This window comes from Conger conger, chromosome 3 (assembly GCF_963514075.1).
Source record: "Conger conger chromosome 3, fConCon1.1, whole genome shotgun sequence".
NCBI classification, from domain to species: Eukaryota; Metazoa; Chordata; class Actinopteri; order Anguilliformes; family Congridae; genus Conger; species Conger conger.
This window is the reverse complement of record NC_083762.1, coordinates 70,320,802-70,464,980: the sequence shown is the minus strand read 5'-3', so window position 1 is coordinate 70,464,980 and position 144,179 is coordinate 70,320,802. Positions and strand designations below refer to the sequence as shown.

At 44.7% G+C, this 144,179-nt stretch overlaps 3 protein-coding genes across 8 annotated transcripts; 2 read left to right on the top strand and 1 right to left on the bottom strand.

Annotated features, from left to right (window-relative positions):
* The first annotated feature begins 2,693 nt into the window (after positions 1-2,693).
* zgc:163098 (uncharacterized protein LOC100037380 homolog) lies at positions 2,694-22,150 on the top strand. Of its 2 annotated transcripts, none has more exons than XM_061236008.1 (24): positions 2,694-2,830; positions 3,987-4,071; positions 9,651-9,762; positions 9,857-9,963; positions 10,083-10,150; positions 10,273-10,364; positions 11,493-11,557; positions 12,222-12,387; positions 13,073-13,278; positions 13,677-13,720; positions 14,886-14,990; positions 15,132-15,198; positions 15,791-15,954; positions 16,211-16,373; positions 16,883-16,962; positions 17,059-17,146; positions 17,261-17,389; positions 17,836-18,013; positions 18,151-18,246; positions 18,969-19,032; positions 19,379-19,568; positions 20,340-20,450; positions 20,963-21,201; positions 21,753-22,150. In XM_061236008.1, exons 2-24 carry the CDS (start codon positions 3,994-3,996, stop codon positions 21,877-21,879), a joined length of 2,739 nt encoding a protein of 912 aa, XP_061091992.1. In that variant the 5' UTR covers positions 2,694-2,830; positions 3,987-3,993; the 3' UTR covers positions 21,880-22,150. The 2 variants fall into 2 exon arrangements, with proteins under 2 accessions (XP_061091992.1, XP_061091993.1); XM_061236009.1 differs by having other exon boundaries at positions 2,695-2,830; positions 19,415-19,568.
* A 4,927-nt stretch (positions 22,151-27,077) lies between these two features.
* wdr44 (WD repeat domain 44) lies at positions 27,078-54,567 on the bottom strand. The gene is made up of 20 exons (XM_061236408.1): positions 54,020-54,567; positions 50,265-50,298; positions 45,366-45,425; positions 42,416-43,010; positions 39,777-39,907; positions 37,954-38,058; positions 36,531-36,667; positions 35,536-35,619; positions 35,036-35,142; positions 34,417-34,568; positions 33,261-33,399; positions 31,676-31,737; positions 31,336-31,452; positions 30,992-31,114; positions 30,346-30,537; positions 29,930-30,031; positions 29,457-29,572; positions 29,220-29,347; positions 28,490-28,627; positions 27,078-27,501 (listed from the first exon to the last, which is right to left on the bottom strand). Exons 1-20 carry the CDS (start codon positions 54,094-54,096, stop codon positions 27,413-27,415), a joined length of 2,688 nt encoding a protein of 895 aa, XP_061092392.1. The 5' UTR covers positions 54,097-54,567; the 3' UTR covers positions 27,078-27,412.
* Positions 54,568-61,557: 6,990 nt separating this feature from the next.
* LOC133124200 (kelch-like protein 13) lies at positions 61,558-141,896 on the top strand. Of its 5 annotated transcripts, none has more exons than XM_061235179.1 (8): positions 61,558-61,789; positions 74,145-74,231; positions 109,177-109,318; positions 118,983-119,115; positions 120,528-120,724; positions 123,784-124,579; positions 131,677-131,790; positions 140,544-141,896. In XM_061235179.1, the coding sequence occupies exons 2-8, from the start codon at positions 74,167-74,169 to the stop codon at positions 141,029-141,031; spliced, it is 1,935 nt and encodes a 644-aa protein (XP_061091163.1). In that variant the 5' UTR covers positions 61,558-61,789; positions 74,145-74,166; the 3' UTR covers positions 141,032-141,896. The 5 variants fall into 5 exon arrangements, with proteins under 5 accessions (XP_061091163.1, XP_061091165.1, XP_061091166.1 ...); XM_061235181.1 differs by having other exon boundaries at positions 61,559-61,789; positions 74,145-74,219; XM_061235182.1 differs by lacking the exon at positions 61,558-61,789 and adding an exon at positions 61,795-61,886 and having other exon boundaries at positions 74,145-74,219.
* The last annotated feature ends 2,283 nt before the right edge of the window (positions 141,897-144,179 follow it).

The window sequence follows — 144,179 nt, the reverse complement described above, 5'->3', positions numbered from 1 at the left end:
TGAAATAGGTCTATAATTGTTAAGAAATGAGGGTTCTCCTCCAGGTGTAGAACATAGGCCGACTTCCATACACTAAGGATGACATGTAGCTAAAAACGATATGTTAGCGGCTCTGCAATCAAATCAGCTGAAAGATTAAGTAGATAAGGATCCAATTGATTAGGTCCAGCTGATTTTTTTGGATCTATATCTTTAAGAGCTACATGTACTTTGGCTACAGAAAAAGGGGAAAAACTAAAACTCTGTCCCACTTCTTCATCAATAAATGAATCCTTAAATGTCACTGTTCTATTAGGCATTTTATTACAAAAAGTCTGACTTTGTCCCCAGAGCATTCTAAAAGTCTATACATATATTTATATATTTTTAAAATTCTGAAAGTAACATATGAATTAAGTCAGAGGCATCAAATTAAATTGAGACTGGTAAATACTTTTCAATTACTGAAAGTAATTGTATCAGCTTAACAAATATGAATTAGTCAAATTACTTAGCGATGTGCTTTAGGTATGAGTCTGACTTCAGGGCTGTAATCTGCTCCACAACCGGTCAGCTACTCTTACCCTGATTGGCTGTGGATACGTTAATCCTGATTGGTTCTTACACTTTAACATGCAGTTTTTGCATGTGACAAACAGTGACCAAATGATTTGTATTTTGTGATTCGTGTTTGGAGATACAGTATGTAAAGGGTAAGAAAAATCAACAAAAAACGTTGTCATTGTCCTGTGGACTGCTGTATGCCAACAACCCCAATTGAAGGAGGAAAGCAAGAACCACATGTTTTGATTAAATTCTTGACTATAATATGTATATTTTATAATTGTATTTTAAATTAATCTACATCTACGCCTTTATTCTATGTTAAATAAACTGATTTTGTTTAGTTTTGTAAGGTTATTCTTATTTTTGAATATTTTGTAATCACCTTCTCTTAAAGTTTGTCTTTACTCTTTTGATGTCCTTGTCTCATTAGTTTAAGTCTCTGTTAAAATGATTATTTTGTGTTAATCAGTGTTTTTAAAAAAAAGAAAAAGAATTGTAAAAACCAAAGAAATGTAAAAACCAATAAAACTATCTACGCCTATTACATATGCTCTCTTAATTAGTGTCTTTGCGTATTTACAGTGAGCTCCATAATATTTGAGACAAAGACATTTTTTCTTTGCTTGGCTATGGTCTCTTTGGACAGTTTTAGACTTTCAAACAATTGCATCAAACAATTAACATGTTTTTAAAGTGCAGATTCTCAACTTTTATTAATGGGTATTCTTGTACATTTTGGTTTCACAATTATTGGAATTACAGCACTTTTTAAACATGGTGCCCCATTGCAAGGTACCATAATATTTGGGACAAATGGCTTTTTGTACGTTTCTGATAAGTCTGGTGTGTTCATTTGCCTCCTTAGTGCAATTAAATAAGACTTCTGCATCTGTTGTTGAATGAAGACTTTTGATTGCCTTTGGAGACTGCTATTGTATTTGTCAACACGAGGACCAGAGTTATGCCGAAAAGTAAAGCAAAGGAAGCCGATCTGAGGTTGATAAATAAAAGCAACCAAAACACCAACCAAACCTGAGGCTTCCCTTAGGCTTACCAAAAAGCTGATTGGAACGTCATTAGGAAGAAAGAGAGCACTGATGAGCTCAGTAATCTCAAAGACCTCTACAGTTGATGACCAAAGAATTTGATGAAGATAAACCACCAAACATCAGCCCGACAGATCGGAAAAACACTATTCAGGAGGCAGGTGATCTGTCGGGGACTAACACATTTACACGATCTGCTTTCCATATAAAATGTAAGGATAATTAAACGAGTTTCAAAATACCTTTGAAAGTTTAATTTTGCCTCCAATGATATTCCTCATTGAGGAATATAAGGCAGCTCCATTATTTTGCAAATACAAACTCTTGCTTCTACAGAGAAAAAAAAATAATGCTTCACATCTTAGGTTGGTTGAGGGCTTGCTTGCCTGTCTAGTTAAATATGCATGCCAATGGCTTCGTCATGATGGTAACCCTTGACAACACAGCGATTTCTATTGTGAACCAGGGTAACATAGATTGACGTTCCCTCAGAAGCTCGCAAACTCCAGTGGTTGCAGAAGGGATTGCAATCTGATTTATATATGGATATATGTACCTCCTCTGGCGCCAAAAAGAACATTTCCCAATTGAAGTCCATTCAAAACAACGATATTAGCCCTGGCAAAATTATGCTATTTTGGTCAGTACTTTTAAACTAATATTTCATCCCATTCATGCCCAACGTCTGCCAGACGGAATGTTGTCGGTTCTAGGTTTGTCGAAGTGTCCCTGAGCCAGACACCTAAGCAAGACACCTAACCCAATTGCTCCTGACGGGCTGGTTGGTGCCTTAGATGGCATCCAATCGCCGTTCGTAAATGAGAAGCATCAATTGTACAGCGCTTTGGATAAAGGCGCGATATAAATGCGGACCATTTACCATTCATTCCTATTTGTCCCTTCACGTTTAGGCACGCAGTGCGCATGCTCTGGTGCCAATATACCCCAGTGCACAAGCTCTGGCGTCAAAAAAAGCCCCATAGTCAAACATGGCAGCCTCCAAAAACTGGCTTCATGCGCCATTGAGCAGCTCTCATAGGAATCAATGGAACCGGTAAGCGGAAGCTGACTCCAGGTCTTACATATCTTGATGATTGTAGACCAATTGAAAGAAGAGTTTCAGGTGGTGCGCACTCCCCTAAACTGGGACTGGGGGGAGCTCATACAATTCTGTAAACTCAACATGGCGGATCAATAACAAACGTCTTGTGTGTTATTCGACATTTGGTGACATTACTGTAAGTCTATGCTGTTCTGTCGTTGTTAATGCACATTTCATAACATCCATAGAATACTCTACGTTGTTTTATTATGCAAAAGCAACCCTGTAGCAAAGTGCAACTGAAATACCGTTAGCTTGATTGCTACTTAGCTAGCAATCTAACTTAGCTATCCAGCAATGGTTGGCTCGCTAACGTTTGTTAAAAAATTTTTTTTTTAAACTAGCTAGCTTGCTAGTTTGCCGCGTTAGCTTATTTGCTAACCCTACACGAAATAATACGTTACATTAGAACAAGTTAATGTCTCATTTTAGTGATTTGTATTATGACTTCTACAATCGGGAATTGTTTGAACTTTCGTAGCGCAGTATCTATTGCTAGCACGTTAGCTACACCGCTATCTTGCCTAGCCCAAGCTAGCTAACGTTAGGCTAAGTTGCATCGACGAGATTGCTGGACAATCAACTGCTTGCTATTTTGTGCTAGCTAAAGTAATATACCTAGCTAGCTAGTATGACTCATCTGTATATTTTGTTGGCTATATTAGCTACCTAGCTAAGTTGCAAATACTTTGTTATATAACTTAAGGCTACATAATGTTGCTAATCGGTGGGGAACTATTAGGAGGACCTGGTTGATAAATTGCCGTAAGCAAACTATAACAATGTTATCTGCCAGTTTAATGGTAGTTAACTAGTGCTAAAGATGCATTTCTAACTTAAACGTTATGTGATTGGCAAGCTGGTGTTGTCTGTATGCCACGAGTGGAATATAATGGTTGCCTTAACAGCAACTGAAACAACAATCTAGCTAACGTTAGCTAGCTACCTACTGCTTTTTGTTAGGCCCGTATCAGTAGCTAGACAGCTATTGCCTATACATAAATGCCGAATCTAATTTGTTACTACCGTTCGTTTTCATGCATACTTAGCTAATACACCATGCAACGTATCAAGAGTCAATGCATTTCGGTATGAAGGGATTATAGTTTATATGAAAGTAACAGAATGCCTTCCACGCGAACTCGTTCCACGTGTTAGCTACGCCCCCATTCATTGCTAGATTCCTACATATACAGTAACTTGTATTCAAACAAAACCACACGGCGAGCAATGGCAAGTCACAAAATTGTTTACTAAAGCTTTTTTTAAAATAAGATGTTTTCATTTGGCAGTGGGAACATGGCAGACAAAAAAGGGAAACACATTGGTACTAAGAGGACACTAACCAAGAAAGAACAAGAGGAGCTGAAGAAAAAGGTAAATTTAGAGACCAGTCATAGTTTAACTTAGCGCCCCTAGTCTGAAATAGTGCTTTTACATCAAGTCTACTTTCTAGAGATTTAGTTAAGGGCTGTTTAATTTCAAACAAGGCTGACGCACTTCAAGGCACATTTGCTCATGTGTTGCTCCATGCAGCCCAGTATTTTCTACTGCTTTAGTGCTGCGGATTTTCAATTGCACGCTGCTCACTTCACCTGCAGCTCCCTGGAGAAACTAATGGTATGACGATGAATAGACACTGTTCGAGCTCTGCTGTTCCCTTTTACTGTTATTTGGTTCTAACTTCAGTGGAAATAGAAGGTCAAGACTCTGTACAAGAGGCTGACATTTTGGAAGCTACTTGCAGTGAAACAAAGCGGCTGGGGCAAAGACAAAAACGTTGCTTCGCCCGACATCACATCTGCTGTTTAGCTTCTGTTCTAATATTTCTGTACTTATATAGGACCTTTCCACATTGTAGAGACACCACCCAGTAATAAGCCCTCAAGGCAGAAACATTTATGCAGTACTATTTAAATTCATTGCCTGATCATACAAGACCCAGGGCTGAGAACTAGTAGGTAATACAGAATACATAAATAGGAAGCGCTCTATAGACCGGCAAGTGTAAAGGCCATGCACCAACCCTTGGGGGACTCCTTGCATTAATGGTGCTTAAGGTTTTTTTTTGGGATTTCCCGGGTGACACAAAGTATTGCCTACTCTAGAAGAATGACCTGAAGCAGCTGAGATCAGTGGCTGGAATGTTTAGCCCTGCTGTGAGGCTATAAGCGGAAGTGCATGTTCTGCCTGGATGGGGAGAGTGCAGGTCAGGTCAGGGGGCCTTTTTCATACATCCAGTCCCTTGCACAGTGCTGAATGGATAGATTGCCTTTCAATATTTGATATTAATGAAAATAAATGTAGCATAATCATATTCACTTCGCAAATTTTCAGCCTGATAATTCGCCTGTAAGCCATTGATTGGCTGGCTTTTTGCTTGCTTATTTGTTTTCCAGTTCATTAGCAATGTGAAGTCAACGGAGGTTAACCAAACTGAGATTTTTGTGTACTGTTGTTACACCGCTACGGGTTACCCATTAAGCCCAGTCTGGATTTTTCTCAAATTAATCTCATGTTTTTTATTATTATTCTTTTTTTAAAGTTTATAAATCAAGTCATAAATCTTGTTCTATTTATGTGAGGTGTTTCTATCTAGCGAGGTGCTTAATTTAAACCAGTTGTCTCCAACCCTGGTCCTCCAACTACTCAGTCGGCTGGTTTTTGTTTTCACCTTAAAATAATCTGCACCCTGTTGAGACCCAGGTTACCAGGTGACGTGAGTTACCTGCTTTAATTGATGAATTGAGTGCTGAGTAACAACAGCACCCAGCACACCCTGTAGCTCTCCAGGGTTAGGGTTGGAGACCACTGATGTAAACACACCCATGGCCCCTCTCTGGTCCAACAGAATGGTGTGGTCGAACAAGCACAGTCAGTAGGGACTTGTTGATGAGCCTTATCAGGTATGTCTGGGTACTGTGTCTACCTCATAGCAGACTGAGAGGGCTTGGTGGTTGTTGGGTGCATTTGAGACTAGACATAATTCTTACTTCCAGTTAAATTTGAATGCATTGAATTGCATATTTATAAACGCATGTTTTGGTCAAATTAAACTGCAAGTGAGTTTAGGCCAGTTTATGTCCCTGGGGAGTTTCTTCTCTGAGATTTCACACACAGTAAAAATGCCAATCCAAATCAAGCAGTCAAAAGAACTGGATGTGAAAGTGAAGTTTTCAGGATTGTCATCTATCCTAGTGAATTAATACTCATCCCTGGCGTAAATCTTGCAGTGAAAACACTACAACAGTTAGACACTTCAAAAACATCCAGGACAATTGTACAAATGACTATAATCCTCGTAAATACGGCACCCCTTTTGTAACCCTCACAGTGAGATTATGTTCAACTGCAAGTGTGCAGTTCAGATGTGGGTCTTCAATTATTGGCTGGTCCTAGCTGTACATTTGTAATAAAAAGACAAATCCCATAAAAAGGAATGCAGCCAAGGAATTTCCTTCAATGAATTTAGCACCAGAGCAGAAATAGCAGGAATATTTCCCGTTTAATCATCAAAGACTAGGACATATTTTTAATTTGTTTCATGCTGAGACAAGTGTTTTTCTGCCTGGGAGAGTTCTGCAACAATGTTAATCCATGGACTGGAGAAAAGTGTGGAGTTAAGGTTAAGCTGATGGAGGGGAGAGGGATATAGTTACTTTTTGTGTATGGGGGGGGGGGGGGGGGTGTGAGAGAAACATGGTAATGAGGAGATGCCTTTAAAAAAAAATCATTTACAAGCATAATTTCGTTCCGTATTATTTTTGTATCCTCCAGTCGCCTTATTTCAGAGAAAAGTATTGGTCCCGTTTATTTGATTTTAACACGTACACCTTTGTATGTTATAAATAAAGTTTCAATTTGAAGGATGTGACTGGCGGCGTTACCATGTACTCGGTGACATCAGCTCAAGAGGTAAGAGCCATCATCTCATTGGCTCAGGCAATAAGAGCAGTCGTCTCATTGGCTCAGGCAGTAAGAGCCGCCGTCTGGCAGCCGGAGGGTTGCCGGTTCGATCCCGCCCTGGGTCTGTCGAAGTGTCCCCTGCGCAAGACGTCTCACTCCGAAACACTTCTGACGAGCTGGTTGATGCCTCGCATTGCAGCCAATCGCCGGCTGGTCTGAATGGGTGAATAGGAAGCATCAATTGTAGAGTGCTTTGGATAAAGGCGCTATATAAATGCCAACCGTTTACTTCCATTCTCCCCGTTCCACCGCACACTAGTATGTTCTATGGCTCTGATTTCAGAAAGGTGTGTCTTCCCGTTGTACTTTATTGAACCACTCTTTTTATCCAGTTTTTCACCCTCATGGTATTGTAATTGTGTTTGTGCAGATAGGCTATCCACATAGAAAAGTGGTCATTCATACACGTTCACTTTTCCACAATAAGATCGTTTATGCGCAATGTAATGCATGAAATTATATAGAATGTTTACAAAATTACGGATATGGACTGTACGCACATTTGTGTTTTTAAATGTAAGCTGTCATGTGTTTTATGGACTTTGCCTTATTGGGGAAGGCATTGCGCGGTAGTAAGCTGGGCGCTCAGATGCTGTGTGGGCACTCTGGCCATTCCAGACAGGCGAGTGACTCGCAAGGCTCCTTGAGTGAAAGTCACATTGACCCCAAGTGGCCTAAGATATATAAAGCTCTTGCCTGCTTCTTGGTATGGCTCTATATGTGGTGCATTCTTTTGCAAATAAATTTCATCAAGAGGTCTGTATAATCCACTGCTTTAGGCGGTTTGACTACTATCTTCATAATGGGTCACTCTTTTACAGATAGGAAAATAGAAACCAGTAGTAATTTGCTCATGGTTTTATAACTAGCATATTGTATTCTTTGTATTGTACATTTAGATTGGTTAATTTTGTGCCCTGTATTTTCTGCACATTTGGTTTTGTTGCCTTTCAGTTGGAGGACGACTGCTGTAAATGCGCATATCATCGTAATTGGCTTCGATTCCGCAGTGATTCATTTGATTTAAAAAAAAATATATATATATATATATATATATATATATATATATATATATATATAAAAAGCTACCTGTGAGTGGTTACATAATGGAGTTCTTCTGAATTATTGCATTCTACTGCACTGAAACTAGGTGCTCAGTAATTCAGTGTGGATGTGCTGTCTCATTTTTAGGGTCAGTTCCTGTCATCTTCTGATTGCAGTTTGCACATATTCCACCGGTTCCAATGGCCGGCCCAGTGCCCCTTAAACCCAGACCCTGTACCAGTGTCCCACACAAATGGTTAACCTCCATATACAGGCCATTCCACGGTGGAGTTCCTGCTACACTAGGTATTAGCTTCTCAGTGGACAGATTTGTTGTATTTTTATAGATTTGGCCCTTATGTAGTTTTAAAGTGAGTCGTGAACACTTGGCCAGGACCTTATCTCATACTGGCATCAAAGTCCGTCTCCCAGTCTCATTCATTTTATTTATGCATCTATGTTCCACTAAACTGTTACTATGGGCTCCACCAGGGAGTCCTTGCTTATTAACAAATTATGTTTTATAGCTAGAATATACATGCCGTTTTGGCATCATTGTTAAAGAGAACAGTTTATACTTCCAGATTTCTGTCTTCATAACTAATGTAAAAAGATGGCCACACACACACGCATGCATGAATTTACAGGAACGCAAAGCCTTACACATATAAAGAAACCACATACGTTCTATTTCTCTACTGTGGCGTACATACTGTAAATCTAAGGGAAACCAACCTGCAACAAACAAACTGCAAAAAAAGTAGGGCTAACACACTTTGCACAAATGCACAGTACATGCAAATGAAACCTACCAAGTGCATGTGCGCTTGTGTCTGGTGAGTGACAAATCCAGCCACCACACACGGCTGGTGCTTGCTTTAATATTCAAATCAGGTTCTAAGGTACAATACGTCATATCGGACTTCTAACGGTCGAGAGAGGAATAGCAGCAACAAACGCCTTCAAACCATGCTGACGTTGAAACGCCATTGGCTGTGGCAGTTAAAACCAATTTTCAGCCAATGAGCTTGAATTATTGTACACTTATGCAAGGTTTTGGTACAGAGTGTCGGGCCGTCAACTGTGTATTTTGAAACCGGAATTTAAGGACTATAAACAGGCAGAGGGTGAGTCGGATGTCAGTGAGCCTTTTTCAACGATAGGAAGGGATTTACAATGGTCTTGTAACAATGTTTTAACACAAAAATCTTACCTGTTGTACCTTTAACACAATCCAATTTCCATTTACTACTTTAAACTCAATGGCACTGCGCCAGGAGTCAGCCTGTCGTGTGGCCGATGGTTTTCCCCTTGCAGCCGTAGTCGCACAAAGCCCTTAGCGATAGGATGCTGTTAGTGGCTAATGAGCCAGTTGTGGAGACATTGAAGGGACGTTGCTGCACAATTAACTGTTGGGGTGTTGTGTTGGTGTTCTTACACATTCTAGTGTGATGGAATGAAGTAGTAATTCCTTTTAGTAGGCTTCTTATGTTTAATATGATGTTTGATGATAGGATCCCCAAACTTACAGGCAATATTAATAAATGGGGAACATTTGTACTGCAAATTAATAATGCAACAAATGGCATTATTAATTTTATGCCATTTAATAACTGAGCACACCCTTCGTTGTGGCATAATGAGGCATTTGGCATTTAAATAATCATGGCAGAATTTAGTCCTTGTATGAGTAGTTTCAGGCAGCAAATTCTTTTCAGTTTAGTTGGTGAATATTGTGCCATTATGGTCAAATGTAATGCATGTTCAGTCCTGGTTGTGGTGCTGGTACTTTTTAGAGCGTTACTGAACCTAATTTCCTTCAGTAAGTATCCAAAATTTTACAAAATACTATTTCGGTATGCGCCCTTGGATAAGTGAGTATGTTAGAGCAGTAAAGTTAATGTAATATTAAAACCTCAAGTGTCCAATTTGTATGTTTTTAACAGGAAGAAGAGAAAGCGGCGGAGGTTTTTGAAGAGTTTTTAGCGTCTTTCGACGGCAATGAGAAAAGTGGCGTGAAGACGTTTGTGCGAGGGGGGATTGTGAACGCCACTAAAGGTCAGGTCCGCCATTGAGTCGGTGGATTGGGATTTAAAAAAATCTTTCTGCAGCGGTCTTGTTCAGTGGCCTTGTTGTTTCTCCTCCATTACAGAGGAAGAAGCTGCCGAGGTGAAGAAGAGCAAAGTCTACCGGCCAGCCACCAAATTTTCAGCGCCGCCTCAGAATGCAATATCAACGCCCACGTCGGAAAGGAAATCTGTACGTGGGCCTGGCGAGCTTTCGCCGAAAGCCTGACGCTCCGTGAACGTCGGAGCCACTTCTCCTGCGCCGTAAAGCGGCCCTGTGTTCCTGACGCAAATGTGCTTTCTGCTGTGCAGGTCGCTAAGAAGAAGACCGAAGAGAAGAAGAAGAGCAACCTCGAACTGTTTAAAGAGGAACTAAAGCAGTAAGTTTCATTTGAGCAGAGTCGGGTTGGGGGCGGGGCTCGGGGGGGGGGGGGGGGGGGGGGGAATGGCTGGGTTCTGTCCTACAATGGGGGCAAATGTGCCTGTTGGCTGTGTTTTTTAGGATACAGGAGGAACGGGAGGAGAGGTACAAACGGAAGAAAAACGACCCCGGGGGCTTCACAGACCTGGACCTCCCCCCATCGCGGCGTTCACGTAAGCCTCCGAAATTCTTTTAGCAGCAAGGTCCCGGGTCTGAATCCTGGCCTTGTCCTTCTCCCCTGTGTCTGTGTGGGCTTCCTCCCATAGTCATGCAGGTTAGGCGACTTGGTGTGACGATCGTGTGAGTGTGCCCTGCGATTGGATGTGGTGTATTTCTGACTCTCGCCCAGTGCATGCTGGGATTGGCTCCTGACCAGGAGGACGCGGGTTAGATGATGGGTGGATGGATGGATGGATGGTGAAGATAAACGGGCTTTATTTGTAATGTTGTCACGGCATAAACGTGCGTAACGAATGAATGGCGTTTTTGGAGCACGCTCATTGCGGCTGTTTTCTGAGCCTCTTCTGAATGGCGCAGTATAGTGATGTAGCCCCTGCATGTTAGCGATGCCTGTGTTTCATCACTGGTGCTGTGGAGCAGAATAAGCACTTGGCTTGTGAGCTGCCTCAGGTTTTTACTCTGCTCCTTGCATCAAAATCACTGCATTTCCGATAATTGCATGTAACATTTTTCATTTTTTATTTTTTGTTTTTAGAGCATTCAGCCATTTTAATTCCACCGCCTTTACTTATCCCTGTCGAGTACATGCCCTGTTTGCGTGCATCTCTCCACAGAAATGCAGAAATAGAGCAGGTATCCAGGATTAACTGTTGACTGTTACTGCACATCTGTGCACAGTGGGCAGCCTGTAGGCTAGTGGCTAAGGTTGGTGGCCACAATAAAATTTCTGCAGCTGTTGGGCCCTTGAGCAAGGACCTTAACCCCACATTGGTCCAGGGGGGTATTGGCCCCTGCTTGGCCTTATCAACTGTAAGTTGTGTTGGACATAAGAATTGGCTAAATAACTGATGTAATGTTATGTCATGGCCATACAGAATGTATTACTAATGTTTTATATTGTTAATGGACTATGCAAACGTTCAGATTTTTGCTTGTGTGTGTACTGCATGATGGGAAAAAGGTATTTTTGGAGGTGATCACAAAACAATTTTTTCAAGATACTATACTGCACCAAATGTTGACTTTGAATATTCGGCTGTGTTACAGTCGTTTATTATATGAACAGAAATAAATGTGAAATCTAGTGTAAAGATTTGTAAATTTTCTCTTGCCTCTTCCAGTGTTCGATGATGACCCTGGGATGCCCACTACTACCAACCTCTATATTGGATGCATTAACCCAAAGGTAAGAGAGATGTGAGCAGTGCGCCGTCCGTGCCAAGATATTTCCATTGAGACAGACTGACTGACGAGTGCGTTTAATGGGAGCAAGTCGGGATAGCGCGTTCCTTCAGGTGACTGCTCCGTTGACTTATTTAACCTCTGCTGACACATTGTGCTTTAATCTCGCTGTGAAACAAAAGCCGTATCTAACATGCTGAGACAGGACCAGTTTGTAGGGCTTTGGAACAGGGTGCACGCGGTGTGTAGATGGAACACTGCCGGGAGGGGGGGGCAGAAATTCGGATCCGCGTTTGGATCTCGCACGGTACCGCCCAGCTAACACAAAAATTTTTCTCAATGTTACTGTGCCTTACCGATGTTGTAACGGCGCCTCTACATGGCAGCGCCATTCTTAGAACTTTTTGGGCTTGGGTGTCATGGTGGAACAGGGGCGTCAAACTCCAGTCCTGGAGGGCCGCAGTGTCTGTTGGTTTTTGGTGCGTTTCAGCACGAGAGATACATTTCATTGTCTTTCATTGACTACCCTTGTTCTCAGGGCCTTAATTGGCTGCTGATTGAAAGGAAACCGCAAGTAGCTGCAGACACTGCGGCCCTCCGGGACTGGAGTTTGACACCCCTGTGGTAGAAGGTGCTAAAATGGCGTTGCTGTACATTGTTCCGTCCAGATGAACGAGGAAATGCTCTGTAAGGAGTTTGGGAAGTACGGGCCTCTGGCCAGCGTGAAGATCATGTGGCCGCGGACGGACGACGAGCGCACCAGGGTCACCAACCGCGGCTTCGTGGCGTTCATGACCCGGAAAGACGCGGAAAGGGCCCTGGCGGCACTCGACGGTACGCAAACCCCATCCGCCGCCACGCCATACACTCCTTAATCAGGCTCACTGTGTCTGCATTAGACCTCCACGCCATACACTCCTGAGTCAGGCTCACTGTGTCTGCATTAGACCTCCACACCATACACTCCTGTGTCAGTCAATATTAGCCTGTGGACACTGCAGCCCTCAGGACGTGGAGTAGAGCTGAAACACACCAGGCTTGTTTTACTGCAGCGTTAATGTCATTTTAGCGTTCTTTATACACTCAGTGACCACCTTATTCGTTAGACCTGTACACCAGTTTGTTGATGCAAGTATTGAATGTCAAAAATGGATGTGGCAGCAACTAAATGCATAAGAGCATGCAGATGTGGTCAAGAGGTTCAGCTGTTTTTCAGACAGTGTCAGAATCAGGAAGAATGTGATCTAAGTGACTGATCGTGCAATGATTGGTGGTGCCAGACAGGGTGGTTTGAGCATCTCAGAAATGGCAGATTGTTTCGAGATATTTACAAATTTACATATTGGCTTTGTTTTTTTTGTGCGCCTTGATACTACCCAATAGGCTACCGCAGCAGTAGCTGTTCCAATAAGTCAAAAAAATATATAAGTCTAGTAAGTAAAGTGCTCACTGAGTGTGTATAGCACAGGTAATTTGGTGACGTTGTGGTCAGCTGCATGGAAGCCTGTTGTCGTTGCAGGTAAAACGGTTATGGGTTTCGAAATGAAGCTGGGCTGGGGCAAAGCGGTTCGTATCCCGCCCCAGCCGCTGTACACGCCCATAGGCGTGCTCAAAACGTCCACCCCCCCTCCGCCGTCGGGCCTTCCCTTCAACGCCCAGCCTCGGGAGAGGTTCCGAAACGACTTCACCAAGCCCCTGAACCGGTCCAAGGAGGAGTTTGAAAAGGTAACGTACCGATTTCACAGGAAAGGGCTCTCTGGTTCACTGAGCTCTCTCTTTGTTTGATCAGTTTTTAGTTCTGTCTCAGGAGGGTAGTGGAGCAATCGTAGAGATATGATGTAGTATCTGTTATTGGAACCATCAGTTACTTCACTGTGTTTTTAAACATTTCATGAAAATTTTACTTGTTGGGGGGCTATTATAACTACTGATTCGAAATGACATAGTTTTTTTTTCCCCAAAATGAGTGTATTTAATTAGTCGATAAATTTCACGATTATATAATGACTGTTACTACAATTCTGATAGTTTACAATGCTGTATATGTAAATACTCCTGTAAATTACACCTGTAAATACTCACTTTCTTTATATCTTCACTATTTGGTTTGACTTCACGTACAGACTCTGTCCGAAGCCGTAGTCAAAGTGGTTATCCCGACCGAAAGGTACACTCTCTATCCATTCTTACTACTACTGCTACTACGACTGACCCACCCTTGTTGCAGCTCAGCTTTAGAGGACAGAAGTGTTTGGGTTACATGTGTAAAGAGAAGCGCCCCAGTCCTACGAGCAATGTCACACAAATGGTGCCGATAAAGAAACCATTTTACGTGTCTAACATTCCTGGGAAGCTTTAGTTGACTTCATCCCTTACCTCACATTGCTTTGAGCCAATCACAAATTTAGGTATACACACTTCATTGTTTGTGCGCCTTGATACTACCCAAGAGTACGGCGAGTTGTACGCATTTAAAAGTCCGTTTTGAAACCCACCCTTGCTCAGAGAATTGGGGGCTTCTCTAATATTGAGGGCCCAGTTTTCTTCCAGAAAGGCCTTTTGCTTCAGTTGTGCTTAAGAGTGAGAGGCGGCGCAAGGCGCACCTCTCGCCCAGTTGGGCCTTGCTCTTAGACTCTGAGGAAGAGTGCCAGGCCCGCATGTCCAGAAAGGGCTTATGCAGAAGAGGTTTATGCTGTAGCAGGTGGATGATTGCGGGTACAATAGAGCCCATTTGGTTGACAATGTTTTGTTTGCTAAAAACACCCACCACTGGACTGGTTCATGCCTGTACAGTTTGAGCAGGGAAAAAGATACACATTTTTATGTTGGGGTTGCTTTGAGTGTCACGCCTCACTCTTGGGCCGGATGTGTTCTTTTGGGAGGTGGGGAGTTGGGGCGGGCGAGGGGGGGTTGGCGGGTATGGCTCAAACAGCCAGTTAATGCGGGCCCCTATTTAAGTTCAGACTCAAGCCTGTAGTAGCTGATAGTAGTAATAATGCCCTTCTCTACAGAAGCAGTAGTATTTCTATGGCCCATCCATAAGTGAAGTTTGTCTGGGAAGGGAAATGAGGGTTGGTGGTCTTCACTGTTTAGCCATTGGGTGGTGTAGACACGCTGCATGGCCTCCTGTTGCCCCCCCCCCCCCCCCCCCCCCGTTGATCTCTGCTGTTAAGAGAAAGGCTGTGGTCTCCGCTTCCAGCAGAGACGTGTGTTTCCCTGTACATGCTGTGTACGCCTCCCTGGGGCAGTGAGGGTAGATGGGGTGTGAGGAGGCCTGTGGGCTCGGCTCGGCGGAGGCCCCCGGAGGGTAACGTCTCCCGCTTCTTCCGCAGAAACCTTTTAGGGCTCATCCACAGGATGATAGAGTTTGTGGTGCGTGAGGGGCCCATGTTCGAAGCCATCATCATGAGCAACGAGAAGAACAATCCCGACTTCAGGTGAGGGCAGGGTTTTTTTTTTTTTCTAGAAAGCTCCGGCGGTTATTTTGCTCTTCGTATTTATGCTTGTCCTATTTCAAACGCCTGCCACTCACTACTACTTTTTTCTTTTCTTTTTTCTTCTTCCTGAAATGGTGTTAGGTTCCTGTTTGATAACAAGAGTCAAGCGCACGTTTACTACCGGTGGAAACTGTACTCCATTCTGCAGGTACCTGCTGTTTTCTTCTGTCTCCGTCGAATGGTTCCAGCTTTACTCCCTTTGCTTTCATACATTGGGCATTGTAACCGTTTACATGGGCCTGAGGTGAAGGTGTGGTTGAGTATGGGAGAATAAACAGTGTGGTTGGCATTGTATCCACAAACACAAAGGAAGGCTACGCTAAGTTATGAAGTCCTCCTGCGTCACACTAGCGGCAACACACACTAGCGGCAACACGCACAGCTACAAAGTCCTCCAGCGTAAGGCTTGCTGTATCTCACAAAGATATGGTGTCCTCCAGCTAGTGCTAACATGCTAGGTTATGAAGTCCTCCAGCATCATGCTAGTGCTAACATGCTAAGTTATGAAGTCCTCCAGCATCATGCTAGTGCTAACATGCTAAGTTATGAAGTCCTCCAGCATCATGCTAGTGCTAACATGCTAAGTTATGAAGTCCTCCAGCATCGTGCTAGTGCTAACATGCTAAGTTATGAAGTCCTCCAGCGTCACACTCGTGCTAACATCCTAAGTTATGAAGTCCTCCAGCGTCAGGATAGCAACAGCGGTAACCCCAGCAACCTCTGCCTCCCTCTTGTGCCAGGGCGAATCGCCCAACGAGTGGAGGACTTCAGACTTTAGAATGTTCCGGGGGGGCTCCATCTGGCGGCCGCCCCTGCTGAACCCCTACCTGCACGGGGCTGAGGACAGCCGGGAGGAGGAAGAGGAGGAGGAGGAAGAGCTGAAGAAAGGGCAGCTGAAGGCAGAGTAAGCGCCTGTCAGAGGTTGTGTGTGTCTGTATACGGTAATGTGTGTGTGTGTGTGTGTGTGTGTGTGTGTGTGTACGGTGGCGTGTGTGAGTGCGCGCGAGATGGAAACCCAACAGTCAGTTTGAAGTGTCCGCATTTGTGTAACTAGTGTGGTTTCACATAAGGAACTGATGGGTAGCGGTAGTAATAGTGAGGTCAACTAGTGATGCTGCAAGTCGGAAACAGATTTGTGTGTGCGTGTGCGCGCACTCCAGGCACAGAGACAGGCTGGAGACCCTCCTGAGGACACTGACGCCGCGGCGGGAGGAGGTTGGCGATGCCATGGTGTTCTGCCTGGAGCGGGCGGAGGCGGCGGAGGAGGTGGTGGGGTGCATCGCAGAGTCTCTGTCCCTCCTGCAGACGCCGCTGCAGAAAAAGGTCCCGGCGCACTCCTTAACTCGCCCCGTCCATTCAAAACAAATGCATAAATACATCTGTACAGCAAGAAAAGCCACCTGTTTTTCTTCCAAGTCCCTATTTTGACAGGTCATGTAGTCCTGCAATGTCAGTGCTCTGATTGGAGGGCTCACTTGATTGTACATTAATCAGTTGTTCATGGGTTCCGTGGAGGCTGGTGCTTTTTGTAGACATTTTGAAAGTAATGCACCTCAAAATGTACTTCCACCTTCCAAAACTAGCCGTATAGTCCCAAATAAAATGCTTTAATCATACATTTATCTTTTGTATTTACAGTGGACAATATTTTAAGTCCCATTCATTAAAAAAGCTGAAAGTGGCAAAAGGTTTGGGGGCGAGTATTATTTTTTAATTTCAAAGTTATGGGTAGCACTAATGTAAGCCATAACACTGTAATGAATCCTAAAACCCTACATTATTTGTTTGAGCTAACCTAAGCATTTGTGTTCTGTTGTATGTCTTCCTGACAGATTGCAAGATTATATTTGGTGTCTGATATCCTGTACAACTCATGTGCCAAAGTTGCAAATGCATCCTACTACCGCAAATAGTACGTTTCCCCCCCCCCCCCTTTTCCTGCAGTACTCTCATTTGTTAATGTGAGAGAGACCCATATGAACTGCAAAAATATGTTTTCTTCCATCAGCTTTGAAACAAAACTGCCCCAGATATTTGGAGACATTAGTGAGGCATATCGGAACGTTCAGGCAAGACTTCAAGCAGAGCAGTTTAAGGTGAGTCACTTCGTTCCTGCACTAATTAGAAACGGTCGTCATCATTGCACTCCATAGGTAGTGTTATGGCAACGTGCGCTCACTCGGTTTTCTCTCTCGGTTCCACGTTTCCAGCAAAAGATCATGTCGTGTTTTCGGGCTTGGGAAGACTGGGCCATCTACCCTGAGTCTTACCTGATCCAGCTGCAGAACATTTTCCTGGGCCTGGTCAGAGCTGGAGAGGAGGTGGTCATGCGGCCAGAGGTAAGCTCCTCCCCCTCACGTGCATGCCACTGTCATGTGGCATTCTGCTTAACCAATCAGAAAGGGTTACTGGTCTGAGACAGTATTGATCTGTGCTGATGGTGATGGTGCGGGGTGTCTGTAGTCTCCAGATCTGGATGGGGCTCCACTGGAGGACGTAGACGGGGTTGATCTGTGCTGATGGTGATGGTGCGGGGTGTCTGTAGTCTCCAGATCTGGATGGGGCTCCACTGGAGGACGTAGACGGGGTTGATCTGTGCTGATGGTGATGGTGCGGGGTGTCTGTAGTCTCCAGATCTGGATGGGGCTCCACTGGAGGACGCAGGCGGGGTTGATCTGTGCTGATGGTGATGGTGCGGGGTGTCTGTAGTCTCCAGATCTGGATGGGGCTCCACTGGAGGACGCAGGCGGGGTTGATCTGTGCTGATGGTGCGGGGTGTCTGTAGTCTCCAGATCTGGATGGGGCTCCACTGGAGGACGTAGACGGGGTTCCCCTGGAGAACGTGGACGGGTCGCCCATGGCCGGCCTCCCCTGGGACCCCGCCTCTCTGGACGGCGTGCCTGTGGACGACATCGACGGCGTTCCCCTCGGCGACGCGCTGGACGATATCGACGGGATGCCCCGTGAGTGCAGCCCTCTCTGCCTCGCACGATCGATTGTCTGACTGACCGACAGCGTTTGTTCTCAGGAGCACGTTCCAGATCCACTTCTAGTGCCCTTCATCTGACCAGGGCTATTAATCATTTCTGTCTTCCCCCAGTGGAGGAAAACTCTGACAAAGACAAGGGTCTTCCTCACACCCGGGTGGCGCTGTCCAAATGGGAGAGAGTGGACGATGCAGACGCCGTACCTCAAGGTATTCATCAGCACCGGCCCTGTCACTCCACGGCTCACTGTCATTTCAACACTGCAACCAAAAAAAAAAAAAGCGGCTTATTTCGAATCCTTTTTTTTTTGCTAAATAAGACAAAAATAGCTAATGAGGTGAAACGGTTTCAAGATCTGCATATGGGGCAAGACGGTTGCACTCATCAAGCAAAAAAATAACTTGGAATAAGCTAATTTTAACTTGGAAAAAAATGTTTTAAAGAAGAAATAAAAAATATTTTTTAGTCTCTTTCAAATATTAAAAACTTGACAGGCTTCTTTTGCAGTGAAAGGGCCCATTACCATTCTTCTGTAAAGTGCCCTTTGGTTTCAATGACAAGTTGAATGAGCTGTTTTTAATCTTTCATCTTGCATGAAAGTTCTGTGGAGCTTGAAACCGAATTAAACTGGTGCTTGTGGAGAGAGTAACGCTAACTTGTATTTGTCAATAGAATATTGAGGCCAAACTGCTTAGCCATAGCATTTAGCCAGGCCTTCAGTGGGTTTGAATATGACAAATGGATCTGTCCTTGTATATAATGAGGCTTTCAGTGCTACAGTAAACTGGAATTAATGAAATCCAGGATGAATGCTTCTGTCTATGTGCAATTCTGAGCAGCGCTCTCTGAAATTACGAGCGGTGTTGTATCAGACTCATTAAAGCTTCCCAACTCATTAAAACTTGCTCTTTCATGTGTTTTGATCTATCAGCAAACACTGAATCAAAATGGGATGCACTTGAAGACCAGGACTCTGAAGACAATGTGAATGCTGGGTAAGGCCCTTGCTCCGTGGGGTAAGGAGGGTTGTTAAAATGGCCTCTGTTGTAGTCCTCCATGTTGAGGTTGTGGCCTCCCTCCACATTGTTAAAATGGCCTCTGTTGTAGTCCTCTCCATGCTGAGGTTGTGGCCTCCCTCCACATTGTTAAAATGGCCTCTGTTGTAGTCCTGCATGCTGAGGTTGTGACCTCTTTCCACATTGTTAAAATGGCCTCTGTTGTAGTCCTCTCCTTGCTGAGGTTGTGACCTCTTTCCACATTGTTAAAATGGCCTCTGTTGTAGTCCTCTCCATGCTGAGGTTGTGGCCTCCCTCCACATTGATAAAATGGCCTCTGTTGTAGTCCTCTCCATGCTGAGGCTGTGGCCTCCCTCCACAGTGTGGAGCCCAAGGAGGGCGAGCGGGAGTCGGAGGAGGACAGCAGTGATGAAGACTCCTCCAGCCCCTCCAAGTTCGACGGCGCCGAGTTCAAAAGCTCGGTGAAAAACTTTGAGCTGTCGGAGAGCAAGAGGATAAAGCTACGGGAGCTGGAGGTTGGTCTCCTTTCACTCATCAGTGACGCGTGGGATCGCTTGAGCTGCCCGTTTATGGTCGTCCAGTATGCCTGTAGTTTCCGCAGGGCAATATGTTTTTATTTAATTTCCTTTGTATCATTTTACACTTACCAAACTTACTCATGTAAATTTTAACTGAATTTCTAGTGAAAATGAACTTCCTGAGTAATGTATTATTATCATTAGCTCTTAAATCGGAGCATATGCTCTGTGGAAATGGCTGCTCATATGGGCTTGTTTCAGAGAATAAAGCTCTTTCAGTTTTTCGCTGCAGAACCGCACGACTTCCCCATATGGACAAGTGAACGAACTTGGTTTCTGTTTCACTGCTCCTGTACACTGGCTTGTTTGTACAAGGTGCAGCCAGAAATGCAAACGGGCAAGGTGCATGTCATCTCCCTCAGTTCGACTGGGCCAGTTACATCAGACATGTTTGGAAGTAAAATGGCTCGCAGGTAGCTCCCCGTGTTTAGGCTGCTGTTCCTTATTTTAACTCCCTAGCTCAGGAGGTAAGAGCAGTCGGAGGGTCACCGGTTCGATTCCCACCCTGGGTGTGTGAAGTGTCCCTGAGCAAGACACCTGACCCCCCCCCCCCCCCCCCCCAATTGCTCCTGACGAGGCGGTTGGTGCCTCACATGGCAGCCAATCGCCGTTGGTGTGTGAACGGGTGATTGAGAAGCATCAACTGTACAGCACTTTGGATGAAAGGCGCTATATAAATGCCAGCTATTTACCATTTACTTGTAACAGTTGAAGGTGATGAAATTCCAAGATGAGCTGGAGTCAGGGAAAAGGCCACGGAAGCTAGGCAAGAGTGTGCAGCAGCAAGTAGAACACTACAGAAACAAGCTCTTACAGAAGGTGAGCTGGTCTTACGCGTGTCGGCATGTCTGTGTGTTTTAGTGTCTATGTATGAATGTTTATCTGGAAAGCCAGCTAGTGCCAACCATCAGCTAATTAGCGAGGTCTAGCTCCTCCTGCAGGTAAATTGAGATTACATGCCAACTGGTTTATGTTTATATTGACCCCTACTTTGTCATTGAAAGTAAGCTCGCTGCACTTCATTAAAATACCAGAAATGCGTTGTTCCAAGAAATGCCCCCCCCCCTAAAAACAATATTTAAAAGCGGCATTTTAATGCATTCAATTTGTAGGGAAAACTACAATGATATTTGAAAAATGTATTGGTACATTAAAATCGGTTCAGCCCAACGTACTAGGCTAAAGGGAATACACAGGCGCAAAGATGGACGTCTGAAACGGCCATATTTGCAGCTGCAGATAGAAGCTGGAACTGAAACGGCGGTAGAGCGGTCGACTTGGGGGCCGCCGCTCTGATGTCAGCGCAGTCAATTCCCACTTCTCCTCCTCAGGAGTTTGACAAGGAAGACCAGGAGAAAAAGGAGAAGTCCACGCCCAAGTCTAAAGAGCGGGCGAAGAAGGAGGAGAGGAAGGAGAAAGTGGAGGAGAGAGGCAAGGGGAAGGACAAGGACCGGAAGAGGGGCAAGGAGCAGAGCCAGGATCGAGAGCGCAACCGGGGGCGCAGCAAAGACGGCGAGGAGGAGAGGGGCCGGGAACGCCCGGACCGATACCGGAGCAGCTCCCCCAACACGTAATGCACCCTGTACCAAACACCCCATTACAGCAGCTCCCCCAACACGTAATGCACCCTGTACCAAACACCCCATTACAGCAGCTCCCCAACACATAATGCACCCTGTACCAAACACCCCATTACAGCAGCTCCCCAACACGTAATACACCCTGTACCAAACACCCCATTACAGCAGCTCCCCCAACACGTAATGCACCCTGTACCAAACACCCAATTACAGCAGCTCCCCCAACACGTAATGCACCCTGTACCAAACACCCCATTACAGCAGCTCCCCCAACACGTAATGCACCCTGTACCAAACACCCCATTACAGCAGCTCCCCAACATGTAATGCACCCTGTACCAAACACCCCATTACAGCATCTCCCCCAACACGTAATGCACCCTGTACCAAACACCCCATTACAGCAGCTCCCCAACGCGTAATGCCATTAGACGGATCTCGTTTCTCAGCTCCCCGTTTGTGTCACAGTCAGGTATTCATCATTCATCGTTCCCCGGGCCCGTGCACTGAAATTTACTGGTGTCCTTTCCCTTGTGTCTAGGTCCAAATCCAAGTCCCCGAAGAAGTCCAAACGGTCCCGGTCACCTTCTCCAAGCAGGCGGTCGTGGAGGTCGAGTTCGCGGTCGCCGCATCGTTCCCACAAAAAGTCGAAGAAGAGCAAACACTGACGGGCCCGCCCCCCCCCCTCCGACAGCGCCCAGCAGGGGTGCACAGACTGCTCTGCCACTGCTCTCTGTCCCATAGTGCCCCTGGAGGGGCCTCGGTAGCCCCCAGTGCTCGGACAGCTTGAGTCATGGTTTGAACATTATTTGTACAGTTTTCTGTGTTTGGTTTTTATTTTTTTGTTTTTTTTTAAACCCCCCTGTTAAAATCAGTCTATTGCAAATATGCTCCTGAAACTTTACAATAAACGACACTCGCTGATGTCACCCTCTATGATCTTGACTCGTATCACATCAGCAATAAAATTATCAAATGTTTCATTTAATCAGACCCACAATCTAATGTTGTGTTCAGAGAGGCATATGAATGTCAGTTGGTTGTGAGATTGTTTATTTATTTCTGAATCAAAATCAAGGCATGTTACAATACATGGCAGGCAAATATTTATTCACCTTTTCTGGTTCAAACACAGGCACAGGACCGCTTGTGCAGGTGGTCCAAAAACACGTGAAGCCTATCTGTGCCCTGAATGTTGAAATGAGTAGAATGCAAATCGAATGAATGCGCCTATACAAGATACCTAAGCCTTTAATACTGGACCTTGGTCATATTACATTTGGGTACACACAAAAACTTTCTTTGTAATTATTATCCCTGCATTTACCCCATCTTGGCATACCCAGTCATATTCATGGGCCCAGCCCTGCTCTGTTGCACCATCCTCTGGCTTTCTGGGGAGAGTGGATGAGCGTATGCGCTACCGCCTGCCTCTTCGCTCCACAGTCCTTTAGCCCAGCTTCACGTGCGCCAGCCCAGCTTCACGTGCGCCGGCCCAGCTTCACGTGCACCAGCCCAGCTTCACGTGCGCCGGCCCAGCTTCACGTGCACCAGCCCAGCTCTCAGGCTCCCGCCCGACTGCAGGAGCTGCTGCGTAATAACGACGTTCATGTCAAATGAGCCGCGCCCTCCTTGGGTGAAGCTACAGCCAATTACGCCTCATCGTCAACAGCGGGACCCAAGAAACATAAGATCATCACGTTATACAGTGGGGAGCAATAATTATTTGATCCCTTGCTGATTTTGTAGGTTTGCCCACTTACAAAGAATGGAACTGTAGAATTTTAATCATGGGTACATTTTAACATTGAGAGACCGAATATCACAAAATAATCCACAATAACATCATATAAATTTTATAAATTTATGGTATTTTTGCATGAAATAAGTATTTGATCCCCTACCAATCAGCAATAATTCTGGCTCCCACAGACCAGTCAGTTTTCCATTAAGAAGCACTCCTAATCTCAACTCATTACCCAAAACACCTGTCAACTCATTACATCGTTATGTAGCTGTATAAAAGACACCTGTCCACACAATCAGATTCCAACATTTCCACCATGGCCAAGACAAAGGAGCTGTCAAAGGACATCAGGGACAAAATTGTAGACCTGCACAAGGCTGGGATGGGCTACAAGAAAATAAGCAAGCAGCTTGGTGAGATGTTAACAACTGTTGGAGCAATTATTAGAAAATGGAAGAAACACAAAGTCACCGCCAATCTCCCTCGGTCTGGGGCGCCACGCAAGATCTTGCCTCATGGGATATCAATGATCATGAGAAAGGTCAGGGATCAGCCCAGTACTACACAGGAGGAGCTTGTTAATGACCTGAAGACAGTTGGGACCACAGTCACGAAGAGAACCATCAGTAACACACTACACCGTGAAGGATTAAAATCCTGCTGCGCGCGCAAGGTTCCTCTGCTGAAGAAGGCACATGTACAGGCCCGTCTGAAGTTTGCCAAAGAACACCTGGATGATCCAGAGGAAGCTTGGGAGAAGGTGATGTGGTCAGATGAGACCAATATAGAGCTATTTGGCATCAACTCAACTCGCCGTGTTTGGAGGAAGAGAAATGCTGAGTACAACCCCAAGAACACCATCCCCACTGTGAAGCATGGAGGTGGAAACCTTATGCTTTGGGGGTGTTTCTCAGCTAAAGGGACAGGATGACTTCACTGTATCGAAGGGAGGATGAATGGGGCCATGTACCAGGAAATTTTGGGCGACAACCTCCTTTCCTCAGTGAGAGCACTGAAAATGGGTCGTGGATGGCTCTTCCAACATGACAATGACCCAAAACATATGGCTAAGGCAACCAAGGAGTGGCTCAAAAAGAAGCATATTAAGGTCCTGGAGTGGTCTAGCCAGTCTCCAGACCTAAATCAGACATTCACGTCACCCCCCTGCTCAGCAACCTCCACTGGCTGCCTGTTATGGCTTGCATCAAATTTAAAACTTTGGTGCTCGCATACCAGGCAGTTACAGGATCAGCCCCTGTATATATTCGATCCCTTATCAAGACCTATACATCAACAAGACCCCTCCGTTCTGCCACTTCGTGCCGTCTGGCGCCTCCCCCTGGCCACACCTGCACTTCACGCTCACGACTGCTGTCTGTCCTGGTCCCACGGTGGTGGAATGACCTCGCGGTGGATGTCAGAATGGTAGAGTCTCTGACCTCCTTCAAGCGCAGTCTGAAGACTCATCTCTTCAGGCTATACCTTTCCCTCCCTAACTCACCACCATGATTAGCCTTAGACTGTAATGGCACTTATGTATAGATTATATAGATATTGTTGTTTTTTATTGGCTGCTGTATTGTTTTATTCAGGGTATTCTAGCTGCCAACTGTGGTATGCTAGTTTGGAAGTTGATTGTACTCCTCAAGGGTTCTGATTATCTGTATGTTTACACTAGGACTCGGAACTGTACGGTCCTCTCAGGTCCTCTTAGCACTCATACTTGTGTTTTATTTGCACTTCATTGTACGTCGCTCTGGATAAGAGCGTCTGCTAAATGCCATGTAATGTAATGTGGATCAAATAATTATTGCTCCCACTGTATATTATTCTTGTTTTCATGATGAATCTGATCCGGCTACTGACAAGAGCCTACGGTCAACGCTAGCCTCTACCTTGCAGACCATTCGCGGTTGCTGTTGCCAATGTGACCGTGGTTGAGTCTTTTGTCCAGAGTGATTGAGATGTATCGACTCCAGCGAGGTGAGACGATGAACCGTCTCTTCTGACTTGGAGGCGAGTGAAATGGATGAGGTTGTAACAACAGTCCAGGGGCTTCACGTCCCAGTCTCACTTACTGTTGCAGTTCCTGGGGAAGTGCTGACCGTGGGGGAACTACAACAGAAGATCAAAGTGCGAATAAAAGGCTAAAGACCTGGGATCTGAAACTGCAGAGCTGCTGGCTTTTGTAGTGTCCTTTCAGTCAGTAGCCAATATGGACCTTGGAAACAAGACAGGGACTCTTCAGCTAGTCGATGACTTAAGCACCTAATGCCACCGTTTTCAGTATCCTAACAAAATCCCAACAATGGAGGGCATCTTACATTTAATGAGTCATAAAAATCTCTGCCATTTCCATCCTAGAAGGGGCCACTACTATGCACATATAGTGTGTGACCCTGTGTCCATAGCCTATGTGAGCCGTGCCTAAAGACTTGTGATGAGAGCATTTCATTTTTTTAAAGATCTTGAGAACTGCACAATCTTGAGTAGAAGTCCTGTAAGCGGATGCTAGGCATAACAACGTGGCCCTCCCAGGTCTTCCTGTGAATTTGGCAAGACACAAATGTGGTTGCAATGTGCCAGTGCAATGTGCTTAATCTTTCTGCAGCATGAATTATTAGAATAGAGCTGTGAATTATTTATCACCGTATGAATTATACATTCATCAGAAATGAACTAACCCATTACACGAGTGGTATGTTGAGAGAAATGATAACCACACAGCACGTAGATTTTTCTAAAACCCAAAAGGTAGACTGAATGAAGAGCAGCGCCCTTGGTGAACGAAGATCAGTCTTTTCTCAAATTAAAGTCATATCTCCGGCAGACTGGCTCTCGGCCTGCTTCCTTTAGGGGATCTGTTTACCAGTGCGGGTGGGAGAAAACCGGAAAGACCCAGGGTGACACCTATACCTAATGGAACAAAAAAAAGAAAACCCCACCATTCCCACTTCTTCCCGACTGGTTCATGTGGGAAAGACAGGTCGGAGGAAAGTGAAAAAGCAGGATGCGAAGAACGGAGAGGATTTGTGGGTGAGGGGGGAGGGCCCAGGACTGGAGACTGAAGAGAATTGGGCTGGGCTGAGTAGCCAGGAGTGATCCGTCTCTCACAGGGGCTGAACAGGCTGCGACTGCCTGCAGAAAGGGGCTGGAGGCCCCAGGCAAACGTCCCCCGGTCCTGGGGCCTGGCAGGCCAAGGCCACATTACTGACCCAGAAAGCTCCATGCTGCTGTCAGGACACGACAATGCTCTACAAAGAAAGGCTGAAAATGTATTAATTTTATGAGTGCTCGTATAATTTACGATGCAAGACTCCCATCTGCAACAGAACGCACAAAACAGCCAAATGTGTGGTGATCACTTTTATTATTGTGTATTTATACATTTTTCTCTCAACGGACTCATCTTCGACCATCAATAACAAGTCTCAGGCACTCAACCCTCAACCGTTACGTCATTGGCGTTTCTTCTACCCGGTATTTACAGCATGTAACAATCTGTTTTAACAAAGTTCAAAATCAGGGCTAAACCCAGCCCTGTTCCTGGCGATCCGCCGTCCTGTAGGTTTTCAGTTCAACCCTCATTTGGCACACATTATTCTAGCAATTAGCCGCTCCACAAGATCCCTAGCCGTTGAACGAGGTGTGCTTTGTTAAGAGTTGGGAGTGAAAACCTAGGGAACAGCAGATCTCCAGGAACAGGGTTGGGCAGCCCTGCTCTAAATAAACCACCAACTCAATGTTGAATGAATATTAAAAACAAATTATCATATTTATATAAAAAAAGGTTCAACATTTTTACAACAAATCTCCGAAAAGAAACACCACTACGACGACTCAAAAAGAGGATGGAGAACCAAACTAAGGGAGGCGGTGTGTAAGATCACGGGGAACGCCCAGTGCGGACTGTGGACAGCTTTTGTGCTGGGAGGCCTCCAGTGTGCAGGACTGATTCCCAACATCTCTGATTGACCTGACTGGCCCTCACCTCTACACCTGTCTAGTAGCGTTTATTAAAAGGACCCCTCCCCCCTTGCGTAATTATATTCATACACAAATATTCGTTAAATATTTGCCTTCTCTCCCCCCCCCCCCCCCCCCCTCCCCCACCACCAACCAACCAAATCAAAATGAACGCCAAAAAAGTAATAACAGAAGGCAAAGTGACATGTCTGTCTGTAACACCGTTTCAACCGACAGGTTCCTTTTTGTATTTTTCTCATTCGACACGTCATCCTGGTGAGCGGGGAGACCTCACGCACACCTCCACGAGCCTGGGGGACCAGTGAACATGGAGACACTCCACGCGCAGGGCAGTGCGTGACTCACACCCGCAGAGCGAACGTTCGCGTGTTCTGAAACACGGGACGCGGGCACTCCACCGTCATTAAGTCTGGGGGAGGGGGAGGGCAGGAAGCGACCGGGGTGGGACTGAGTGTGGGTGTTTGTGCTTAATACTTTTTCACATTAACGAACACTTTGATGGCTCCAGTGAAGTCGGCGGAGAGGAGGACTTCAGTGTGGTCGGTCTTCAGGGCACCTGTGGAGGGGAGAGGAGGGGGCGATCAGAGCAGATCAAAACGGAAACAAATGCTACTGCGTCTCCTCAATGCAGAGGTGCCGGCTGCAGCAAGAATCGAACGATAAGAAAATACACTGGCCGTGTCAGAAATAAACTCTGTGTCAGCAAACCATACAATTAAAAGGGATAAAGGTTATAAATATAGCCTTTAATTACAGTTCACATATGAAAGAAAGCACAAACAACATAAAGAGGCGATCAATCCTTTTTGATTGTATGGCTTGTTTGACTGTCATTACAGACTGATATTACAACATTGATGATATGCATTTCCTGTCAGTGCAAAAAGCAAAAGCATTTGAAATGGAGCAAAGTGGGTGGCCCATTCCTTTATGCAAAAACAATAATGACCATGAGTGATGGAAATTATTGAGGGGCATCAATACCAGAATTCTGGTGGAAATTTACAAGAGCTTTAAAATTCTCTTCCACTAAATTCCAGTTCAGTTCATTAGTTTATTGTCCCCACTCGGGAAACTTATCTAGCGGCAATACTGAAAAACAGTGAAAACATGAGGCAACAATGATGATGCATACACACAACAATCACAAAATTACATTACTGTATATAAAATATGAAGACACTATTTGCCATTGATAGGACTTGAGGTAGTCGCTAGGTATGTAAACCATAATGCAGAATTCAGCATGGTTATTGCGGGTGGTATGAAGCGAGTTTTTATATCCATTTGCTCTGCCCTGGGCATTATGAACCTTCGACCTGAGGGAAGCAGCACGTGAAATTCCTGCCGTCTCTACACGGACCAGACAGGCTATAACAGACCTCACAAAGCGCCTGCTGAACAGAAACCTCAGAGGGCATTGTTGTGATTTTACGTTGCTGTGACTTGCGTTATGCGCGTCCTGGTTTCAGAACCAGGTGAGCCTGAACGAACGTAACGGAGCAGGGCTCCTTGCCCACGGTCAGCCCCAGTCTGGCCCGAACCTGAGGGGATGGTCTCGCCGTCCGCCGGGTCCGTGCTCTTGATCTCCGCCTCGGGCTTCTCCACGCTGCTGGCCTCCGGGGACACGATCAGGCTGGGGTTCGGAGCGAAGATGGCCGACGTCACCACCGCGTTGTGGGCTGCAGGGGCGAAGGCAGGGGAGGGGGGTTAGCGTGCCCTACTCGCATGGAAACGCACCGGGCTAGGACACTTCTTCCACTTAAAACGGTCAAATATCTTTAAAAACCTGGGCGTCAAAAGGGAACTAAAATGATTATTTACACACAATTAAAAATGCTGCCACTCTAAAGCTCCGTGTATTTTTTGAGGATGTTGTTTCGTAGCAGACGGAACACGTTTTAATCCAATCAAAAGAGGCACAGTTCATACCCATTCGTACCACTATGACAGAAATGCGAGTCCTGTGCTGTGCTGTGCTGACACACAAAGGCCTCAGCGGGATTCAGCACGGCTAACATCCCGTCTCTGCAGCCAGAAATGGCGAGTAAGGCTTTGTCGAGATGAATTTCAGGTCAAACCGCTCCTACACGTCATGGGATTACTGCTTTAAGATGGGTATATGGCTTATGGTGTTTTACGATGCAACTTCTGGTGTTTGACAATGCAATACACTGTGTGACTGTAACAGTATGATGCATTATTACTGCACTGCGCATATCTGACACTCTTGGGAATATCACTGGCTGCTGCTGGAGCAGTGTCTCTCCTTACCTTTAATTCCTTCCCAGAAGTCATTGCGGTCCCGTCGCACAGAAGTGAATTTGCTCAAGTCGTGGTACGTGCTCCAGATGTAAACATATTTGTCTTCCGAACCGCTTACGATGAACGAGTAATCGTGGCTGAAAAGTAAGATTGACGTGTCGGTTTTTAGCATTCTGAAAAGAAAAATACCAACAGCAACAGAGTAAATATGAACGAGTGATGTGCGGTTTAACAGAGGACTCCTACCTGAAGCTGGCCTTTATCTGACTGCTGCTGTTCACATAGCCCTTGTACTTCATGGACAGAGACAGATCCCTCAGGTCATACAAGCGAATCCGGGAATCATTAGAGGTCACCAAAATCTACAGAGAACAGGGAGGCAAACAGGGCCCATCAGACATTTAACCTATTAAACAACCTGACGGACACTCATTTCATAAAATTCATAAAACCTAAACTTTCTATACCTCACCCATACATTTAACCTTAAACTCTTGCTATACCTCACCCATACATTTAACCTTAAACTCTTAGTATACCTCACCCATACATTTAACCTTAAACTCTTAGTATACCTCACCCATACATTTAACCTTAAACTCTTACTATACCTCACCCATACATTTAACCTTAAACTCTTACTATACCTCACCCATACATTTAACCTTAAACTCTTACTATACCTCACCCATAAATTTAACCTTAAACTCTTACTATACCTTGTTCTCTCCAGGCAGCGGCTCGATCCCGGTGATCTTGCGGCCGACGCGGTTCCTCCCACGGGTGGAGCGTACGTGAATCTGTGTGTGGTACTTAAGGTGCTGGGGGGGGAGGGTGAAAAGTCAGAAAATCAGAAATCTTCACCCTCTCAGGATAAAGGGAACGGATGTCACTCCATTTCATTTCAGCACATAACACAACTTCACACCTGCTCCGATCCTTACAAGCAGCCGTACACTTGTCGCAGCACATCGATCGCAACTGAAAGGTTTGGACTCGACACATTTCCGCACCGTAGGTTTCCGTCTCCGTGACTTACGGGTCCACAGACGGCAGGCTCTTATGAGCATCGAGCGGGAGACCGGCGGATACGCAAGGGGTCAGAGCGGCCCAGAACGTGACAGGGGGAACGCACCTCCGTGTCGTAGAAGATGCAGCGGCCGTCGTAGGTGCCGATGACCGCGTACTTCCCGTTCTGGCAGAAGTTGGCGGCGGTGATGAGGCGCGTCTGCCCGTCCACCTCGTTCCACAGGGCCACCTTCTTATCCGGAATGTTCCAGAGCCGGAGCTTCCCGTCCAGCGAGCCGCTCAGGAAGTACCGGTCGTCCTGCGGTCGGCGCGTTCGGACAGAACAAATACAACTCAGAGACCGGAGAACTCGCTGCACTCCACCGTGTGCGCGGTTAAAATTTGATAAGCAATGAATAAATAATACACTCCACTCCAAGTGAATTCTCTTTTTAGAGTTTTTTTCCAAGAGTAGAAATAAACGGGCAGGTCAGAGCTTGTAGGTGTGGGCGCAATTCTGGAAATTCATGAAATTCATTTCAAATAATTGTAAATTCCTGATCGTAGATTATGGGTGTTTATTAATTTATTCATCTATTCATGAATCGATGGAAACAGAAAAGACCCCAAATCCGATATCACATGTAATGGAGTCGGTATTTGAAAGGAATAGAGTGCATCAATCACTCATTAATTATTCAGCAGGGGATTTTCACTGAAAACACACACACACACACACACACACACACACACACACACACACACACACTTACTCTGGGGTGGAAAGCGATGGCGGTCACAAAGTCTATATGCTGAAAGCAGCATAAGCACTCTCTTCTGGATATGTGCCACAGCCGAACAGTCTTGTCCATCGATGAAGACAGCAGGAAGTAGTTCTAAAAGGTGGAACACAGGCAATATTTTCTCTAAAGTTTCTGATCCAACCTTGAACATCAGGTCATATTGCGAAAATGTATCCCGAAAAAATATGAAATGGGGGCTAAAAATGAATTCTCCTGAATTTGGAAGAGATTTCATTCCAGTCATTTTTTAAATGTTCTGTGAATTTTTCGCTCTTCGTGGGTGGGGCCTCGGCACTGGGGATGCGACCTCTCACCTTTGACCAGGACAGATCCAGGAGGTCAGCCGTGTGCCCTTTGTACTTGCAGAAGGGGACTTGTCGGAAAGGAACGTTCCGGTCCTCCGTGTCGGGATCCTCCGTGGCGCCGCTGACCTGCGAGAGAGAACGCAGCCTCACTCACAAAATGGAGTCATGTCACACAGCGGCCACTGGAGGGCAGTCACACACCAGCTCTGGCAGCTCTGTAATCAGGGTGGGAGACTAACAGGCAGGGTTCAGACACACTGCCGCTGAGCTCATGAAGAGCACACACATTTAAAGTGGATGACGCGCTTCCCTGGTGGATGACGCACTTCCCTGGCGCGGCAGAACTTACCCCGTCTGTGTCCGACTTGGACGAGTTCAAGCTCTCCTGGGAGGGGGAAGGAGAGACCCGACCTGAGGAGAAGAGAGAGGAGGGAGGAGGAGAGGAGAGAGGAGACAGGAGGCAGGAGAGGGGAGAGAGGAGAGAAAGGAGAGAGGAGAAGAGGAGAGGAGAAGGGAGGGGTGGAGAGAGGAGAGGAAAAGAGAAGAGAGGAGAGGAAAGAATATAGGAGAGGAGAGGAGAGGAGAGGAGAGAGAAGTCAGGAAGGCTGAACACGTTTCCCCACACAGGGCGCTCAGTCGTGTCTCTGGGCCTCTCTCTGCTCTCTGCAGGCAGGAGGCCAGCCCACACCAGTGTCAGAGACACAGATTACTGAAGCGCCCCTCTCGCTGTCCACCGGGAGGGCAGGAGCCGCCAGCACACCGCACTGCCCAACCCGGAGATGCCAGACTGGCACAGCCAACACACACACCGCACTGCCCAACCCGGAGACGCCAGACTGGCACAGCCAACACACACACCCCACTGCCCAACCCCGAGACGCCAGACTGGCACAGCCAACACACACACCGCACTGCCCAACCCAGGGACGCCAGACTGGCACAGCCAACACACACACCGCACTGCCCAACCCTGAGACGCCAGACTGGCACAGCCAACGCACACACCACACTGCCCAACCCGGATACGCCAGACTGGCACAGCCAACACACACACCGCACTGCCCAACCCGGATACGCCAGACTGGCACAGCCAACACACACACCGCACTGCCCAACCCCGAGATGGCAGACTGGCACAGCCAACGCACACACCCCACTGCCCAACCCCGAGACGGCAGACTGGCACAGCCAACACACACACCACACTGCCCAACCCAGATACGCCAGACTGGCACAGCCAACGCACACACTGCCGTTTCCATAGCAACCACTTCAACCCACAGGCTGAAGCCTTGGCAGCCACTCTAACGAGTCATGTTTAATTGACAAGAAAAGCCAATGGGTCCATACATCTTGAAAAACCGAGAGAAAAAATGGGAGTTAGCGGGCACATTAATCATTAAGTCAAGTAAAATATAATTTACAATCACCGTTTCAAAAATACAACTTGCTACTAAAACCAACTAACACTCTAGAAACATTTACTGACATCTGTCCTCATTAAATGAAGTACGCACTCGCAAAAAAGCGACAACTTAAAAACAAACTAAGACATTTACAGTATGTTGAAGAGATAAGACTCCAAAGACACTGAGTAATGATGCGCTGATGTGACGCTGAATTCACTGACACCGTTTCCACAGTAACCCATCTGCACAGAGGCACAGTTCTGATGCTCTTGGCAGTGAAATCAGGTCAACAATGACTTGTGGTTTTCAGCGTGATATACAGTGAGTGCCAGACAGCAGATGTGTTCGTAATATCTGCACACTGACATCACCAGTCTCAATGAAAAATTACATTTACATGCAAATTAGCTGAGCAAGCTCACAAATGTACAGTTCATTAAAATCCCTCTGCATTTCCCTTTGAAACGCATTTGAAATCCTGCAGTCCCTCGTACTCCAAACAGTCGTAGCCTGGGCCGGCTGTACCTTCTGTGTTGTACTTGATCCTCATGTTGTTGAAGTAGTCGAAGGCGTTCTTTAAGACCCAGATCCGCACCACGTTGTCCTGTCCCGCCGTGGCCAGCAGCCTTCCACAGTGAGAGAACTTCATGGTCCACACTGCTCCCTAGACGCACCCATAACAAGCACACAGGAAGGCTGTCACTGTACTGGGGGAGGACAGCGTTACACACAGAAAGTCACTCTCCACTTATGACCCCCGCACTCTCCATTACTGACCCCTGCACTCTCCATTACTGACCCCTGCACTCTCCACTTATGACCCCCGCACTCTCCATTACTGACCCCTGCGCTCTCCATTACTGACCCCTGCACTCTCCATTACTGACCCCTGCACTCTCCACTTCTGACCCCGCACTCTCCATTACTGACCCCTGCACTCTCCACTTCTGACCCCTGCACTCTCCACTTCTGACCCCTGCACTCTCCATTACTGACCCCTGCACTCTCCATTACTGACCCCTGCACTCTCCATTACTGACCCCTGCACTCTCCACTTCTGACCCCGCACTCTCCATTACTGACCCCTGCACTCTCCACTTCTGACCCCTGCCCTCTCCACTTCTGACCCCTGCACTCTCCACTTCTGACCCCTGCCCTCTCCACTTCTGACCCCTGCACTCTCCATTACTGACCCCTGCAGATGAAGCCCTTGTGCAGCAGCCTCTCCAGGCCTCCCTAGCACATGGCCATCATGCTCTCATACGACCTCACTCAGAGCAGTCTCACCGCCCCGGTTCAGCTGCTAACAGCCCCCGGGGCTTCAATTAACACATGCTGCGATCACTCTTACAGCTATAGAAGCTTCTAGAAGTGGAACATTACAGTTATTTAGCGGACACTTTTATCCAAAGTGACTCACATTTGGTTAGACTAAGAAACAGCCAATCCCCCTGGAGCCATGTGAAGTTAAGGGCCTTGCTCAAGGGGCCAACAGCTGCATGGATCTGATTGTGGCTACACTGAGGCTTGAACCACCAACCTTCCAGGGCCCAGGCAAGCCAGTAGGGCTATAGGCTGGGAAAAGCAAGGTCTTGTTTCTCACGGCGACAGGGAGGAGGAAACGGGCAGAGGAAGTTGACGATGCAGGAAGTGACAGGCGCACACGCGCTCAGACCCTCACCATGTGCTCCCCGCTCAGGTCCTGCACCACGCGGACCTGGTCGAAGTCGAAAGAGCCCTTGAAGCCGTGGGCTGCCTTAAATTTCACGGGCCTGGTGTAAGGCATGCCCTCATCATCGCTGGAGGAGGGGTCGTCTTGGTCAGTGTGAAAGACTGGAATACAAAAGCACAGGGTTAACCTCCATAGAAATACACTGTTGATTTATGAAACGGTATAATTCATTACAGACAGCGTGGACTAGCACTTGAAAAATTAGGTATTGTCCGAGCCAAAACGGGTGGAACAATCATACCAAATGAGTGACTCACTGATTTCAACCAATATTTGCGCTGCAGATGCACCCATTAAAGGCTGTATGAATGCTCAGTCCTCCATTGCTGTCGTGGACTAGGCTTAGGCCAGGGATCGTCAAATCACGGTCCCCGAGGGCCGAGGACTGCTGGTTTTCCACCCTCCCTTTACCTGGGAGTCGGGTGTGAGCACAGGCTGGCCTGTAGCAGCCATTGCACTGTCAAGCCCCGGGAGAACAGAAAACCCGGGCAGGATTTGGATTTGAGGGCCAGATTGGACGATCCCTGGTTCGGGCCATCGACGCTGGCGGCGGTCCCCGCAGGCTCACCTTCATCGCGGACGCTCTTCACCTTATTGACGGCCTTCTCTCCGTACTCCTCCGCCAGGTGTTTGGCCCTCTTCACCGACTTCCCCAGGAACTTCTTCAGCTGCGTGCTATTGGCAGAGGGGGGAACATCCGGGTTCAGAAAGTTAAAGTCCACCCCAGGAATTTTGTTCCAATCACCTGGATTTGTTCATTAGCACAATTCCCCAGCCAGGAGGCAGAACTAATTGGTGAAATCATGGGTGGAAGAAACACATGGCAGGACTTTTACTTTCTGACCCCTGGACTTTCCACCTCTGTTAGTAAAACACCCCTTTAGCCCACTTAACGAATACATCCATATGACAAAATATACTTCTCTGAGTATACCCGTTGAAATATCCTTTAAAGTGAAGTAAGGCACAAGTCAATGAGGAAATGAAGAGAAGAGGAGGAAAGGAGTCTCGTTCCTAAGATAAATCCTGCGAAGATGCGGTTCTTTTTTTGGACAGTGGCGGTCGTACGTTTTCTGCTTGAGCTTTCCTCCGTCGGAGTCCGTGAGGTTGGACTGAGACTTATCTTCATCGTCCGACTGAGCCGCATCGTTCCTGGGAGGAGGGGGAAACAGTCAGGTCACATCCTGGAGGACTGTTTTAGTTGCCTACAGCTGGCAGAATATTACAGTATTAAAAAAACTACACTTCCCATGAGTCTACAAAAGAGCTCTACACTTCTGTCTGAAAGGGTTTTCTTCTTGTGAGAATTAAAATCTTTTTTTTTTTTTCTCTCAAGTAGAAAATAGTAGCTAAAATAAGCATTTTAAACTTACTTGTTGTTTGAGAAGTGAATTTCTTACCCCATTTGCAAATCTCAAAATGAGTAAAAAGTCATAGAAAGAAGAGTTTAAGTCGAAATATAAGTCCATCCATCCATCCATCCATCCATTATCTGAACCCGCTTATCCTGATCAGGGTCGCAGGGGGGCTGGAGCCTATCCCAGCATACATTGGGCGAAAGGCAGGAATACACCCTGGACAGGTCGCCAGTCCATCGCAGGGCACACACACCCATACCTACGGGCAATTTAGACTCTCCAATCAGCCTAACGTGCATGTCTTTGGACTGTGGGAGGAAACCGGAGTACCCGGAGGAAACCCACGCAGACACGGGGAGAACATGCAAACTCCGCACAGAGAGGCCCCGGCCGACGGGGATTCGAACCCAGGACCTCCTTGCTGTGAGGCGGCAGTGCTACCCACTGCACCATCCATGCCGCCGAAATATAAGTCTAAAACACTTAAGTAAAAGTAAGACTGACTTACTTTTAGACTTTCGTACTGTACAAATAGACAGAAAGAGGAGACATATACACCCAGGACATAATGTGCAACTGAAACATGCGGACTGCGTGCAGATGTCCTCATCACTGTCTGTGGAACGAGACGGAGAGAAGGAGGGCAGTCTCTCTCAGCTCTGTTACGCTGCCGTGCAGACAGGGGGCGCCGCAGCGTTTTCTTACGTGATGTACTCTTTGGTCCTCCTCATGATGTGGAGCGTGAGAGGGTTGATTCCCGTGGGCAGCTTCTCCTCGGCGAGGCTCAGCGGGATCTCCTCCCCCGTGTCCAGGTTTTTAATCATCACGCTCGCCAGGATCTCCTGCAGAGGAGGACCGGGCCAGAGGGGGACCGGGCCAGAGGGAGGACAGAGCGCGGAGGTCACGCCACCAGCCGCACACGCGTATCAAACCCCAGCCCCTCTCCCAGTGCTCTTCAGAGACCGTCCTCTACAGCAGTATCCATCTTACACACCCCGTGGCTACTCCGTTTCGCATTGATCTCAAGGGATTGCAAATTTATGGATCAGAACACTAACGAGAGCAACAGCACCCAAGAACCTTTAAGCACTTAATTCTAAATCCAAGCACTTTTCCCAGCCTTGAAAATGCTACTTCAAAATAAAAGCATTTTCAAGCACCCGCAGGAACCCATTTGGGGGGCGCCAGACAACTGGCCTTGTGAGGCACTTAATAACCGTAATACAATCATTTATACACTTTACCCAGCGTTAGATACATTACAGCGGGCGTGTAAACTTGGCACGCCTCCGTCTATTATCGCACTGAACTCCAAGTTCCAAATTCTGGTCATTTCCCCCCCCAGCTGGGCTCTGCATAGTAACTACACTGGACTGATCCCAGGCCTGCATTAGCATGCAGGGGCGGCCTGTAGCATAGTGGTTAAGGTAAATGACTGGGACGCGCAAGGTCGGTGGTTCTAATCCCGGTGTAGCCACAGCAAGATCCGCACAGCCATTGGGCCCTTGAGCAAGGCCCTTAACCCTGCATTGCTCCAGGGGCGGATTGTCTCCTGCTTAGTCTAATCAACTGTACGACGCTCTGGATAAGAGCGTCAGCCAAATGCCGATCACGTAATGTAATGCAGGGGCTCTTCTCGCATACATTACATTACATTACATTACATTACATTATTGGCATTTGGCAGACGCTCTTATCCAGAGCGACGTACAACAAAGTGCATACCCATAACCAGGGATAAGTTCGCTGAAAGACCCTAGAGGGAAGTACAATTTCAACTGCTACCTGTACAAGAAAGATAAGGACGAGGGCCAATTTTTTTTTTTTTTTTTTTTTGAACAAAGAAACAAACAAACAGCAAAAGTGACCAAAGTTAACTATCCAAACACTGCTTACCTAGCCAACTAAAGATACCGATACACAAAGCAAGTCAGAGAGACAACAATTAAGGTTCACAGGGAGGTAGGGAGGGACGGGGAGAGGTGCTGCTTGAAGAGGTGCGTCTTCAGCTTGCGCTTGAAGGTGGGGAGAGATTCTACAGTTCTGACCTCAAACGGGGAGTTCGTTCCACCACCGTGGAGCCAGAACAGACAGTAGTCGTGAGCGTACAGCTGTGCGCAGTCCTCACCTCGTCGGTCATCTCTCGTCCCGAGTTGGAGCGCGGGCGCTGGGGGCCCGCCGCCTCTCCGCCCGCCGCGGCGGAGTTCTGCCCGTCCGCCGCCTTCCCGCTCTCCTGAAACCGCAATGAGCAGCACAAACAACCGCAATCAACAACCGCACGGGGAGGACCCCGCGCTCAAAACCCGGTTTCGCCGGAGGACCGCGCGCATGCGGGTTTTCACTCCAACAAGTCGACGCTGCCTTCATTTATTCCAATTGCTCATTCAACCGTATGCATTTAGCTAAATTAAAGCACATAATACAAGCAATTGTTGTCATTCAGACGACACAAATAACACATTTCGCTTTGCATACGTTATATGCAAACCCGCAGCCTGGATTCAGCAAATAACTGAAACGTAATTATATCATCAAGATCTGAGGCTGGAATAAAAACCAGCAATTACTCATTCAGCCATATGCATTTAACTGCGCTAAATTACAGAACATATGCAACAGTTATTTAGACAACACAAATAACACATTTCACTTTATATATATATATATATATATATTTTGTGCATGTCTACAGGCCTAATTCAGCAAATAATGATAAAATCAGGATCTGAGGCTGGAATAAAAATACACACAGACCTCCATGGCACGGAGTATGAGACACTATTTTAATGGACACTGGATACTGAATGCAGCTACTATGGCACAGGCAAAATATCTATAAACCCGTACACATGGGGGGAAAAAATACATTTTCTTAAAGCTAAGTTTGGCCACTCACCCAAAACAACTTTTTGGAAATGTATCTGAGCAGCTTTTAATATACATTTCAGAACATCTTTATTGCCCCAAATGAAGTCACCAATGTAAATCTTCTGGGAACACAAACTGAGCACACAAACCTGCACTGAACACATCTGTTCCCTTGATCTGAAGTGCACACATTATGTGACTTCATTCAAACTCGACAGAAGCGCTTGAGAAAGTCCGTCCACACAATAAGTGTGTTTCTGGGGCTACAGCACGCATGTCTAATACCTTTGGAATCATTTATAATACCGACGGAACAAGGCCTCGGTGACACCGTGGCGCACAAATAATTAATAATATTTTTTCGCCGTTTCCGGCACCTAAATCAGTGATATTCCGAGGTGACATTTTTCAAAACCCAACTGTCATAAAGCGGCGCTCTTCTGAGACTGCAGTGAGGAGTGATGTGCAGGCTGGAGGCGTCGAGCGCCTGCCTGGGCCCTGACCTACATGGGGAAAGCGCATCCATCACTCCGGAGCTGCTGCTCCTCACTGAACCCATTATCCCCTCAGCTGGAGACGACAAGGCCCCGCTCATTCACTCCCTCCCTGTACTCTACAGAGAGCGCTGCATACCGGGGAGTCGGCGGTGAAACGAGACCACTATTTCGGACACAACGGATTCTCAGCAGGTTACTTCTGAGCAACGCTTGCGGGCGTGGCTTGGTGAGCAAGCAATGAATGGTAATGTCTCTGTACCTTTTTTTTAACAAGGTTACAGTTGCTGTATTTGTTCGTGTACGTATGCCGCCGTCTTGACAAAAAATCTCTCCGGTGACTAACATCGTACAGAGAGAGCAGAGAGAGTACAGAGAGAGCGGGGGGGCAGGTAGAGAGCGGGGGGGCAGGTACAGAGTGGGGGGCAGGTACAGAGTGGGGGGCAGGTACAGAGAGCGGGCGGGGCAGGTACAGAGAGTGGGGCAGGTACAGAGAGGGGGGCAGGTACAGAGAGCGGGGCAGGTACAGAGAGCGGGTGGGGCAGGTACAGAGAGTGGGGCAGGTACAGACAGCGGGCGGGACACTGACCTGGGCGGTCACTACTTTGTCTCCGCTGGTGGCGCTGGCCAGGTCGAGAGAGTGCTGCAGCTCCTTGGTGATGCTCTCCACCGCAGTGCTGGGGGACACCAGGCCAGAGGGCTCCGTCAGCTCTGCAGAGACTGGAGCACAACAAGCACAGCTCAACACGGACCAGGCACCAGGGCCAGGGCCAGGCAGCCCCACCATGGGTAAGAAACTGGGCTTGTAAGCTCGAGGATACGGGTTTAACTCCAAGGTAGGGCCGGGTTCAATTCCAAACTGTATGCCTTCTTCCAAACGTTCCCTTCCCCTGCTTCAAGGGGGGAATCCCCAAAATGCCAGGAAAAAATATGGAGGGCACGCCAAGTGGGGTTCGGTTCCGACTTGTGAAAGTCTTAGTTTTAGAAGGCAGGCTGTTGTGTTTTTATTATAACTACAGAGAAGCGAGGGAGGTTGTTAAGAATTATTCATCAACATTCCAAAGTCATCCGACGGAAAAACTAAATACTAGCGCATTGGATTGGAGGTTACTTCATATAGTTCAGTTCCGTTTTGGTTTGTTCATCATCTATCCTCCCTTGCAGAGCAACTGTTAAGCTTGCTCGTTGAACGTCAGAAATTTAGTCTGGAAATAGTGCCCTTGAGAGAAGACTGCAAGGGAAGGGAATGTGTTAAAGTGGAATTATACCCAGCATTGTACTCTTCAGCAAAGTATTTAATCTATGTGACGTAAGTTCAGTATATAACCAGCCGTGTGTATATGCAAATAAAACAATGTTGTGCAAACGTTTGTTGTCAGTAATGTACATATAATGTAATGTAATGTCGACACAACACACCACACAAGTAAACTTCAGAACTTCAGAAAAACTATACCCATGGAAATGTTGCCAAGTTTAGTGTCGTTTAATATTCAAATCGGTTATGTGTTCAAATATGTCAATATACCCACTCTACAAATGAGGATTTTTTTTTCTCACTAAGCTGATAACTTCCTGAATTATTTATCTCCGGTTTATTTGGGAATAGACAGACACAAACACACTGACACAGTGAATAAACAATCACTCGACGCGCTGTGCCGTAGTGTTGCTTCGCCAACGCTCATTTTCAACGCCAGCACCTAGCCTTTCATTTCGCTAAATTGAAATGCAATGAACCAGAGAAATAAAAGAATACATTTGGAAGAGAGGCTTCAGTCCGTTTGGCCCCTGCTGCTCATCCGTTCTGATGTGTATGCGAGTGTGTGGGTGGCTGTCAGGAGTGTGCGTGGGTCCACTGGTGGACTGTGTATGGGAGTGAAGTACCCTCGCCGTTTCAAGTGTCTGACCCAGCGTCAGAGAGACAAGGGGACTTGGGGGCAAATCTGCTTAAAAATGCCCTCAAGCACAAGGCTGAAAATAATGCCTCAGGACACCAAATACGTAATTTCAGACGAGTAAAACTTTTTACAGCAGGCGTTTTACGAATAACCAACAGGAAGACAGTAAAAATTATCGACACCCCTGATAAACATGAGCACAATAGGCTGTATAAAAGAAGTCATATTGAGGTAACGCTACACCTTGTGAGTCAGAAGTATTCAGACCCGTGTTTTCAGTGCTCTGTGAGAATACAATAACCGAATCATCTTCGATAGCAGCATCAAAGCTGGACCTCAAATCAAAATCCAGCCCTGGTTTTCTTTCTCCCAGGTAATTAGCTTAACAATTAGTGCTACTGATTGGCCAGACTGTCCTCACACCTGACTCCCAGGTAACGGGATGATGAAAAACCAGCAGTTTTCGGACCTTGAGGACCGCGATTTGACAATCCCTGTTCTTGGGTTGTATGTAGGGTTCTGCAGCGCTCCCGAAAATTAATGTGTGCTAAGAGTAAATATAATTTAGGAAAATCTGCTAACTGGGATGCATGAGTGTGCTCCTATATTTTTCATCTTTGCACATGTTGTGCTCTTTGGAGGAAAAAGTCAACATAGAGCTCTGCAATCGTGTTGTATTTCTATAAACAGTTATCGCAAGCATGTCTGCAAAGTACGCATTTCAGGATAAAAAATATAATGAAATAAGTAGTCAAATCTAGCTTGATTAATTATTGGAGTGTGGGCCTGTGTGCTTTTAAGTGAGTATTCTTTATGCATCCTCGCTGGGTCCTGCTCATAGTGCAGTCTGTGCTTGTGTGGACTGCCCTCTTAAATTCAAACCAGAGACAGGGCTTTTTCGCCCAAAAAACATCTTGGACAAATAACCAACACATAACTTGCGCATTTGTTGACCCAATACTACAAATACATCCTTTAAAATTTTCATGGTATTTCAAGGGTTGATGCCCTTGGAGATGGTGAAAAATCTGCCATTCAAAAGAAGAATGGCTCTAAAAATCTAAGTGAAAGTGCTATCCTGGTTTGACCCCACTGCAGTAAATTTAGGGAAAGACGCATTAAAGACACACAGTGGAATGGAACACTCGACGGTCACCATGGCGCCTGCAGCCATGAGCAGTGTAGCAGCAGGGTAGGCCCTCCTTACCAGACCTGGGTCAAATATGTAACCTTCTCGGATACTTTACTGTCCTCAATTGATCTTGCAGTATTTGAGCTCAGTAAAGCGTAGAAAAGTACACGAACCCAAAACGAAGACGGTCCTTACCCTCTAGCCCCGACGGCCGCAGGCCCTCCTGGGTCTTCTTGCGGGGCGGGGGTGCGGGGCGGGAGGGGGGCGGGGGCCGGGGCGGGGGGGCTCCGGCAGGCGGGGGCGGGCGGATGGGCGGGGGCTTCTTGGTGCTGGCCACGATGTCCGGCTCCACCGTGCACTGCCGGGGGGGCTTCCGGGGGGCCGAGGGGTCGGGGTCCGACAGCTTATCGGCCAGAGAGACCTGCTCCAGGATGTCGGCCCGTTTGTGGTCCTCGCCCTCCGGAGCGCAGCCCGGGGGCTGCTCCGGCACCAGGGCGCTGGTGATGTCAGGGGGCCTCACGCCCTCGGGCTCTCCCACCGCCCCGGGGCCGGGGTCCTGCTGCCCGTCCGTCTCCACGCTCGGCTCCTCTGCGACCGGGCTCTCCGCTTCGGGTTCCTCCTCAGGGGGCGGGGCTTCCGGCGGCCCCGCCCCCAGGCTCACCGGCCCGTCGTCCTGTTCGCCGGCGGCCCCCCCGTCCTCCCCATTCTCCCTCTCCTCTCTCTCCTCTGTCAGCAGGGACTCCTCCACACTGCTCTCCTGCTGGCTCTGCTGGATGATGCTGTCAATGATCTGAGGAAGGAGAAGAAGCCAGTCAAGCCAGGAAAACCAATCAACACCGTCTTTGCCATAGACTGAAATTTTTTATATTTTTTATATTCAAATACTTTTCTGTGACCGATTGATCATGTCCGGCGCAATCGAGCCTGCCCAGAGGACCAGAAGGCAGGCTTTGCGCAATGTGGGAGCGTTTCATAGCTTCCAATACACCAGACAAGCTTAATCAAGTGCAGAAAAGTATTTGAATCCAAAACAAACAAGTAATCGACCTATGGCCTGCTTTGCAGTAGACAGCAAATACAGACAGAATGAAGTAGCGATTAAGGAAGGATGGATGGGTTCGTGTGGAATAGATTTTCCCCGATGCTTTAGTGTGTTGAGGTTCTGCTGTGTATGTTGAGCTCAGTGAAGAGAGTGGCAAGCAGAGCTCAACACAGCGATACTCAACCCTGTTCAGAAAAGCCGGTGTGGGTGCAGGCGTCTGATCCAACCAAGCAGCTACCACCCGACTCCACTAATCACAGTCCTTAGCAAATACTCTAATGGTTGATTAGTAGATAAGGGGTTACCGCTTGGTTGGAACAAAAGCCTGCACCCACAGCGGCCCTTTCCGGCTAAGATTGAGGACCACTGGCAGATAGGGACATGAAAGACAACGCCTTGGCAACAGAATCAACAAATATACACACACACACACACACACACACACACACACACAATGCTCACTCGTGTGCACATGCACGTTATGCTTGACAATAGGCTACTCTGTGTCACAGAAGAAGAAGTAGGCCAGGCTGACAATGAGTCAGTCATTTAAAGAAGCCATGTGAGCACTTCCCTCCGAGACCACAGGCCTGTGGCACATCCCGGTCCTGGCTCAGTGTCGGACGTGGGGCTGTATCCATGGGCAACGGAGCCTAGCTCAGGCTTCGGTGGGTTCTGCTGTAGCTGACCTCACCAGCCGAGCGTTAGCATTAGCATTAGAATTAGAATTAGCATACAGTTCTGCCCTCTCCAGCATTCCCCTAAGAAGGGTTTTCAGAAAGCCAGATTTTTTTTTTTCATCTGTGTCGGTCTCCCCTCCAGCTCATTCCCCTGGCTGCTGTTTTAAGTTAGGCCTACGTTTTTATTATGCAGAGCCTGCTGTCAGCGTATTCCACTTGTAGAGTCGCCGGCACTTCGCTCCCCCACCACAGCTGCTCGCATTGTCCTCACAAGCGCCCGGAGCTGGGACGTATCCCAGAATCCCTGAGCGTCGAGACGACCGGTGAAATCTCACAACTTAAAACACAGCTTAACTCAAGAGATCATATTGGCTTGTTCCTGATATGCAGCACATAGAAGATTTGTCACTTCTAATGAGATGTATAAAAGCTATTCCTGCTCTGCCACAGCTTCTTTCTGGAAAAGGGAAGTGCATGTTTTCGGATCCCAGGCCCGGTTCCGGTTCCAAAATACAATCGAAAATTAATGTTTTTTTTTTTTACAGATACGAAGAGCCATAGCACAAAATGAATATTGCCCTTATTTATAGAATAGCACTCTTAAACGTTAGGCTAATTTGGGAAGTCTCTCAAAATCAATCATATATACACGGGCTGATACTTGTCCTCGCAAACTGATGCAATAAATTTGGCGAGTGAATATTATGTTCCTATCTCTTTTGAGCTTTATCCTGAAAGCAAGTGTAGGCAGCCATGTTCTGCTTCCATTGCCTCCAGCTCGCTGACTTCATTGCAAAGTCTTTGTCTCTGCTGTGTACAAAATACCGGTGAAATGTTTTATGGGAACTGCACTATAAACAGGACAGACTTTTACAGCAGCACAAGAAACGCAAGTAACAGTAGAATTTTTCCCCGGACACTTTCGTAACGCATAAACACACAGAGTGCATTCAGTGCTAAGGAGCTCTGTGCTGATTACTGTGCTTAACCTCCTCCCAGACTGCCCGCTCAGCTCTCCCTGGCCAACGTGCTGACGCTGCAGAGAGGTGGGACGGGGCGATGATGACCATGGAGGGAAAGCATGAGAAAGGAAGGAGGCGCGTGGGGGGGGGAAGGGGAAAGCAGGAAGGGGAGAGCGGAGACAACGAGAGTGAGAGGGGAGAGAGGAGCGACGGAGGAGCAGAGTGGGAGGAGCCCAAGCCGGAGAGGGCGGGTTTAGAACCTGTGGTGGAGGGTGATTGGAGGCCAAAGTGGGTGGAGCATAGGGCCCCGCACAGGGGCCCCGCTCAGGCTTTCGTTTCAACAAAGCACTTGCTGAACTGATTCTACTGACCAACCAGTATTAATGGCCTTTGCTAGGGACCTTGATCAGGGCAATCAGGTGTGTGGCTGGGGTTAGGGGTTAGGGGGCGTAGAGGCACACCTGGAAGGAGTCATCAGAGCGGGGGTCCTGGGGGGGCTGTGTTGGGCTCTCCTCGTTCTCCTGCATTGACACACAGAGAGGCGTTTTGTTAAGGGCCCTGACTGAACACTGCAGGAACTCACGACCAACCACACTGCTCAGAGCCCACTGAGCACTGAACTCACTACCAACCACACTGCTCAGAGCCCACTGAGCACTGAACTCACTACCAACCACACTGCTCAGAGCCCACTGAGCACTGAACTCACTACCAACCACACTGCACACTGAGCACTGAACTCACTACCAACCACACTGCTCAGAGTCCACTGAGCACTGCAGCCTTCTGTCTTCAAACACATGAGCGGAGAGAATGGCAATGCTCAAAACCATCACATCACATCTCATCCTCACACAATACATCCTCACATAAACCCACTCAAAACCATCACATCTCATCCTCACACAACACATCCTCACATAAACACACTCAAAACCATCACATCTCTTCCTCACACAACACATCCTCACATAAACCTGCCTAAACTTAATGAGCCATGGCCTTTAATACACTAATTATACAGTGTCCAGCACATTAACACCAAAATGGCAAGGTCACCGATTTTACAGCGCTGAATACTAATTTAAAAGTACTTTGCCTCTGAGAATGATCAATTTGGGCTTTTATCATTTTTCACATGATACCTACAGTATATACATTAAATGTACATTTTAAATTCTACAGTGACACAGCAATATGTTTATATAAAATAAAACGTTTTAACAAATAAAATAAACAACGAATAATGCCGGCATTTTCCAGAGGTGGCTGATGGGAGACATCACGGCGAAGGGTGGCGATATCCCGGGAAGTGAGGTGGAAAGTGGGGATAATGGCGGCCTGGCATCTGCGCTGGGTCAGAACTGGGTCAGAGGCCCGTCCCCCCCCCCTTCCCTCCCATCACACCCAGGAGCACACTGGCACAGAGGCAGCAAGCCTCCCCACCCCGTCCAGCAGTCAGCTTACAGCAAGAGGAAGTGTATGTTCTGTGTGTGATTCAGAGCTTTCTACATGAGTGGATACACAGATACACGCAGTTCACCTTCTGCACTGTGGAGCAAAAAAGCATTTGCCTTCATTTCGGCTTTTGAAAAAAATGACAGGATATTTGGTTGAGATAAGATAAGCGGTCTGAATACTTCCTGCACCAGTGTAACCGCACAACTCTCCAACATTCATCTACGCCTGCAATGTCAAAATCCAGTCCCGGAGGGCGGCAGTGTCCGCAGGGTCTCGGTTTTGGTGGGTTTCAGCACGAGGGATGAATTTTAGTCTTTCACCGGCTAAAGAGTCCACACACCTTGTTCTCAAGGCCTTAACTGGCTGCTGATTGAAAGGAAACCACAAATACCTGCGCCAACTGTCTTCACTGAAACGTGAAGTCATTATGAGGAAGGCCCACCACCCAGTCAGAGCTCTCCAGTATCACTGATCAATCCCATGAAAGAAGTGCAGCCATATTTATGAGCCTGCTCACTTTCTATACAATCCCATTCTTTAATCGTTCCCCAAAGCTGAAACTGGTGTAGCGCACTAAAAATAAAAAGGGTACAGACCAATGAAAGCCTTCGATTCTTATCTACTTTTCATGAAGCATGCATCGGAACAGGAAGTAGACGATTATTCACAAAAAAGGAAGAGGTCTGTTCAAGTAGCCCTAATTTCTTTGGTTCAGTAACCTTTTTGTATTTGTATTACCTTATTAATTCAAAGCCACTAAATACAGGAGTGGGCAGCTGGTACAGTTATAGTGTTCAGCGCTTTATCTCTCAGCTAGCACGCGGTTAGCATTCTGCTCTATATTCACAAGAGAGAAACCTGTCTGCAGATAATCAAAAGACAGAAACAACTCAACTGGAAAAATCAAAAAGACAGTGGCAATTCTGAAGCAAATTAAAATGAAAAACAAAAAACGACAAAAAAAAAAAAACAGTGCTTTCATTTGACACAAGTACACAAGTAACATTTTAAATGTTGTTAAATATCAGAGCTGCCAGCCAGAGTATAATGACTGGAACGAATAGCACATTGTGAACTGCATATAGAGAATAAAAGGAGTGCTTGCAGCTGAACTCATTATTGATCAGTAACAGTTCAGCTTATAGGACAACAGTGCAGAAATAAATGCTCTGGAGCCCTGACTTGAGGGCCAAAACGCAGACGCAGGCTCGACGCCTTTTGTCGATTACCCTCTCTCTCCGTTCCCTGAACCCAGTTTGTCCCATTCAATTATAAACAGATGCTGATGATCAGCTCTGATCAAAAACAAGCAAACGCTGGACAAAAACCCAGGCAACTGGACACCAGATCTCGGCAATCGCTGCAAAACTCACTGCTCCAGCCTCAGAACGGCTACGTAGCAGCTGCAATCATCAAATACATCAACAGCCATCGTCATGATCTCATGTTTAAAATGTTCTCAACACCCAGCCGTTAAACTGGCTAATGGGCAGTATGAAATCCACATAAAGTAATAGCAACCGCTTACATGCTATTTTCGTATCGATTGGCCCATTTCCTCTAAGGGGGGGGGGGGATTCCAATTCCAATCATTCACCTAAACTGATGCCCGAAATGATCACTTTCAAGTTGCTAAAAAGGTTTTGGAAGACTTGTTTTCTTCCCAAAACCTGTAGCAACTTCCCATTTCTCCCATCGCATCTGCCAAATCAGTTCCTTGACCAAGGGTAAAAGCAGCTGAATAACAGGAGTAGTTAAATAGTAACTGTCCTCCTTTGGGAAACACCTCTGCCCGTACAGGGGAGGTGAGGCCCTATCACTGCTGCCTGTCTTTCCCTCACCAAGGACATTTCAAAGTGCGTGACTGAATGCCCGTTTCTGTTCGCCAGCGCTGAAAGAGCAAACACCGCAGGTCACTGCTGCCTAATCGGTTCTTTCTCGGTATTACAGATAAAGATCGTTATGCGCAATGCCTCTTATTGGTAAATACATTTTTCATACAAGAACATCAGGAGAGCATTCAAAAATTGAGAAATTTGGACATCTGAACTGACCTAGTCTCGTGCTTTCGCTTCAGTTCAAAAGTGTGTCTAGCACTGTATGAGTTCTAGTCTTACATACTGCACGTGCCTTTGGTTTAGAGACCGGTAAGCCAGTCCATGACTCAATAACTCTCCAGGGTGAGAGTTTAAAGAATAAACTCCCCTCAAAACTCTGTCCATTTCAAAATCTAGACAACTGATAACCTGGAGCACAATTGCTGCCATTCTCAGCTCTTGAACCACATGTTTCCTATGCTGCATAGTTGCCTCTGACCCGTAATGAATCCAAAAAGGACTAAACTTCCACCAGAAATCTACACAAATCGGCCTTTGTCTTATAAGCATTCACCGTGACTATTAGGACTAGGCTACTCCATATTGAATAATCCATTTCATATTTAAGCCAGTGTTCCAGTGATTGTGGAAAAGCAGGGCCATATAGTGTGTGCAGGTTATAGACGCAAGACACATTCAACTGGAACATGAAACCCTGAATCCAACTCAATATCAGGCACATTTTCATAACCGTAATCGCAACAGTGTAGAAATGTGCATAGGACACATATGGGAAAAATAAAAATAAAATAAAAGTTCATAACAGGGAATTTGAAAACAACAGTAACACTGGGTAGGGACAGCAACCTTTCCACATGACAAGTCAGCAGAGGAAGAGGTGAGGAAGAGGCGCGAGGGTCGGGTTTAACTGGGGTCAGGGGGCTGGGCTGCCAGGAAGAGACGGCTTCCACAGACGGCCAACCGAATCTGTCCAGATTCCACACAGCGTTCCTCATTAGCCATTATCAAACTGCATGATTTAAACCGATGTAACTGGAGTAAATCATTATTACAAATTTCCAGCGCTGCTGTGCATCGCTGTTAGATCAGTGAAGTATGTCACAGGTGCTTCCACATGACATTAAAATAACACAGAAAGTATTTCTTTACAAGACATTTCAGTTATTCTAGGCCATTAACTGAAAAGGTCGTTTCTGATTTAACCTGAGATTAAATACCACATTAAAATAAACAAAAAAGTACTTTCTTTTGTGTAATAATCTGTATCTGACAAATATCTGACAAATATATGTTCTTAGAATGTGCCGGCAAAATGCAACAGCCAAGGTGAAAGAACTGTGGTCCACAGGACTGGGAGATCTTAAAGTGGGACATTCCAATGTGAAATACGTTAAAAAAAAGTATTTTGTTTTGTTATATTATATAGAGAACGGGTTGTAGAATTCTTATTCTTATTCTCTGCCCTATAAACCAGCGATCATCAAATCATGGTCCTCAAGGTCCAAGAACTGCTGGTTTTCCACCCTCCCTTGACCTGGGAGTCAGGTCTGAAGACAGTCAATCCACTCAGTAGCACTAATTGTTCAACTAATCACCTGGGAGAAAAGAAAACCTGGTCTGGATTTGGATTTGAGGTACATATTTGATGATTGCTGCTATAAGCTATATATTTTAACCCCTTAAGGTGTAAGATCACGACTACTTGATTAGAATGTTCTTAACAGTCGCTACTGGTAACTGAAAGCAATGGAGTTCTAGAACACTGACTTGGAATTCTGAAAAAAATCCAAAAAACCAACTCTTCAAATCATCCCTTCTTTCTCTCCCAAGCATGCCCTTAGGAAACTACCCATAATCCCAAGGAGAGCATAAGAAGCTTTCTCCTGTGACACTGGAATGTTCTACTGAAACTCCTTGCAGGTCACTTGTGTTCTCTACTCTTGTACACCGGTTACCTTCCAAAATCCAAAGTAAAAAAAATTCTGAAGCTAAGGCACTTTTATCCCCTAGTTCACCCCTCACTGCACAAGTGAAATCAATATCAAATGCTGCCTCACATACCTTGGTTGAAGGAAGAACAAACTTTGCAGGTGACCTAAGGAGAAAAAGAAGTGGGAAACAGTTTAGTTTTTAGTATTTAACATTTTTCATTACAAACTATTTTAACAATGTAATTCTATATGTATGCATGCATGTAGGTATGTGTGAATACATTATATTTTCACACAGCATACTGAAGGACTACAAGCTAATGATTCACTTTCAACTCCTTTTACCGTTCATTGTCCATTGTTACCAGTACAACAACATTGAGTATACGACTCCCTGAATGAACAGTGCAGTTCAGTGTACTATTTGTGAAAATTACTTGGTGTCATACAAAATACTCAGCAGAAAAATGGTGTCCACACTACATTTGGTGGCGTTGGGGGTGTTGTTGAGGATGGTGATTTAAAAAAAATATAATGCCAACAGAATTAAAAAAGACAAACTGTAGACAATCCTGTATAAACCTAGTATTCGTAAAACATTACAAAACCCATCTCTGTGTGTTAACATGTAACTTCTCAAAGTTATCACATCATCATCTCAACGTTCACATAAATGCCTTTACAGAAGCATCTGGACATGAGAGCCCTCATGTATACATTCGTAGATTATGAAAGCCACCTTCTATATTCAGTTTTTCCCCCATAAAACAAGCAGATAAACAGACTGAATGAAAGTCACTCAAAATGCTTACTCATAGCTCACGCTGTGCGTCTCTTGGGCTATAATCACTGTCTCAGTGTGTCACACATCTATAAATTGCCACATTCAACATTTCCCAGACGCATTCAATATTCAATATTCTACATTGGTATTTATAAGCTTGGCACCCAAGGTGAAGCAGTACATATCCAATTCCCACCCTAATTTGGAAGGTCCAGTTACGCCCAAACCCTGCTGCCAGTTCTGAAGAGTATAGACACCCACGGATCGCCTCTGAAAACCATGGTGTCACCAGGACTACAGCTTGGTGCGTATAGGGCGGAGTCGCAGGAAGACCTTTCATATGGGGATTCCGCATGTAGTCCAAGGGCACCCGATCAACCAGCATGGGTCCCTAGATAGCAATGAGACATGGATGCCTTAACTCAGTGGACCCTCCTATAGCGCGGGTGATCTCCAATCGCATGTCACCCTATGGAGCTACTAGGCAATGGGCACTGGTACTGTCCAGATCCAATCCAAAAACCGTGGCGGCTCACCCAGTTAATTGGTACCTAAATTCTGTGAATACACCAAAAGTACTAATTTAGGAGAGCGGGCTTTGTCGGGTATACTTGAAGAATTGAACCAGGGACCTCATTACGCTAGCAGGGAATTTGCTTTCCTCTGAAAGAAACATACCGCTCACAGCTGGAAAAAGAGCTGGAAAAGATAAAAGCAGGGCTAGATGGAGCCATCATCTGGGATACTATGAAAATATTAGTGTGTACTGCTACACAGAGACCAGTTTGACAGACAATTCTTGTTTGCCGTAGGACCTAAGGGAGTTTCTTACGACACACTCCTCCATGCCAGCACAATGCGTTGCTTGTCAGTCGGCAAGCGTTAAGGAGTTTAAACTGGTGCATTTTGGTCCATGCCACTGCTTATTTCTATCCGTTGCTTTTGAATGGGAATGGACAGAGCAGGAAAATGTGTCATGGATGGGCCACAGAAGAGGAGAGTTGACTTGAAATTGTACAATGGCCAAATTAGTATTGGACAAAAAACAGTGTTAGAGGCACCTATTCCATCTGCAATTCTATCATCATCAAAGCAACACCCACAACTACAACCCACATGATAGAATATCTTTGCCCCCGAAAAACTGCCTGGGATTTGGGATAGCTGATATTCAATTAATCAAAGAAACACAATTTCTACAGCTACTAACAAGTGCATATCTGCCAAGAGCAGCCTAAACCAACACAGATCTTGAGCGATAAGCATTCTTCCTAACCACATCAACCAACACAGTACAGATGGGCAAGTGAGGTTGGGAATAGGGTACTAGGCTATACTTCACTGGTATTCAGCAGGTGCTCTTACCCACAGTGACTTACATGAGGGGTTGAAGTGCAGGAATTCCCTAGATGGGGCAGTGTAATCCAAACAGACAGCAAGCACATGAAGTGTACACTTGTTTGACAGCTTGTCAGCTGCCCAATTGAACATGAAGCTAAATTATACAAGCACGAACAAAACTACCATAATGAGCAGTGAACAACATTTTCACACAATTCCAAAGTTGGGTGTACCGTGGTTAAGGTGCTTGACTGGGAACGGGAAGGTTGGTGGTTCAAGTCCCAGTGCAGCTGTCAGGCCCTTGAGCAAGGCCCTTAACCCCACATTGAACCCGACCGCTACATAATTCCAATACAATAGCAAACCTACATTGGGCCGTACAACAGAAATGTGTACCTAACCTGGTGTTAGGGCTAAGTAAGGCTTAGAGAGGGTTGGGGTGGAGGAGCTGAACTGAAGCTTGAAGAGGTGGGTCTTTAGTTTGTGTCAGAAGACGGTTGACATTTGCAGCGGTGACTGCTGATAGCCACTCACTCCACCACCACAGGGCCAGAACAGACTGCAGGCATGACTAGGAAGTGCAGGCTTGGCAGTGGGGAGGATGCAGATGTCCAAATGTTGTCCAAGTCTTTGTGACTGATGACTGGGGCGCACAGTCTGATAATCTTTCGAAGACAGAAGAGGCCATCCCCTTTGTAGCCCAGTAGACCAGCACCAGTTTTAAATGTGATGTGAGCAGTTACAGGTAGCCAGTGGAGGTCTGCGGTGGTGGGGTCCAAACAAACGTGTAAAACAACATTTACAGTCCAAAACCTCTAGGATGGTCTTTACCAGGGCTTACTGGATTATGTTCTGCTAATTCAGACACCTAACTGAATTGGACTTAACTTCAGTGACTCCTCTGTGCAAAAGTGAATTCCTTTTTGTGACAACAGTCAAATTTAGAGATAGAGGAAATCGCTATGTTGTACAGAAAAAACTTAGAGGTTAGAACAGTGTAATATGCAGCCTAGTGGAAGTCTTTGGTTAAATATTTGAGTAAGGTGGAAATCAACAGTCCCTCAAAGAACCCAGCCAGCACATTATGCTTAATAACCTCTGTAATCATGTGACCGTCAGCTCTCTTTCGTAATAGTAGCATTTTGCACCAGGAACGGCAAACTCAGAGGCAAGTGGTTTAGCAAGCTTCAGCTGCTCAGATGCGAGACATTAGAAAACATATGACAACAGGTTCAGTATTAAACAACTGAAAACAGACAGGGTACACGAAACCAAAGGCTTTGACCGATGTTCACTGAACCGAACTTCCGCTGTCTGGTCTCTGTTTTGCTTTAACAATTTCAAGTAGTTAGCCAACACAATCACACCACAAAAATGAATTCTACCGAGGCTCTGCACACCGTACTGTACACCAGTCGCCAGCTAAAACTAGCTACTAACGTCTACAGTACTAACGTTATTTATCAAACTTTAACACAGACTAAACAAAAATGACTAAAATGTTTTAGCTTAAAAAAAACCTTATCATGCTGGTACAAATAAGTGGCTTCTATCTAGATTGTGACAGTTGCTCGCCGGGTTAGACAGCTAGTTAGCTAGCTAACTTAGCCATCTAGCTAGCTAGCAAGTTACAACTTTGAAGCTGCAGCGAGCAACACTTTGCTGCACAAAACAGGTTGCTGGGTATATAGGTAGCATTAGCTAACAAACTAAAACTAATGTCCATAAATATTCGGAGGCAATGTTTTGTAACTACTTACACGTTTGGAGAGGGAGTCAAATTGACATCTTCCGCAGCATCATAAAATTCTTCTGTGTCACTGGTATCTGACGCCATTTAGCTAGCTACTGCTAGATAGTTAGCTAAATAGCTGGCTACTATCCTACATGCAATAACCACCGAGTAAGCAGAGTAACGTCAATTTCCCAGAAACTATCTAGAAAGTCGTACAGCTAATACTACATAAAATCTCAGAAAATATGTTAGTTAGCTGCTAGCCAGCTAGCTATAATGATGTTGTTGCCTCTTCCACTCCTGTTAAAAGAAGGGAGAGGCCTCTCTGGATTGGAGATTCCAGTCAATGAAACGTAGCTGACTAGCTTTTGAAATCTACACTCACGAGAAATGACAGTTCGGATCGGTAATATTTATCAGTTGACCGTGCGCAACAACACAACAACGGTCCACTGTAACGCGATTACTTTTTTCAACGGACTACTCAGTTTTAACACAGTGCACCTAAATTTGTAACAAAAATCTGACAGCAGAGAGGGAAGGGCAGCTAGCTGGCTAGCTAACCTGCCTACAGTTTTTTTCCCCCAACGAATAATAAAATCACACTAGCTAATCTCGCGAGACCGGGAAACAAGAGTATCGTTCAAACCAACCTAGACCACAGAATATGGACCCACCAGATATTCAACTCTGTAGGTTATGTTTGAAGAAAATAAATGTTGTCTATGCTGGTTTTCATTACAGCCACAGTTGAAATCTCAGAAGACAATGACAATGTGGCTTACACAAGCCCTCTAAAGATGAAGCATCTAATTAAGAAATATTAACAGCTTGTTAAAATTCTGGAGTTGGAACAAAAACCAGCATATACAGGGGGAGCAGGACCAAGTTCACACCCTTCACAACAAAAGAAGGCTCAGGCCAGGTAATGAGCTCAAAATATTATAAAAATATTTTGTAACACACACACACACACACACACACACACACACACACACACACACACATACAGCTTGTGGACTGCGTACAGCAAACCACACATTTCCAATCAAGGTCAAGTCTGGAGAGTTTGATGGTCATTGCAAAACAGTGATTTTGGGGTCACTTGAGGTATGCTAAAGACAATGAAAAGAAGCTTCATTGTCTCACTGAAAGATCCATTTGTGTGCAATGTTCAGCTTCCTGGTTTTAGTACTTTTCATGATTCCATGGACAAGAGTCACAGAGCCAGAAGATGCAAAACAAAATAAAAATCAATTTAATTGTATGTATAACATCCTTTTACATAAACATCAAACTCACTGTACTGTTTTTCTTTGGTTTTCATCACTGACAGCTAGCAAGTGGTTCTACATTGAGAAATATATAATGTGAAAATAAGATTCAGACTACCCAGACTATACAACAGCTTTTCAAAAACATTCCTGTGAGTTTTGTGTTGGTTCTCAAATGTAATTGAATCAATCATACCAAAGTGATCTAAGCCAAATCAACATTATCTTTTATCGGTATTTTTAGTTGGCTAGGTAAGCAGTGTTTGGATAGTTAACTTTGGTGACTTTTGCTCTGTTTGTTTGTTTGTTTGTTCCAAAAAAAAAAAGAAAAAGCCCCATGTCCTTATCTTTGTTGTACAGGTAGCAGTTCAAATTGTACTTACCTCTAGGGTCTTTCAGCGAACTTATCCCTGGTTATGGGTATGCACTTTGTTGTACGTCGCTCTGGATAAGAGCGTCTGCCAAATGCCAATAATGTAATGTAATGTAATGTAATCTTTTAGGTAAAAGTGAACAATTAAAGCAGGTTTTCAATCGGTGAAGATTTTTGTTGGACCACATATATAATGCAGGTTTTTGTATTCATTATTGATGTACAGTGGTGTGAAAAAGTGTTTGCCCCCTTCCTGATTAATATATATTTTTTTTTTTTTTTTTTGCATGTTTGTTACACTTAAATGTTTCAGATCAAACAAATTTAAATATTAGTCAAAGACAACACAAGTAAACACAAAATGCAGTTTTTAAATGAAGGTTTTTATTATTAAGGGAGAAAAAAAAATCCAAACCTACATGGCCCTGTGTGAAAAAGTGATTGCCCCCTAAACCTAATAACTGGTTGGGCCACCCTTAGCAGCAACAACTGCAATCAAGCGTTTGCGATAACTTGCAATGAGTCTCTTACAGCGCTGTGGAGGAATTTTGGCCCACTCATCTTTGCAGAATTGTTGTAATTCAGCCTCATTGGTGGGTTTGAGCATGAACCGCCTTTTTAAGGTCATGCCATCTCAATAGGATTCAGGTCAGGACTTTGACTAGGCCACTCCAAAGTCTTCATTTTGTTTTTCTTAAGACATTCCGAGGTGGACTTGCTGTTGTGTTTTGGATCATTGTCCTGCTGCAGAACCCAAGTTCGTTTCAGCTTGAGGTCACGAACAGATGGCCGGACATTCTCCTTCAGGATTTTTTGATAGACAGCAGAATTCATGGTTCCATTTATCACAGCAAGTCTTCCAGGTCCTGAAGCAGCAAAACAGCCCCAGACCATCACACTACCACCACCATATTTTACTGTTGGTATGATGTTCTTTTTCTGAAATGCGGTGTTACTTTTACGCCAGATGTAATGGGACACACACCTTCCAAAAAGTTCAACTTTTGTCTCATCAGACCACAGAGTATTTTCCCAAAAGTCTTGGGGAACATCAAGATGTTTTCTGGCAAAATTGAGACAAGCCTTAATGTTCTTTTTGCTCACCAGTGGTTTTCGTCTTGGAACTCTGCCATGCAGGCCATTTTTGCCCAGTCTCTTTCTTATGGTGGAGTCATGAACACTGACCTTAACTGAGGCAAGTGAGGCCTGCAGTTCTTTGGATGTTGTGGGGTCTTTTGTGACCTCTTGGATGAGTCGTCGCTGCGCTCTTGGGGTAATTTTGGTCGGCCGGCCACTCCTGGGAAGGTTCACCACTGTTCCATGTTTTCGCCATTTGTGGATAATGGCTCTCACTGTGGTTCGCTGGAGTCCCAAAGCTTTAGAAATGGCTTTATAACCTTTTCCAGACTGATAGATCTCAATTACTTTCTTTCTCATTTGTTCCTGAATTTCTTTAGATCTCAGCATGATGTCTAGCTTTTGAGGATCATTTGGTCTACTTCACTTTGTCAGGCAGGTCCTATTTAAGTGATTTCTTGATTGAGAACAGGTATGGCAGTAATCAGGTCTGGGTGTGGCTAGAGAAACTGAACTCAGGTTTGATAAACCACAGTTAAGTTATGTTTTAACAGGGGGGGCAATCACTTTTTCACACAGGGCCATGTAGGTTTGGATTTTTTTTTCTCCCTTCATAATAAAAACCTTCATTTAAAAACTGCATTTTGTGTTTACTTGTGTTGTCTTTGACTAATATTTAAATTTGTTTGATGATCTGAAACATTTAAGTGTGACAAACATGCAAAAAAATAAGAAACACTTTTTCACACCACTGTAGTGTAAGAAACAACATTTTCAATGAATCAATAATTTCTTTCTAAGACAATGTTGAGGTCCTTCTGTTGTTCAGAAATTCTATTCTTTGTGTACTTCACTGTGTCTCTTTGGCCTTCATAAACCTTATGGTCTGTATCTAAGCTTACATAACCGGCTGAAATTCCTGTGATTCACTTGTTTGTTTGGGACCATAAACCCCTGTGGTCCAGGGCAACAGAACAAACACGATGGGCCAAAGGACCAAAATGAGCCAATCGGGGTTAGGAATGGGGATCGCATCAGTGCCAACTCCACCTGCTCCCTCTTTTTCACATTCCCTCTCTCTAGACCCGAATATACAACTGTGACATTTAAAACGGTTTTAAAACAAGATGGCTCAAATTATGATCAAAATAAATGGTGCTCTGAGGCATGGTTATGATAAATATCTGAATGGCAACATAACCTTTTGAATAACAAACTAGTTTTATCACACATCAATTATTTAACTCTCTTTATGTTAGCAGTATATTTTATCAACTTTGGTCAGGAAATCCAAACTGCAGCTGGTCCTGAATGGATGTAGAAGCCATTGACATATAGTGGGCTTTTTTATAGTGCCTATTTTTCTACATATACATTTTTTACCTTTCAGCAAGAAAAGGCTTTTTTCAATGGACTCGATCAGGGAGCAGCATGGTGCTAAGTGAGGGTCATTTTAACTGGTATGATAAGTAAACACTGTAGCTGAAAAGGAATGTGCAGTGCTTTCGCTGTTTAGAATTCACTGTTCAAAAACGAGAGGAGGTGTGATCTATTCTACAGACCAATCAAATCCAACTTTAACCAAAGTTTATGTTACACTGTGTTGTATTCTGAATGAGTGCAAAAATGTTGCTTCACACCCTTCTTGCATGTTTATCTTGCTGTCCCTGTGCAAATAATCTACAGATTCAGGAAGTTACCACTGGTACAGTGTGTTCTGGTACACCCTGTAAAGAGCACTGCTGTGTATTGTAAATAGTTGTGACTAGTTCTGAAGAATTTCGATAACCTAGTCGAGTGCTAGCAGGTTACGAGCAGAAAGCTCTACGTTCCACACACTAACATGCTCGTCACATTTACCTCTATAAATGGAGGACTTCAGAAGGGTGATCCTTTGCTCCCTAGCTAGCAACAGACTGGTTTTCAAGTAACTACCTAGTAATGAACCTATAACATTTCTACTGCACAGTCATATTAGACTACTGGTATTTTCTGTAATCCCAGACAAAAATACAATTCAATATTTTTTGCATCAGTATGTTTTAATGAACTGAAAACCAGCCAGGATTTTATATATCACTGAAATAAGGATTGGCTATTAGCTATGCTACAGTTACCATAGAGGTTTGCAGATGGAAGGTGTGAGCTGTAAGAAATAAGAATGTGTATTTTCCTGGAAAAAGATAAAGTGATGTTCTCTTTTTCATCACTGTATCCTCTGAGGGAAAGCATAACTTCAGCCTGAAGCTCAGTTTCCCAATCTCTTCTGCCATTTAAAGCCTCCTGAGCACACAGAATAATATTTAATTTGGTTTTATTTCTTTGAATCGTAAACGAGACTGTTCCCCCACCCACTTAACTGGTTGGTTACTCAAAATTCAGACCACCATTGTTCATAAAATAAATCTGTTTCTAAAATAATTGAATGACTGGGAGATTTAATATTAGACATCAAATGTTGTCATCACCAACACCCAAACCACCTGACCACTGATTTCAATCAGGACCCCTTTGTTATGCATTAGCCATAATGGTCTAGTTACTTTTTATTAACTTCCTTCACCTGAAAGTCTCATGAAAAGGAATTGGCTTATTTTGTAATATCTGTAATCAATAGTTAATCGTAATTTTGCTTGATAATTGCCATTCTTGGAGTAAAACCAGTGACATGCATTGGTGGAGGGTATGCATTAATGCTGGGGGTTTTCAACATTTTCTGATCCAAGGACCCCCACCCTTGCTCAAAGGCATCCAGTGGATCCATCAGGTTAGAAAGCGTTATGCTCACAAAAAGGTTTTATATTTTTAAATATGTTCTCAAATCTATATAAACTCAGTGAGCACTTTATTATGTATTTATTAGACATATTTTTAGAGTCATTAAGTCTTCTGCTGTTATAGCCGGTTGCTGTTATATATCTGCTGTTCTGTTAATATAAAAATATACACTTAGTGAGCACTTCATTAGGTATTTTAGACTTCTACTACTGTAGCCTATCCAATTAGAGGTTTGATGCATTGTGTGTTCAGAGATGCTCTTCCACATACCACTGTTGTAATGCGCAGTTATTTGCATTACTTTCACCTTCCTGTCAGCTTTGAACAGTCTGGCCCTTCTCCTCTGACTTTCTCATTAACAAGGCTTTTCTGCCCATAGAACTGCTGCTCACTGGATGTTTTTTGTTTTTCACACCATTCTCTGCAAACTCTAGAGACTGTTGTACGTGAAAATCCCAGGAGATCAGCAGTTTCTGAGAAGCTCAAACCACCCTGTCTGGCATCAACAATCATTCCACGGTTAAAGGCACTTATATCATATGTTTTCCCCATCCTGATGGTTGATCTGAACATTAACTGAAGCTCCTGACCCGTATCTGCATGATTGTATATGCATGATTGCACTGCTGCCACATAATTGGCTGATTAGATAATCGCATGAATAATAGGTGAACAGGTATTTCTAATAAAGCACTCAGTGAGTGTAGAATGCCAACTGCATCGTATGTATGCAATTCTAATTTTGGCCACTTGAGGCCACTACGGTACTAAAATAAATAAAAACGGGTAATTTATTATCAGAAAAAGAGCATATTTAGAAGTTTGTTACGTTAACCTTGCATGAAACCTAACCCGAATGTAGTTTTCTGCATGATCTTGTAAAATGTGCCCCTATAGGCCTGTCAGTCCTCCTTAAGGAAACAAAATGATCTCCTTGTATCCATATACTAAGCCGAGCCAATCCCGATATTACTATCACATGTATTGTCATTTTCAGGTTACTGCAAACTTGCTTTAGACATTGAATCTCTTGGGGAATTTCAAGATTCTGTCAACTCAAAAACACTGTACTGACCAAACAGTTAATCAGTCAATGTCACAAATCAACAGTGTTTTCACTAAAATATGTGACTCATGAATTCGTTGATACAACAAAATGTGTTTGTTGGCTGTATGTGGATTTTAACAGATTTTATAACGGTGAACCAAAGGATATTACATACAGATGAGTAATAATTAATCATTTCAAAATTCTCTTCAGTAGACATGAACTCCATGATTCATGCTTACTGTTTACAAATAACAGCAAAAAAAAAAAAAAAAAAAACAGAAAGTGCCCAATATGGTTTTATATGCAAGTGTAGCACATAGAAAATTCTGACAGGTTTGTCTTTGTCTGTGAAACTGTCTGTAACAGTACATTTCAAGCAATTGCCAAATCCAGGTTTGATAGAAAAATACATTATAAAAGTGTGAAGGGCCAGTAGCCCATGTGAAAACGGTAAGGCGTAAAATCTCAGAACTATACTTTCTGCTGATCACTGTAAGGTCTTACGTCGATATAACTAAAGATATTGACACTGTAGCACAGATTATTTCTGGCACTATCATTCATAGCATTGTTTCTGTAGGCATACTCTGTAGTCTGCCGTGTTAAAACAATGTTGCTGGAAGCCATTATGATCTGTTCGTCCAATGGGAGATGACAAAAAGTGTAAGGTGCACAAAGTCGATTTTTTTAAGTAGCCTTATCTAACGTAGTCATTGTGATTCCTTCTGAACATAACTCCTTTGATACATAACTACAAACTGCCACTCGTTTGACAGTAGAATAGCACTCAAATTGCGAAAATGTCGCTTGAAAATGCAAACTTAAATCTATGTATATAAATTAATTGACAGCACCCTATATGTCGATAAAAAAAACTGGGACCTCATCTGATTGATCTGCTTTACGCCGCACCGCGACAGACTGCATGTTATAAAAAGAGCAAAGTAACAGATCAGGAATCTTCTGCGGCTTAAACATCGTGGCCAACACAATAGTTTGAGGACTATCTTGCAACAGTAGCGCTCATATTCCAAACATGCGCATTCAGTGTCGATCTGGAACGGAAATCCTGGATGTCTGTTGATTGTCATTGGATTTCACCATTGCCCAGCGCTATTGCCGGAGATTCCTTTTCCATGCAACCAATATAAACGGGTGTCGAAGGCGGGCCTTAACTGCGGTTTCAGACAGGAATAGTGGAGACTTAAGGGAGGAAAACAACAGCAACTCCGACAGTGGCAGGTAGGAATCTCGCATTTAAAGTGATATTTGTGCAGCCCAGAATACAGTGAAAGACGTATACACACAACATACACGAAGATTGAACTAAGAGAACAGCGTAAGAAATGTATACTCTACCTACCTAGCTGGCTATATGTTGTCGTTTCAACAAAACGGTTCCCCCCGGCGAAGTTGATACCATTTGACATGCTGTTCTGGCAAGCTGTCGCATGTAGTTTTATTGAAATGTGTCAGAAAGGTAAAAGGTCAGTCTAGGAAATATATTTTTAAGTCTAACACTTGAAGGAAACGATCTTGTAATTCGGGGAGTCTTGAACCGCCGTTGGAATCTATGGGTTATGTTTGTGTAAGGTTAACTTTTTTAGGAAGTTGCAGCGCGTTGCGCCAGCTGAGCTCGTTTCATTCACGGCTGAATGAGTGTTCGATGGATTGAAGCATTGAATTGATTCGAACTGATTAATTGATTAATGAACTGCACCAATTCAAGGTTCTGAATTTAATTTGACCCACTGAGAACGATGTAACCCTTATTTTACACTCATAAATGTAGTTTTGGTATGGACATTATCATGGCGTAATACAATTATTTGTGCCTGATAACACGAGCATTAAGCACCACGATAGCAGTCTATTTTGTGGCGATTTTGTGATTTGGCTCAAATGCCACAGTAAGAATAATAAATAGTAAGCTAAAGGCCGACACCGACATAATGTTTTTTTTCATCGCGGTCTTTCTACCAGAACATTAAAAGATGCCCGTGTGATTAGGGCTTCCCCGTGTTTTCGATCTGTGGGCAGTAGGAAGATCTCTACGGTAGTCCGTTGAAATCCTTGCCATACTTCCTCTGTTGCTATCTGCCTAGTATTGTGCACCCACTCCCAATGCAGATAGTGTGGGAGTGACAGGTGTGCCGATAAAACACATATCATTTCTGCGACGCTACCACTGATTTGTTTTAATTTGCATAATGAGATAATCGTCTATTTATATAATCAAATGATCGTGGACATGAACGGCTTCCTGGCGTAGGCGGCTTGCATTTTTTGTATGCTCGTTTTTCGGGGTTTTCACTTACTTTTGAAATTGGTCTTGCATTTTACTTTCCATTCAGTTATTATTTGATGCTCAAAATCGCTGATTGTGTAAATGTACATTTCTCAATGAGCACAACCTAATTCCGTCATATAGATTTTGACAATACATGTTTCTTTCTTTTGTTAATGCATTCAGGACGGATGTATCCTTGCCACATCTCCAGCTCTGTATGCCCTTTACAAATGGGTGGTGGTATAATTAAACCAAAGCAATATATATGCTGCATAGTATTCATGACTTACGGCTCCCCTCCCTTTGGTGCATGGTTGTGTGGTTTTTGCCTTGACCTGTAGTCTCAGTCTGACGTCGTCTCTGTGTTCAGGTTCAGCATAAGTATAATCTTGCGATCTTTCGTCTGCTCGGCTGTACAGACCAGGCGTAATGTTCAGTCAAGGCTTCCGCCCTATCTCTCACGATCTTTGGTGTTAGTTGCTCTCCGTTCACAAAATTTCCATAGCCAAAAAGACAGCCCTACCACATATTAATGGAGTTACTAACCAGGGAGGAATACCTTTGAATTGTTTTCCTATCCCTAACAGGCTGCTTTGAAATTATTTTAAGATGCAACTTACCTGAAGTTGTTTCACCCACAGAGGCACCTGTCACTCATGTATGAGGTATCCAAGCATAACTGCCATTTGGGTTTATGTCCCGAGCCACACTAGAATACAGGGACACCAAAAATGTATAATGGACTGGATGACTAAATGATGCAGACTGACGGATTTCATTTAAATGATGTTCCAGAGAATTGAATATCCTTGGGTACTGTGACCTCTCTGCTGATAATTGATTTTGGCCACTGAAAACAAATGACGCTTCCTAGCTAAGAAACATGCAAATTTTGCACTTCAGCTATTGAATGTATTGGATCTGCTCATCGGTCTATCCTCCACGTTAGAATATCAGAATAGGCTATACTATCAAGCTCTAGATTCCAACCTCCACCCTATCAGGGTGTTTCTGACAACATCACGCAAGCAGCTGGTAATTTGCCTAGCACTGTGTGCGAGCTGGCAATATGAATGATAAATATCTGATGAATCTGCGTCTGCAAGTAAAGCATTTGTCTGTCTGTCATTTCTGACAATGGGTTTAGTTGCTGGCCTGATCTGAACTACCACCGTCATGTTGCATCTGTGTCCATCTCGGTGCTGTAGTTTAAAATATCCATTGTATCATGCCTAGCTTCTAGTTTTACATGCCGTACTTATTTACTTGGCACATATTTACCATGTGAACTGGACCTTATGTTCATGACTGTGGACAACTGAGACTTGCAAATTGCACCTTATCTAACCTGCGTTCTGTAATTGTTGGTGATCTTTGGTATGCACTTATAGTGTCTCTTTTGATAAAAGCGTTAGCTAAATAAATGTAGTGTTCATTGCATAAACCTTTATATTCATTGGCAAACCAGCAATCTTATGTCAGCTAACTTGCCCTTTAAGTTATTTTGTGTGGTAGGTGATAAATCTAAATCCCCCGTTTAATTATTTTGTTACTGTAAAATCTGGGCGATCTTGATGCTACAAGACATCATTCTAGCTGGAGACTCATGTTAAATAAAGTGAAAACTATATGCCTCTTACCTTTTGAAAGACCTTGGGTAATGTAAATAAAGCTCTAAATCAGCAATAACAAGCTGAAAGATTCAAATAAAAGATTTGGCCCAGAATGTATTGCACTGGTACAAGCCTACAGACCACTGTGTAACGGCTGGGATCTGTGGTGCGGCTGTGCAGGGCTGGCTCTCCCGGATTGGTTTTTTTGGTGACAGCCTTACCCAGGTCTCAGAATGAACAGCTGATGGTGGCAGTTCATCTGTCAGCTTCCTTCCGCCTGCATTCTGTCAACTGTGGCACTATTGATTGACACAGAGGCTTTCTGCTGTCTGACCGAGAAACAAATCTTCAGGGGAAATTTCGGTTTGGTGTCACAGACCTGCCCCATACTGATGTGACAAATTTGACGTCCTCGCCAGGGATTGCTTTTTCGTGTGACTACAGCGTAATGCGTTTTCAGAGAATGGTTCATGTCGCATCATGGATATTTTTTATTTTTTATTTTTTTATTTTTCTCCCCATTTACAGTCCCCGGTATTGTTTTTATATCTTCCCAAGAAGGTAATACACTGACCATACAGCTTAAAGGCTAATCCATGAAATGGAGATATTGAAATAAAATAATTACGGGAAGACATTTGCATGTCCATTGGAAACGTGGCAATTCAGCTCGACAAATCTTTCCGTAAGAATTGGCCAAGGACAAACGGCATAACTGGTGTATTCTGTTTTAATGATTACTGACTGTCAGATGAACCCTTGCTAAGCAATAATCAAAGCGATTGTTGAACAAGAGAGAAACCAAAATTTGTGGTGATGGTATGAAGGAGAATAAGGCCTTGTCTGTGGTGGTAGAGCTTTGAGCAGAGTCTACTGGTGGCTGGCAGTGAGGTGACACGCTACCAGTCTGTACAATGCAGACCAGAACTGGCCCTTTTTAACACGCCATTCTTGGCTCAGTTTTTGTTTAAAAAATCTCCAGATGTGTATGTTTTCATATATGGCTACAGGCTTCAGTATGGTATTGGACAGAGGTGTGCAATCAGTACCAATTACCCCAGAGGTAGTTCAGAGGGTTATAGGAGGTGCTTTATAACCACCTATATATAAATATAGGATGCATGCTATTATCATAAATAATAATGTCAGGAGACATCTCTGTTAATGCCTTGGTCTGAAAAGGGTACAGTTGCAGAACAGGGCTGAAAGCCAGTTGTGTGCCGTAATATCTCCCTCTTGAGAATGACTCTGTCCCATTAGCAGAATATGACATGATGTAACACACTCCAGTTAAATTGCATTCAGTACATCTAGAAAAAAGAAAAAGTAGCCTACTTTTCTGTGAAAATGTATCATCCTTTAATTATATTAAAATACATCTTACTCAGACATCCCTTTGCTTGCAATGATTATGAAAAAGATTAAGAGGAAAAACAGCCTCCTGTAATGCAAATGTAAAAGTTGTACTTGAATTCATACTACTTGTAGCAGTAGTAGTGGCTGTGGTTGTGGTAGCAGCACTCGTACTAGTAGCAGTTCCATGTTGATTAATTTGTATCATAGGAATTCGGTCTGCTGAATATTCACTGATTCACTCTTTAACCAAAAATTGTGAAGCTTCTGTAAATCTATACATAAGCTAGTACCTACTGCTAAGAAAAATATTGCAATGGTCTCTTCTTCCTGTATAGCAACACAAATTACTGCGCTCGACCAGCCACTTAGCTAATGAAGTTTGTTTTGCGTCACTCTCTTTTGTCATGAAACTGGTATAAAGTCTCGCTAGACCGACATTTCCCCTTTTTCCTCACAAAAGACTTGATTATTGGCCGCCTGTTTTCCTGTGATGCATTGCTCAGGGACCTCGTTGGAAGCCTGGGTGGGTGTACCGGGGGCTTCTTCTCCCCACACTGTTGGATGGATTGCCTAATCTACTCGTGTAGAAGGGACAAGACTTGCTTTTAATATTATCTGTTACCATTTTCTCGCCGAAGAAAAATAAAAAAAACGTGTGCGGGACAGTTCATACACCTTTTGCTTTATCCAGACGGTGGAACACGCAGAGGTTTACGGGTGGGGAAACTGTCACGGCGTGGGTCAAACCTTCTCCCGCATTGGGGGAAGTGCGGCTTGTGAGTCTGCCACCCTCGAGTCGCGGCGTACGTCTCTCCAGGGGTCCCCCGTTCAATCACGCCGTTCCCTGCGCAAACTACCCAGATTTGTGGTGGTTGAGCTCCGTCACGAAATACGTTTGTCCGGAAAAGCATCTTGAGCCGTCAAAAGCTTGTTGACCGTTCATCCTTCATCTCGGCCCGTTCCCTCATTCACCGCTCTGTAGTCTAGATTGTGTCGTGAGGCTGGTCCACTTCCCACTTACTGGGTTTTGATTGGTTTCTGGCCCCTGAATGGTTTTCAGTGGCTTTGCAGCTGTACCAGTGGGATGGACAGGCTCATTTGTTTGTGTTCAGATCGGGCCGTAGGCCTGGACTGCACTGTGAGACCTGAAGGGACTGGATGCAGTTGATTTATTGTCTCTCTCTGTCTCTCTCTCTCTCTCTCTGAGAGGGATTTGCAAACCAATTCCGATGCAAATGCATTTCATTTTGATTTCTGCATTTGATTTTAGTGCCTTTTGTTATAGGGCTTTCAATGTAATAAATTGCAGTATTTATAGATGTGACGTCTGACTTGTATTGAAATATTTTCCTCATTTCTGACTATGGGTCATCTTGGCAGGATGTCTGTGAATACGGTTCTCTGAATTTTAAGTGATTTTATTCTCTGAGATTAACGTGGATTGCATTCAGTTACTGTCTGAAATTTCCAAATGGTCCACAAAGAAACTGCAGGACATTTTACTGTCGTATGTACTGATCCGTTGCAAGATTAACAGAAGACTGACTGATCAATCGGTCGGGAAAATGAATTGATGTGCAACTGCTCCCCAAAATCTTTTCAAGTAGGCTAAGCTCTGCAGGGCCAGAAGCAGTCCTGGGAATAGGCCTGTATTAATTATCCTCTGTGTTGCATTTGAGCTGTAACCTCATACTTAATTTCAACATTAGATTTGCCGCCCATGCATATTTAAAAATAATTAATAAGTTGTAACCCGTGACAACCACAATAATGGGTCATTATGTGGTTGGATATTTGCAGAATTGATTTTCTTGTTGCTTAGCTACAGTGAACCCCTGTATTATTATTATTTTTTTTACAATGCACACATCTGTGGAGACCTGTCACACAGGTCAGCGACACCAATCAAAGGAGAGGTGCGAGGAGAAAAGGCAAATTTTGGTACCCACAAAATAAAATTATGTTTTTTCCTGTTGTCTGCCCACAAGCACTCTCAGCTTTTCAAGAAGCCCCTTACAAGTCCTCTGTTGAGTGAAAACCAGAGCTTAAACCCTGTGGAGGATTCAGCAGCTTACTTTATAAAATGGTGCAGAACTGCCAGATAAAGGGCCTAAAATTAGAACATCCATTGTGTCGTGTGCCATCTGCGTGTCTGTGTCTTCTCCCCAACATGTTTGTTTGTTTGTGCCTGGTCCTCGCAGGGCCAGACCCCCCGCCCCCCCCCCCCCCCGTCTGTGGGCTGACAGCATGCTTTTAAATAACTTTGTGTGTCAGGATCCGGGCTGTAAACCTGTCAGGGAGGCATGCCGAGGCCTGGGCTCAGGCCCCGCTGGCCTCTGTGCTGCTGCAGCCGGGGGAGACGTGCCGCGGCTGATTTGCTGCTGTCATTCAGAGCTGGGACGCGCTGCCTCTCTCCTGGCCTGCATCGCGATTCGCCACATAAATCCAGCCAGTAAAACGCGTCTTTCCCTCCGTACCGCCGAGGCGTTTCGTGAATTTCAAGCGATTAAGTTGTGTGGCTTTTCCTTCCTTGTAAATTGACACTAGTGAATGGATACAACAACGAGCCAAAGAAGTGGTATGGGGACTGTTTTCTCAATGGATGTCCTGGGCCACTGCGTGTTGACTGTACTCTCAATTATTTTATAGGCGTTTTACATATTTTCAATTTATAGTTTCAAACGTATATGTCTGCTTGCCAGTCTGATGTTTCACCTTTTCTTTGTGTATTTTTTTTTTGTCTTCGTATTTTGGTTGATGGGTCATCGAATGTGGCGGTACTCCCGTAGTGAAATGGCAGAATTAGACGGGGCTTTGTAAAGAGTAGCCCAGCTCGCCACTGTGGGAGCCAGGGGTGCGTTTGGTTACAATTGTATGTTTTCTCTCTGAAGTTTTCTTCATTTGCTTCAAGAGGGGGGATCCCCAAAATGCCCGGATGAAATATGGCAGCCGTGCCAAGTGGCATTCAGTTCCTATTCATGAAAGTGGAGGGGGCAATTGCATTCCCTGTAATCCCACCAAGGGTATAAAATGCAAGCTACCAGCAAGAAGGGAATCCCACAATGCAGTGCTCCACACAAAGAAGAGAGACTGGAGTCAGTGTGCTGTGAAACTGAGGAGGGGTTGCTTTGGGGTATTCCGGTGCCAAGGTCCACTCCGTTCTGCTCTGGTTTATTCCTCGTCCGTCCTCCTTTGTAGAGCGCTGGTTAAGTTCACTTGGTGCACGTCACTAGTCTCATCACAAAATGGCTCACTCGAAGGATGAGAGCAAGTAATGGGAATGTGTTCAAGTGGATCCAGGCCATATGAGTGTACTCGCCATTGTAGAGCTCTGATACTGCAGCCTAATCCCACTTCTGTTGTTTAAGGTACCCTCAGTCATAATTGTTTTTGTCAATAATTGCTCATTTAGCTTACAAATCCAAATTGGGCTGAGGGGAAAACGACTGAAGGAAATATTTAGCATTTGCCAAGGGCCTGGCACAGGAACATAACTGGGTCTTGTGTGATGAAAGTACAAGCTTCACTGCCATGCAAGTAGGCTGTGAAAAGCCCCATTAAATTTTGTGAAGTAATTTTGGAGCACAGCACCACAGCTTGTTATAGACGCGTGCTCACACTAACATGATGTAATGAGCAAAAAATAAACTCTGAGCCGTTTCATTCCCCTGCCGTCTTCGACTAACAATCCTGGTCTGTGTCCGAGGATTCCAGTTTGCCCTTTGGTTTCTCACATTGATTATGACTTCACTGCAATCACATGAGGACAAAGATGTGGTGTGTTTGAGAGCCCACCCTAAATTGGTCTGGTCGCAGCCACATTCTAGTCCGTAATATTATCTAGACTGAAGATGATTTTAAAACTGAAGGGTTTTGTTGATCTTTAAAAAAGGGTCAAATGTAAAACCAAAATACTTAAGCCATTAAAAGTCTTGGAAGAGTGTTGCAAAATTGCCATAATGTCATAATCTAAACAAAGTTTGAAACTGAGAATCCTGATGGTTTAACCCAGGAACATTTTCAACCAACTGAGAGCTTTGCTGTGCAAAGTTGATTAGTAAGGATGAGGCGACAACAACTGGAACATGGCTGACCCATTGCCAAATTGGGCTAAGGGTGAGGGGTGGGGGTGAAGAGAAAAGGAGGTTGAACAGGAGCGGCCGCATCTTTCTGTAGAAGTAGCTCTGGAGTAGCGCAGCTGCACCTTGCTTGCTTTTGGCAGTTATCGTGCCGGAGATGCCCAGCTGCTTACACCCTCGGTGGTCCTGCCCTGGAGAGCTGTCGATGGCTGCAGTGTGGGCCATCAATGATGCCTCCACTATCCCCTAAAGACCAGATGCCCGCACTTAATCTGAGCTTCTGAGGCCCTTCTGAAGCACACTAGATGAACATCGCCTTTTAGGCCCTCCCCTTTTTTTAAACGACAAATAAACAAACAAACAACAAAGCAAAAGTGACCAAACTTAACTATCCAAATACTGCTTACCTAGCCAACTGAAAATACCGAAACGCAAAAGTAAATCACAAAGACAACAATTAAGGTTCACAGGGAGGTAGGGAGGGATGGGGAGAGGTGCTGCTTGAAGAGGTGCGTCTTCGGTTTGCGCTTGAAGGTGGGGAGAGATTCTACAGTTCTGACCTCAACAGGGAGTTTGTTCCACCACCGTGGAGCCAGAACAGACAGTAGTCGTGAGCGTGAGGTGGAGGTTCGGAGAGGGGGCTGTGGAGGCTGAACGAAGAGGTCTGGCAGGGGTGTAGGGTCTGATGATTTTTTGTAGGTAAGCTGGGGAAGACACCTTAACTGCTTGGAAGGCTAGCACCAATGTTTTGAATTTGATGCGAGCCATGACAGGCAGCCAGTGGAGGGAAGTAAGCAGGGGGGGTGACGTGTGAGTATTTGGGAAGGTTGAAGACCAGACGAGCTGCTGCATTCTGGATAAGTTGGAGGGGTCTGATGGCGGACGCTGGGAGGCCAGCCAAGAGGGAATTGCAGTAGTCCAGGCGGGACAGAGCCATCGCTTGGACCAGGAGCTGGGTCGAGTAGGGGGTGAGAAAGGGGCGGATTCTCCATGTGTTGTATAGGAACACCCGGTATGGATTTAACTTGCACCTTGAAAGGTCCAGTGGACCGCAACCTTTCCTCGATAAGGCTTGGGTGCAATTATTACTCCAGCTGATTTCCTGTCGAGTCATCACTTCAAAACACTGGACCCAGGAAGAGACAGATGGCGGGATGGTAACCAACAAATTATGAGTGCCGAATAAAAATAGATGGCATATGGCCTCTGCATTCCACAGATTGAAGGCCATCTCATAAAAACTCTGCGTGACAAAGGCTGGTTCGTGTCCTGGATTGTGCGGTCATTCACATTAGCATATTTCATTGCTTATTTTTGGCATGCTGTTGGGAGATGCAGCCTCTTTCCTACTATTAGGATTGGTGCGCTTGATGAGCGTCAACCTGGTCAGGTTACCGTACTGTAAAGTTAGGAGCGTGATGACTATGTTGTCAGAGATGTGCCAATGGCTGCTTTTGTAGGATTCTTCGAGACTCTCCGTGGTGGTGAGATCAGTTACTTTTCTGAAGCAATGAGGCCAATGCTTCCGACTTCGACTCTTAATCCAGTCCAAACTGGTCGTTTGAATGGCGCAATCGGAGAAGTACTGGACAACAAAAGAGTTTCGCTCTTCCTGGCAGTCCTGCTCCTGTGGTCGGGTACAGACAAGCAGGGATTGGAGCTGCTAAGCTGTTTGCTTCTCCAGGTCTCCACCTGAGGAAGTGGGATTCTAGGCTCTGTGCTCCTTCCAGCCCCCTATAATTACTGTTTATCCTCGTCATTACCGTCCATATTATCACCATCACCATCACCATCATTATCATCAGCACAATTGCTCATTTCAATCTGTTTTGGATCAGAACCTGGGTTGTGTCCGATAGGGCAGGCTCTAATGAAGCTTTAACCGTGTTCCCAACTTTGCTAAAGCACGCCAGCTAATGTTTGCATTCTTCTTTTGAGCTGTCCTGGCCTCGAAGAATAAGTATCGCCTGCTCTGAAATATTGGACAAGTTTGACGGTTTGTATACATTCTAGGAGAGTGAATGCTGCAGTAATATTGGTTCACTTTGGGCTTCGGTCCATATCTCTGTGTACTTGTTGTTGCAAGAGAGCTCGTACAGGCTTTATGGTGCATGCAGTATAGATTAGGGCAAAGCAGGGTTTTTAAGGCAACTCGCCGTGCTTGTGTGTGCTAAGGCCATATGCTGTGTGTATTTAAACTGCTGCTCCCAGACGTTTTCCAAAAGATGATTTTTTTGAAGGGGCGATGTAAATATTGGGCATTAGTCAACAGGCTGCCAGAAGACCCTCTGCTGGGGGACAGGGTGATGCATTGTTGCTTTTGTCAAGGAAATGTTTGGGTCTGCCACAGTTAAATTATTTCCTAAAATATGTTGATTGGTGAATCCAAGTATTTCCACCATTGGGGAAATTTATGCATTATTAAAGCCTAGCAGATGTCATTGGTGAATTGAACTTCTCCCCCTGTCAGTGCTAGCTCTCCTGTAGTGTGGTGTGGGCTGTACCCTGCGAGTATTGCATGAGAACGTGCAAGACCTTCCTCTGCTTCTTCTAGTTGTGTGTGTGTGTGTGTGTGTGTGTGTGTGTGTGGAAATCTGCAAATGCTTTATGGTTATTTCCTTGCGATCCCTCGTGGGTAAATTTGCATTGGACCTACTGAGAAAGCATTTACAGTAACAACAGGTTACAGGGAAAAACAACAGAACAAACAGCGATGCATGGTAATGGATGCCGCAACTGTGGCGGCAGCATTTTTACTTAATTTTAAATTTTTTGGTCAAAGGCCTAAGTTGGCCAGAGTTCCTGCATCTTTTGGTGTCGCAATGTAAGTTTACAGTGTAGTCTTCCTAAACGCCAGTCTGTAGGTATAAATAACTATGGGCAAACTGTTTAGGAGGGTTCATTTAAATATGGCCTTTTTTAATGTTTCAAAACTGTGGTGTTGGCCTGTTGAAAGACAGGCTTAAGTATATGTGGACTGTTTATTCATCTTTTCTGAAGGTGACAGCATGCAGGTGAATTGCTAAATTGAATAGCATAATGCCATGGCTCTTCGTAGCGAGGTATAATTGCATCGTATTCAGTAATTGTCAAAGGGAGTAAAATTAAGAAGCAGCCTCATGTTTGACTGAACAGCTTAATCAGAAAATTATAAACCCTTAAAGCACTTCAACACTCTCATTCCAATTAGCAAAAACACAAGACAATGACTGCTAAAGGATTAAAAATGTCAATAGAAATTGATCAGCATGCTCACCAATATTAATATTTGAAAACAATGACTGCTGTATTCTATCCATCTTCTTTGATTAAGGTAAAACCATTTTGAGTTTTGCGTTATTAATCCGAAATGCTTCGCCAATTTAATTCCAGTTAACTGAAGCATGGAGCAAATTAATTTGAGTTTATCGGGCATATAGATGTCTCATTGTTTTGTTCAAGCTGTTGTTTCACATGTGCTACACTGGTTCATTATTTGCAGTCTTACAGTGTTGGAAGAGGTGCTTTGATTCAGGGGAAAAATCCTCTTACTTTGTTCTGGGGGAAGGTAATTGTTTCTCGTGTCCCTGACTCCATATTTTGTTCTTGGATGCGACTTCATTTATGTTGGATTACGGCTGAATTAGACAATAGTCGTTTGTTCCTTCTATATAAAATTCATTTTTTATTGCACTCTGCACTTGTGTTGAATTCACAGCCATAAAACACAGGAATGAAAGAATAAATGCAACAAATGGGGCCAAAATCGCCAGAAAATACCCTCATCTAAACAAATACAGCTATAGAAGTGGCATCATGCAGCATCAACGTCATTATAAACAACATTCTCAGTAATACGTCCGTAATCATAACCAAGTTATCATGTCCGCACTCTGTCACTGGAATAGCAGACGGCCATAACTTCAAATGATAACCGTAATCATAAAATGTCCTCCCCACCATCAATGCATTGTCATCTAATTAGACTTCATTGCCCATACATCATTCAGCCTCAGCTGTGGGCAAGTTAAGCAAATTTACTGCACTGCACGTTTGAACAAGTTGCCCACTATGTTAGGTTTAGCCCAACATTTTTTTATTCTCTGTCAAGTTTGAGGGCCTTAGGAACGTGTTAAAAATACGTGTTAATTTATTTGTGGATCAGCTGTAGGGTTTGGGCATTTAAACTGTGAAATTCAAACCCTCACAGACAGTGGCAGCCATGTTGAAATGAAGGCAATGGTGTCGTGGCTGAGGCATGTTTCCCTTTTCTGTTTCAGAGGAGTGGTTTTGGGCGAGGGTATGGACCACCCTGTACACAGAGGGGAGATGATGTCCGTCGGACTCCACGACAGGTACTGTGCAATGTACGTCCCACCTCTCTTCCTCCTTTCGTAGCTTTTACACCACGTCTGACTGTTGTTTCAAGCGATTTCTACATGTCTATTCCATGCCATACTGTGTCAGTTTCATAGTTTGTGGTCAGCAGAAGGGTTAGATTTGCAGTGCACTTGTCCTGTAAAATTCTCCTGACGCTGATTTAAGGTACCTGACTGGGACCCGCAAAGTCGGTCGATCCCCGGTGTAGCCACAATATGATCCGCACAGCCATTGGGCCCTTGAGCAAGGCCCTTAACCCTGTATTGCTCCATGGGAGGATTGTCTTCTGCTTGGTCTAATCAACTGTACGTTGCTCTGCATCTGCCAAATGCCATTAATGTGATGTGTATATATCAGGACAAATGATGCGGTGTAAAATATAAAGGCAAGAAACTTTGTTGAAAAGAAAGGCTAACTTGGTGGGACGGTTAGAAGCGGTGATGGTGCAGAATGGTCGCCGTGGTGAACTTTGGGACTTTGACGGAAATGTGCTGTATGAGCAATAACAAAAGCACGCTGATTGGGTGAAGGAGTCTCGGTGAGATTCCGGTTGAGCACAGGGGGTCTGTGACCGTCTGAGTTAATACTGTTCTGATTATTACAGGGTGAGAAGCAGAACTGGTGCGGACACGAGCTGTAATCTTTTGTGTAATATTTGTCATATTTGTATCCAGAGGAGAAGTGTCTGGGGCTTCAGGCCTTGAGTGCCAGACAGAAATTCGAAGGCTTTGTTGTGTTTCTCTGAAATCCTGATGACAGGCGATGTGCAGGTTTTTGTGGTGTGAGGAGCCTTGCGCTCTTTCTCCCGGTTTGGAAAGTGCGCCTGTGTTCGTAACCCGGTAACCCCGCAGCTGGCGTGCCCTCTATCGGGGCAGTAAGTGGACTGTCATGTGACTCACGGCTGATGCGCGGCCAGCTCTTTTCACTCCGCAGTCCGCCAGCTGAACCGCACGGTCGGCCAGCTGAACCGCACGGTCAAGCTCCTCTCTCTGTGAATGCCTACTCATCGCCCTGATTATTGTGTGGTGATTGGTCGATGAAAACCATAAATTAAAGCATGTAAATTTAAGGATATTTCTGCTTATGGGTCAGCAAGACACTGTCCTAGGCAATGGAGAGTAGCTAGGTAACAAGTTGTATTTTTTTTTTGTGTTGTGAGCTCTGATTTTGGTATGAAAAAATAAATAAAATGAATAAACAAGCAAATGCAAATGGATGAACTATGTCCTTTATTCTTTCAGCTTGTTGGCATGGGCAGTATCGTAAGGAGCCTGCCTTCACTGGTTATGAAATAATGTGCTTGGCAACATCAATCTGATTTGACCAAGAATAAAATCAAGCCCTTATTGTAACACTCAAAATGGCTGTTTCCTGTTGCGGCCTCTGCAGCTTTGTTTGTTCTTTGTTTGTTCTTTGTTTTTGGGCAGATCGCAGGGTAATGCTTGTGTTCTCCTGGCTATCGCCCTTGTTGCATTCCAGGTGGGAGGTCTGTCAGAATCTCTTAACTCTGAGCATTTCAGCAGAGGCCCAAAGGCAGTTTGGATAACAACACCCTTCAGTTTGGCTACCTTTCAGAAGCCATGACAGGGGTATGAACGGTGAGCCTGTGAGTTTTCAGAGGACACTGGGGGCCACCCTGTATATATTAATCTTTGACTGTTTTCTCACATTTTAAACACAACACAAGTACAGGACACTGGCTTTTTTATTCTCTGAGGGCTTTTTTTATTTTTTATTTTATGTTCTTTTCTTCTTTTTTTTTTTAAACCCCAGTTTTGTTGGCTCTGTAGGAGCTGTATTTGGTACTATGGTCGGTTGTGATTAGTGGTATAATCGGTTATGATTAGTGGTATGATCAGCTGTGATTAGTGGTATAATTGGCTGCAATTTAGTTCTATCATTGGCGGTGATTAGTGGTATAATCCATGGCCGACATTGGCTCAGGAGGTAAGGGCAGACGTAAGGCAGGCAGAGGGTTGCCGGTCCGTTCCCGCCCTGGGTGAGTCTCCCTGAGCAGGACTCCTAACCCCCAAATGCTCCTGACGAGCTGGTTGGTGCTTTGCATGGCAGCATATCACTGTTGATGTGTGAGTGTGTGTTTTGAATGGGTGAATGAGAAGCATCAATTTGGATAAACCATTTAGCATTTATAATCCGTTATGAGTAATGGTATAACTGGCTGCGATTAGTGGTGTAACTGGCTGCGATTAGTGGTAGAATCGATTGTGATTGGTGATACTTGCCTGTGATTAGTGGTATAATTGGCTGCGATTGGTAGTTTAATTGGCTGTGTTTGGTGGCTTAATCGGCTGTGTTGAGAATAGAATTGGGTAAAAGAAATGGAGGGGAGCCTGGAATAGTTGCAGATGATGTGTTGTTAATGTCGTCTTTAATGTGCCGTAATGGGTCTGCCTGAAACGGACCCAGCCTAAAGGTGGCTGGGCTAAAAACGATCAACTATTCCAGAAAATCTGTGTCTGAGTTGGTGCCACGCAGGCTTCAATCGGTCTGCATTGAGCCACGCCCTCCTTTCTTGTGCAGGGAGTTTATATACACACACATGCACTCACTTTCTGTCTCATTCTCTTTCTCCCCTCTCTTTCTCTCTCACATACATTCTCTCTCCCTCTCCCCTCTCTCTCATCTCTCTCTTTTTCTCTCTCTCGCATACATTCTCATCGCTCTCTTTCTCTTTGACATACATTCTCTCTCTTTCTCTCTTTCTCTCTCTCTCGCTCGCTCTCTCCCCCCCCCTTATCAGTGTGAAGTTGGGCTGTTCGCTGCTGGGCTACCTCACAGCTCACAGATGTGGGCGTGTAAGCGTTTCTCTGAATGGAGAGGGAAGTACAGACTCTGCCTGCTCTGTTAGAGGATCAGGGTTCTGCTGAGCTCAAAGACCTGTTCCTGAGCTGCACCATGAATTATTTACCTCTGAAACTTTTCCCGCATAGAAAGAACGGGTCCTTCAGCAGCCTGGTGACATTTGGTAATGTGGAATGGCTCTTAATTACGGCACATCAGAGAGCTAATGGCCTTTGTGTCTGTCTGTGGAGGGCACTGCAGCTTCCCAGAGCCACTTTTCTCAACATCGGTCCTGAACGACCTGGGACGAGCCAATAAAAAACGCTTTCATGGCTTAATATATCACGTACAAAGAGGCTTCTCTTATGAATATTTGAGTGAAGCCATTTTATTAATTCTCTTTATTAAATGAGTGCTGGGAATCTGGAGCGTGTGCGGGCTATTGCCTGGCCGTCTGAACTGGCTGAAGTGTTTCTCCAGCTTGTAGTTATGTGACCAAATTGGTTCTTTTGAGGTCCAAGGGCATGGTATTTGTGTGTGTGTGTGTGTGTTTGCACGGTGAATAGAAGCTATGAGAAGAAAATGTGTTCTAACTCTGCCTCCTCCTGACCTCAGACTTGCAGTGAGGCCTAGATCTTTCAGACGGGTGATTCCATGCCAGTTCGACACACCTTTGGACTGCGTCATCACAGATTTCAGTGAGATGTAGCCGGCTGATTTGGCCTCCTGAGAAACCTCTGGAACTGAAATTACACTCCTCTCGGATTATTCATCCGATTTATAAATTAATTTAATTTATGAGCTTTAATTGATGTCGAATGGGGAAAGATTGGTGGACTTTTTATAGCACAGCAAAACAAATCAATGGACCAATGCTTGGTTTTCTCTGTGGAGTCGGCTGCTTGGACTGATGGCCTTGTTTGTACAGTTACCTGACAGTGAGGAAGGAAATGAATGTGACCCATAAAGGCGATGTGTCGAGTGCCAGGAACTGGAGGACGATGGTGTGTGTATAACAGAATCCTTTCGGTTCATTTAGGGTGCTGCTTACAGCAAGCAGAGAAAATATGGGTCTGTTCATTCATTGATTTCTGAATATTGTTACATTGCACACTCCCGGAGATAAAGGGATCGGGATTTATTGCCCGAGTTTGGTGGGATTTGTAATGGCAAAACTGTAATGTCATTCATAAAATGTACATGCATAACATCATGTACATGCATGTGCATTTGTAACATGCTAAGAAATAAAAATGTAACATAATGTGGAGAGGTTGTTGTAAATATGTGGCCAGCTGTCGTGTCCCGACCTTGCCTGTGGCCCCCTGTTCCGGTGCATGTGTTTGATCCAGCCACACTCCCTGGTCCTTGTGTCCAGTGCAGGGCTCAGATTTTGGGCCCCTGTGCTGATCCGGCCCCTTGGCCTCATGGAGCCTCCAGGCGAGCCGTCTCCTGCCTGCCAGAGCCGGGCTCCTGTTGCACCAGGGTTGCTAGGGAACCGAAAGGAATCCGAGCGCACGTTTTCGTGAATGAGAAATCCGCAGGAAGATTTATCCTGGCTGCCGGTGGTGATTTGACGGAACCGGTGGACTTGGACAGTGGATTTGTTTTGTGCTTGTTCTGAAAATCTCTTTAATAAATGTATGCTCGGAGCCCTTTCTGTCCTCGGAGTAGGCCCGGGCACCCCAGGCCTGGCCAAAGCGGTGTTGTAATTGAATGATGTGTTGTTGCTCGCAGGCGCAGTGCTTTCGTAACCTGGACGGTGGATCTGTGCCTTTTTAACCCTCAATACTGCGAGCACAGCCCCTGCCCCGCCCACAGCCCCGCCCACAGCCCCGCACACAGCCCCGCACACAGCCCCGCACACAGCCCCGCACACAGCCCCGCACACAGCCCCGCACACAGCCCCGCACACAGCCCACAGCCCACAACCCACAGCCCCTGCCCTGCACACAGCCCACAGCCCACAGCCCCCGCCCCGCACACAGCCCACAGCCCCCGCCCCTCACACAGCCCACAGCCCCCGCCCCGCACACAGCCCACAGCCCACAGCCCCCGCCCCGCACACTGCCCACAGCCCACAGCCCCCGCCCCGGGCACAGCGTTCCTCCCGAGGCATGCCGGGAGCACTGCAGTACTGACTGCGCTCTGAAAGGGTGTGTGTAGCTCACTGTAGCTTGTGGAGCGAGGGGTTCGGCTGCCCTGTGGATTAGCCTAGCCTCTGCCCCCCCCCCCCCTCCCTCCAGCATTAGGGGTTTTGTCATATCATCAAAAGGGCGTATGTAATCTCCACCCACCCCCGAGGATCAGCCCAGATGGTTCCGCCCTCTCAGAGCTGCTATAAATGGCCAGCTCCACTCACAAGGGTTGGGGGGGAGGGGGTTGGTTAAGCCTGTCCTGCAACACTTTCCCGTTTCTGACTGGCATGTCTTATCTCATTCTGATCAAATGTGTCTAATCACTATATGGTCAAAAAGAGAAAAGTAGACAAAAATCACCTATCCACTTGCTTCTAACTGGGTCATGGCATTGCCTAATGATTCTATCGGGACAGGGGATGGGCAGCCCGTAGCATAGTGGTTAAGGTAAATGACTGGGACACGCAAGGTCGGTGGTTCTAATCCCAGTGTAGCTACAGTAAGATCCGCACAGCCGTTGGGCCCTTGAGCAAGGCCCTTAACCCTGCATTGCTCCAGGGGAGGATCGTCTCCTGCTTAGTCGAATCAACTGTACGTCGCTCTGGATAAGAGCATCTGCCAAATGCCAATAATGTAATGTAATGTAATGTGTTGGTCCCAGGAATGCAGAAGTGTGAGATCACAAAGAGAGTGCAGAAGCCCCTTAATCGGGGAGCTGTGCCGTTTTGCCTCCACTCCCGCTCGCCTGCCCATAGGTAGTGCACCTGGAGGGTAAACGCGGTCTGTGCCAGTGCCGTTGTGAGGGAAAAGTCTGGGACACCATCTTGTTTGGTTTCAAGCTGAGCTGCTCCTGCCCTGTGTTCGTACGGAAGCAGGAAGCTACGTTTTGAAAGCTGAACCGAGAGGAGATTTTCTGCTGCTGAATAAATGCTGAGTTGTGTGTACATTGAGCCTCTATAAGCGAATAGAAAACACCGGTCAGCATTTTCACAATCCCAACATCCACATTTTAGCAAGTCATTTCAGCTTGGGGGAACCTACACAGATGCTCTCTTCACATTTATTCAGTTACTGCTGGTACAAGATGGTAAGTGACCAGGACATTGACCCCCCCAGAATCCAGAGGACACTGAGTCCACACCAAAGCTGTCTCTCTAATAGAGCAGCACCATGGAACAGTTTCATTGAATTCCTCATGATTAATTACTGGAGGAGGATTGAAACCAGCTCCGTCATGTTTCACCTTGTCTCACCTGAAAGGCCTAAGGGGCATTCTGTGTCTTCAAAGCACGAATAACTTGGACTATGTGGGGGGCGCATATCAGCAGTGGTGTTTGGGGCTTTTATTTTAATTTTATATATATTAATATTTTGGTGTTATGTTATATAAGTGCATGGTTATATTTGTAATTGATCGTTTTGCTGTGGTGAACAGGGAATCTATAAAAGATTCAATGTGAGGTTTCCACAGTCGTACTTAAACAGAGTAATGTAATTCAGCATGTCAGTTAAATAAATGTAAATGTATAGTGTCATACAGCATAGAAATCTGTGGACTACATTCAAAATAACTTAATCCAAGCACAAGGTGTTTCTGCAATAGACGGTTAACAAATCCAAACAGCCATAAAAGCTACTTGGTGTGTTCAAGTATAGTTGCAAAGTGATAAATGGTGCAGATTCAAAGATTTAATTGCATAATATTTTAATACATTTGCATCCATTTGCATGGCTGCAAGTGTATTATGAACCAACATTGACACTTCAAAACGAAAAGGAAAGGCGTAAACACAAAATGTAAATTGTTTCACCAACTTTACAGCGTAAACCTGCATTTATAAAGGATGTATTCACTGCTAAAATGAAACACGCTAGCATCAAGCGCTACCTGGTTTACATACAACGCTGTATATCCAGTGATTTATCACTAATGCTTGTCAAACTGATAACGGTGGTGATATACCAACAATTCACACTTGCTTGAAGGGCTGCTTTCTTGTTTTGTTTTTCTTGTTTTTTTTTGTGATGAGATTCTTTGTTTTAGTTTGTTTTCCTCCTCCTTCCAAAAATACTTTCTTAAAGATTTTAGTCTTAATATGACAACTCTCTGCTTGAATTGAACCAATGCCTTTTTATTATTATTATTATTATTTTATATCCCTATAGAGTGCTGCAGGTTTTTAGTGTTTAGGAGAAACTGGCCTGTTTAGTTGAAACCTAAAATTAGTCAAAACTGCGAGTACCTCATTTTCATTGAAATGATATACTGTGGAGGAGTAAGAAACGATAGGAAATGTGGGGTGTCTGGGGCAGGAAGCTCCAGACTGGGGCCTTGGGACTGTCTGAGCCAGTTTCTGAGCCAGTGTGGGTTTAATGAAGCACAAACATACAGTGGAGTCACACACTCAGTGGAGTCACACACTCAGTGGAGTCACACACTCAGTCGAGTGAGTCACACACTCAGTCGAGTGAGTCACACACTCAGTCGAGTGAGTCACACACTCAGTCGAGTGAGTCACACACTCAGTCGAGTCACACAGCTGGGACCCTGTTCATCATAATCATAATGATAATAGTCATTATAGTCAACTTGCACAACAATAATAATACTGAAAACTACTGCCATTTATGAACATTTGAAGTACCAATTTGTAATGCAAGTATTTTTATTAAATAAATGGTTTATTGTCGATGGTAATATTTAAAGGATGTATTGTGGTTTGTTAAATTTACAAGCCATTTATTTTACACTGTGATGAGATTATACACTGGGCCTGAATGAAAACCTTTGGCACATACAAAACCAACAATATGAGCGTTCATTGGTTGTGTTATTGGTTTTGGATGTGCTGAAGGGATTTGTACATGCTCAATGTCTTCATAAATCACTGTTCTGAAATGCCTCGTTCTGCGCATTACCCCTTTGTGGCCAACAGATGGCGCGTGTTCATCTGTTTATTGCCGTGCCCTTTTTGTTCATTTGAGACAAACGAATTAGAGTAGAGGAGACGTTTCCTTATGAGTGAAGTGATTTCTCTCCCCAAGGGCTTCTAAACGGCACCAATTCAAAACTGTGGGTTTTGAAAAACCATGCTTCTCTGTCTCTGGGTTAAAAATGTCATTCTTCTCCATTTATCATAGTCGGGGTTTCAAGGTTTTATCAGGGTCATGATACGGCGTGTCATAGAGGTACTGTAATGGTGTATGAGAGGTTGTGGCACTTGACCTATTAGAGCCTCTGAAGATAAAGCAGAATTTAGTTTCAATACGAGAAATCTCACCCCTGCTGAAACATGTCTGTGTTAATTTTGCAGTTACAGGTCCATTAATTTGTTGCCTGGTGGGGTCACTCACATAGTTAACTGTACTAATAATTATGTTCTATCATCATTATTACAGCTTGTGGATATTTGCTTGTGTTCGGTGTGCGTTTCCTATTATCTTGCAGTAAACGCTCGGACAAAGAGGGAACCGGTTTAATCTCCTTTTCTGGGAGCTGCGAGACCAAGGTGAATTGATCTTGATTGATTTCTTCAGTATGACAGCTAGAATGGAAATGGGGCCCAAGATCTGAATGCAGTTCTACTGCCGTAGCTCACTACTCGCAACCTGGTTTTTCTAGACAAACTTATAAGCATAGAAGACTGAGATTGTGGCAAAATCGGTGTGTGGTACATTTAAATTCTGTTCTTATTTGCGCAATTGTATTCGTTTGGCGCAAAGCACAAAACGGTCAAGAAGGTGGATAATGCAGGAAGGGAGGCGTATTAATTATATTCAACATTTATGAATATTTTCAAATGCCTGCCGAAAGGTCTAGTGATGGCCCACACAATCCACCAAATGTTGTTTTTTTTGTGCCATTTAGAGAAGCCATTTCTGGTATAAACACCAAAACTCCCTGACCTCCTGTTTATCTCTGCTTTTATTATCTTTATCTTTTTATGCAGCACAGAAACGCCTAATTCTGCGTACACGTACGCCGTGTCCTATTCCAGGGGTCACTGTGATCCTCTCCAATTTCTCCTCAACAATAGCTCCATAGGGCCCTGACAATAAAATCCAATTCATATAATAGCGGACAGCTGATGGGAAGTGCAGAAAAATAGTACTGTAAAATATTAGATTTGTCACCAAGACGGAAATAAATATGAAACGTGCTCTGAGCCGGGCCTGGTATGATTCATTGCATGCACAGAGGCAGTTGTGTGGAACGGCACTTCTGCATTGGCTTCTTGGCATGATCCGCAGTGACTTTATAGCCTCTATCAGCCAAATCTGATTCTGAGTGTCTCAGGTGAGGGATAACGTTTGCGCCGTCCCTGCATTGATATTGTGCTTTTACTCTGGCCCGATCTGGGCATTCGTCATCTGTTTGACCGCTGAGGCTACGCTAATGGGCCGACGTTAGCTCAGGAGGTAAGAGCGGTTGTCGAGCGGTCGGAGGCTTTCTGGTTTGATCCCCCACCCTGGGTGTGCCAAAGTGTCCCTGAGCAAGACCCCTTCCCCCCCCAAATGCTCCTGACCAGCGGATTGGTGTCCTAGTGTCCGAGTGAGATAAAAAGCGCGATATAAATGCAGTCCATTTACCATTTACAAATAATGTGGTTGCTAACTTGGAAGACCTTGTGTGGACTGCCCAGTAGTTTTTACTCATATGTAATCAGAATCATTGAATGCGATGGATTATACTGCATCTCTCCATTTAGGAGGGTTAAGTGGGGAGAGATGGTTTGACCTTGAGTGACCTTTGAAACACGCATTCTTAAGGGACCCGCATACTCACAAGACAAGATGTAAGAATAATGCTGTAAGAATGTATGGTTTTTAAAGATGGTGCACACATTTAATATCTCTCATACTTACCCATGCCACTGAATTCATAAATGATGGTCCGTACTCCCAACACAGCAGGTCACAGTGAGGAAAGTTCAAAGTTCAAGGCTGTTGATGTAAAACCTTGTCTGCAAGCACATCTTTCATTGCGTACTTACGCCGATATTTTAAGCGAACCATGCAAGGTCAGAGCAGGTGATTGGATGAATGTGTTCAAGTGTGTGTGTTTGACGGGTGTTTTATCTAACGCCGAATCGTGAGTCATTCAAAGCATTAACTGAAGGAAGAAGAGCTATGGAGGACGGTGTTATGGTAAGTGTGGTATGGTAAGTGTGCTCAGCAGTACTTTGGGTTAAGGATCATTGCATCGTGTTGATGCGAAGCTGTGCTGTAGATCGAACCCAGATCTTCCACATCTCGTTCTTTTATGTCACATAGGTACGTGCACACACAGTCGTACTGCTGAGTTCATGCTACAACGTTTGCCAGTGTGCTATGTACATTTTGAGGGTGTGTAATATGCTATTCTCATCTCCTCGTTTGGCATTATAGCACAAAGTCAAACGGCAACCTAATTTCCACATTGATAGAAGTATAGATGCCACGTGGCACACCTCAGCCCATCGTATCAACTGCAGTGTTGTCTTGTTGCATGATATAGGTCAGTTCACTTTAAATGATCACGACCCTGATATTTCATTCAAGCCGACTTGAGTTAGGATTGATTTTAGGATGCGATGTCACATCAGTACTATACCAAAGACTTTGGTGCGGCTCTGAACTCTTGGGTGGAAAGTGTCCGCTCGCATAAAGGGTGCGTTGAAATTTTCTATATGATGTTTGATATTCATCTCTGAGGTTTTATTTGTGATGCATCATAATGGGACCCTTCCGTCTGTCCATCCACTTAGTGCCTTTTCAGTTTGTGTAATCCTGTCCCGTTCTCTTGGCTGGTTTTGAAAAGACTGTAGCGAAAAGCTCTGACAGAGCTGTCTGTCACTCTTACAGTAAGTGCGGCTCAGTGGTTGTCCTGCGCTCATACAGCCAGGATTTCACACTGCCCCTTCTGGTCACATATGAGTACTGCGACCAATATGACCTAAGTTAAAAAATGACATGGCTCAAAAAACATTTCGTTCTCAATGGAAATATCACTTGACATTCTCACAGGTGACCCTGCAGCCCCACAGTGGTAATTTATATGACTCAAAATGCCTCTCAGGTTAGTTGGGAGTTCTCAGAAATGCACTTAAATCTTAAAAGCCACTCGCTAATCACTCTGACAAATTCTTACACTTGAGGGGAATTGCCGTCTATTGTTAGAGCTTTCAGCATTAAGAGCTTTTATTGATGCCTGATCTTTCAGGGAAATAAGTTTGACTGTGGAGTCACATTTACTGGCTTGAGGATGCAGTGCATTTGCAGGGTTGTCTGGGTGACCCAGTGGTCCAAAACGCATCTAAAAGAATCATGGTATGTGTTGTCCTTTTTGGCAGGTATTCAGCAACATGGCTGCTATGAATGTATGCATTAAAAGCACATCAGTGTATAAATGAATGATTTGACAGTTGGCCATTTGCTGGGCCGCCACCAGCTTCTTGGAGTTCCTACAGCTGCATTCCCAGCTCCTTACTCCTGAGGGAGCTTTTTCTGTGCCTCCTCACTTGTTGGGCAAACCGTGAGTACCGCTGTACTTAATAGTGAGGGCAAAACCAAGCGGCGCGATTGGACGTTTTGGATTCTGAAAAAAGTGTCCCGGTGAGTCTGGCACAGACGTACAGGGAATGTCTCCGTTCCCTCAGAGCCCTGGCTTTTCCTACATCTTTCACAGCCAGAATAACATCCAAACAGTTTAATTTCAGGACATCGGAGGGTGGAGGGGATTCCTGCGATTACGCTGGCTGTTGTGAGCGTGTGGCGGCCTGGTGCTTGTGTGCCAGTTGTTTGGCTTTACAGGAAATTGCACGGTTTTCTTGTGTAAACAGCGGATAACGGTTAAATCCTGTACATGGCAAACTGCTGATTCTGGGTGCGCAGAATTTGTGATCCAGAGGATATACTGTGGAAGAATGCTGCTGTGTAATCTCTCCATGGTTCTCTCAGGCCCCAGAATGCCTCACCAATGTATGCGTATTGATTAGGGTTGCGGGGAATTACACACGCCCCAGTATGGTTTTCACTGTGGTGAAAGCCTCGATTTTAAAAAAATCTAATTTTGCCTTTCAGTATATTGCATCAATATAAGAGTTTATGGTGAATTTACTGTTTGCATTAGTCTACATCCATCAACATGTCAGTGTCCAATGGGAGTCATTGTACCTGCAGTTGGCATGCTTGAAATCTCATACCAGTGCTACATAGCTTGTCATTAAGCCATGCAGCTGTGTGCTTTGTTTGGAGGCTGTAATATTGGAGGAATACGTTAATGGTAGCTTGGAGAAGCATGCTGGAAGTGAACTACTTTCAATGTAGTTCACACTAACACAACACATTTCTTTAAGAAAATGTCACCTAAAATGTCACTACAATATACTGTATGTTGCTGGTTGGTGGTTGTGGGTTTGTGTCGACTGCAAATGTCCTCAAAGCTCTTTGGAAGTTATAATACTTGTATTGAAAAGTGGGGGGGGGGGGGGGGAGAAAAATGATGTGTTTTGTGGACTGTGATGGCTGTGTGAATTGGGGGTTGTGGGGTGCCGTCAGTACCTCTGTAGTGTTGTGTAGGGGCCGAAGGCCTGTCTCCTGCCCTCCTCTGTGGGGTTGTGTAGGGGCTGAAGGCCTGTCTCCTACTCTCTGTGGGGTTGTGTAGGGGCTGAAGGCCTGTCTCCTGCCCTCCTCTGTGGGGTTGTGTAGGGGCTGAAGGCCTGTCTCCTACCCTCTGTGGTGTTGTGTAGGGGCTGAAGGCCTGTCTCCTACCCTCTGTGGTGTTGTGTAGGGGCTGAAGGCCCATCTCCTACCCTCTGTGGGGTTGTGTAGGGGCTGAAGGCCTGTCTCCTGCCCTCCTCTGTGGGGTTGTGTAGGGGCTGAAGGCCTGTCTCCTGCCCTCCTCTGTAGTGTTGTGTAGGGGCTGAAGGCCTGTCTCCTACCCTCTGTAGTGTTGTGTAGGGGCTGAAGGCCTGTCTCCTGTGCCCTCTGGGTTTGTGTAGGGGCTGAAGGCCTGTCTCCTGTGCCCTCTGTAGTGTTGTGTAGGGGCTGAAGGCCTGTCTCCTGTGCCCTCTGTAGTGTTGTGTAGGGGCTGAAGGCCTGTCTCCTGTGCCCTCTGTAGTGTTGTGTAGGGGCTGAAGGCCTGTCTCCTGTGCCCTCTGGGTTTGTGTAGGGGCTGAAGGCCTGTCTCCTGTGCCCTCTAGTGTTGTGTAGGGGCTGAAGGCCTGTCTCCTGTGCCCTCTGGGGTTGTGTAGGGGCTGAAGGCCTGTCTCCTGTGCCCTCTAGTGTTGTGTAGGGGCTGAAGGCCTGTCTCCTGTGCCCTCTGTAGTGTTGTGTAGGGGCTGAAGGCCTGTCTCCTGTGCCCTCTGTAGTGTTGTGTAGGGGCTGAAGGCCTGTCTCCTGTGCCCTCTGTAGTGTTGTGTAGGGGCTGAAGGCCTGTCTCCTGTGCCCTCTGTAGTGTTGTGTAGGGGCTGAAGGCCTGTCTCCTGTGCCCTCTGTAGTGTTGTGTAGGGGCTGAAGGCCTGTCTCCTGTGCCCTCTGGGGTTGTGTAGGGGCTGAAGGCCTGTCTCCTGTGCCCTCTGGGGTTGTGTAGGGGCTGAAGGCCTGTCTCCTGTGCCCTCTGGGGTTGTGTAGGGGCTGAAGGCCTGTCTCCTGTGCCCTGTGGGGTTGTGTAGTGGCTGAAGGCCTGTCTCCTGTGCCCTCTGTAGTGTTGTGTAGGGGCTGAAGGCCTGTCTCCTGTGCCCTCTGGGTTTGTGTTAGGGGCTGAAGGCCTGTCTCCTGTGCCCTCTGGGGTTGTGTAGGGGCTGAAGGCCTGTCTCCTGTGCCCTCTGGGGTTGTGTAGGGGCTGAAGGCCTGTCTCCTGTGCCCTCTGGGTTTGTGTAGGGGCTGAAGGCCTGTCTCCTGTGCCCTCTGTAGTGTTGTGTAGGGGCTGAAGGCCTGTCTCTTGTGCCCTTTGTAGTGTTGTGTAGGGGCTGAAGGCCTGTCTCCTGTGCCCTCTGGGTTTGTGTAGGGGCTGAAGGCCTGTCTCCTGTGCCCTCTGGGTTTGTGTAGGGGCTGAAGGCCTGTCTCTTGTGCCCTTTGTAGTGTTGTGTAGGGGCTGAAGGCCTGTCTCCTGTGCCCTCTGTAGTGTTGTGTAGGGGCTGAAGGCCTGTCTCTTGTGCCCTTTGTAGTGTTGTGTAGGGGCTGAAGGCCTGTCGCTGTCCTTGTGATGATCTCATAATGAGCCCCCAGGGAAGGTGCCGCTGGCCCTGTCATCGATGAAGCCGGTCGGAAGATGGCTCTCCGGGGTCCGCAGGTGTAAAAAGTGATGGATGATTTTTGTGGGCGTTGTGGAAATCTGATATGCGTTCTATCGACCACACCAGGCATTGAGTCGAGGAGATCAGAGCTGTATTGTCGTCCGACAACAGCGCCACCGATTTACATTTTTGCTTGCGCTCTTAATATTAATATATTTAGGCAAGCATCATTTTTGCATTAAGTCTGGCTTGTTTTTTTGTGCACTTATGGGATATTAGCCTAATTGCAGCTTTTGTGAGAACACACATCTGTACCTAAACAAACACGTATACAGAGGATGTGTTAAATAAGTTTTGTTTGCAGTGATAAAAACGGGGTATGGAAATGTTATTTTTCGAACCTTTATTTTGACGGCATGGTACCTGCTGTGATTTATAGTTCCTCTGTATTCATATTCTTCTCTCTACTTTCACTTGTTTTATTAGATGAAGTCATCTACTGTGAGTTTACTGTCCTACATGTGAGAAAATGGATATTGCACATGGAGTGCCTTGTATTTGTGGGGTTTATATGTATGCTTATTGACTTTTATGAGATGATATGAAATGAAATGGTTTTGTCAAACAGAATTTATATTGCATAGCCGCCTATTTCCAGACAGTCTGTGGAAGTGGTGGAATGGAGAGAGATGAGAAACGGCCGGTGTTAAATCATACAGTGAGTTTAATGCTTTGTGGTTCAGATCTGCGCTGCCTCTCTCTGTCAGTTCCAGCGAAGGTGGGGTGAAATCTAGGCCCGTATGTTTTGTGGATTATCGGTGTATGCTGAAGGTGGACACCACTCAAACAGCAGTGCTTTCACAGTTGCAAACTTTGAGTGTTTCTACACCACACCGTGCCTAATGGCCTGAAAAATGAACAAGACTGCAGGGATGTGACTGTGCAGTTTATGTCCAACCAACTGACTGACGAGCAGGAACAGACAGGAGCCCACACTACTGTGATTATTGCCGAGTTGTGTCAGTGCCGAGTGTGTCTGACAGCCACCTCCTGACAATAGGTTTACCTTTAAAACCATTTCTTCAAAATGTAGACTATATAGACACATGTATACGTATACGTACACGTACACACACAGGCACACACACACACACACACACACAGAGTCACACACAAACCAAAGGCTGTCTCACCCAAGCTATATTCCTAATCCATCACACCTACAGGAGCTGGAAGAGAAAGTGCGGCCATTAGCCATTCATTTCCCATTAGGAGAAGGCCTGCGCGCGGAGTGCGCTTTGTCTCACTGCCACTGAGGGGGCAGAGTGCATGACATCTTCCTGGGGAGGATCTTAGTGGGAGGTGGAGCACCAATCAAATGGGAGAAAACCAGAGCCCCAAAGTAGACCCTTGTGTAATGCTGCCTTTCAAATCCCTGTTTACTCGTGGTCGTAAATGGGGGTTTAATTACCCTGCAGGTGTGCATCAGAGATGTGCTTATGAATTGATTTAATAATTTAAAGCCGAGGATGAGTGTAGACCAGTGCAGGCCTTCTGAAGCCAGTCATGCTCAGTTTCTTAGATTTATCTTCATTGTGCTATTTTCCAGCATTGAGGCCATTGTCTGTATATATTACTTAATGTTTAAGTATATTTTTAAATATTTACTTTATGTCCATTAGGAGGTGTAGAACTAAATATGTATATGTGTGTGTAACTAATACATTTAACCTACATAGGCTTAACCTTTTTCGTTTGTTGCTATTCATTACCTAATCCGCCACACCTCAGGGCAAGGCGGTTTGTTTCCCACCACTGTCAGCTTCCAGTCAAATAATAACATGGCTCAGACACAAACAAGCCAGGTTCTGTCTATAGGCATCAGCTTGCGCTCCGCTTTTCCAGTCTTCAGAAAGTATATAATTGCTTGAATTGAATACTTGCTTTTGCAACATCCAAACCCACCAAAAGACCGTTAAATGCATTTGTTTACCACTTCCGATTTAAGCGTTTTTTTTATAACCGAGCAGTTGCAACATACACCAAGTGTGTCAGCGCTATGTCTAGGTTACAGCCATGTCTGGAATGCAATGGTAACCAGACACCGCAATGAAGTAGTGAGAACTACCCAGCTTTTAGTGCAGTAATCTTGCAAAATCCTTTTTAGCTGTGTGGGGCACCCCGGTTTTCATTTATTTTTGACTACTTGGGACCATTTCTAAAGGCAACCTCGGGAATAAATCATGGCCTCAGTGGCATTATTGCTTTTATAAAACTGATTTACATAGCTGACTGCAATGAAATGCCTTTCCGGGACATGCTGTGCCAAATTACCCTCCTCCCCGTGGGCTGCCTGGCAGCAGTTGGCATTAGCACAGTCAGAAGTCAATAGCATTGGCACTGGGGTGTGTCGCGACACTAAGAACAAATATCTTTTCCTAGGGAACCTCATCCCTCCACAATACTGTTTTTTTTTTTTTTTTTTTTTTTTTTTTTTTTTTAATAATATCATCGTGTCAATGACCTTTAATGAACCAGGTTAGCTCTGGCTGCCATCGCACTGTCTAGCCAGTAATGTGCTGTTCACCTCCAACATAATTCCTTGTATTTACAGGTGAATGTCAGTAATTATAGCTAAGCACAAATTTGTGCCTGATAAACAGAAATGGCTACACTACTGCCTTTCTCTTGTCTCCAGACCAACGTTCTCCATTTTGAGTTGCTGTTTGCTAGCTACGAAAGTACGGTGTCATTGTAATTGGTACACTTAGCTTGTTGCTTTATGGACTAATTTTACCCAAAAAAATTCAAAAGGTTTGAGTATTTATGACTTTTTATATTTTCTTTTTTTTACATTATTTTGCTCGAGTTAAACATTTAGACATTTAATCCATTTATTTCAACCTTTGAACAAAAGTTGACAGGATGATGAAGATAGGAACTCCCTTAAAATTAGCTAATTGTCCACAGTGTTGCTCCACCCCTTCTACAGACAGTTATTCAATTCCTGTATGGTGTGCCAGCTTCTATTTGCATGCAAGCTGTCATTTTGCATACGAGTTGTGATTTTGACCTCTATAGAACAAAGGGATATTGTATTTGATGAAAAGCACTGATTGAATTGGTTAAAAAGTTGACGATTTTTTGGTAAATTGCACAGGTCCAGTATTACACACACACACACACACACACACACACACTCATTCCCCAAGGGACAAGGAGCTCAGGTTGGCTCTCTGGTCACTCGATTAGGAGAGAAGGGGGGGGTATCCAGCTGCCAGCGCTCTCCTTCCATGCAGCAGGAACAGAAGAGGAGGAGCAAAGGAGAAAAGTGAGGTACAGAAGGAAGGGGAGCGTAGGGAGGGAGGGCGGGAGAGAAGATGGGAGAGATGATAGGGGGAAGGAAGGGACAAAAAAGGGAGGAGAGAGGAGGTAGAAGCGGAAGGAGAGCTGAGAATGGGGTGGGGGTGTAGTGGGGGGGGGGTTGTTGCAAGCATGCATAAGGGATTTGCCTATCATGTATGTAGGGGGGGGACTGTGGAACGTAAACCCACCCATTTAAAACAAAAGCAGGGGAACGGAGACCTCCTCAAGAAAGGAGGCAGCGTGCGGGGAAATTGCATCATTTCAGACTTGTTGACATTTGGCTTCAGTGAACTTTGGACGGGGAGGACTGTAATTGTGGAAATGAGCCGCTTTCTACAATGGTCCTGATGTTTTGTTTGGATGGAGACAAAGCGGACAGGGGAAAAGTGGGCGGCCGAAATTCAATTCTTGATCTTTATTAGCCGGCGGCCCTGGGCTATGCTTAGATTGATATCCCAGCTCTATTGTTGTACCTCAAAAGAAGAGTGGTCGGAGGATGGGATGTGTATTCTGAGTAGGTACGTTTGAAATCCTGCAGATCACCCGGTACTTTTGTGAATCTCTCTCTCTCTCTCTCTCTCTCGCTCTCCCTCTCTCCTGCTCTCTTTTTTTTAGTCCGTGTAATTGGTTGTCTGACAAGCGTGTGCTTCTTTAACGCAATTCTTCGTATTCCCTCCTTTTTTTTTACGCGACGTCGTTCCTGTGAAGTCAACAAAGCTACATTGTTGTTATGTGCCTTGGTGTTTTTAATCTACATCGCTCGGTGCAGACCTGCGTCCCTCCCTTCTCTCGTTCACGCGTACTGCAGTCGGCGTTCCTTTAACAAGGTGGCACTATTGTTGAGCTAGTCAGATGGAATCATCGTAGCGCTTCGGGGGACGGGGCAGGCTTTTTAAAAGGAGATGTCTCACAGTTCTGATTCAGCCAGTCGGCAGAGTGGAAACATTGGCTTAAGAGCATTGGCGGAATCATTAGCCTGTCCTTAGCTGCAGTCGTCCTCCCGTTCAGTTTAGTGTAGGATGGAAGCCCTCGCTGGAAGCCTGTTATGGAAACGCTCATTGCTGTTATTGTAGTACTGTGGTGACAACATGCCATTGAAATGGAAAAGCGGTTCTCCTGCTAGCTGGAAATTCCCAGTTCCTGTGCTTAAAACATCTAGGTCGTCTCCTCTCTCCCCAGCCTACATGTAAGTAGAAAATGTATATCCAGAGCATGTTCAAGCATAGTCGTCTTTCATTGCGTTTTGATTCATTTCGGTGTAATTTTATTTATCCCTCTACCCACTTTTCCTCCATCCACCTCAGCCCAAATTGACCAACCGGAATGGGATTGTGCTTGTGTGCCTGCTGTGGTTGGTAATTTACCTTTTTTTTTTTTTTTTTTTTTTGTACATCGTCTGTGCCTGAGAATACAGCCAACACTGTCCTCTGCGAACATTGGCTGCGTATTTCACCGTGCCCGTGTGCCCGCCTGCCCCCCGGTATTTCCAGACCCTGCCTTCCTGGGTTCCACTCCTCATCCGGCTGCGCGAAAGCTCACTGCCCGTTAGCTCACTGCCCGTTAAGTGGACGGAGCGTGTGTTTTTAGGGGGCAGGCGCCTCCCGTGCCCTTTTTCCAAGCCATTGTGATCCGCTGCCGCCGCTATTGTGGGGAGTGAAGGGAGACGAGAACGCTCCCAGTCTCCACTATCCTCTCTCTCTCTCTACGCGGTCCGGGAGCGTTTTTTAAAATGTATACATATATTTTTTTTATCAAGACTATCTTTGTGTGTGTGTGTGTGTGTGTGTGTAGGGGAATTGATGGAACCTGTAGTGAGAGAACCTTGTCTAAGAGGCCGAGATTGAAATATGAAAGAAAATATATATATTTTTTTACAGTTGACATAAGTTGACTTAAATACTTAAATAAAAATGTAATGCTGTGACTTACGCTGTCAATGGAATTACACACATGTGGATAGGTATGTATTTGTGGATAGGCATTTAGTTCGGGGTGTGCATATTTCGGAAAATTATTAGCTTTGTTCTTGCTTTAGAAGTGTCTGTACAATCCAGTGAGTTGCAGCAGATTTGATTGCTAATTACGACTGTTCGTTTAAACCCAGGTGATGGTCTCTCTAAAGTCTGTTCACAGGGCTGGTCGTGTAGTGTAGAAAGTTTAGAGCAATAGACAACCGTTTTGCTGTGTAATTATTGCATATTTTATAAGCTGTAGGGGTTCAGTTTGCAGCAGTTCAAATGTATGCAAACAAGGGGAAATTATTGATTCCTTAGTATCAGGTCTCCTGTAGAGAGTTCTAGTCGGTGACAAAGCAATAGTGTGAATACATACTGTTAAGAAACCGTAATCTAGGATTTTTATTTTAAAGTTTCAAATGCAATAATGTCAGTGAAGTTCTGATTAAACTCTTAGGGGCTAGTTAATTTTTCCTTGCTGTATAATGTTCACAACAGTAGTCCAAGTCATTTAATAATATAAGCTGGCATGTTTTTGGGCTATTCATAGCAACAGTATCCATCTGATTGTAGGTTGGCAATAGTTTTAGGTGTTTTATTTATATATATATATATATATATATATATATATATATATATATATATATATATATATATATATATATATATATGTGTTTTTGTCAACTTTGGTATGTCATCAACTTGCCAAAACATGAAAGTACATAGATTAAAACCCTTTGTGTTTATCTAGCAATGCCCTAATTTACTTTGAAATATAGCCTAACCACTGGCAAAGCTACAGATTTCATGACTTGTAGAAAGGATTGAGTGCTGCTGGGGAATCCTAGCAAACATCAAACGTTTGCTGTAATTAGCCATTGAAAACGCAGTCTGCACTCAGGCATTATGCGAGTTCCCTCTGTAAGTGTAGTTATACACTAAAGATTCAACCTAGATAGGGCAACCTTTTCCAGGTCCTACTAATGTACTTGTGATGCATCGACCAAACTCCTTTGTTTAGTTGAGGTGAAAAAGTAATGGTGTCAGTGGCACTATCTACTGGATTTATTTTTGTATGTACTATGTCATTGTGCAATTATTTTATACAATGTAATACACAAACTCTTAATTTCTGTTTAAATGTAAGTAATTTTGCCCGTTGTTTATCTTTGATTGAACAGTAACATTAACAAAAAATTAAATCTACAGGTTAAATCTAATTTGCCTGGTGTGTTCCAAAATTAAGGATTTCATTGTAAATAATCTTAAATAGTTCAGCAACTCCCAATCTGCATTTTCCTAAAGTTTTGTATCGTTGGAAATGGAGATATTTTGCGATTGATGTCTTCATTGAGGTAATCTAAGAACAGATACTCTGCTCTAATCCCCAGAGACCGCCACCTGTCTGGGTTACATGCACAATCTCCCTGGGATTACTCTTTGCATTCCACCCTGGAGGCAATTTCGAATCCACTTTGAGATTACTCCTATTAATTCTGAGTTGGAGTCAGTCATCTAGTATGTTTTGGTATGCATTTTGAAAATCGATACAAGCTGAAGTATGAACATTGTGAGTTTTCTGAAGTGGGTGTAGGACATTTTACAGACACCGGGTCAGCTAGGTTTGACGAAGAGACGGTGCTCACCAATATCACTAGTTGACGGGACTATTGCTCCCAAACTAGCCAAACCCGGTTATATTGAACATGCTTAAATGGGTAAAACTAGCCTGAAATAATGCGTAACTATATTGAGTTAATACACAGTATCTGCGTCAGTTTACCTCTCTCACCATCACAAGTGTGTTTCACTGTTGAAAAAAATTGAAAGGATTTGTTTTTCTTCAAATTTACGTAGGCCGGGAGTATTCTTCGCCTGTCCCTTCCTCTCTGGGTTCAGGCTCAGGCGCACATCTTCGTTTCTGTGTGCAGCTAGCTGCCACCACTGTTTCACAGCGGTCCACCAGAGCCGAGCAGTGCAGTTGGGACTGGAGAACAGAACCACTCACAAGCTTGTCACTGGCAGACTTCCGCCATTCAGTCAAGCAGAGGACTTACTCTCGCGTAATGAGCAGGGGAATATCCTGCCTACTACCCCCCAACGATACGCTGGGCAATTAAGTCAATAGCGCAGCGAATTCTCCTTCTCCCAGTCTCTTTATATAATTAAGTCTCTACTATTCCCGCCCCTAATTATCTCAAGAGCCTCCTGATCGAAGATGATTTCTGTGCTTCCGGTGTTTAAACAAAAGCATATCAAAGTATAACCTGTATTACTTTTCTCTTTCACTATCCCTCCCACACTTCCTCCTTATAACGAGCCACTGCTAAAGAATTCTACAATCATTTGTCTTTAACGATTACCACATTCTTATTATGAGGAACGTTCTGGATTCGTGCTCTCTAAGTAGTCTACTTTTCGTACCCCAAACACTTTTTAAGTCTCTTGTGTAAACCCTCCATCGCCCTACTATGTGAAATGGATTTAAGCTAACATTTGCACATTGGCTATGTAGATGAGCTGCTAGAACAACCTCTCAATTATTCTCGAAATGATGATTGCTTTTGAGAGGGAGGGAAAACACTGAAAAACCACCAGCTAGTGGTCATGTCATGTAAAATGGCTTAAATACATTTGCATAGATATTTGCTAAATGCAGGGGAGAGATTGAAAATATCCTTCCTCTATTAAATTGAAACCTAAGCATTAGTTTGAGTATGGCCTTTTCTAGGATGGACAACTCCAACCAATATTAATTTGTGATCGACTCAGAAAAAAGGAACAGACGCGTGACAATGCACTGATCCGGAAATCGGTCGGTGAGTCAGGCAGTACAAGCGGATTGATGTGTTTTGACTTCATCACATTAGCCGTCTCTGATTCATATTAGCCTGCACAATGGAAAAAACTGCCATGTCATGTTGAGTTTCCCTCTACAATAGATTATGCAGGCCTACTTGTTGGGTGGAATGGAGTCAGAGGAGAGAGTCTGAGAGTGAAGGGGTGGCTGGCTCACTGCACTGTGTCTGTAGGTGGTGAGACTGTATGGGCTGGTGTTGATGGTGTATTTAATCGTACTTCTTTTCCCAGTAATTACATTGACTGTCGAGGGGATGCCCTAGCATGAATGTTGATTGACTTTAGGCTATAGTCTGTTCTGTGTATGTTTTATTTGTGCGTGCATACATAGAGTGAAATGAGTTTGCATGCTTTGAAGAGTCAAGGATACCAGAAAGGGTTAACTTAAGGTGAAGCCACTTCCTTGTTTTTCGGTATGCATGCCAGTTGATATGAAACTCCAGAGTAAATGATAATATACTGTAGTGAATTTTAGAGGACAAGGCACCCTTTTAGCAAGAAGGCCCAAGGTAATTTAAAAAAAAAAAAGTCAGGTTAGGGTAATTTAAATGTTTAGCCTCAGACTTTACTTTCTGACTGGCAGTATGTCATTAGACCAATACACCCCCCCCCCCCCCCTCCTATAAATGTTTCTTTTTTTTTTACCTTCAAGCTACATTTGTACCTTGCTAATGCTAAATGATGTCAGCATCATTTCCGCCATTTTCAGAGGATTGTCACACATCTAATTTCCTGTTTATTTAGAAAATAAATCAACATGCTGTCATGCCCAGGTATCCACTGGGTGAGTTAGCCCGTCAGCAGAGAGGGTGACGGCTCAGGAAGCCAATTCAGTTGGCACAGATGTTCTGCAAACACGAAGGTTCTATTTTTAGCATTCTGTTGCACTTTTTAACTTCTTACCAATCCAGTTGGCTACACTTTTCTTTTTTTTTTTTCTTAATAATCAGATGTGTTTAGTTATATGAAAAAATTACTAATCTTGCAATCAGTTTTTAATTAAAACCACCCAAATCCCCTCCCGTCTCTATACACTTCATTCACAAAATAATGTAAAAAAAAAAAAAAAGGAAGCCGACAAAATTGGCCTCTCAATGATGTGTGTTAATGAAACGGTTATGGACTACACTCTTCTGTTGCGGAGTGTTTCTGCAGTAAGTCTTCACTCCCTTCCTTGAGCGCGAGAAGTCCAGGTTTAATCTGAGCATCACGGATTTATCTTCGTCCTGAGTGCTGGCAGAGCAGATTGTATGGTCTCCCAAACATTCACACCTTACGTAACCTGGAATTCATAACAATTATTTTAATAATACTTGCATTATTAGCAGCTCTCGGAGATTAACCAGTGACTCATCGCTTCAAAGAAACGCTCATCTTTTCAATGTGTCTGAAGCCAGACCGTGGCCAAGAGGAAGAGGGAGCCAGTGCTTATCACACTCCCTCCTTGTGTCCCTTAATAACATTTCATCCACACAAACCAGGGCATGCAGCATTATTCAGTTTTACTTAAGTGTAATCACAGACCGGCTTGGTAACAGTGGGAGTAGTTACTCTGCACTTTAATTTCCTTCCAGTAACCGTTATCCGTAAGTGCTGTGGAATTATCTGAGGGTGAGAGCTGCATTTCTTTGTTTCTTTTTTTTTTTTTAATGGGCTTTTAGATTTCTTTGCTGCCCTGAGGCTGTTGATTTATTCATTAACATTCACACTTACACGATTTATGAGACAGAAATGCTCTGCTCAGCCTAATGACACAATGCCCATATAATCCTGCAAGTGTGTCATCGTGGCGCTTTGGAATGATAATTTTGGTAATTGAAAATGTAGCGGAGAATACAATTATTGACATACCTCTGGTTGAGGTTGGCAAGTGGCATATAAGTTACCTTTGATTTTTTTTTTTTTAAAGAAAAAAGAAAAAAAATCCATTTAGATGTACTTATCATTTCTTGTGACACTTTCAAGGCTGTTACAGTGCACGTGTACAGAGATTAGTCTATCTTGGGAAGCTCCTCATAGTAGGCTAGTATTTAAAATGTATTTGTGTTTGATTTGATTCTCTCATGGCATTTTTATTAATTTTTTGACACCTATATAACTGTTCAGATGGTCCTAAAATTTTGCTTGTGACCTGTCGCACAGTAATAACATCCAAATGAATTGTTCCCTTTCTTTATAATTGAGCTGTTGCTGCATAGGTGACCTCATTAACATAAAACGAGTGCTGCTAAGCTTCCCATGGCACGACCTTCAGTAGGCCACTGCGTCGCAGAGGGTGGGAAGGAAGGTGTCTGCTGGCACGGTTCGTCCTCGTTCCCCAAATGGCAGCTCTTCTGGTTAGTTGGGCCCCTGCTGTAGTTTTTAGCATTGTGATAGTAAATTTATTTCATTGGATTATTTTAAGATATTAAGTGCTGACTAGAATGCTCATTAGAAGTATGCATAGTGTAGCGTACAGAATATTTACCTATGTAATTTTTTGTGTTTTCTGAACGGCCTCCTTGTTTGGTCATATTTTTAATTATTTCATTCCAAAAAATCAATTGAATGCTGTCTAACATTTGGTTGAAAAGTAAAAGTTTCCTAGCCGACGTGGGAGGTAGCCAGGCTATGTCCAGGTAAAATTTGAGCTATAACGTATTAATAACCTTGTCCGTTCATGTCTAAATGTAGCTCAACCAAGATTTCCACCCCTTAGGACGTCTGTATTCCGGCTGTTGCTCACTGGGTATCCGGACACGTTGCAGAATATTGCAGTGCATGTGAACGTGCGTAGCATGTCGATACTGACATTATCTGTGCTTTTTATTATTTTTTTAAATGTCATAATTTACGCTGACCCTGCCCTATGACTATGGTTTTAATGGCTCATATTACTCTCCAATGCTCATCTCCCCAAAGAGGCAGGTAAAGGTTATTTATTCCCTAACCTTCCAGCTAATTGAGTGCTGGTCATCGTCAAACGATATGGTAATTATCTCTAATTGATCCACTACATGTCCAGGCCTTTCTCCTTCCCCAAGCACATGCGTGGTACCAGTCAGCAGCCTGCTTCTGTAAGATAGACACAGATACAATTGTCTGAATTAACAAAAAAAAACACTCTTCCCGTACAGTATGATTATGTAATAATGTGTGTTGTTGGCACTTATACATATATGATTCAGGCATGGACTTAGGCATCAGAATCAATCTGTTTATTCATCATATGAGGGAATGTATATTTTCTCCCGAATTTGCTGTAATAATAAAATGTGTATTTGCACCTCAGTAAATTCAGCTTGAAGGTGGTTTTGGTAGGGCATGAAGAATTTAAGCAACATTTCTCTTTGTCCATATTGATAAGGCACTGAATTATTAGAAGCACATTTTCAGTGTGATGTTGTGACTCATTCTATGACAGGACACCTGATAATCTATTTTTGCCATATTAATAAAAATGTTTTATTCTTACCTCAGCTTAATCTCCACCGAGATTAATCATACCCCAACCCTCCTCATGTATTCATTGTGTGAACAAAAATGCATTGTGGGACTTTTACAATCCCTGTTTGCAGGGGTTGGGTGCCCTCTTTTCTTTTTTATCATGAGGCACTTTGGTTTTGTGTTTTCTTAGATGTATTTACACTGCTCTGAAATCCTGTTTAATTTGTGTGTGCCAAGACTTAGGACACTCACTCTACCTTGTTGTAATTTTAATATGGCAGCTTGCATTTAGATGAAGTAGCTTTAGCTGCAATATCTTTGGATGGCATATGCAGGGTATGGTAATTAGTCATAGAAGCTCAGCAATCTCTTCTGGAAGGTGTGCAGTACAGCTATCAGTCATATTTATTGGGTTCAATTAAAGAAAGTAAACAAAAGGCATTTTTCCAAGGAAAACAAGGCGGTAGCAGAGTCCATCAGAAATGGTTTTCAGAATGTAAATAAAGGTGGCGTAAAATGGTAGGTGTAGCTTAATCGGCTTTGCCAATGGTAGTTTCAAGAATTTACGACTCTTAAGCCGTTTTTCTTGAGCTACTTTTCTGTTTTTAATAGGTTATTTAATATCCCTATGTCTATTTTCTGTTTTGAATGAGGCATTGGATTGTAAATTGATCATATGAGAGAAGTGTACCTGAAATAGAACACCGTAAATCTCCAAGATAAATTACATAAATTAAAAAACATGACCCGCCAACGTTTTCAAATCTCTTTTGGTGTAATAGTGCTCAACACTCTGCTATTACAACAGTTTCTCCAGTGCTGTATACTTTAAATTGAAATTCCTTAATATCCATGAAAAAAATGTTTTTCTTGTTGTACAAAACTCCAGTCCAGGAGAGATGCATTGTCTCCAGGTAGTTTCGGTTTCCTGTCAATCAGCAGGCATTTAAGGCCTTGAGAACAAAGTGTGTGGATTCAGTTACTTAGACGATCAATGGCTGTGTCCGAATTGGCTCACTATTCAAGAACTAGTAAACTAGATTGGCCGTCAGCCATTTTGTTCTAGTGTCCGAATAAAAACACAATTTTAACTCACAGTTTGAAATATCCCACTAGAAATATCCCGCAATGGTCATTAGAAAGGTAGATACGAACTACAATGATTTGCGACCAGCATTAACTCTATAACAAATATAACTTTATTATACACAAACCTTTTTTCATTCTCATTTTAAGCTGTGAGGCGATGGCGCGGTCCAGGAGCAGTTCATATTAAACTTCTGGGGTTTTGCCACGTTGATGATAAATACGTTTCAATTGAATATAATAACTACCCTAACATAGCTACTGTATTCATTATTCAATTATCCCAAACTCTGTTCGCCCAGTAAGTGGCACTGTTTGTTAGCTATCTAAAACGCTATAATGTTTTATTGTTGACATGAACGTTATTTGTAACGAACGAGTAGGTTGCATCCAGTCTATCTATTGTTCTGTTCAATTTTCGGATATAAATGTCTGGGGGGATGTGCGGTAGACGTTTACTCGGTGAAAATGTGTTATTTTACATGTCCCACACACAAGGCCATGTAGTTTCTGGTTTGACAATGTATAAATATTCGTAAAGATACAAATGTTAATTACTAATCTCTGGAGTAATGTTTTAAGAACTGGCTATGAGGCATGTTTGTTAATGGTTTTGTGTCTATATGCCGCAGCGTAGCCTACTTGATGACGCTTTTTCGATTGCAAAAGATGATGTCTGATGTCCGAATTCACTGTTTATTTGCTAAACTACATAGCGAACAATATGGCCATTCACAAGTTAGGGATGAATAATTAGTGAATAGTGGGCCATTTCGGACACAGGCAATTATTTAAAGTGTTCACTCATGCTGATACACACAAACCCAGCAGACACTGTAGCCCCCCAGGACTGGATTTTGGCACCCATATGTTATTCAGTCCATAAACCTTCTGTTTTTGGCATACTACAGTTTAGGCCAATGATAAGAAAAGGAGTGGATGATCATCGTGAACAACCCATCAGCGTTGTGGGCAAAGATAGCCTGCAATGTCTTCTCCATTTATTTCTTGACTTTACTTTTTCAAACGTCTTCAAAAAAAAAATGAAAAATCTGAAGTAGAACTGAAGTAGACTCCTTGCTAATAGGCTGAATATGATTAAGCAGTGTACTGTTGCTAGACTAGCCTGCTGCTTTTACCTGGATCTGCACCATGTGGAATGGGGGAGAAGTGGAGGGAGTGCTGTGAATGTATATCCTGGGCAATATCTGGTGGTTGATCTATGTGAACTCATTTGTAGTGGTATTACTCAGTGAGTGAGCTCAGTGAGGCTAGAGTGAGAATTTGTTTGGGTTTGTAGTCAGTCATTTTAGTCCTATGGGGCGTAGACCGACTTAGGTTGGCCTCCTGAGTGGTGTTGCAGATTGGTCTCCACCTCGCCAGATGAACCATGTCGTCGGTCCCCTCCAAAGTATTGTCTGAAAAAAGATTAAGGTTTGAGACAAAAGTATGCGACACAAGGGAACAATTTAGTAACTGGGCTTGTTAAAATAAGGGGAAAATATGACCTTGTTTTAAATGGCGGAAGCATGAATGAATATTCAGCATTTACATAATCAAAAATTGCATAATCAAAAATGAAAGCGTGTGAAATTCAAGCCTGAGGTGAATGCGGTTTCAACTCTGAAATTCTGCTAAGCTCATTTGTTCATACATTGTGCACAGCATTTGAAACTTAAATGCATAAAGGCTATATCTAAATTAGCATGTCCTTGTTAAATCTCTGCCATTTTACAGTATTCATGTAATGGAAAGTAAGTGTCGGAGATGTAGGCTTGCGCTGTGAGCTGAAGATTTTTAGTATTAATATTAATTGGGGCACTAGTCTGACTGGTTTCTCAGCCGGATTTCTGAAGTCCCGCATAGGCTTTCAAACGAGGTTTGCGATGCGTTAATTCTCATATTCTAGCATTTGGTTCCCAACTGTTCTTCAAAGAAAAGCTTGTCCATTTTTACTGCGGTTTTCACAAGTTACAATGAGGAATAATACAGGCTAAGCATTTGCGAAAATAAATCAATAAATAATGTAATTCAATCCTTTGAATGAATAACAAATATTAAAACGACTGGTTAATGAACTAAAAGTGAATGAAGGTTCATATTTAAAATAACCGCTACAATGAATGCACATTTCTTAAGAGGAAATGGTGAAGTCAATAAAAACTTCAAGCATAAGAAATGACCAGTTATTCAACAAAATTGACAAAAAGTACTCTGAGTGCTAATATCTTTCCACTCTGTAGCCTACCAAGCCCTTCCCTCTGTTGCTGCTCTTTCTGTTTCTGAATGCTTAATAATCGAGAAGCATAACTCATAAATAGTTTAGTGCAATCAAAAAATTGGTGCTTTAACAGAATACTTTATACTCTGTAATTGTAAGGATGAAGCAACCAGTTGGAGAACAAGCTTATATTCCAGTTGCCACCTGCTATGCTTCTGCTGAAATGGTGTTAATTGGCTAATTACGGTGATTCAGGTAGACTGAAATGTTGTATTCTCTTAATAATGGGTTTTAACCGGTGTCTTGATGAGGATGCAGTATTGGCATCGTTTTACAGTACAACATTTTTGGGAGAAATTGGGCTGCATAACTGTTATGACCTTCCTTGCCATATGTCTTCTACTAAAATGTATTTTGAAAGTTTAATTGCAAAACATGTTCCCATTAAAAAAAGTTATTAGGATTCATCACCATGGCAAAAACAAATTCAGTTTAACAAATGTAATAAGGGGCGGCACGGATGGTGCAGTGGGTAGCACTGCCGCCTCACAGTAAGGAGGTCCTGGGTTCGAATCCCGGTCGGCTGGGGCCTCTCTGTGTGGAGTTTACATGTTCTCCCCGTGTTCGCGTGGGTTTCCTCCGGGTACTCCGGTTTCCTCCCATAGTCCAAAGATATGCAGGTTAGGCTGATTGGAGAGTCTAATTGCCCCTGGGTATGAGTGTGTGAGTGAATGGTGTGCGTGCCCTGCGATGGACTGGCGACCCGTCCAGGGTGTATTCCTGCCTTTCACCCAATGTATGCTGGAATAGGCTCCAGCCCCCCTGCGACCCTGTTCAGGATAAGCGGGATGATAATGAATGAATGAATGAATGACTGAATGAAATGTGTTAAGTATTCCTTCAGTAACTGTCCAAGACACTGTTTTCAGGCCGTGAGAAAGGAATGTTGATTGAAATGAAGTGATTCTGCTGAAGGCGTTTGTTGAAAGCCATAGCCCTGTCCTTCTGGCCGTATGTCTGTACGTCTTGTAGTCATTTTTTGTCTGGCTGTATCGATACATTGCGGCTGTAGCTAACCGTATCCGTTTCAACACAGACTTTTTTTTGAGCTGTCCAAATATGACTGGGAGTAATCCTGTCTCCCTGGAGACCACCGAGCCTCACCGAGACTCCTCTCCATGGCAACCACAGCAGCACACGCCCGTGCGTCCGTTCGCGTGACCTGAACGCTCTAGCTTCAGTCCGCAGGCTGACGGATGTTTCCTTCGCCCCGCCAGCCTGTCTGTTTCCTCTCTGTGCTGGAAGTGATGCGCTGAAACGCCTGCAGTCTCATGTCTGGAGCAAACGCGTCCACTGCGTTCATGCTCTGTGGTGACTGGAGACGTGCGTTAGCTTTGGTCTCATGCACCCAGTTGGACCTGGCAGGTGACCTGATGACATCAGACAAGGACCCCGCTCTGATTGGTGGGCAGTGTGGCACAAGTCATTGGCATTTCAGCTTGTGACCTTGGTCACCGGTTCATGAGTTCTAAGGGGCTTTGGGAGTTGCTCAGTGATATTTAAAGTGATGCCTTTCCCCGTTCTTGAAAGGGGTCCCATAGGAAAAGCTGCTTACCTGCCAGCATGCTTATCTTCTGGTGATCAGGATCAGAGGATGTGGTTCCCCCCTGAGTGGAGCCTTAATCTGCCCCCAGCCGTGCCTCTGTAATCCAGACTTTCAGTTGGGAGACGGAGAAGGGTTGCCATATCATCTCAGCGTGTCGGTCGTGAGGAGCCCGTGTCAGTTTCACTCTATCACCCGCGTAGCCTGCCATGGTCTGCTGCTGATATTTGCTGCAGCATCGACCATCAGGCTGTGTGAGTGTGAGTGTGAGTGTGAGTGTGAGTGTGAGTGTGAGTGTGAGTGTGAGTGTGAGTGTGAGTGTGAGTGTGAGTGTGTGAGCTCTCTCTGTTTTCCTTCCACATCCGTATTGTTTGAGTGCGCCCTTTCGGTAAACACCCACCTCAGCTTTTCATCCCGGAGAACCTCCTCCAACGCCATCCGTCTGTGCGTGTTTGTGTTTGTGTTATTGATGTGGAGGGACGGGCTCTTGACTGACGCTGGAATATTGCTGCTGTTGTTTTTTTTGTTTTTGTTTTTGTTTTTCCGTTCCGACAGCCACCATCATTCCTTTGTGGTTTGGACGGCCCACTCCCCGCTCACCGCGGCGCCGCCATGCCACACGACTGGGTAAATGGACAAAGCTGTCTGTCCTGTGTCCGTGTGTCCCACCCCCATCCTCACGAACACCCCTCACGTCTCCCGAACGCACTCATCTAGTGTAGTCCCTGACCCGGCCTCTGCCGAGAGGACGTACGGTTTTTTTATAAAGAAATCTGCTGTCTAACCTCCGCCACCCCGCCCCGACAAGACCCGTGTTGGAAATGCAATCTCCGGCAATGAGATTAAATGAACAGGAGAGACGATAAAGTTTTTCTCTGACTGACATGAATGAAATTGAATCCATTTACTAGAAAAAATAAATAAAAATGAAATTGGATCTCGTGAAATCGTATTTGCGCTTCTGGGGGGGGGGGGGACATATTGCCGGCCAGTCTATATCTAAGCTGCCATTTGCCCATTTAACTAAAAGAGTCCTCCTGTGTTTTTTCTTTTTGCGCAAATATCTTTACATACTTGAGTGCGTAGTGGAGGAATATTATTTATAGAATATTATAATTGAAGAAAGACTTTCTTTACCTTAGACAAAATGTAATGGCAATCTACAATACTGGTGAAATATTAATATTTTTGTGTGTCTGTGCCAACTTTCTCTTGTAGGAGAGGGTGAGTTCTGTGAAGTGACCTGAGTTAAGAAACGTTCTCTCGGCATTGTTCATGGTCAGCGTGTGGTGCCGACCGATACTGTTCCAGTCGCCTCGGAGCATTAAGTTAACATCGACCCCCCCCCCCCCCCCCCTTCTGTCTGCAGAAACACGGCATGTTAAATCTAAAAGGATTTCCCTCTCTGCACACAGTGCCCTGCCTCGGCACTGTAACCGGGCCCGGTTTGTCATTCATTTCAATTGCGCCGTGCATAAATTGGACAAGCTTCATTAAAATGAGCGCTCCGGGTTTGTGTGCAGTTCATCTGTTGGTGTCAGGGCCGCTGATGGTCGCGGGCGGGGCCTGCGTTGGCATCTGTGCCCTGCTGTACACTGCCGCCGTTACTGGCTCGCATCACCGGTCTGCCGCTAAGCTCCCACCCCGCTCTGCGCTCCATCAAATTTGTACCTAATTGGAATAATTAAACCTATGAGACTTAACCCAATCAGAGGTGTCAGACCCAGCTCCCGGAGGGTCGTTTATAATCCCGGCTGGCTGTTCGCGAGCGTTATTTTTCCGAATTATCTCTGCGGATAATTTTATGATATGGATGCCTCCTGCTAATCAATGCGTCCACTATTTACTGTACACACGTCCATATGATTTAGCAGCCTGGAGAGCTGATGCTTGTAAACCAGCAGTGTGGCGTGCTTGAAACATGGCTCTTAATTGCATAATTGACACAATCATTTGCTTTGTTACCCAATAACTCACAGCACAGAAGCATACCCACTTCACCACAGTGTATTTTTTGCAGAAATTTGTAATATAGAAAATTAGCTAAATGGGCCATTGAAGCAAGAGCGACTATACACACAGCCCTTTCAGGACTACGTTTGGTCCACAAGCGCACAAAAATACAATAGTTGCTTTAATTTTCTATTAATTCTCCATTAAATTGAAATGCAACCCCCCCCCCCCCCCCCCATGTTCACATTTTCATTTGACCTTTCTCTCTTTATGTGTATGTGGTCTTAATTATATTTGTATGTAAACGTTTTAGTTTCGTCAGTTGAGACTGTTGTCCATTCCTGAATGATTTCTTTCCTCCTTAACCTTTGTTAGCATACGCCATTATCTCTTCAGCCCCTTCTCGCCCACCTCCGTAAACACACGTGGTTTGACTCTGGTTTTCTCCTTTGAGCTGCAGTTATGAAGTGGTGTGTATAAGCCGTGTACCCTCCCTGACGTTGATGTAGAGTAGTGTAACTGACACTGAAGGCTCTTATGCTGCTTTTCTTCGCAAGGAAACATTCCTTCCTTCCTCTAATCGATTTTTCTGCAGGATAAAAAAAAATCTTTTTATTCAACACTTCCACTGAAAGTATCGTTTTGTCCCATTCTTCTCCAGTTTTGTTTTTCTTTGGAAAAAATATTTGGAGTTAAGATGCTGAGTGAGCAGTTGAAATTGTTTAAATAATTACTTTGTACAAGTAGTCTCTTGTTTGAAAAACCAGTAGCATACCAAGTTTCTCCATATTTAATATATAGTCCACATATGTCCTCATGACTTGCTGCTTACATATTCCATTAAATACGGAGATGATATTTAAATCCTACTTTCTGTAATGGTGTAAATTTATACATTGTTTTATGGGCTCTTAATGGGTGCTTACAACAGTAGGGATTTCATGGAGGAACGTGAGAAACAGCAGTGCTAAGGTAAAATAATGTTCACTATTTATCAGGGTTCAGATCCAGGCCTACTCCCTTATTTTGCTGTTGCACTGACTGGTGATAATCACATTCCTGCATGTAGCTTACTTTTGATGAAATGTGTTTTGCTAAGGCAGGCACTGCCTTCTAAGGTACTTCTAAGTTGTTCTCAGCAATATTAAATTTGTTGATTTAATTATGATTGTCCAGTTGTTGCAGAGATTGAACTTGAGCACGATGCAGTAGATAAAAACAAAGAAAAAAAAACCTTTCCTCTTGTTTGTAGAAGTTACTAAAGCTAAATGGATGTATGTTTCCTAAATCATTTTAACAGTTTTAACCCTTTAAGTTCCAAGAGTGCTATATGGCACTAGGCCTTATACCTTTTCAACCATTCAAAATGACTGCTATAGTGTTGTTTTGAGCCCCTATGAAAATCCTAAACCAAACAACCAAAGCCGAACCCCTTTTGGATTTGGGTGGAGCCACTTCATATTGGGCTTGGGACTGAAAGGGTTAAGTATGAAAGTGTTCATCTTTGTTTAGATGTCTAGACGGAAGACTACCTGTAATAAAGTCGATATCAGTGCCATTTCCCTTTGTGAAGATGTGTTGTGCTCTGGAAATGCTTAGTCATTTGCTTGTCTCTACGCTGCATGGCTGTGGCCTCGCATTGGAAAGCGCAGACTGCCATTGAAATATGACAATGCTAGAGTGCCCTGTAGCCCTGGAGTATTCGTCTTCTGTGTAGTCTGATGTCTTTTCCAGCGCGTAGACATGAAGTTCATGTTGTCATAAGCTGTCCACACGTTTAACAGGTTTGAGGGTACGTCTGCGTTAATTGCCAGGTCAGGGAGGTGACATCTAAGCCAAATTAAACTGGTGGAGGTACAGTAAATGCATCTCCTGGTCATTGTGACGGCTGTGCTAAGATCAGAGTGACGTCTGTGATGTTACGGGGCTGCATGGTGGTGTCGGGAGGAGCCAGAGCCCCCGTCTCTGTTTGCTGAGTGAACAGTGTGGATGTTCTCCTGCCTTGGGCCTAGCCGTCTCTGTTTGCTGAGTGAACAGTGTGGATGTTCTCCTGCCTTGGGACTAGCCGTCTCTGTTTGCTGAGTGAACAGTGTGGATGTTCTCCTGCCTTGGGCCTAGCCGTCTCTGTTTGCTGAGTGAACAGTGTGGATGTTCTCCTGCCTTGGGCCTAGCCGTCTCTGTTTGCTGAGTGAACAGTGTGGATGTTATCCTGCCTTGGGCCTAGCCGTCTCTGTTTGCTGAGTGAACAGTGTGGATGTTATCCTGCCTTGGGCCTACCTGTCTCCTCTCCCCCCGCCCCCCGCAGATCCCTGGTGGAAGAGGACGACCCTCATATGAAAGTGTCTTTGGGGAGCAGCGATATGGGCGTGTCCGCGCACCTGCAGGCATCCAAGACGGGGAACACCAGGTTCTTCACCAGCAATACCCACAGTTCCGTGGTCCTACAGGTGAGGTGCGGACCGGGGTAGGGTGGGGTGGGGTGGGCTGGGGTGGGGTGGGGGTGAGCATGGAGAAGGGACTCTATGAGGCTGTATGAACACATGCAAGTCGTATTCACTGCAATGGGTGCTATGCACACATGTACACAATACCCAACTCCAGCCCCTGCTGCAACGTTTAATGTTAGAGCTGAAAACCAGTGACATTAGTGCCAGTGTTGAATGTTTAAAATGTAGTGTAATGTGGTTGTAATGTAGTGTAGTACAGTATATTATGTGCGGTTGCTCTGCTCAGGTTCAGTTTTGCTCCAGCCCCAGTGGTTCAGTTTGGCTGGCAGGACATGGCTAGGCTTATGGGAGAAAGTGGTAGGAAAGGAGAAAGCAGTTGGGCTGGCTGGCTGTTTTGGGTCGCCCGTTTGGCATGGAGCGTAAGCGGAGCCAAGAGCGAGCGATCGCTTCCGAGCGCTCCAGGAGGACGGAGAAAGAGTTTCTCCTCCGCCCTGCCCTCGGCTTCCCTTCCAGAGGAGGAGAAAGAGCTTCTCCTCTGCCGTGCCCTCGGCTTCCCTTCCAGAGGAGGAGAAAGAGCTTCTCCTCCGCCCTGCCCTCGGCTTCCCTTCCAGAGGAGGAGAAAGAGCTTCTCCTCCGCCGTGCCCTCGGCTTCCCTTCCAGAGGAGGAGAAAGAGCTTCTCCTCCGCCCTGCCCTCGGCTTCCCTTCCAGAGGAGGAGAAAGAGCTTCTCCTCCGCCGTGCCCTCGGCTTCCCTTCCAGAGGAAGAGAAAGAGCTTCTCCTCCGCCGTGCCCTCGGCTTCCCTTCCAGAGGAGGAGAAAGAGCTTCTCCTCCGCCGTGCCCTCGGCTTCCCTTCCAGAGGAGGAGAAAGAGCTTCTCCTCCGCCGTGCCCTCGGCTTCACTTCCAGAGGAGGAGAAAGAGCTTCTCCTCCGCCCTGCCCTCGGCTTCACTTCCAGAGGAGGAGAAAGAGCTTCTCCTCCGCCCTGCCCTCGGCTTCCCTTCCAGAGGAGGAGAAAGAGCTTCTCCTCCGCCCTGCCCTCGGCTTCCCTTCCAGAGGAGGAGAAAAAGAGACAAATGAAGATCGGAAAAAATGAAGACTCGCACCGTGCGAGACGAGTGCCTGCCCGCAGAGTGGCGCTTTTAATCTGAGCCCCACGGCGCTTTAATCCTCAGTGTTACTGGAGGGTTTGCGCCGGGGTGTGGAGGTGGCTGATCGCCGGCCCTCTGAGGGGACTGCTCGGGCGAGTACAGCGGTGGCTTCATCACCCTCAGAGTTGGCCGACGGAGGGAACTGCGTTGTGAAACTCGAAAGCCCGAGAGAGATGGCGCAGTGGAAAATGATGACTCCTAAACGTGTCCGTACGCTGGCGTTCCCCTTGCGCTGTAACTCGATTTCTGCTGTCAGTCTCGCGGTGTATTGGAGCTCCCGCGATGCCTTTTGTGAACCAGTGTGTCCGTTCTGTACGCGGTTAATGAAACCGAAAGAAAGGAATTGTGTCAAGTGAACAAAGAAATTGTAATTGGCGGGTTTTGAAATTGCTGCGGATGAACTGAGACAGAATGGGACCGTGCCAGCCGTGGGGTGAGGCGGAAACGAGCCGGGGAGGAATTGGAGACCCAATCAAAATCGCTGATGACAGTGATTTATTTTATTTTATTTATTTATTTATTTTTTTATTTTTTTATTTATATTTTTTTCTTGCCCCTCCTCCTGTGATCAAAGGCTGCCCAGAGACCCCCTGTCAATCAAAGCTGAAACCGTGGTTACTGAACGTGACCGCAGGTGGTGGTGCTGTGATGTAGACCCAGCTCCTGGTCTCGTAAAGCCTTTCATTAGCACAGTTCTGCTGTTCCTGCCCACCACGTCACTTCAGTTTCCCTATACAGCCAATGATAGGCCAGCGGAGGATGGGCGCCCACTATAGCCAGGTTCCTCTCAAAATTTCTTCCCATCGGAGAGTTTGAGGGTGTTTCTCCCACTAGGGAGGCCTCATGCTATTTGGGGGCTCAGGGCTGGTATTTCCCATTTTTCTTCCCTTCTGTTACTATGTAAAGCATCTTTGGGTCTGTCTGCTGTGAAAAGCTCTGTACAAATGAAATGTAATTAAACTGAACTTCCACTGCGTTCATTTTCTCCTCCGTCACCGATGTGCAGGAGAAACGCTGTGCTGTGTTCACCAATAACGGCAGCCATACAGCACGTCACGCTCGACCGCGATAACTCACAGCGACCGGATCAGCGCTGTTCAGTGACCTGGCCCAAATCTGAGGCCCTGCCTCTGGGACCGTCCAGGTTGGGACCCCGGCGATCCGGATGCTAGTGCCTGCTGCCCGCAACCGCTCCGCACAGCTGGATGAACGCCCAGCCCCCTGACATCACACCTCTCGCAGGGCGATCGGACGTTCCACCCAAATATACCGTCGCAGAAATCAAACGCATGAATCATTGAACAATTTAGCGAATAACTGAACACGTAATTTTATCATTTCATGTCATTTCAGGGAAATCATAATAATCCATGAAGGCCCTCTTTTGGTTCTCGTCAGATGGTTTGTAAAAACTGACCCAGAATCCCTGCTTTACTATACCAGAGCTTGTGTCAAAAAATTGCAGTTCCACATAATATGGCATCGGACTCTCGCCCATATATTAAATCATTCTCAATTTCCCTTCAAACCGTTTTATTTTAATATGCTCGCTGCAGACCTGGAACCGATACTAATATTAATCAAATAATTTACATATCAAATATTTGCTTTGTGTGTTTCAGTTATTCCCTCATAAACCAGGGAAGACCGATTCCTTTTATTTGAGGCATGCAAGTAATTGTTAAATGGAACAAATACCTTCATTTGAAATATTACACTGTTTCTAAATCAATACTCTTTCTAAATGCCAGTCCCCATACTCTCACGTGGAGGTTAGGGATAAAAATATCTCAAATAACATCATACCTATTCCAATATCATTTACAAGCCTCGCAGTGGGTGGAACTACTGGCTGATGATGGTGTATTTGAATAGACGAAAGAGGTGAAATGACAAATATTTCAGGTATTGCTTTCAGATATATTGCTTTCTTTATTCTTGCCACCACCCCCCTCCCCTCTTGGGAGATATCTGAATGCTTTGAAATTCATCAAATGATCTGGAATGAAGTGTTTTTAAAATCTGAAGAAAGTCATTTTATTTGTGCATAAATAATGGAAATGATTGTATTTGAATGGCCATTAAATATTTTAAATTATTATTTGAGACAACGGACGGACGTAAATCAGTGTCTTCTCTTCTCTTTGAAGAAACTGTAAATTTCCACACACCTCACATTTTATATACATTATTCATTATTTCTGCTTCTCACATAATCGTAATAACTGTATTTCTGGTATACATGAAATCTAGCATATATGAAACCGTTTGTGTCACTAGAATTGAATAGTGCGGCGACTACAACCAATAAAAGGATGGAAATGAAAGTATAGAGGTCAAACTGAAAAACATTTCAATTTAAACTAATATATATAGGAACACTCAAGTACATTAAAAAATTGATAATGAAATTAGATGAAATCAGAATTCGATTAACAAGTGACCGTAAACGATGTGTAATTTAACCATTTAAAGTGAAGGTTGTAGTGGCTAAGGTCTCAGTCTGGCAGTACTATGTTTCCAGCGCTTGATGGTATTGATGACCTGGCAGTAGCTGAGGGGTGGGATTGATCGGAGCGTAAGTGTGTTTTCCTGTGCGCGCGGTGCGCTGTGTGTGTGCGCTGTGCGTGTGCCTGATGTCCTCGTGTTGTAATTGGCCGTATTGAGCCGGGCCCCGGTAAGCGGGACCGGGCTGATGGGCTGTCGGATGATCGCGTTGGCACCCAGGGGCCGGCGCGCTCCGAGGCTGTCACGCCAAGGTTACTCTCATTGATTGACATGTGAAGACAGACAGCCGGGCAGCCAGCCAGTTAATAACGGCTCCGGCCTCGCGGTGTAATGTCAACCCAGTTTGATCTCCCGCAATGGCGTCGTCACGGAGATCTTTCCATTCCTGCGCAGTCCATAGTGCACTGTAAAGAGCCCTCGTTATGCTCCACAGATTACAATATCGCAGTGGCAGTGCGACGGGCAAAACTCTGCTCTTTCTATTAGATATATCATATTTACTGTCATCAAGATATGAACATGCGAGATAAACGAACATATCGCAAAAGCCTGCTTGAATAGTATTTGTTCAAATAGATTTTCTGTTAAATTGATTGGCTGTTTATGTGCAATTTGTTTAATAAAAGCATGTTGGAGATAATGTATTAAAAAATAAAAATAATATTTCTTCAGTGGGCATAGGCTATTCTAGGCTATTGTCTGGGGTCAATGTCAGCAGTGCACCTAAAGCAGAAGGTGGGCACACTTCAATATTTGTTTATTTATCACAGGCCGTATAGTCATCGCAATATTCAACAGCATTATCGCATACTGCACGTTTTCCTCATCATGCAGCCCTACTGTCCATGTAATCATCTTTGGTTTTTTGGTATTTATTATTATTAGCTTTGATAGATTGCTGTGAGATTGCTGGGGCAATGTTTGTCTCTTGATAGGTCAGCTAGATCACGACACTGTAATCAGCAGCAGGAGCAGATTAAAATGGGGTCTGCTTGTTGTGGTTAATCTGGGAGAGCTGTGTCCTCCCACACGAGCTCTGGCCTCAGGCTGAATGGTCGTATGGTGGTCCAGACTCCAGACTGAAACCGGTACCCGCTTCTGTGATCTGCGTTTGGCTCCCCTTACCCAGCTCCCGACCAAACTCAGTGCTCTACAGTGCCCCAATTTTAGGAGTATTTGCAGGAAATTGATCATTGCAACCTGGGTTAAAAAATAAAATGATTAAAAAACATTTTAGGAGCTAATCTAATTGGGGTTGCTCTGCACGAGCTGCTGGAAAAAACGTTAGCCCTGAAAAGGGTGTCCAAAGGGTTATGGGATCTCACCAGGACACACCAGTGACCGACACTAAGACTCTGAGGCTGTAAGAAGGACTGCACACATGCTGGCCCTTGAGTGTAGGTAGCTTGTAAGCTGCAACTCAGTCAGGACGGCACAAATACAGGCAGTATAGAGCATAACGGAGGCAGTCTGTACATGGGGAGTCTGGGATCACTGGTGGCTTAATGCTGAATGACACTGCATGATCTGACAGTCAAAATGGCCGCCGGGCATCAGCAGCTGAAATGCTGTGCTTTAGTGTGGGCATGTGAGATTATTACTGTAAAGAACAGCGGCGAAAGAGTGGGTTTAAGTAGAGACGCTGCATTCCCCAGACAAGTTATTCCATCATTTTTAAACCCTTGTTTCCAGAAGCAGTGCTGCCTTCAACTTCTTCTTTCTTGTCAGTTTAGCCCACTCAGAGCTTTGTAAGTAGGAGAATGTAAGCGGTCGCTCTGTGTTTAATTGGGATTCGGCGAGGAGAAGTTTGGGCAGGTGATGCGTTCTCGCATTCCCCCACCCCCGCTTTTGAAGACGCCTTTGGTTTTCGCTTTGGTTTTTATTTCTGTTACTTCACAGGCACTGTGCCCCCCTGATAACCAGCCACCCCCCTCCCCGCACTCCTTTACCCAGCTGATATTTAATACCAATCCAAGACCACTACTGCAGTATCCATAATGATGTTAAAAATGGCAGCACAGGCAATAATGATACAACAGGAATAATCAAAGAAATTAGCAATAACAGCCGAAATTCCAACGGGCTCTGACCCCATACACCCACCTCTCCCACTCCCCAAACCCCATGATTTGAACCGGCAGAAAGTGCAGTCATAGAGATGGGGGCGTGAAGCTAGACAAAAAACTGAGACTCCACAACTTAAGGAAAATCAAATGCAAATAACTCATAAGTCAAGGGGTTTGGCGGTTCTTGCCAGTGATATCAGTCACTTGACATACGTCTGCATAATACACGCCCTAATTTTAAAATGGTAGACTATTGTAGACTCAAACTCTTCCTCCTCTTTGTTTTCAGCTCCTATTGTTGATTGATATACAAGTAATATCTCAAAGTTTAGCCATTTCTGTACTTTTGGGGGATTTTAACTTTTTCACTTTTTAAGTGTTTATTTTTTATTTTTTTATTTTTCATAACAATAGATGAGAAGAGTATACCTTTTTTAATCTGATAGGCATTATTGGAAGCCTTCTCAGAGCTTTGTGGGAGCCACACATAGCACACTGCCTTCTTCCTCGAGTGTGTTGATAACCATATCTCTAATTGTTTCCAAAGTTAGCTCATTTCTTTACAGTCCCCAAAGACCACGGAGCATAGAGTAACTGCCTGCTTTATACCTTAATCATGAGCTTTTGTCAAATTTGTTGCTCATGAGGTTAAATTGCATTCATTAATGCATCAGCGTTTTGGGCTGATTGGAGGTATGAACTAAAGCGGTTTGCAGTATTTTGCCTTGAGAGAACACATTATTTCCTGCGTCTGTAGCATCGCATGCGTCGTATAGTTGGCAGTGCTTCTGCAGTGGGGAGCATCCCATGCTTCGTATAGTTGGCAGTGTTTATAAGCTGAAAAAAGGTCATTGTGGAAATGTTTTGTCGATTAAATTCCGGAGACGGCTTCTGGCTTAATGTCCTCGGTCTGAAGCCGTCCATATTTAAGGACAAAACCGGTCTTCTAATCACTGCACGGGCTAGACCAACAAGCATAATGTCCTACATTTGATCACCTTCCAGAGAAGTTTTAGAGAGTTTATCCTTTTTTTTAAGGGTGAATAAAACTTTACTTAATCGTTTTTGGAATGCAGCCATTTTGGCATTTCCTCCTTTCAGTTTTCTGTTCTTGCTTTCAAGTTCTGCTGCAGAAAATCACAAATCCCTTTGTGTGTGTGTGTGTGTGTGTGTGTGTGTGTGTGTGTGTGTGTGTGTGTGTGTGTGTGTGTGTGTGTGTGTGTGTGTGTGTGTGTGTGCTTTACAATATAAAATATGCCTGTGATGTATTGTTCTATTGTGAACACAGCTAATAATCGCTAACCCTCCCCAATTAGTGGCACTGGCTTTTAATCATGTGAAAATTGATTGAATTGACATCTCTTTGACTTTAATGCTACCTGAAAAAAATCCCATTGCTTGATATTCTGTTGGCAAAGTTTTTCGCAAATACAAAATGTAATCTTTTCACTGTAAACTGCTGTTCAGGTGGCTCTCTGTCTCTGTCTGTGGACTTGCCTTGGTCTGTGTAAAGGATCAGTGGAGAGTGTGGAGTCTTGGTGCATCTCTGTACTGAACTCACATGTATGCTAGTGGTAAAGTATCCAGAAATAGTAATCATGCTTATAGCACTGTCTGGTGTCTTTGCAGCAACAGAGATGAAAGAACTGCATTAAAATTTACATTGAGCCCCTCAGTCACACTCCTTTTACAAGTTATAATTCACTTTTGGTGAGCTTTTTGAACAAAATAGTGAATTTTGCCTCCTAATCCTTGATGTATTTAAAAACACAAATTTGATCAGTACTGTGGAAAAACAACCAATTTGGCACAATAAAAACAACCCCGTTCCTCCTCCCTGTACCAGACGCGTTTGTCCAGGTCTTTTGGAAATGTCATTCTCATCCGTAATGACCGGCAGCAGAGTGCACTGCTTTTAATAGGAGAACTCTGGACCTCTCGCTGCCGTTTGGAGGTAGGCCATGCGCTGAGTTATTGCACACATCAAAATCAATAGAGGAGAGAAATCAGCAGCTCTGTGAAACGGCGGAGCTTCCCCCCCCCCCCGCGGTTCTGTTTTTAGACTCGGCATGACCGAACGTGTCCGTGCCGCCGGGGCATTTCTGCGACGCTGAGGGACGCCGGTGTCACGGAAGCCCTCCGAAAGTGCGGGAGACTCGCGCGAACCCTGGCGGTTAACACTGACCCTCGGAAAATGGGAAGTGTCCCTTTTTAAAGAAATGTGTGTAATGGATCTGGAACTCGTTCAAGCCCATTTCCTAGTAAAAGCGTGAGCCGGCTCATCTCATGATGGGAGTGCGTTGCCTGGGCTGTGTTTCGGAATCTGTAGTTCTAGATGGATTGTCTGAAAATGTTGAAACGGCCCTTGAATGTGTTCGTGCTGGCCGTCTCTTCCCCACATTTGATGGCTTATGAATATGGGACAAACATAACCCCATTTGGACGCAGGGCAAAAGTATTTATTATTTGCAGTCTTGGTTGCAACTGGGCTTGCCTACATCCTGTCATTTTCTGACTGTTTCCTTGACCCAAGTAGGTGAGCTCCAGTCACTCCGCTCTAAATCCATGCGTCTCCCCCAAGTCCAGATTTATCTGATATCCAACTGTTTAATTAAACGATCGGTTTTCAGGGGACATTAAAATGGAAGGTATGAATGCCATGTAAATGGGTGTCTCCAGACCCTGACAAGCTGGTTGGTGCCTTGCATGGCAGCCAATCATTGTGTGTGTGTGTGTGTGTGTGTGTGTGTGTGTGTGTGTGTGTGTGTGTGTGTGTGTGTGTGTGTGTGTGTGTGTGTGTGTGTGTGTGTGTGTATAAATGCAGACCATTTACCATTTACTGTAGCTCATCCAATTTTTTTTATTTCTTATGAAATCTTATCCTTCAAATAACACTAGGCCATCTGTAGGAAAAGCAAGTCACTGAATGTGTGGATGAATTGAATGCTTTATTATTATTATTATTTCATGGCCACATGCATTACTGCTTTTTGTAGGCATCGCACTGTAAGGGTCAGCCTTTCCTTCCTGGTGCTTCTTTTCTCAATGGGCTGAGTATTCAAGATTACTGTTAACGCTAATCAAGATTTCTTGTTAAATCGTCAAGCAAAGTGATTATTTTTTCTCCCTCCTGGAAATGAGTTGGCAGTTTTGAATGTCTAATCTTTATTAGCATAACACAGGCAGCCCATGTTTCTCTTGCCAGTCAGTATTACTTGACTTAAGTTCGGGGGAGGGCTGGGTTTAAGAATGTACTTGCAAAATGTTTGTTTTGCGGCACCAGCCCGAGCTTTGTGCGGGCTGTGTTGTGTCGGTGTGTGAAGAATAGTGAGTGGCTCATTCAGACAGTTCCCGCCCTTCAGAGTGTCAGTGCAGGTCTGTTCCGCTTGTCACATTGACTGGAGCGCGTTGGATCTGTGACCTCAAAATGGTGGAGGTGCGAGTTGCTTTGCAAAGAGGTGTGGAGGTGTGAGCCATACAGAGAAGATGAGCAACATGCCCTTCAGTAAAACAAGCGTCCTGGAACTTTTTATTGGCGGCATGACCAAATAAATTGTGCTATAAGCTCAGTTGCCTCTATTTGTGTGGTTTAAATCAGTGACCTTATAATTTAACTCATTTGGTGGAGATATACCTGGCAACCAAACTTAAATGTGACCAGAACGGTCGCCTAGTTGGCTTCGCAGTGGGGTTAGATGCTCATGGTGTCTCCACAGCACAGGGGAATACTCGCCAAACTGAACACAAAATGGCCGCTACTGGAAGTTCTGACCATGCTACCCCTGGGGGGGAAAAAAACAAAAACAAAGACTGACATTGAGATGTTCTTCCATTTGATTCATTATTCCGACTGCTGTGAAGCTGGCGATCCGAGCGTGCTCCGGCTCTCGTTCCCCGGTGGGAGACCCCCCGTCCTCACGACACTCTGTTGGCTCTGTGACAGGGGTTCGACCAGCTGAGGATAGAGGGGCTGCTCTGTGACGTGACCCTGGTGCCGGGGGACGGGGACGAGGCCTTTCCGGTCCACCGGGCGATGATGGCGTCCTCCAGCGACTACTTCAAAGCCATGTTCACAGGTGAGGCACGCGGCGTTCCCGCCTCTCTAATGGGGCCTCCTTAACCGCTGTATTTCTAACAATTATTTCAGTCATTTGTCACGCTCACTTACCCCTGTCCACCGCTCCGCTCTCCCCCGTTCTCCTGATGTCCTTCCAGGGCTTGAGGCCTGGCTTAAAGTGATTACATTCTCAAGTGCACCTTGACTAAATAGCCCCAACTAAAATGAAATCTAGCCAGACTAATTGCGTGGAGGTAATGGGGAGCGGCAGAGGGGCTGCGTTTCCTCGCCACTATATCTGAGGAATCTGGAGATCCGCGGGCGCGTCGCGTTGGGTTTGCGTGACGGGATGTAATATCGGTTTAATCAGCCGGCGCCGTTTCTTTATTGGCCGTTGTGGACGTAAGTGCTGTTATCTTGTCGGGCCTCCGATCAGGCGGCCGGGCGAGGGCCTCCGCTGGATTTTATTGTGCTTTTAGGCCTCCTTCGCCATCTCCGCCATCTCCATATTTCAGCCTGAATTATAAATGGCATCTGCTGCAGGGGGGTGCTGCTGCCTGGCGTGTGCCTCACAAAGAGCCGGAAACGTCCTTCCCTCTTCGCGGTCAGACCGGTCCTTTTCAGCGCGTGTAATCGGGACCGAATACATTACTTATAACACCGTTTATAATTAAGGGGTAATTACTGTAATGTTAATGCTAAATGCACTGCCTCCACGCCCTTTATGCCCTGTTGTGTATGTAGTAATTGTGCAGTTTTTTAAATTTGTCCAGGTTAGTATGGGGGAGTCGAACAGCCTGAAATCTGGAACTGGGCAGCGCCTAGTCTGGTATATTTTCCGGAGAGAGGCTTTATTTATTTATTTATTTGTGTCACTCTCAGCATGACAGACAAGTGGGTAACGCAACCTGAAAGGAAAGTTCTACAGGGCAAGGGCGGCAGGGTCATGAGCATTGATATTATTGGCTCTCACAGATTAAAACGGATGGGTGAGCTCAGACAGAGGTGAGTCATACTTTGTAACGAAGGGGCAAACGGCGCAGGTGGCGAGGATGTGAAAATAGGAGCATCGCGTGAGCCTCCGTCTTTCCGGATGATTCATTTTACAGCCTCCATTTTGGCAGCGTCATTTTTTTTTTCTTGTTTTTGATTGTTTTTTTTTCTTCAACACGAACATACTAGTTGGTGCGTCTCTGTACTTTTAATCCTTGGCGAATGGCCATAGAAGTAATACCTTTTCAGTTAATCGATGTAAAATGTGCTTTTGTCAATAATTCAGTGCTGCTATTCAGGGAGATTATTATTATTTTTTTTAAACTTTACGATGCATATGGGGATTATGCATACAGCAGAGATAAATATTCTACGCTGGGTGAATATTTTAATGAAAGATTTGTTGGGCCCTGTCTCCCGTTTGCCGGACTCTCCCAGGTGGGATGAAGGAGCAGGACTTGATGTGCATCAAGCTTCACGGCGTCAACCGAATAGGCCTGAAGAAGATCATCGACTTCATCTACACAGCCAAGCTCTCGCTGAACATGGAGAACCTGCAGGACACGCTGGAGGCAGCCAGCTTCCTCCAGATACTCCCCGTGCTGGACTTCTGCAAGGTCTTTCTCATATCTGGGGTAAGACAACGTTTTCACCCTCCACTGTCTTCGTTCGGGTCCCTTTAAGGCCAGCCTCAGAACCTCCATTTTCTCTCACCATATTCAAATATTTTATCAACACGATCTTCGTGTATGGAGAGAATTGGCAAGCTAACCCAACCTTCAGAGTTCTTCACAAGCATTTATAGATAAGTGCAAATCTTTTATTCTTTCATATGCTTTAGGGATGCAGTAGCTCTCTGTATTTTTAAATATAAATAGCCTCTTTCGGAATTTTTTGATACTGACAGTTTCCATAGGTTCCGCAAGATAAGTAGCAGGGGGTGCTAGGGGCATACACCACAAGTGATGGCGAACAATAAACTGTAGGCTCACTTAAAATTGTATTGAGCTTCATTGAAAATTTAGTAGGGGTATATAGGGGTATATAATTTATATAGTGATATTTCACAGTATGATACATTGTCACAATGTATCACACTGTGAAATATCACTATATAAAAATATAACGCTATCCATTGTCAGAGCAAAAAAATTGTTTGCAATATCAGCTCATTCATTGCTTCTTATTTGTATGGTTTGTTTTGCTTGAAAAAGAGAGGGTGCTATAAGCTCAGGTCCAGCAAGCTCCATCAATGTCACATTGCTGTGAGGAGGTGTCTTAGATGGGTTCCATGGCTGCATTTTTGATTTCCCATCGGAACACAAAATGGCGTCAGGATGACTGACGAGTCGCAGACATTCTGCAAGCGTTGTAAGAGAATATTGCCGTACACCACAGATTAAACACTACCAACACGCTGAATCACCTGCACGCTATCTCAGTTTGCAATCCCCATCTGCATTTGTGCAGAAGAGGCCACTTAAAAGGCCCAGCAACTCTGACAAATTCCTTCACAGCCTCTCTTCCTCACTCGAGTATGAGAGCCAAAAAGATAACAAAGTGCACTGGCGTTTTTACTGCTGTTGACAGGAGGCCATTTTCTGTTACGGAAAATGAGGGATTTCTGTGGCTGGTCAATACTCTGGAGCTCAAGAAGAGCAGCCCATCATGCGCATGTTTCCCTCGCTTCCAGGGCTGATATTTCTGAGAAAGAACATGTCTATCCTTTAGGCTGGGTTTGAGAAATAAGTCATAAGACCCAAGTTGTGCCAAGCTGTCATGCTTGAAGGGACTTGTTCATTCACAATGGACTTTTCTAACTGCAATGGCATGTCCATGAACAATTTAAAGGAAAAGTTATGATGTAGTCTTCCAAACATTTTCTTTATTGCCTTTGCAATATTGTAATATTTTGTAAGAAATGCAAACCTAGGCAAGGGGCATTGCGCTGCACAATTTATTATATTAAAAAAAAACAAATTTAATGACCGACTGCTAATGTTTTTGTTTATTGTTATTGCAAGATTATATTTTTGTTGCAATTTCATATTAAATACCAAATATAGGGAAATGTGCTCTGCACATTTTATTTCTTTAAAAGAATATTTTTGAGCGATACATTTTCTCCACTCAATCTTAGTTCAGGATATCATTATTATATCGAATGGAGAATTCTGTATAGTGTGTCGAATTGAATTGAGCTGAGTGTATCCTCACACCTCTACTAATGAACTCTGCATTATGCAGAAAGTACAGTAGCGAGGGCTCTCATGTGCCATAGTGCGATGCCTAATTGGACATCCTGGCCAGGGTACAGTCACCTCGCTGCATCAGGAACCAGTGCTATAGCTGGACGTGTGACCAGGAGGTTCAGCCCGAGTGTCTAAATAAAACTTCTCTGCCGGAAAATCGAGATTACTTTGTAATACACCTGCCAGGTTTGTTTCAGATACTTTATAATATGAAGGAAATGGGTCAATTGTGGGTCGTCCTGACTTGTTTTTGGGTAGAACTACTGGCCCATGGCATTATAAAATTAGAGAACTGTACCACACAAGTGTCTGCAATGATTTTGGTCTGAACATTTTCTGTGCAGAACAGCTGAAAGCCTTACAGGGAACCTGACCTAAGCTGTAGCATTTTGCCAACATATTACTGGCTATCTTTAGCATTTTATAACTTATTCTTGGTCCATCATTTTTATTTTAAAATAAACCTGCATCTGGTTTTCAGTGAAGGGAAGTTTCACAGAAGGTCATGGCCAGATATTAATCTTGTGTCTCCCAATATGCTTGTGTAAAATGTAGCTACTTCTTTTTTTAGCTTTTAAAATAAAATGTAATTTGTCTCATTACCTTTTGTTTATTTGCACAAGCGGGTTTGGCAGCAGCCTGCATGTGCTGCTTTGTTCTATCCAGTGAGTTTGACTCCCCTGGTCTTAGGAGCCAATGGGAGCTTTTTCAACGGTGTGTGCGTGCGCGCGCATGCGTGTTGGACTTGTGCGTTTGCATGCGGGTGTTTTTGTGTACTGTTCGTGCTTCTAAATTTTGCTCGTAGCCAGTAATTAACTGTCAGTAACATATGTGCAAAAGATCTTTGTATTTGTGTTTTTAAGTGCCTGTTCGTGACACTTCGAAATGGTAAATTGAACTGAATTAATTTCATGCAAATTTGCTCCCCATCTACTCTATAAAAATTGAATGGAACTGTTGAGAACATGTAATTATTTCTACATGTGGTTGCACCTGTATAGTCATGCTCTGACCGATCCCTGCCCTTTCCAGTGTTCACATTGGCGTGTTCTGAGATGAACTTTCCATACAGGTAAAAATACACCGACAGCTGCGATTAGAATTAATCACCGCTCAAGTCGTGCCACGACGAGGAGAGAACATTAGTTTCCACGAAAAGAAAGACCGGCGGAAAGTTCAATTAAATCATTGTGACAGCAAATAACATGTGTTGTTCCTGGACTTGACAACCTTTCCATTTAATGTTTACGAGGGTTATTCTCTGCAGTGAAGTTGAGCCACTTTGACATGTGTAACCTTACAGGAAGCCACGGGCACGCAGTACATTTGCTAGGAAGGTTTGGGATTAAGTTGGTGAAATGAGTACAGCAGCAACCTGTCTAATGAAGTGCTGTGCGGCGAGTGTTTGTGTGTTCATCGGCACTTTCCGCCCCCCGCCTCAGGTCTCGCTGGAGAACTGCGTGGAGGTGGGCCGTATCGCCAACACCTACAACCTCACCGAGGTGGACAAGTACGTCAACAACTTCATCCTGAAGAACTTCCCCTCGCTCCTGGCCACGGGGGAGTTCGTCAAGCTGCCCTTCGAGCGGCTGGCCTTCGTGCTCTCCAGCAACAGCCTGAAGCTCTGCGGCGAGCTGGACCTGTTCAAGGCCGCCTGCCGCTGGCTGCGGCACGACGACGGGCGCATGGAGCACGCGGCCAAGCTGATGAAGAACATCCGCTTCCCCCTCATGAGCCCGCAGGAGCTCATCAACCACGTGCAGACGGTGGACTTCATGCGCACCGACAACACCTGCGTCAACCTCCTCCTGGAGGCCAGCAACTACCAGATGATGCCGTACATGCAGCCCGTCATGCAGTCGGAGAGGACGGCGATACGGTCGGACAGCGCGCACCTGGTGACGCTGGGCGGCGTGCTGAGGCAGCAGCTGGTGGTCAGCAAGGAGCTGCGTCTGTACGATGAGAAGGCCCACGAGTGGAAGGCGCTGGCGCCCATGGACGCGCCGCGCTACCAGCACGGCATCGCCGTCATCGGCAACTTCCTGTACGTAGTGGGCGGCCAGAGCAACTACGACACCAAAGGCAAGACGGCGGTGGACACGGTGTTCCGCTACGACCCGCGCTACAACAAGTGGATGCAGGTGGCCTCGCTGAACGAGAAGCGCACCTTCTTCCACCTCAGCGCGCTGAAGGGGCACCTCTACGCCGTGGGGGGCCGCAACGCTGCCGGGGAGCTTGGTGAGTGGGGCCTCGTTCACGCCTGAGCACCGCTGCGGTTGTTGCTGTTGACGTCGTCATCGTCGTCGTCGTTGTTGTCGTCGTTGTTGTTTGTGAGCACTTCCCTAGCTCTGCTAATGGCATTCTGTGGGAAATGTGTGAAATTATGAAATGGTCAATGGCTTTGTATGACATACCAAAAAAAAAAATTAAAAAAAGAACTATTTTTTTAATCAAACCAAATACATGTAAGTATGTGCCTTTTTATTGTTCAGAAAGACCAAATTTGCCTCTCGTGTAGACTGTTTATATCAATTAGGTACTAAAACTTTAATTTCAGTCCTTGAGGAATGAATAAATATAGGAAATGCTATAAATATCAGAGCCAATTTTACTGATTTTGACCGCTTTATTGGCCTCTGTGGTAGGTCTCATTATCCCGCTGAAAAAGAGTAACCTCTGGGTTATGCAGGTTATATGATTTATAACTGATTCTTGGCTGCATAGCCACAGGGCAGATCATTTCATTTGCCCTGTGGGAATTGGGAAGCTACTTGTGCACTTATTATTATTATTATTATTATTTTTTTTTTACTTTGACTTTTTGACTTTCTAAAATAATGGAGGACTAGCATGAATTAATGGTTATATTTTATGGTTGAATGTCTGTTGTCATTGTGCACCTGTTGTGTAATCACGTCTATGATTGCTGTGTGTATTTTGTACTTACATTATTAACTACTGTTCAGGCAGCTTATCAGTTTTAAAGGCTATCAGATTGCATTTGGGGACTTTGAAGCAGCTGTTAAATGGTGTATAATCAAGAATTAGCATTACAGTAACGCCACAGGACGGTTTAGTCAATCAGCATTTCAGACCCTTGTCTTCTCTGTTGTGTAGCCAAAAGAGGTAAAATACTTTTCAGGAGAACGGACAGTCTGCTTTTATCCGTTTCTTACCTGAAACTCTGCAGTAGGGCTATGGAGAACCAAGAGTATACTAGAGTAAATGGTAATTAGCTGACAGAAGGCTGCCACGCAAAACCAAAACTCTTCCAGTTGATTAAACTAAGCAGGGGACAATCCCCCCTGGAGCAGGGAGGTTAAGGATCTAATCATGGCTACACCAGGGCTTGAACCACCACCCTCCGGGTCCCACTCATGCACCTTAGCCACTAGGCTGCATGCTGGTAAAGGATTTTTTGTTTTTGTTCTTTTTTTCTTGTTCTGCACAGTTCTGGCTAAAAATAATAATAATAAAAAGACTGGCAATGCATTTTAGAGTAATTTACAAAACTTAATATTACAAACACGGCATTCCTACGTTTACTCCACATGCTAATATTGCGATGCTAACCCGAATGTGACGCATCTTATTCCCAGTCGCCAACCGAAAGATACGCGGAATATTCCTCCGTCATCCCTTCAAAGTCTTCAAGGCTTTTTGCCTGCGTTTTAAATGTAGTTTCTGTACAAAGGAACTCGCATGGGCATTTGCAGGGACATTTGGCACAAGTGGGAGACTGATACGGTGGATCCTGTCTGTACAAAGCCTTCATTTACCCAGCATTAGGCTTTCCTGTTACGCGCTTATGTTTGACATCAACACGCTTTGCGAGATGATCCACTTTAATGAAGTGCTTATGAAATAACCAGGGAGCTGGAAGTGCAGATTATAAAGTGTTTTCATTTGAAGCTTAATTAAATATTTCATACTCTGCGTTAGCTTTCTTGCGCTAACTCTTTTGCAGCCCTCCCTCGCTGGCTGTGTTGGTTGGAAAAGCACGAAGAACGCCAGCTAGGGAGTGCCAGTGTTCTCGCTGCTGGCATGAAAGAACGCGTTTCCTCGCATTAGATGTCAGGCCAGACAGTCTCTTTAAACTCCTTTGCCTGTCCAAATCCTTAACAAACAGACATGATATGAGGCTCATCTTCGCTTCAAAGTGGGTAAACAAAGGAATATGTACGTGTGAGGAAGGAATCCCATTTTTCTGATCATTCTGTAGCAGTCACTCGTACTGCTGACCTCGATCATTGCTGCACTGTACGCTAATGGGGTAATGTATGTGGGATAATTGGTTTGTGAGACCCGTAGTGCACCCTTATGTCCCTTTTAAAAAGCCACCGCATATTTTCGAAGGAAATTATATCCGCTGTAGCTGGCTAAACAAATGAGGATTAAATTAGGTAGTTGGGGTAGCTTTTTATACCTGCAAGTGATAATGATGGTGTCTGACAAATCCGGCTAGCTTATAATTAGGCAGGTTCTACTGACCAGCCTCCTGATGTGTCCTCAAGTCAACTTAGCGTGTGTGTGTAGGTGCGACTGCGTCTGCTTGTATGGGTTGGCACACTTTAATTAGGACATCAAAAATAATTTGCCAGATCCTTTTATGGACAGAGTTGCAGTGGGGATAGCCCATCCTGCGGGGGGAGGGAGTGTTCCGGCCCGTCAGGGGTGATTGACAGATAGCCGTGTACACAAAGGCAATTCAGAGTAGTGCATTGAAAACCAATTGAAATTATAAGAAAATGATAACAGTCGCAAGAGATGCAGACCTGCCCCGTGAATGGCAATCTAATGCAGGGCAGTGGAAAGCAAAATACTGGTGAAGTGCGTTTAAAATCAATCCATACCAGTATATTTCATTTACTTTGTGGTTATGTGTGTGATTAATGCCAAAATGAATAGCCATAGAACAGCTGATATATTCCCATTTTTTTGTTTGTTTTTTTTGTGTTATTAAATGAAAAATATGAAGAAATGTATTGTGAGGAGTATGGGGACTAGCATAGGCTTCTATTGTTTTCTTTGGATTGCTGTCATAGTCAGTGTGGACATCATTCAGAAAGATTCTGCCAAGAGGTGATTTTTAGAGGAAATGTGTTCAAAGCCCTTGACAGCTTCCAAGTCAGTCACCGCACACGCAACATAAAAGAGCCGAGATGTTTTCTTATGCATAAAATCTCATTTTAAGCCTTTAATGTGGCATAAAAGGGGTGAAATGTTCCACCGCTTGAATGATCTTTGATGTACAAGAAGATAGAGAAGAGCTGTGACGGTCTGCTTATTTTAAATATACTTTATTTCATTCTTTAAAATAACATCAAAGCCACAACTCAGTCAGTGCATCAGTATCAGTGGGTTGTGCCCTCCATGGCAGAGACATTATTGCTGTCTATCTCTGTCTCTACCTCTACCTCTATCTCTGTCTCCATCTATATCTCTATCTGTCTCTGCCTCTCTTTCTCCATCTCTCTCTACCTTTGTCGATATGTCTCCATATGTACCTCTCTCTCAATCTCTCTCTGCCTCTTTCTCTATCACCCTCTACCTCGGTCTATATCTGTCTTCATATGTAGCTCTCTCTCTGCCTCTCTTTTTTCTCTCTACCTTTGTCGATATGTCTCCATATGTACCTCTCTCTCAATCTCTCTCTGTCTCTGCCTCTTTCTCTATCGCCCTCTACCTCGGTCTATATCTGTCTCCATATGTACCTCTCTCTATCTCTGTCTCTGCCTCTCTTTCTCTTTCTCTGTACCTTTGTCTATATCTGTCTCCATATGTAGCTCTCTATCTCTCTGTCTCTCTCTGCCTCTCTCTATTACCCTCTACCTCTGTCTATCAGTCTACATATGTATCTCTCTGTCTGTCCATCTCCACCTCTTCTTCTATCTTTCTTTATCTCTTTATCTGTGCATCTATCTGTCTCCATATCGATGTATGTGTCTCCATCTCTGTCTCTGTCTCCACTTGTCTCCTGTCTCTGTCTCCATCCATCTTAATAGAGAAAGCATGGCTAAGATGTGGTGTATGCATTTTTACAAAAGCTAAAAGGGAATGGCAATTGCTTGCTAATTTTAAAATGATAATGGATAAGCTTTGCTTTTTGTTTTATTCAAAATGTTTTGTTCCTAAACGCTGTTTAAAGTAGCTTATTTCTAAGTGGTACGCTTTAGCCTCTACCGAAAGGGCTGTAGCCAGTCTTGGCCTGGACCTGACACAGAAAGCTTTGGTGGTTCCTGTCGAATGCTGCAGATCCCACTCTTGTTCAGATTGTTTAAGCTTTGCCGGTTTTCCTGTCGGACTAAATCACGTTACAGATGGGCGAGCTGGCCGCGGTGCTAGTCCTCATTAAGTCGTCATTGTAATTACAGTAGTCCCTGTGCTGTCCTAGCAGTGCTACTGTTCCTTCTCGTCCCTCTCAGAGTGGTCCGAAATTAGGTTGGGTTTTGTTGGCTCAAAAGGTGAGCTGCATTACTGCAGGGAAAATGAAACGTCCCGCAGTTTAATGCTTCCTCATCACTGGCTCCACAAACACAAAGTTTCAGGTGATGAAAAACACGGAGCGGGTTAATTTAGCCTTTGCTGTGCGGCCAGTAAATCACATTTAACTGTGATCCTCCTGTTTTCTTCTTGTCTGTCCCCAGTGCACAGTTTTGTATGTTTATTCAATCGAAAAGCGAAAATCCAAGAGGAAAATGTCATCTAGAGCCACCTGACCTTCAAACCTGATCTTATAGTTCTTTCTTTTTCATTTCAATTCAAATGGCAGTTCTTTCTGTCGAATTGTGGTCTTTCTGCAACCAGCGTTTCATCTGTCAAGAGGCAGGCTTTTAAAAAATTATTATTATTTTTATTTTTATTTTTATTTGTACGTACTGCATGTCTTAAGGTATGTTCCCTCGACACTGATGTGCTTTCTTGTCATTAGAGTATCACTGCTGTGTCACTTATAGCACCATGTGAGGTCAGAATAGAGTGGTACGTCTTTAGAAATGTCTTCTCTCTGTCTGCTGTGAGCGCTTCAATCATTTCATGAAAGTCAAGCATCGCAGTGTTGAACTGAGAGCGTGTCCTTACGTAAAGCATATGTGTAATTGTAACATTACATTTACATTTACATTTTTGTCATTTGGCAGACGCTTTTAATCCAAAGCGATTTACAAGTGCATAGGTTCTACCACAAGTCAAAGCATCACATCCAGAACTAGGAAAATACGCATGGAATGCTGTTCTAAACATAGTCGTCATCATAAGTGCAAATATTTGTTTTGTTTTTTTTGTCTTTTTTTGGGTGGGGGGGCGTTGGACAAGGATAGGGATATCAGAAAGGAGGGGTGGGGGGAAATCAGGAGGGAGGACTAAGGTAGAGTTTGAAAAGGTGTGCTTTGAGTCTGCCTCGAAATAGGGGGAGGGATTCTGCTGTCCTGACAGTGGTAGGCAAGTCATTCCACCACTGAGGAACCAGAACGGAAAACAAGCGTGAACGTGCAAACATGAGTTCATAGAAGTCCTGGATAGTGACTGTCCATTGTCATAAGCATAGCAGAGATTCATATTTAATAATGGTGTGCTTGTAGATTGTGTTAAGGTTAGTATTTAAAGTTTACTTTCTTCTTAAAATGGGAAATGACTCATTGGTGTAGCTTTGCGGTCCCTTCATTTTGTGTATTATTTGTTGAGCATGCTTTAAGAGATCAAAGACTGTTTTTCCAGTCTCTGGAGTTACAGTAACATTGTGCCTCAAGGAAAATCTCTGACATTCATGCCTTGAACTTAGTGGACACATCTCCCCCCCCCTCTGTACACAGTACACCTCCCCCTCTCTGTACACAGTACACCTCTCCCTCTCTGTACACAGTACACCTCCCCGTCTCTGTACACAGTACACCTCCCCGTCTCTGTACACAGTACACCTCCCCCTCTCTGTACACAGTACCCCTCTCCCTCTCTGTACACAGTACACCTCCCGGTCTCTGTACACAGTATACCTCTCCCTCTCTGTACACAGTACACCTCCCCCTCTCTGTACACAGTACACCTCCCCCTCTCTGTACACAGTACACCTCCCCCTCTCTGTACACAGTACACCTCCCCGTCTCTGTACACAGTACACCTCCCCGTCTCTGTACACAGTACACCTCCCCCTCTCTGTACACAGTACTCCTATCCCTCTCTGTACACAGTACACCTTTCTCTGCACAGTTCTTTCTCCTTCTGAGATTTTGTGTTCCCATCTGCAGCCTAATCTCTCCTGCAGATGCTCATTCCACTACACTAAAATATTTTGGAAAAGGTCTTTCTTTCACTTCTAACCTGTAATTAAATTTCAAACTGTGGAAATATATCTAGGTAATCTTTTCTTTGGTGAATGGAATGTCCCCTGTGGATGTGCTAATTGTTGTCACGGCAGATTGGTAGCTGTACTGCTTAGCGTGATTAACACGATGCTTTCATTATAGAATCACATTACACATAAAATGGAGGCAAACACTGCAAATAATTAACGTGAGAGTCATGCACTGTCTTTTTCTAGTTGTTTGTTATTTTGTGATGTGTTGTGCTTCAGTTCAAACTCGCTAGGCATTCTTTTTGTTAATTGGCACCAGCACTTTTGGTTGCCGCTTAATCGGCTGTTTAGGTAATTTTGTCAATTGGACATACTCGCTTCTCTTTTTATAGTTGCAGTTGTGCAAAAACGTCAATTGGGAGTTCAGTGTTCAGTGTTCAATCTGTCTCTTCCCTCTGGCTTACTTTTTTTTTTTTTTTTGACTCTTTATAAATATTATATTTTATAAAACTCCATTTGTGAACTAAGGGTGTGCGGTAGAATTGATATTGTTGAGTCACCTCAGCACACATGCCAGAGAGCATCCTTTTTATACAGGTGCATACGGTATTGAAAATGTCAATATTTCATGAAGAACTCTTTAAATTATTCTTCAAGAATGTTGAGGCTTCGGATAATTTGACGTTCCCGACTGAAAACCAACCAGGCCTTTTACCGAAGCCCTTTTAACATGTTCAAACTGCCACTGCAGCTGAGCACATTGGACTAGCCTACAGTGAAGTTTGTTGGCCAGTGTAATCGTATCATGAAAAATAGACTATATATATATATATATGTATATATACAGCCCAGGCCTACAACAGACACACCCTGTTATTGTGTACAGTCCAGGAGCCGGAGAGGGCTTTGTGGGTTTACCGTCGCTGTGTTTGATTTGCTACCAGAGAGATCCCCCCCAAAGTCCCATTACAGTCCAGTTCTTATTTTTCACTTGGCCTACTTTCTCCTAATGTGTTCATTTCCTCTCCTCTCTTCCCCCAAACAGCCACAGTGGAGTGCTACAACCCCAGGACGAACGAGTGGACGTACGTCGCCAAAATGAACGAACCTCACTACGGCCACGCCGGGACGGTCTACGGTGGCTTCATGTACATTTCAGGTAAACCCCGCCCTCCGGGTCAAAGGTCGGCGATTAGGCGCGAGCTAGCTATCGCACTGCGCGGTTCCGGAATCTGCCTCCACACCCGCCGCGTTTCGTTTGACTCCAGGACCGCAGGTAGCTTCGCTTTGCGGTTATCCCCGTGCGATGTGTGCGTTCCCTGTTCTTCGGCCTGTGTTTGTTAGAACCGTTTTCTTGAAACGAGAGTGACCAATGAGGTCAATCTGCAGATCGGTCCTCACAATTTTGGAATTTTCAGTGTGGAAATTAGGCCACCTGTAATTTTATTAGCCTTTACATAATTTGTGTTTGCACCTGTTGCGTTCCCCAGTGCAGCCTGCTGTCTGGAATGCAGACAGATCCTTGTGTACTGAAATGAGCACCATTTTCTTTTCTTATTTTCCTGGGTAGGAATGTTCTGTGGGTAAAAAAAATAAATAACTTGACAGCAGGGTTACTTTTCAGACGGTCAGAGGTTTTCTTTTCATTGCAGTTTTTCATGAGGTGCCTATTAGCTGGTGGGTTGTCAGTCACGCTGCTGACAACTTGTAGCTCATTTATTCACAGCGCTTTCAAGTTGTCTGTTGCAATTTACTTTTCAGTGCTGATCTATAGGGACATTGCATGCTCTACAAAACCTCAATCTGCCACTTTCATGAAATGATCCCTTTTGAGAGCTGTTCTTATTGCAGTACTGTTTGCTACTTAATAGGCCATTCACATTATAAGGGCTATGACAGCTCAATAAATTCCTCCGCTTACATTTCTGGCCAGTGTGCGTTCAGCCGGTTCCCACATTTTTGCCATTGTTGTGTTGTCTGTGCTGCACGTTGTTTGCACTGCTTTTTTCGATGATCCGTTCTTGAACCCTAACGTCTATTGTGTCTTTGACACGCGTAGTGGCTCGAACGTGTTTGCGAGCCTGGTGAACACTGTGGTGCTAATGGCTAAATCTAAAGTTGAATATCACTGAGAGACGGTCCATTATGGGAGCAGACCCCAATGCTCAATGATTTGACAATTTGTCAGCAATACTGTGTCATAATAACATATTGCTGTTAACTTTCCTGTCACAGAATTAGTTTAATTCAGCACTGCTTTTGTTCTTAAAGAAGATTACTTTCAGATCTTTGGTAGTTTCATGTGCAGGTATGGCTGGTTTGTTTTTTTGTGTGTGGAATGATGGAATGATTACTGTGTTCAGACAAGTTACCATTACGATAATAAATGAACTACCATGAATTTTAATGATAATATGCAATGGCTATTAGCTATTGTGTTTCAGATAAACAAATGCCTGAAATGTACATTTTAATGAGGGATTGTGAGTCACCGCATTTAGCGTGGCCATTTACGCCTACCTTATTTTGCACAAAAAGAGACCCTACTTTCTCCCAAAGGGCCACCAGCTCCGAGTTCCTCCAGAACTGCTCCCACTCCCCCGAACCGCCGCCCTGTTACTGTACACTCAAAGCAGGCCTGTGACGGAAACAGACATGCTTACTTTCATAAGATTTATTTTGTGTGGCTGCCATTCAGAAAAGAAAATTAACGCAATATCAGTCAACTGACTTTTACCCCTGTTCAGTTTTATTATGATCCAATGATATGCACATATCTTTTCCAGATTTAAGGTAAAAAAACAATTTTAAAGTTTCTTTTCAGCTTACTGAAACTACAATTTCCCATGAAGCATTTCTTACTGTCCTTAACCCTGCTACACAAAAACATGCACAAGCGCAAGTGTCGTATGACCATTGCCTGTAGCCTGGCAACACATTTCTTCTTTAGATCTGATATGATATCTAGAAAGGTTCTATGATGCCTTTTTTTGTATGCTATAAATAAATATGAAAATAAGATTTTGGGACAAATGGAACCTTTAAGTAAAAGCGATCTGAGATTGCAGACCATTTTTCAAAAACTGAGCAGACCGCCAAATTCAAAACCCTCTAGGCAAGGGTAAGAACTCTCTTTCAGCTTAGAAATATCGGCATTCAGACACCAAGCCGTTTTTATATTATTTGTGAAAGTCAGCATGTTGAAGTGCTCTGGTGAAGACCACGCATGGCAGCTTATCTGTAAGATTGGCAGGGAAAAAGACTTGCTCAGTGGGCACAGACGTTACAAGAATACAAACAGTCTGTGATGCCAGGTTTCCAGCCTTTAGAAGTGTTTTCAACTTTGTATCAATGCAATGTGCTTGTCACTCAAGTCATTTTTCACCTAATTTCACTTCTGACACTGGACACAATTAGATCTGTTTTTCAATGTTCACTCATCTATAGTACGGGTCTCTGAAAGTAAAAACAGGTCGTCTGGTGCGGATTTCTCTACAAAACAAACTGTTGTTGGAAATCCAACATGAATTTGCTTAGAGGATAGTTTCAAATGATTATTGTGGATACTGTCCATTTAAATATAAAATGTTTCTCTAAAATGCACACAGGCCTCATCAAACAGACTGAATCTTTTCTTTTTTTTTTTCTTTATTTAAATCCTACATTTATTTGTATATTTGTTTACTACTTTGCATAAGGTGATGTACCTGTAGACTACACATCGTGATGCCGTTGCTGAGACAGAATAGTGCATTTCCAGCTGGTTAGAGGCAGTTGGCTGTCATGTCACACTCATACGGTACTACTGCTGTTAATTACTGCTGCTATGGACAGAGAGTCATCGAGGTGTGACCTGTAGATGTGCCATTGATATCACTGCTGCTGTGGACAGTCATTCAGTGCTGAGAGAGTCATCTCAGTGTGACCTGAACGTAGGTGTGCCATTGACATCATTGCTGCTGTTGACAGTCATTCAGTGCTGAGAGAGTCATCACGGTGTGACCTGTGGGTGTGCCATTGACATCACTGATGCCGTGGACAGTCATTCGGTGCTGGGTGCTGAGATCATCACGGTGTGACCTGTACATAGGTGTGCCTCTGACATCACTGCTGCTAACGCTAAGGGCAGTTTCAGCTTGTCTCCTTCTGAGCCGAGAGCAGCCAGTTACACTTCCCGGGTAATTGGCGGCAGTGTTACAGCCTATATATTTTAATTTCACCATTAGCCAAGGGGCTGCGCTTTTAATAGAACCCGCTTTTAATGTGTCTTACAGCTCCATATTAGGCAGCTGACATTTTTCATTCTATTCTATTTTTGATGTTAACTCTGCTGAATCACTTCAACTCAGTCTGTCAAAGTCCCAGATGTGCTGTCGGGCTGCATTTCTGCCACCAGGCAAGGACTAGAGACATTTTAATGTATTTTATACATTTGATTTTGGGTACAATTATGTACCCAAATGGTACTCTTATTAGTGGAAATGTGCATATGCATGTATGCATGTATGTATGTATGTATGTTTATTTTTTATTTTTTAATTAACATTTTGATAGTATCATTTGATGAAAAGAGCCCATGGGATCCATGGGAAATGGGCATATGAAGTCCTAGTGGCCAGGCAGCCTCACCGTGCCGGCATTCCCTCCTTGAAGGACTACCGTGTCGCCATCAGCCGTCGGTTCCCCTGGCCAGCCCCTTCAGTTTCCCTGGTGCTCCACACACCGGCTTGTCTGGTCTTAATCTCCCCGGTGTTTTATTGAACCGTGCAAATCAGGGCCCTTTGTGACTCGCTGGTATCTGTTCACAGGAGAGTGTTCAGTGAGCGTGCTGCCTCTAATATACTCGTTTCCCATTATCGTGGAAGAATGGGCAGCCATCTCGGGGTCGACGTAATTAGTATTTTTTCAGCGCTTCGCTCTGGAAAGACCTCTGGCTCTCATTGGCACACACCTGGCCAGCTCTCCTCTCTTCGATTTGTCATCTTCAGGTATTCTTAGAACCTGCTGACCCGTTGGTTTGCCTTTCCTCCGCCCGTGCTGTGGAAACGCTGCCCTTCCTCTGAATCCAGTTTGCTCAAGCTTTTATCAGCTCTGCCCAATGGTCTTCTGTGGAGGTTGATATGGTGCGGCTTATTTAATTCCGCTGCGCTGCTCGCCTCTCTCTCTCTCTCTCTCTTTCTCTCTCTCTCTCTCTCTCTCTCTCTCTCTCTCTCTCTTTCTCTTTCTTTCTGTCTGTCTCTATCTCTCTCTCTCTCTCTCTCTCTCTCTCTGTCTCTTTTCTCTGTCTCTCTGTCTCTCACATAGGGGGTGGCTTATACAATGTCCACCCGCTAGTCCAAAACCTAGTTTCTGAGATTTGTTCATGAGATATGTAGGTTTACTTCAGTTGTGCAACATGTATTTTGTAACATTATTTTGTGACCTTGACCTACTTTTCCAAGATGGTCGCCCTACCGGACAAAAATATGTTTTTGCTGATAACTCAAACAAACAAAGCTTGATGTGAGGCACATATTGTCAAATGACAACTAAATGGTTAATGGTAAATGGTTAGAATTTATATAGTGCCTTTATCCAAAGTGCTGTAAAATTTATGCTTCTCATTCACCCATTCATACACACACTCACAGACCAACGGCGATTGGCTGCCATGCAAGGCACCAATCAGCTCATCAGGAGCAATTGGGGGTTAGGTGTCTTGGGGACCCAGGGCGGGTTCGAACTGACAGCCCTCCGACTGCCAGGCGACTGCTCTTACCTCCAAGGTCATATGGACAATTGTAAAATGGGTGCTAAAAATATTTTTCGGGGCTATATATACTCACGGTTTGCACTAAATCTATGCTGTAACGCAAGTAGGTAAAATGCATACAGCCTGGTTATTCAATCTGGATATGAGCATACTTTCAGGATGGATTTCAACTTAACAGCCTAGCATAAGTTACCCATCTTGGTGTCCCAACATGTCTACACATTTACAAGGCATAGTTCTCCTGTGGTGAGTCATGGTCTGCAGTATAAAAGGGACTTATATTGAAATTGGAAAGAAAAACAAACCAAGGCAGTGAAAGGGCAGCCAGGGGAAGGCTTTTTTTTCCTGATCGCTCAGCGATCAGAATTTCTAGTTTTTTGGTGTACGTTTACAGATAATGCTGATGGCTCTCAGTAAATGCCTGTCTTCCGTGCATTGTTACATTATTGAATGGTTACTTAAGCTGTTGGCAGTCTCTCTGTGTTTGTGAAACTCCACACTGAACAGGAAAGTGAGAGGGTTTTTAGGTTTGCTTTATGGCCCTTAACAGCTGTAAGGTGTTCTCAAGTGCACTTACTGCCACTCCTGGCACCTGATACAATTTAAGAGAGATCTTAAAGTGAAGGAAGTGTAGTTCAAGTGTGCACATTCATGACTTTAAGGTGCCAAACACAATTGCAAGAGCAATAAAAATGTCTGAATTGGATCTACAAATCAAAATGTGTGCCCTTAGATTAATTAAATAATTGACCTGCAGTGTAAATAAATGATAGGAGGTAGGCCTTGAAATGGAATTGAACTGACTTGAATTTATTGTCACAATGTCCTTTCTCTTATTTTTTCCTTTATATTTTTAGATAATTTTACCATCTTTTTTGTTTTTGTATTTTTTTTTTTTTTTCTTCCCCCAACGCCAACTCAATCAAACTTGTTTCCATACTCGAGGCCTACCACCAGTCATATCGTGCCCATGTCATCGGAGGGTAACGAGGTCAGCGTGTTCTGCAGGATCCTGGTCTGACCAGGAAGTGGCAGCTAGAGAGCGATGAGACCAGTGACACGATGCAAACCTCAGACCATAGGGTAAATGGTTGGCATTTTTACAGCGCCTTTATCCAAAGCCCTGCTTCTCATTCACCCATTCACACACCAACGGTGATTGGCTGCCATGCAAGGAACCAAACGGGTTAGGTCGACACTTCAGACACCCAGGGCGGGATCGAACCGGCAACCCTCCGACCACTCTAACCTCCTGAGCCAATGTCACCCATATAGGGGGCAGTGGTGCGACTGACTCAAACACCCAGTCGCGGCGCACCAGTGTTGCTATGGTAACCAGCTCTCTGTATAACGTGAGCCACCTGGCGGTGGGAGGAGCATCGTTGTGGGCGGAGTCCTGAAAGGGAGGATCGTTGTGGGCGGAGTCCTGAGAGGGAACGCCCATGGGGCAGGGAGGTCAGCCGGTGCCAGGCAGGAAGCAAACGACGGGGAAGGGAAAGGCCCGGCACGATCTGATAGGCTAGCGGCGGAAGGGAGGCGGGACACTTGGGCGTGTGCGTCCGGCGCAGCTGCGGGTGATTTGGGAGGGGAAGGCCGGCTGTCCCCGTCGGCATCATCGTCTGAGCGGAGAATTACTGCAGCGCTGGCACCTGGGCCGCACGCCAGAGCCAATTTCCTCTCATTTACAGCACATCCTGTTCACGTCCACTGCTTCCTTACGTCTTCTATGACCTGCTTGTTGTACAAAGCGGATATTTAATATTGTTTTACTGTGTGCTTTATAGGCACATTCTCTGAAACCAGAGCTCAGAGCACAAACCCCTGTGTGTTACTGTAGAGGGCTGGCAAATGAATGCATTATTTGACATTCGATGTACTATGGGTGACATTGGCCCTCTTTATCATGGAGAGGATTCAAGGTTGTTGGGGCTTTTTTTCCCCCACCGCTCTCCTGATAGCTGATGGTTAGATAGCAGCTACTTCTACCAAGGGTAAGACGTCTGGCCACTGAGTCCTTGAGCGGATTAACCAGTGAAATGCATCTACAGTTCCGGCTGATAACACCGTAATCTGTGTAACACTATATTCCATTTCCTGTCACTTAAAGGCAGAGGCTCAAGGTGTTCCAGCTAACACCAAAACAGCCAAGTAGTATTTTCCCCAAATATATATTCAGTTACAGGTATATTTACGTTTGTGTCCCCCAGTGTACACCCACCGTTACCGTTCCCTTATCCGTGATATCTACCCTCACCCTCCCTCTCACCGGGTGCTCAGAAACCTAGAGAAGATGCCCAGGGGGAAAACCGACACGAGGACTAACAAATGGGGAGACAAACGGTAGATTTTAATCTCCCGGACTATAAAAGGGAAGGGCACCCTTCTAATGCGGGCTTATCTGTGAAGGACGAACGTTACTGCGCGGCAGCGTTCCGCGTTTAATGCGCTCCCATTTCTCACGATGTCCCGGCTGGGAAAGGCGTAGCGTTAGCTTTGTGTTAGCACTGCGCTGTGGGCCGGAATAAGTGCTGAAATGTCGCAGGAAACATGCTGACCCGTGTAAAAAAAAAAAAATTTTTTTTTAAAAATAAGCCAAGGCCCGCTTTGTGTGCAACCTTCCACGTCCCCCCGCGAGCTCTCTGTCCTGAGTGAGTCACGCAGTCCGACTTCCTGAGGCGTGTGGAGGGAGTCCCCGTGCGGGCCCCCGCGCATCGCCGTGGCGACTGGGGAGGAGATCCTCGTTTGTGGAGGTTAATGATGTCTCTGTGGGGCGTCGGCCAGGCGGCAGGGCGAGGGGGGGCCCGGCCCAATTCCGTATGCTCTGCAGGTCCTCGCTGCGCCTCCCCTCTGCCAGCCAGGGAGCAGGAGGCCCCCCTCGCCGCCCCCCTCCCTCTCCCAGGCTCACTCTGGGATTTCACTCCTCTTTTTATTTTCAGCCCTCCCTGCAGACCCGTCCTGCTTTCCTCTCTTCCCAGCGCTTGCGTACGTCCAGCCCCCCCAAAAATGTTTTGTATGCGTTTTTCGGTGCGGCTGGTAAAGGCAGGTAGCACTAACGACGACCGGCACGTGCTCATATCTGTCCGTTAATAAGGGTGCGCTGTGCGCTGTGCGGTCGGCGTGGGTTCGGTGCCCTTTCCTACGGCTGCTAAAGGGTTCCCGCAACTCATTAGCAGGAAAGGTCAAACGTTTGAAAACAGCCTGCGGTCATGGGGCGGGTGGATAGGATGAGTGGGGGTGGGAGGGGGGGTACAGCTTAGGAGGTAGGAGGGTAGGAGGCACAGCTTAAATAGCAGTCCTGACATCGCTGTCCATGTTGTGATTGTGTTTTGTTTTTTTTACAGTCTGCTCATATTTGTCTGGTATGTATCTTAACCCAATTTATTTTTCCTGTTCAGCAGAAAACAGTCACACAAAACAGTACTGAGTGATGCGCTTCCCCAGTCATTGTCCAGGATGCTTGAACTGCGTGACGCTGTTATGGACAGGCAGTGTGACCGCGATCATCGCGGATGCATGTCGGTTTTAGGTCCATTTTAGGCCCCGGTTCAGCCTAAAATGTAGGGAATGATGGAGGCTGATGTCCACTGATCGACAAGCAGGGACGGGCAGTCTCTAATTAGCCGGCAGTCCCGTTAACCGCGACTCGGAGGAACGTACCGGGCTGTTCTTATTGCTTGGCAGTGGACGGACGGAGATGCCTTCACACCGGCCGCACACATAGCTGAGCATCCCGTGGACTCCCGTTAGCCGATTCAGGAACGGACTCTTGCTGATCTGGGCATGAAATACCTTTTTTAAAATGACTATTTATTAATTTAACCTCCGCAGACCCTGCGTCCTCAAACGAGGACAGTGCATTTTGCCTTGGGCCTGTACAGTACTTTTCTTTGCATAAGGGATATTCAAATACAATTTAATAAAATATACATTTTGAAAAAAGGTTCACTGACAGTATGTTAAATTTTTTAATGCATAAACGTCTCTGTCTCGGTGGGTTAATTTTGCGTTTTGCCTCGTTTTTGGTTAATTGTTGTTTTAGGTTAATTTCATCTTTTGCCTTGTTGATTTAGGTTTATTAAACGTTTGCCTTGTGGCCTCAGGTTAATTTCTTGTTTCGCCTCGTCGTTTTAGGTTAATTTTGCGCTTTTGCCTTGTTCCAGGTGGAATCACTCACGACACTTTCCAGAAGGAGCTGATGTGCTTTGACCCCGACACGGACAAGTGGACTCAGAAAGCCCCCATGACCACGGTGCGGGGGCTGCACTGCATGTGTACTGTGGGTGACAGGCTGTACGTGATCGGGGGGAACCACTTCCGGGGCACCAGCGACTACGACGACGTGCTGAGCTGCGAGTACTACTCGCCGGCGCTGGACCTGTGGACGCCCATCGCCGCCATGCTGCGCGGACAGAGCGACGTGGGCGTGGCCGTCTTCCAGAGCAAGATCTACGTGGTGGGCGGCTACTCCTGGAACAACCGCTGCATGGTGGAGATCGTGCAGAAGTACGACCCCGAGAAGGACGAGTGGCACAAGGTGTTCGACCTGCCCGAGTCGCTGGGCGGGATCCGCGCCTGCACGCTCACCGTCTTTCCCCCCGAGGACAACACAGGGTCGCCCAACCGGGAGTCTCCGCTCTCTGCCCCCTGAAACCCCCCCCCTCCCCCCTCCCCCCACCTCAGTCACTGTTTGCACTTCCTCCTTTTTGGACTACACCCGGGGGCGTGCTTCATAGGCAGAGTGCCACAAAGGCTGCTGGGAGTTGGAGTCGTCACGCACTTGGGCTCTCTCTGCAAAACCTTTTGTGACACTGTGCTTATTGAGCACAGTCCTGTACTCTCCCCCAACCCTCGTACTGCCCCCCTCCCCTATTGTGGAGAGTGTGCTTTTCTCTCTACAGACTATTTATACGAGGCTGCTTGGCTGGCCTTCAGTTTTTACTCAGCTCAGAAACAACTCGTACCTGCAAAGCCTTCGTGGCAGGAAAGGAACTCCTTCCGGTGAATGGAAAATGGACAAGATGCGATTTTGCCGCCCAAGTACATTAATGTTGCATATTCATGTTCTTTTGGAATGTGTTTTTTTTTTCGTCAGAGGCCTCTAACTTAACATCGTTCAGGACTAGGATGGAAGCGAAGCAATGATGCGTGTCTTGAGTGTAATGATCCCTGTTTCTTTCAAGGTTATTTCTGCGAATCAGGAGATTCGAGGCCGTTGTTGACATTGATGTACAATTGAGGATTTATTTTATTGAATAATTATTATTATTATTATTATTATTATTATTATTATTGCTGTTGGTTTTTTTATTTTATTATTCTCATCTGCAGAAGCGCTGGGATACATGGGCCCACAGAAGGAGATGAAAATGTTTTAATCTCAGGAGTTGGCCAGCACCTTCCTCCCAACTTCCTCCTCCCCCACCCAACAACAATTACAGTCATTTCTGCGATTGTTATTAACCATTAAATAAATGGTGTTTTCTAAATTTAATAAACAAGATTTTGAAAAGCTCTTTTCTTGTTTACTTGGCTGAATTTGTGGGAAATTTCTTATCGGTGTCTATTAGCCGTCACAGGTGAGCGTTGGCAGTACAGAGGCATTAAAAGGCGCAGAACATTCTGGGTTTGAATCTCACGATTTGCGTTGAAAGATGGAAGGTATATATTCTACATTTTTCCCGTTACAATCCAGCCTCGTTTCTACCAATCTAGCACGTGTGCAGATTGACTTATTTTATTTTGACGGAGATGCGTTGAAACGGAAAAACTGTAGCCCTCTGGACAAAGGCGCGGCTATAAAATGGCTGCAGGAATGGGTTGACCGTTTTATGTGACGTGAATAGTGCACGTGCGGATCTCAGCCGGTGACCTGCGTGATTTTGGGAGATCTTCACCGCTCTGGCTGCGGGTTGGGGCCGCTCTCTCTATGCCTGGCACAGGCCCAGACTCTGAGGTCAGTACAATTCTGCCACCTGCGGCTTCGTTGCTAACATATGGTCCGCGATGTGAAAAAGTCAATTACTTTCCAGCCGGAGAGAGAACACTGTCTCGCAGCACCGTAACCTTTTTGAGGTTAATCTGAAAACATCTTTTGAGTAATTAGACAGATTTTCAACACCTGGGGCTGCGATTGTAAATTTGAAATACACTATGCCTGCACCGAGAGTAAAGTTATTATCAATGCATGTTTATTCCAGAAATTTTGTTTTGATACCTAGGCTACTCATGATTTTAACATGAATTTGATTCATTATTCATGGATACTGGTTGTTATACATTTATTGTTCATGGATAGCCGTAATCCTTATATGAATAATGAGGCAATATGCAGTAGTGCTTAAGCAACCATCTTTCATGCACATTTGTTGAAGTGAACGGCCAGTTGAATATCAAGCATTGGCTTTATGGAGAGCAATGCTTTCTTGAAATCTCTGTGTTGAACGTCTGCCTTTACGAATAATGGGAGGAGGGGAAATAAATGCGAAAAGTAGCCTACTTCTGAACCGTATTCAATTCACTGAGTTTAGGTGCGTTTTTGGTTTTGAAGTTGCGTAAATGTACGTACCAGTCATTCATACAAGAGGAACATGACGATAAAATTCAGTTTGCTAGGTCGTGGTTTTATGCAGGTGGAGATATTAAAGCCATGTTATGGTTTAAATATCTCCGTTGTGCATGGTTTCATTTTTATTTGTTGGCCAGATGTTCTTGGTTCGCGAATAAGGTTGTGGTAATCCCATCTAGATGGATAAAATGCAAATTTATCCACTTCGAGGTCAGTGACGGGAAACCCGTCATATGCGCCTAGAATACACTTCCTGATTTACAAGATGCCAGCTAATATACATTTTTTTAACACGACCTGCTCAGGATTTCACCCAGGGACTCACTTCGTCACTTTATTCTTTATACAAGTGCGGACGTGTATAATTGGGTAACTGTTACTGGCGTGGAGATTTTGCGATACTCCTGGTGTTGTCGGTTTTCAAAAACTCCACAATCCGTTATGCGGGTCAAGTCATAATCCGCTTAATAGTGGCACTTTCGAAACCACTTATGGGTTTTCCATGCATATCACTATCAAGAGTGAATTGTGCCCTGAATTCCAATATGAGGTAGGAAACCTTAACATTCTAGCATGTTGAGACTGAACTCAGATATAACCCGGTGGTATATGCTCATATGTAAATTTGTTCTTTTGAGCTTCCATTTTATAATTTTGCTTTAAACTTTAGAGATTTGAAGGATTCACGACACAAGTGGACATCGTCTCTAAAAAAAAGTCTAGAACAGAAGTGGATGAGTCATGAGAACACAATAAATTCAACCTTATTCATGAGCCACTGTAATGTACTTCGATGACCTTATTTCAAAACAAAACTGATAGAGGCAGGGATGCAAGCACTAATACAATTAAACTATTCTGATAGAAAGGTCATCCATGAAGTAAATGTGGCAATTAAAATGGCACAAGCCAGATTAAGCCAGCCATCTTGAGCCTGAGCAAATTATGGTGTCACTTCAACCTCATCAATGTGCACAATCACACAACTGCCCAGTGGTTGAGGTTTTTATTTAAAGCTTACCTGAACCACTCTGTCCTTGCTGGGTTTAATTTTGCTTTTCACCCACTTGTACCCTATAACTGGTCCCCTCTGCCAGGGGGATTGCTGTCTACCTAAGCGGATATACCAATTGCTCATGCAATCAACAACCATATTGATTACTTCTAGTTCAACTGGGAACTATTCGAGGAAAAGCCTTAGATCAGTGGACACTAACCCTGTTCCTGGAAA

Bases quoted from the DNA above. Each gene is read 5' to 3' on its own strand.
- wdr44 (XM_061236408.1), bottom strand. From the start codon at position 54,096: ATGGCGTCAGATACCAGTGACACAGAAGAATTTTATGATGCTGCGGAA. The intron at 45,426-50,264 runs GTATGTGAGGCA...GTGTCAATGCAG, and splicing joins TTGTTCTTCCTTCAACCAAG to GAGAACGAGGAGAGCCCAAC. The intron at 36,668-37,953 runs GTGAGGACTGCG...CCTCCTCTGCAG, and splicing joins GACGAGAGATGACCGACGAG to GAGATCCTGGCGAGCGTGAT.
- LOC133124200 (XM_061235178.1), top strand. From the start codon at position 92,857: ATGCCATTGAAATGGAAAAGCGGTTCTCCTGCTAGCTGGAAATTCCCA. The intron at 119,116-120,527 runs GTGAGGCACGCG...GGACTCTCCCAG, and splicing joins CTTCAAAGCCATGTTCACAG to GTGGGATGAAGGAGCAGGAC. The intron at 120,725-123,783 runs GTAAGACAACGT...CCCCCGCCTCAG, and splicing joins AGGTCTTTCTCATATCTGGG to GTCTCGCTGGAGAACTGCGT.
- zgc:163098 (XM_061236008.1), top strand. From the start codon at position 3,994: ATGGCAGACAAAAAAGGGAAACACATTGGTACTAAGAGGACACTAACC. The intron at 15,955-16,210 runs GTAAGCGCCTGT...CGCGCACTCCAG, and splicing joins AAAGGGCAGCTGAAGGCAGA to GCACAGAGACAGGCTGGAGA. The intron at 16,374-16,882 runs GTCCCGGCGCAC...TCTTCCTGACAG, and splicing joins AGACGCCGCTGCAGAAAAAG to ATTGCAAGATTATATTTGGT.